The following is a 144179-nucleotide window of genomic DNA, read 5'->3' as shown; positions in this document are numbered from 1 at the left end:
AATTTTACTACTAAAGCTTCATTTCCTTTTTCTAACATGTAATGTGCTGAGATTATATTTGCAAGATCTGTTTAAAAAGTAGAATTCTGTTCACAACAACTCCAGCAGTGTTCACTTTTCACACAACTGACTTAAGAACTGATCAATAAGAACTGATGAACACAAGAGCCATGTATTTCAGAACATATTTGTAAAGGTCTAAACTACAGGTACAGGTACTACAGGTAAAAACCCAAGATATTTTGTTCTTTTTTTCATCTAAATAAATGTAGCTTTGTGATTTGTTAATTGCACCAACTCAAATAGACTTTATTCACACTTATGTCACAAACCAAGAAGACGCTTGGAGATATGCAATGTTGACTTCCTGTCATAAATATATATATATATATATATATATATGGATAGATAGATAGATATATAGATAGAGATACAGATATAGATAAATAGAGATAGATATATGTTGTGAATGTTTAGAAAATTCTAAGGACAAAACACTAAACATACAAACATAGATGAAGTCATTTTAAGTGTATGAAGTACATTTTCTAATAGTTAAATTAGGCATATATACAAAAATCTTTACACTTTCTCACAAATTACCACAACAGTTTGAGTGAAGTGAAAGATGTGTTGTTAGATGTGTTGGGGAACATGGCTCCACTGTGTCTGGACACTGGTGCTGGAGGACAGGAGGACATCAAGAGGCTGAGGGATCAGATCGTTCTACTGCTGCAGTGCAGGATTAGTTAAAGGTGTAACTTTTTGACTTGTACATTTACACGTTTATAATTATGTTATGTGTATTTGACACCTGTCTCTTGCTCTTTTTTAAACTTTATTATTTATTATTTGTTGTGATATTTTGTGGTTAATATAATTGTAGACAGGATACTTTTTGCATTTAAAATACCTTGACAAGATTTGGGTGTGAATTATTACTGTGATAATCCCAAGAATAAAAAAACATGTTTCTTCATGTTTCTGTGCTGAAATGAATCATGGGATATGTAGTGCTCTATGTTTATAAGCTGTTGCTTCTATAAAACCTGCATTTAACCAAAGAAACTTGTGATTGGATATACCGTGACAGCCCACGATATTATTGTGAGACTTTTGACGATACGATATCACGGTATTTTGGTTACTGTTAAGTCCCTACCATTTATATATTTTTCTCTTTGTTCTTATATTATATTGTGATGTGTGACTCTTGTGTCCAAATCATTTCTGTTGTGGATCAATAAAGTTTGTCTAAGTCTAACTTTTCTGTTGAAGTGTCCCTACTTACTTGTCTCCATGGAGACGTTAATACTTTCCCTGTTATCCCACATATAGTATATATGTATATAGTAAATGTATCTATCGCTATGGAGACCAAGTTACAGGTCAGATCAGTGGAGAAGTATTTTGGAACAATAACACTTGTAGTAACTGAATAGATGTGTAATCGATACGCTTAAAGCTATACTGGGGAACATTCCAGGCTAATGAGTAACATTTCCATACAGACAAATAAGTGTCAGACCCTAATCAGAAAAGTTACACTGTGTATCTTTAAATCTCCAAGCCCAAGCACTCTATATGATTGTTTAGATTGAGCTTTACATCGTTTCAGGATTTTTTTCCCCAAGATTTAGTAGATACCAAATGATTCCACAAAACAATAGGACAAAAACAACAAAGATTCGTGTGTGTGTGTGTGTGTGTGTGCATGGGGGGGCTTAAGAACTCTGCTTTTGGCATCAGAGGCTCACCGTGAGCCAAGATCCCTCCAAATAAAAAAGGGACAGTCCTTGACAAGAAGCACTTTGCCTGGAGACTCCATCAACCCCCTCAAAAAAAAGGAAAAAAAAAAGTTGGATACAAAGACGTGTTTTTTTCTTTCTTTCTTTTTTGGAGTGCAAAGTGTCTGGGTTGTGGAGAGAGGGATGGAGGGGGGAGGGGGGGGGGGGGTTGGCGTGGGCGTTGACATGGCGACAGGGATGATAGGCACCGAGGCTGTGGGCGTGCCATTGAAACGTGTCTGCTCCAAAATGGGGGAGAAAGAAGGAGACGAGATGGAAAAGTCAAACTGGAAACATGAAACGAACTGTGGAGAGGGAGGAGAGGAGAGAGGGAGGTAGGAGAGAGGGAGGAAAGGAGAAAGGGAGGGAGGAGAGAGGGAGGGATAGAGGGAGTAAAGGAGAGAGTGAGGGAGGAGAGAGGGAGAGAGTGAGGGAGGGAGGGAGGGAGGGAGGAGAGGAGAGAGGGAGGAGAGAGGGAGGAGAGGATAGAGGGAGGGAGGAGAGGAGAGAGGGAGGGAGGAGAGGAGAGAGGGAGGGGGGAGACGCCCACCTCCCAGAATGATTGACAGGGGATAATGTGCCGGGGTAGGTGGTGGTGGTGGTGGTGGTGGGTAATAAGTAGCTCAGTGGTTTTGAGGACATGAGATGGAGGAGAAGAGGGGGCGTTCACACACTTTTGGATTGGGGTGAAGAAGTTCATCAAATAGTAGAAAAGGTAAAGCTGAAGTCCAGATCTGACACAGGACGCTGGTCTGGAGTGTGTCGCTGGATTTTACTCTAGATCTGAGCCATGATCCTGGTCTGGAGGAGCTTGTGGGAAACTTCTCCACATCTGATCATGATCCTGTGGTCTGTAGTACTGAGGTGGACTTGACTTTAGATCTGATTGTTGGTCAGGAGTACCGAGCAGGATTCTTCTCCAGATCTGAAACAAATCAGAGTCAGTAGTACAAAGCTGGATCTTTTCTAGATATGGACCAGTACCTAATTAGACCCTCCTCCATATCTGAGCCAGGATCCTGGTTTGGAGCACCTACACATTTTTGTTGTTGTTGTTGTTTCAGATCTGAACCAGGATCAAGATATAAAGAACCTTCTCCAGATCTGACCCATGATCCTGGTTTGGAACACCTAAACAGATTTTTGAGGTCTGAACCAGGATCAAGGTCTGAAGAACCGTCTCCAGATCCGAGCCAGGATCCTGGTTTGGAGCACCTACACGTTTTTTTGTTGTTGTTGTTGTTTGTTTGTTTTTTCTTCCCACATCTGAAGCAGGATCAAGGTCTGAAGAAATTTCTCCAGATCTGAGCCAGAATCCTAGTTTGGGGCACATACCTGTTTTTTGTTTTATTTTGTTTTTTCAGATCTGCACCAGAATCAAGGTCTGAAGAACCTTCTGCAGATCTGACCCATGGTTTGGAGCACCTACATGGGTTTTTTCAGATCTGAGCCAGGATCAAGGCCTAAAGAACCTTCTCCTGATCTGAGCTAGGATCTGGGTTTGGAGCATCTGCCAGTTTTTCTTTTTATTTATTTATTAATTATTATTATTATAATTTTTTTCAGATCTGTTTTTGTTTTTTGTTTTTTTCAGATCTGAGACAAGATCCAGGTTAGAAGGACCTTTCTGCTTTGTCTTATAAAAATGAATAAAACAGTTTTTCAATATGATTTAATTCCTCCTCCAAAACTTAAAAAAAATCCACTAATTTTCATTGAGGTCCAGAAAATGATGGAGCATTTTTCGTTTTGTGTTCAACGTGTTTTGAGTCTGCTTTTGAAGTGGCCGTGATTGATTTTCACACAAGTAAAAAATAGTTTCTCAAATTCAGTTTGCTTCTGAGTGCACAGAGTAGAAAAACTGCTCACACACTGCTTCATTTGTGCTTGTCTGCTGGGATCGGTGGCTTCCTGGAGGATTCAATTCAATCCATTCTCTCATATTTGTTTTTACTTTGCTTCTGAAATTAATTATCAGATCTGAGGCAGTCACACCCGGCCCCTGCCCACACACCCTCTTCGCAAATAGAACTTTTGTCAACCCGTGCCAGCCAAACAAAGCAAATGTTGAGTTTTTCTTGGAGCTTGGGAGAGAGAGTGAAAGAGGGAGAGAGGGAAGGAGAGATGGAGAGATGGCGGTGGGTGGAGGAGAGGGGGAAGAGGAGGAGGAGGAGGAGGAGGAGGAAGAGGAGAGACTGTCGTATGGATCTTCCTGTTTGGGTCCCCGGGGTGTGCAAAGACAGTTCCTGGCCCAATTCCCTGAAATAGCTCCCAATGACAAGTCCCCATGCAGAACGAATGCTTTATCTCGCCGCAAATATTGGAGCTGATGTGACGACTGCGCTGAGTGAGATCATGACTGGATGGAGTTGGTTTTGCACTTTCAATAACGGACCATTATTTTGCATAACAGATTTTTTTTTTGTTTTTAAGATTTTTTTTTTCTTCAAGGTCAAATGAACTAAAAGACTTCAGAAAAATGAAAAAATCTTGAAAAATCAGACCTGTAGCGTGGTCTGGTTTGGTCTCCATGAAAATGCCACACTGTGAAACATTCCAGACAAAACAATAACATCTCAAAGTATTGTCCACCAGAAAAGTTACACAATGCACCTTTAAGTGAGGTAATGGAGTGATAATAATTTGGTTGGAGTGTGTCGCTGGACTTTACTCTAGATCTGAGCCATGATCCTGGTCTGGAGGAGCTTGTGGGACCCTTCTCCACATCCAGTGCTGGGAAGGTGACTTTTCAAATGTAATCCCTACAGATTACAGATTACATATCCCAGAATGTAGTTTGTAATGTAATCCATTAAATTACTTAAAGTGAGTAACGTAATCTGAATACTTTGGATTACTTGATGGGGGTGGATATAGCCCAAAATGTGAAAACTGGAAAACGGGAACATACCACCGTGTAATCCATTTATTTTAACCAAGTAACTGTAATCCAATTACCACGCACTGAAACAGTAACTGTAACTGAATACAGTTACTCATCATTTGTACTCTGATTATGTAACTCTGATACATGTAATCTGTTACTCCCCAACACTGTCCACATCTGATCATGATCCTGTGGTCTGTAGTACTGAGCTGGACTTGACTTTAGATCTGATTGTTGGTCAGGAGTACCGAGCAGGATTCTTCTCCAGATCTGAAACAAATCAGAGTCAGTAGTACAAAGCTGGACCTTTTTTAAGATATGGACCAGTACCTAATTAGACCCTCCTCCATATCTGAGCCAGGATCAAGGTCTGAAGAACCTTCTCCAGATCTGACCCATGATCCTGGTTTGGAGCACCTACACATTTTTGTTGTTGCTGTTTCTCGTTTTTGTTGTTGCTGTAGCGTGGTCTGGTTTGCTCTCCATAAAAATGCCACACTGTGAAACATTCCAGACAAAACAATAACATCTCAAAGCATTTTACACAAGAAAAGTTACACAATGCACCTTTAAGTGAGGTAATGGAGTGATAATAATTTGGTCTGAGTTTCACTATCACCAGTGTTGGGGAGTAACAGATTACATGTACCATAGTTACGTAATCAGAGTACAAATTATGAGTAACTGTTATTACAGTTACTTTGTTGAAATAAATGGATTACATGGCGGTATTTTCCTGTTTTCACATTTCGGGCTATATCCCTTTCACCCCCCCCCCCCCCCCCCCCCAGTAATTCCACTCATTGCCGGACACTAAACCTAAACTAGGTCTAAAACCAAGTCTAAAACCAAGTCTAAAACCAAGTCTAAAACCAGGTCTAAATCCAGGTCTAAACCAGGTCTAAACCAGGTCTAAACCCAGGTCTAAAGTAGGTTTAAACCAGGTCTAAAACGAGGTCTAAACCAAGACTAAACCTGGACTAAAACCAGGACTGAACCAGGTCTGAACCAGGACTAAACAGGTCTAAATCATGCTACATGGACCATGTCTCCTCCTCTTCTATCAATAATATTTTTAATACGGTTCAGTAAAGTCTGGGCTTTTTCATTGTCTTTTAGCAGACAATATATCTTAGGTGAAGATTTCCTCATCTTTGCATCTCTACATCAAATCAAGTAATCCAAAGTATTCAGATTACGTTACTCACTTTAAGTAATTTAATGGATTAATGATTTTGGGGTATGTAATCTGTAATCTATGGGGGATTACATTTTAAAAGTAACCTTCCCAACACTGACTATAACTCACCACTGACCTGAGTGGGACCTGCAGATATACACCTGTGTGGGAATTGAACCAACAACCTCCTCCCAGAGAACACTTCACATGTACATTAAGGATGAGGTGTTGAATAAACTGGTCCAGTATAGATGTTTACAGAAGGATTTGCCTCATGTTCACTCGTGAGTCACTGTCCTCGGAGAACATTTATTATCATTCCTGCTCCAGTGGCACAGTCTTTTCATTTGGAGCAGCTGTAGATTGTGAGTGTTTGTGTGCCTATGGGCAAACAGCGAACGTGGCAGAAGTAGATGTGCTTTAGTTTGGTGTCGCTGCGCCGTGAGTTACAAAGTGTCATGAACATGAGCGTGGAGGTAAAGAAGAGAGGAAAGAGAAGCAGAGAGTTGGAGAGGCTGTGTGCAGAAGTGCCGTGTCCCTCCGTGGGCGTTCAACCTGCCTGTGTTTGGTATTCCGTGCACAAGCCTCCCACGCCCCGTGTGTCCGCCCACGCGCGGATTTGCGTCACGCAGGGAGCAGCGTGGGCGAGGAAGACAGAAGAGAGAGAGAGAGAGAGAGAGAGAGAGAGAGAGAGAGAGAGAGTGGCATCCGCGCGGAATCTCCCACTTCAGCCGCGCGTCTGTCAAGCTGCGTCAGGAGCGCAGCGCGTACCGGAAACACGACAAAACAACACACAAAAATCATTTCATACAACAAGAATACACATATACTATGATAAACAAGAATACACATATACTTTAATATAATAAACAATAACACACATATACTGCAATATAATAAACAAGAATACACATATACTATGATATAATAAACAATAAAACACATACTATGACATAATAAAACATTAATAAACATATACTATCATCTAATAAACAATTATAAACATGTATCATATAATTAACATAATAAACATATAATATGATATAATAAATAAGAATAAATGACATTTGGGAGGTGATGTGGCCACTGATTGAAATGAGACACTGTAAAAACCTTTCACTTGTCATTTTTGCGTGTGTTTTATGTGGGTCTGGGTCTGTGACAAAATAACCTCCAGGCTATGCTGGAGTGTGAATGAGCACGCCTCAGTACTTTACCACAAAAGACTAAAAACAAAACTTTTCAAATGTCGTAGATCTGTAGAATGTAGAGCGGGGGTCTCCAGCCTGCAGCTCTCCACCTCTTTCCAAGTAGTTCACCAAAGAATTTCTGAATGATACGTTTTGAGCTGATTAACTCAAATTTGATAAAAAGAATGTTAAAAAACTGTTAAAATTGTAAATGTATAATTTTCACACCTAACTTTACTTTCTGCACTAATAAATGGATAATAGTCAACAGTGGTGGAGTTAGCAATTTTGAGGGCCCTAGGTGAACTTGAGTTGGGACCCTCACTGTAATGCATTGTTTTTTTCCCCCATTGTTCTTGAGACACACATCTCTATTTTATTATGGTAAATTGGAAACTTGTCTTATTTGTTAGGAAACCTAGTAGATAACAAAAGTTCAAAGTAGCTTTATTTTTTTTTACTACTACTACTACTACTACTACTACTATACTACTATAATAATAATAATAATAATAATAATAATAATAATAATAATAATAATATATTATTATTATTATTATTATTATTATTATTATTATTATTATTATTATTATATATTTTTATTTATTAGGCCCTTTCCGGACACTTAAGGTCGCCTTACAACAGAGGTCACCAAACTTTTTTCTTCTTCTCTTGTGGCCACATTATGGCTCCTGACTGTGATGGGGGCCGGGGTGGAGTCGGTCGTATAACAGCACTGTATGACTCTGACGACACAAATGATATTCTTTGAAAATCACCACACTTTCTTTACATACCAGACAAACTATACACTCCTCACACTGAACACAAAAATAATCAGTTGTCCACTGTTCTTTGAAAACTCTGTACACTCTGTCAAGTTTTCGTACTTTAACATTTGCAATTTTACTGTCATTAACTGCACTACAGTACTCTATACATGTGTTGACTGTCTGATCTTGAGCTTGTCAGGTAACAAAAATTTGGCAGCAAATATTTAAACAGAAATACTTCATATAAATATATATTTTTAATTGGAAAAAAAATCTACAAAATGCAATATTCAGACGTGTTATTATTTGCCAAAAAGTAATAATAATTAAAAAAAATAAAAATAGGCCATGACACTTTTGAGGATTGTCTCATAGGGCCAGTTCAAGTGTTGGGGGCATGGGGGCTGGGGGCCGGGCAAAGGGGAGTGGAGGGCCAGAGTCAGCCCGCAGGCCTTAGTTTGGTGACCCCTGCATTACAACACCATAATCAAGTTAAATACTATTAAAACGTTCAGTTAAAAGCACAGTACAGTTAAAGTTGGACAATATTTTATTTGATTGTATTTCATTCAATTTCATTACATATGATGATTATTATTTTTCTGATGATTATTGTTTAAAAGTAAACTACTCTCATCTCATGTCATATTGAGAGAAAATCAAAATGCTCTGAGGCCTCGACCACTAGTGGCACTGAGGACAATTAGTTGGGGGCCCCTCCAGGTTTGGGGGCCCTAAGCAGCCGCCTGCTTTTGCCTAATGATAGCGCCGCCTCTGATGGTGTATGTTTCATATAGACCTCTAACTGTTCCTGTCTAAGGCTTTGGCTTTTGGCTTTTAGAATCACTCAGTTTTCTAGAATTACTTTAGGATTACTCAGTTTCTTGCGGCTGGTAAAACCTGTAGCTCTGTGGCATTTTGGTTTTGTAAAGGAGCTCACTGGAGGAAAAAAGGATGGAGACCCCTGAGTAGAGCCTTATACAAATCTGCAAAGTCCACCAATACTTGTAGAAAAAATCAGCCCGTGTAAAACCGTAGCAGCCGCCCCCAGGCCTCCTTCTCCCTCTGCCTCTGCCTCTGCCCCTCCCTCTGCCTCTGCCTCTGCCCCTCCCTCTGCCCCTGCCCCTCCCTCTGCCTCTGCTGAAGTGAGGCTTTTATTTTGTGTGCGAGCGGAAACGCGTGCGCACTGCGTGTACCTTGACGGCTCTGAGAGTGCAGAGGAGAGGCGCTGGAGAGGAGGACTCACACACGTCCACACACGCACTCTCCTATTCACACGCACGCCCCATGCACGCAGAAAGACGACGGAAGGTCACCGGCTTCTGATTTGGACGTGTTCTTCTTACGCTGCGTCAGGTGCCAAAGTTTCCACGGAGCGCATGAGGGCGAGCGGCGCGACTGTCTGCGGCCGGAGGGGAATAAAGAATTGATCAGGAACTTGCTCCGTCTCAGTCTCGCCGCTGTTGGACTCTTATCGCTGCACGAAGACTTGGAAGTTTGGAAAGGAGCAACGGACTCGAGTCAAGCCGAGCCAGGACGCGCTAAAGGGGGCACGAACTCTCCAGGTAGGCACACCGGTACACTGGGAAGGCTCGCCGTGTGCTCTGGGCACTGGCAGGTTGGACCGAAGCCATTGTAGTCTGAGATCTAAGAAAGCTACTGAATGCACCTCGAGAGTCCATCCAAAACTATTTACTGCAAACTCAATGTATTTATCTGACTGTTTGACGATGATGGTTTTGAACGATGATGCAAGTTTGAATAGTGAGCCCGAGCATGTAATAAACTACATCTATTGCCACTTTTACGATGGTTAATGACACAAATAGGCTATGTTCTGAAATATATCGCTTCAAATTCCCTGTGTATAGTAGTAGACCTGACATATATTGCTTTAAAGTGCATGTTCTTTTTGACCAAGTTGTAATTCCTGCATTCTATTAACAACACATGTTTTATCAATGTAATATTTGGACTTACATATCCCCTATAAGTATTGCTGTTATCTGAAACATGAATAACTTCATATACTGTAGAGATATACATCTGTTTACTTCATTTTGGCTTTGTATTATTGTAATATTATTCTGCATTACTATAATTATATTCATATTTGGGTTATTATCAATAAAAGAGAAAGGGTTTCTGAGCCTTACAAGACAATAAGTCTCTTACAATCAACAGTAATAATGTCCAGTTTTGTCCTGGTTTAGTTCTAGTTAATTCTCCTTCAGTCCTGGTTCTGCTTTGTCCCAGTTGTCTGTACAGCTCTGCTCTTTACACACATATCCTGCGTCTAACATATCAACTCTATCCCACTGTCCCACCCACCAGCAGGTGCGAAACCCAACGCACCTTTAGTGACGTCATCACGCCCACATTGGCAAGGTGGGGTCCCAACTTTAGAAATGGCACATGCGTTTGGAGAGAGTGAGTGTGCAGGGCATTCTTCAAAACTACGGCAGGGTACAGTGACGGGAATGTTGTGTTATCAAGGGAATCAGTGGATGAAACCAGACGCTACAGGAGGTGAATGTTTTGTGCAGGCGACTTACAGTGAAGTTACAGTGAAGAATTTGTCCGTCAGTGTTTGAATTACGCAAAAAATACAGTGTTGATATTGGCCTTAAACTAAGAGATGTGGTTTGTTTTTTTGGGAAGCTCGTGTCAATAACATTCTATCATCTGTGGTTACAGCAGCAGTTTTATTTACCCAATGTATAACCAATGATATTATGATATAAAATAATCATTTAAGAGAAAATGTAGTACTATTAAAAAGTCATTTGCACTTTCAGCAGTCTTTGTAAACACTGAGTAAACCTGACCTACACTGAACACATTTGTACATTTAGTTTGAAGTTACTGTAGTGATAATATCCTTGACTAGGAGCTGTTAGTAACTTTTTTCTTTTTACTTCAAGTTGATTTTATATATTTAAGTCTATAGAAGCAATTTAAAGTCACTTTGTAGCCAAGGAATAGTCTAAAATAAAAGCATATTTTTTTTTACATTTTTGGTTGTGTTTATTGTATAAAAAACTCTTATTTGTCTTGAAGGAGGGCCTCCTCCTGCTTGTCAACAGACAGATGATATCCCTTTGGTTATAATATTCCACACAGTGTCATAAAACTCATTCTGTTTCCATGGAATCATGCAGGTGACATTCTACCTCAGCAAACATACATACTGTACTGACGACTTTCTCAAGTGGTTAACCTGTGTTTTCATCCTAGTGTAAAGTGATACTAAATCTAACTTTCATTTTCACAACTGGTGAATATATGCACTCGTCAGTTTTTCACTTCATTTCAAATATTGTCCATCGAACCCTGAATCTCCATTGTGCTGTATGAAGGCAGTATTTGTGCGAGTGACTTCCCCTGCGTCGCTCCTCCGGCCCCGGCGCAGGCTCTATTCTGGGCGAGCCGATCCCACCGCCCACACACCGAGCCTGGGTGGAGACAGGCATGTGCTGCCGCTGCTGCTCTGGAGCTCCCAGCCACTCCTGACACAGAGGAGAGAGAAAGAGGGAGAGAACGCCCCCGCACTGCCCCGGAACACTGCACAGATCTGGGCTTAACCGCCGCTGCACAGGGGGGTCAAGTGACAGGCACGGACCAGCTTTAAATGTGTTGTGATTGTGAATAAGGAAGTCAAATATACTAGAGTGAGTGGTCGTCTGAGTAGTTGTTGAAGGACTATAAATATTCTCAGTCGTAGCAGCAGGGCAGTTGTACTGTTGTCTTCATAGTAACAGTAGCAGGATTAGAAGTAGAAAAAGTCATCTCTGTAGTAGATGTGGAAGTACAGGTGATAGAAGAACATTTTCACTAATGACTGTCAAAAGTGTTGAAAAACGGATACTAAAAGATACTAAAACTAGTATCAAAACTAGATCCTCATTTGAGCAAGTGTTGATACTAAACATACAAGTCCCATTCACAGAATAGAAATGAACCTTTCCTGGATAACTTTAGAATGAGCTGTATCAGAAGAAGTATAAAAGCACAAAGACTACCATGGAGCGCTACAGAACCTACCTAGACCACTGAGGGATTGCACACGTCATTTTCCAGACCTGGAAAAGTCATTGAGTTTTGTAAATGCAATGAAAGTTTTGGAAAAGTCATGGAATTTTAGTATCTCTTTCTCGCAACTCCAGTGTTCTGTTAAGTTCTCAAGATGCTATTATTATTTCTAAACGTCTGCGCCTTTTGTTTAAAAGAGATGACAATAAATGCACTGACAGGATTTGGAATGTTAAAAAACTATAATCCCAAACCATAAGGTGAGTGGAAAGAGTTCACATTTCAGATTTAGCCCTAAAAATCTTATCAGTTCTACACATGTAGGTGTTGTAAAGTAGGGCTGCTCAATTATGGAAAAATCATTATCACGATTATTCTAACAATATTTTTTTAGTTACATGATGCATTAACACTTTGATATTGATAATGTATGCAAAACTTTGAAATTGAAAAAAAACTCAAGCTACAAATCTGACCCTTAGAGCAGTTTTATGATGTATAAAACATAAAATGCATCAAATATGCTTTGAACATGAAATAAACTTAAATGTATCCAAAATAAATTATATCCAGCTGTTCTACAATCTCTATATAAAAAAATACAATAAATATTCTTATTTATATAAAAATATCCCAAAATAAATGTTGTTAAGCTTTAAAATCGTTTCAGTTATGAGTTTGGAGATTGTTTGACAGGAAATTGCCATTAAAATTTGATTAATTGCACAGCCTTACTGTAGAGTCGTGGGAACCCTGAAAAAAGTACTACCATTTAATGTTTAAAAAAGTAGAAAATGACATCAGAATCTTGGTATTTGAGTAGAGAGTATTGAGTCTGTTAAGTATCAAAATAGAGTTTGAAATATTAGTATCAAGATGAACAGTAGTAGTGAGCTCGTTGTCATACTATGATTGTAATATTGTAGTAGATTTTTAACTGCAGCTTGGTTGTAGTTTTTGACATGATTCTGCCTGGAAGTAGTATTAGGCTACAAGTATTTTAATGATAACTGAACTTAGACGTCAACTTTATTGGTCCACCAGGGAAATTATTTGAAATTATTTGAAGTATTGATAATTGTAGTCATTGTACTGTAGCAGGATAGAAAGTAGTAGTACCACTAGCCAAAGCAAATGTAATTGTAGTCGCGGTATTGGTAAGAAAGTCCAAAAAATAAGATGATATATAAAGCATCCCTCTGTTAGCATCCATGTGGTTCTCAGCGTGGAACGTGGGTCAAAGGTCACGGGAACATCTGAGCAGTCTGAAGGACAGAGTGAGATATGAGAGCAGTTTATCTCGTGGTTATTAAAGCAGCTAAATATGTGCGCGCACCAAAATACCCCAACTCCATCTGTCTGTGGTCCGACCGCTTCCAACTCTATTGTCAATTGAAATAACAAAGGGGATGCCAATACCCGCGTTTGCTTCCAATTGTGAAAATGATTAATACAGTGTAATACTATTGTGTGCAGTCGGACTTAGTGCAGGAAAAGCCTCATTTGTTAGGCCATAATTCTACATCCATAATAGACTTAAGTGCTTAATGTGACGAGACAACGCAGGAATCGTTTTACAATTTGAATCGAGCTATAGGCAGGAAACAACACTAACCTGAACTGGTACGAGCTTTGACACTTACTATCATTTATTTTGTGTACTACTGTTACCTATTCTTTAGTTCAAATGTCCTCCTTAAGTATAGTGAGCTTATATGGAGTCTTCTTCAGTTGTCTACAGCTAACATGCTGTCATAGTGTGTCCAGACGTCCCTGTTTACCCGGGACAGTCCCAGTTTTGACCCTGTGTCCCCTGTCCCAGCACATTTATACTAAACCACTGATTTGTCCCAGTTTTATACAAAAAATGTCCTAGGTGTCCATATTTTGGACCAATCTGATCCTGCCAACAGTAAAGACATAAACTGTCATTTGTTTCACGAAAATACAGAAAATCTGCTTAAAAACAACAAAAACACAAAGAAAATGTGATTATACTGACTCACATTAGTGCAGAGCAGTTTTCCTTAATTTCACACTCGTTTCACAATTGTATTATTACCAACCACAAAACAGGGGTGTCCCAGTTTTTTATTTAGAAAATTTGGTCACCCTAAACATGCTGTCGTCTTCCTCAAGTAGCTAACATCCTCAGGTTTGGTTTACATGATGTTTTCCTGAACTGTAGCCAACATGTTGTCCAACTCAAGTGTAGCCAACATGTTGTCCAACTCAGGTGTAGCCAACATGTTGTCCTCCCAAAATGTAACATGTTATTCTCTTGAGGTGTGGCTAACATGTGATCCTCCTCAGGTGTAACATATTACCCTCCTTGGGTGTGTCTAACTTGTGTTCGTCCTCAGGTATGGCGGCGGTGTTGCCCCGGACACTGGGGGAGCTGCAGCTCTACCGGATCCTGCAGAGGGCCAACCTGCTGTACTACTACGAGGCGTTCATCCAGCAGGGTGGCGACGACGTGCAGCAGCTGTGTGAGGCGGGTGAGGAGGAGTTCTTGGAGATCATGGCTCTCGTGGGCATGGCCAGTAAACCTCTGCACGTGCGCCGGCTACAGAAGGCCCTGAGGGACTGGGTCACTAACCCCGCGGTGTTCAACCAGCCGCTCACCTCTCTGCCCGTGTGCAGTATCCCCGTGTACAAGCTCCCGGAGGGCTCCCCCGGCCTGCTCCCCGCTCAAGACCGCCCCGGGAGCGCCAAGATGCCCAAAGCCCTGCCCTGCGCCGACCCCGGGAAGCTGGAGGTCACCCGGGAGAAGGTGTCCGCCTCTCCCCTGCAGGGTGGCAGTGAGGCGCGCTTCTGGTCGGGCCACAGTAACGACAGTGAGCACAGCCTGTCCCCGTCCGACCTGGGCTCCCCGTCCTCGCCCAGGGAGGGGCTGGAGGCTCTGGACGCCGCTGCCGTGCAGTCAGTTCTGGAGTGTGTGGAGAGGATGGCCCCAGGACTGCCCAAAAGTGACATTAGCGAGGTCAAAGAGCAGCTCAAGACCAACAAGAAACTAGCCAAGATGATCGGACACATCTTTGACATGAACGAGGAAGACCCGCGCAGGGAGGAGGAGATACGCAAGTACAGCGCCATCTACGGGCGATTCGACTCAAAGAGGAGGGATGGGAAACACCTGACACTCCACGAGGTGAGCAAAGAACAACTCAACTGTGTCCATACATCTGTAGATTCACTCTGGTCATTTTAGAACTTAAATGACCTTCAGCACAGTGTGTCTTTTACTAATATGGATACTCGCAGCTGAATCACAGTCTTCTTTGAACCTCGTGTATCTTCAGTGGTATCACCATGACGAATCAGAGCTGTATTGTTGTTGTGTGCAGTTGACGGTGAACGAGGCGGCGGCCCAGCTCTGTATGAGGGACATGGCTCTGCTGACGCGCCGGGACGAGCTGTTTGGACTGGCCCGACAGATCTCCAGAGAGGTCACCTACAAGTACACCTACCGCACCAGCAAGTAAGACATCACGACCAGGGGTGTGCACAAATATTGAAATATAAATATATCGTTGATATTGTTTAATGTGATGAATCTGATGATACAGTATCGATATCATGGTCTGCTGTATCCATATATCGGCAAGAGTATTTTTGGTGTATTTTTGTAAATGATTATGTTACAGTTAGGGCTGGTATCATTAAGAAGTTGCTGATACGATACGTACCTTGATACACAGACCACGATACGACACATATCTCAACACACTTTTGATTCAATACGATATATTCGATTTGATACAGTTCAATAAAAATAAAATCATGATACTAAATGATGATACTAAAAATCTTTGTTAAACCACTTCTTGTGTAAAGTTCATATGAAACACAAACATTTAAATCATCAAAACAGTGAAAATGTCAAATGTGTCACATAAACGAGTTTCCTTCCTCTGAACAAACAACAAAACTGTAGCTGTAACAAAATAATTGAGTAAAATACACCAAAAAATCATGGCGATATATCGATACAGCAGCCCACGATATGGATACTGTATCATCACATTAAACGATACGATATATCAATATTTCAATATTTTTGCACAGCCCTAGATACAGAGCCACACTTTTGTTGCTTGTTTAATGGAAGGAAACACATTTTTGCAACACATTTGACATTTTCACTGTTTTGATGATTAAAATGTTTGTGTTTCATATGAACTTTGCACAAGAAGTGGTTTAACAAAGACTTTTAGTATCACAGACATGATTTAGCCTTTGTTTTTATTGAACAGTATTGAATCGATTTGAAATGTATTGTAGTGAATCATGTCATATCGTAAGCTCACTATATCAAGATATGTATCGTATCGTGGTCTATGTATCGTGGTATTGGCAACTTGTGAATGATACCAGTCCTAATCTCTACCACAAGGAGAGGCTCAAACATGGAGGGGCAGGGTCTTAGTTTGTCCAGTGAATAATTTGGAGCGTCGACACCAGCAGTGGAGAGGATGAGGGGGCTGGTCATTCTGCTGCTTCAGTCACTGTTGGCTGTGTTATGTCTGTGTATTTATTTTAACTTCCGCTGCGCTCGTTTATATTTATGTTTCTGCTCATGTGCAGATCTCGATGTGGGGACAGAGACGAACCGTCTCCGAAAAGAATCAAAACAGAGGAAAACTTCTTCGACCTCCAGGAGGCTCTGCAGGCGATCCACATGAGGCAGGAGATGCTGAGGGAGCAGTTGGCCTGTGCCAAGTCCAAAGGAGAGGAGACTGTGGGACGCAATTTACAGGTAACTCACGAGATACAGTCACATATTTAGAGGTCATTTAAAGGTCACATGTGCACTTTTGTGTTAGAGGGGACATACATTTGTTTTATTATGTCATAGCTATGTGTAGTTAAAAGTCTGTGTAGTCTATTTCCTGTTTTGATGAGAGAAATCAAGTTAAAAGTTGAATGTTTATATATATTATAAACAGCCACGTTTACATGAGAGTTTTAATTCAGAATAAAAATAATTTAATTCTGAATAAAAATTAATTCCACTTTAAAAAGTCCATGCAAACACTTTGTTCCGAATGAAAATGATTATTTGGAATTCAACTTAATTCTGAAGTAAGTGGTGGTTTATTGAGATTTTAAAGCCAAATTTATGTATCCCTCGATCATGTTCCACATTTATTCTTGTTAAAAATAATGCGGGCGTTTTGGCGCACGCTCGTTGTGTCGCCCTTCTGACGCGATCCGAACGTCATCCACGTCTCTTTGGATTTGTGAGTGGGATGCAGGAGTGCGCTGAGGTAGAGCAGCCTCACACTCAGTTTTATTATCGTAGAAACATCTGCAGTAAAAAGTTTAGATCATGTTTGTGTCTGTGGCGTAACGACAAACCGAGATGACAGAAAAGCCGGTTGCAGCTGAAGTGTGTTTTTTCTTCCAGTTGATGTAAATACGTTAGTGTCTTTGTCCAATCAGAACCTTCCCCACTCCCAGACGCTGAGAGGAATTAAATAAAGATGAGTTTTGCATGGAAACCTCAATTCAGAATTATTATTTCTACGTAAATTTGAAGGAGAATATTTTAATTTCGAATTATTTAATTCAGAACCATTCATTTGGAATAAAATAAAAAAATCATGTAAACGTGGTCATTGTAATGCGTTGGTAGAAGTCTTGTGATTCTCAAACTGTGGTACAGCTTCTACACATCGACCCTTTAATGCTCTTTAATGTTGGCGAGGCTTTACTGTTAGAAATGTCTGAAAAGCCAGACGTTTAGTAAAGATAATTATGGAGCTTGTTTGCTGGTGTGTCACCGAACCTATTTCACCTATTTCACCTATTTCACCTGTCATGAAATTGGTGAAGTGCTTGCTCACCAACCCCAACTCTCTTGTGTCCTTGGGCAAGACACTTCACCTATACTACCCTCTTCTGCCCCAACATGTATGAAGAACAGGAACTCATTAGAACAGGAATAATATGTAAAAAACTCACTTTGCTGTAGTCATCTGTAAATGAGCTTTTATTTTGTCCATATTGCTGATATAGTACCACACTCATGAATACTGTTTCCCCGTGTGGTTCCCAGAAGTATTCATGATGCGAGTATGTTTATTTACATGTACTGGAAGGCCCAGTCTGCTGTCAGCCTCTGTCTTTATTAGTTTCCATGTTCCTCATTAGATCCAGCGTGGGAGGAGGAGGCTTTATGATCAACCATTATACTCAAATGTGTGTGTCTGTGTGTATGTGTGCTGGTGCATCCTGGGTAATCCAACACAGACACTGTTGTCGGGTTGGTGTGGCATTGAGTACAGTATGGAAGAATTGGCTCACGGGTTACTTACTAAATAACTAGAGACGCCCTCTATAGGACATGTGTAATTACCGTGACAGACTGTAAATGTCACCCAGCAAAACCACAGCACTAAAACCTTTTTCTCAATTTAACATTTTAAATCAACTAAGCTGCAGGAAACATACACAGTGCATTTTAAAAGCACTTCTCTTGAAAACTACTAAGTCCAGCTCAGTGAAATTGAACAGTTTAGGTGTTGAACATCATAAGTTTAGTTGGGACTTTGTTTGCCAGGTGGTGAAGTTTTTTCAAATGTTGTATTGAAGCTTGGGTGAGTGTGTGCAGCAGATTCAAGACGTAAAATGACTTCTCTTTGTGAGTGAACGGCTCAACAAAAATAAAACATTACATATAAAATCTTTATCTGTTTTTATACATTCTGTGAAACTTTGAGATTATTTCAACAAGAATTATCCAAATGATTGGTCTGTCACCTGCTTGTTTCTATGGATATGTCATTGCTGTGCCTGAAATGTTCCACAGTGTGACATTACACAGCTCTACTTTACATTTATTCAATTACAGGTGGTTTTATAGCTCAAAAATACCTCGAAAAACAGACATTCTGACTGTGAGTGGGGTCACCTCTCCACAGATCTGACCTGTAACGTGGTCTGGCTGGTCTCCATGAAGATAGAAATGTTTAATGCCATACTGTGAAACATTCCAAACAAAGCAATAACATCTCTATGGAGATGGTCACTCCACCAGAAAAGTTACACAATGCACCTTTAACAGTAGCAGTCTATAATGAGTCAAAGATGTTGATTAATGTGCACTGTCTCTGCCAAATAAACCAAATAAATAAATAAATAAAAATGTGCTAATTACTGTACCTCAAATGTTAAAGGTGCACTGTGTAACTTTGTTCTATGTGCTTGCCTCCCTGGTGATGTAATTGCCTAAATCTTAAATCTAAACTGTGGAATATAGTATATATAGTATAGTGTATAGGCATGTGACAGGTTAGAATACTCATTTCTCTAAAACATAGTTATCATAAGCAGATTAGATTAAGCTTTTCCAAAAAAAATACAAAATACAAAATAAATAAATAAATAAATAAAGGTCTTTTAATCTTGGTGAATAATTCTTCCTGGTTGGACATGAGCTGCATTTATGACTAAGCAGACTTATGTTACCTAGCAACCATAGGTCAAAACCTGAAATTATACTACAGTTATGACTGACACATAAAAATAATGCCAACACCTTGATTTTGTTGATTCAGTGTTTAAACTGTCAGAAAAATGCCTTCTTTGCTGAATTGTTTCTGCAATTTAAATGGGATTGATTCCATAGATGGAGGGATTCTGATCTAGAGTTCAGCATTACTCCCCACACTGTCAGTCCCCATGTGTCCTGTCTCATCCCCATGTGTCCTGTCTCATCCCCATGTGTTCTGTCTCATCCCCATGTGTCCTGTCTCATCCCCATGTGTTCTGTCTCATCCCCATGTGTTCTGTCTCGTCCCCGTGTGTTTAGTTTAGTTTATTTGTTTATTTGTCAGGGACAATGCACATAAAAACATTGAGCTACACAAAGAAGTCATTTGCTTGTGCTAGGTTAGAGCAAAATTGCTCATTTCCACCTTCAGTCCCTGGACAGGTTGATGTCATAAATGGTGAACATACCAATAAAATACAATACAATGTATAGTGATGCAATTATTCACCCAGTCAAGCTAAAAGTAAAACTAGTCACATCCAGTCTCAGTCACCACATCCATACATTGTGTCGTGTCTCGTCCCCCTGTGTCCTGTCTCGTCCCCTGTGTCCTGTCTCGTCCCCCTGTGTCCTGTCTCGTCCCCCTGTGTCCTCTGTGCTCACATGACTGCTGTGTGTTGCAGATGCAGCTGGAGCGTTTGCTCGCGCGGCAGATGGAGATTCTGCAGGACGCGGCGGTGCAGGAGAGACTGCAGGCTCTGGACTGGAGGATCCCCCCCGCGGCCCTCAAGTACCTCACAGACCCCCCCGCCGCCCTCAAGTACCTGAGCGACCCCCACCACAGCAGCAGCAACGGGGCAGCGGCAGACCCCATCAGGGAGCACCAGGGTACGGCAAACTACCACAACACACAGCTGAGAATGTCACCAGAGGATGTGTCTCAATGTGACTAAGGATGTACAATCCCGATCCCAATACCGATGCCAATATTTTGGCTTCATTTAAACTCAAGCAGCACAAGTAAAAATAATCCAGATGTGCTACATAACTACAGAACACCTTTGTAAAATACAAGTGTAATATTTGTAGATGTTTTGGGCTAACACTGGCCAGTAAATCATCTTATTAAACCAGTTTATAAAATGGGATATTGACTGAACCAATATCTTGGATATCCAATACACCAAATTTTTCAATTTCGCCGCTGATATCTGATACCAGTATCGTATCAGTGCATCCCTAAAAATTATAATTAGTGATGAGAGATACTGAACAAAAATGTCTATATTTTGGAGTTCTCGCTTATTCTCGTTCTAACACGGGGCACATTATATTTTTGAAAATCTATAACAATACATGTTTTCAAGTGCCATCATTTTAGCTTCATCTGGGTCTGATTTAGTATAAAATCTTGCCATGGCTTCTCAGACTGGGAGTCACAAGATGATTTCAGCAGCATAATACAGTATATTTTATTGAGAGAACATATAAATGAACAAATATTTAACACATTTAGCCTTATTTCTTATCAAAGTCAATTTCATGCAGTGAAATCTAAACAACTAATCAATTAATCAAAGAAAATGATCTTAAATGATAATAAACTGCAGCCCTAGTGCAGCGATATCATTATACTGTATATTATGTTTGGGAAGATTACACTACAAGTTTCTGTTCTTTTTCTTCCAGCCTTTTTGCTTGTTTTCCACAACGTTCTCATCACAGACATGACTTCAAATTCTAATTCTGCACACCTTCCATAGAACCATTTGATATAGAATATTTGTGTCATGTAGCCTTCGTTAAAACATGTTACCCTCGAACCTGTAAAGACGCATAAAGCTCCTGTGTGATGTAAAGTATAGTTTAAAACACTGACTGTTGTTTGGTGCACACTGATCATTGAACACTCAACGCTGAACACTGAACGCGCTCGGTTGTAGCTGGTGACAGAAAATGAGATTGCAGTATGAGAGGATTCAGTGGGAGGAGAGAGAGGGCGGGCTCCTGTGGGCCACTGGCTGCAGGTAAACACCGTGGGCGGGATAATTACAGGTGCATTGTGGGATTTGTGGGCGCCGAGGATAATGAGCTGCTGGAGGGGTGCGTGTGGGAGGGGGGGTAACAAGGCTCAGACACAACCCAGAGACGGATGACACTTCTCACACAGTTTATTTTATCTCCATGTTTGGACGTGTTCGCATTGGTAATTCTTATTTAGTCACTTAAAATAAACACAATAGTCCAGAGAAAAACACGTATAACATATTCAAACTGGGAGTGCGCCATCTGCTGGTCACAGTGGGAGTGTGAAGTAGAAGTTGAAGCATCAAACTTTGCCTGTTTTAGCTTCAGGGAACAACCTCATGTATTTAAGAGCTCAAACAATCAGATTAGTATAATGAGACGATTATGGTGACAAGATGATCACAATTCAAAACAGGGACACACCGGGGTTGGGCTGACTGGTGTAAAGAACATTTCTGTAACTTTTGTGTATTTTGGCAAAACAAATGACAATTTATGCTCCTCTTTACTGTTGGCAGGGATGAGATTAGTCAAAACTTGTGATAGTCCTGTTTTAGTCCTGGTTTAATCTTAGTTTAGTCCTGTTTTAGTCCTGGTTTAGACCTGATAGTCCTGGTTTAGTCTTAGTTTTGTCCTGGTTTAGTCTTAGTTTTGTCCTGGTTTAGACCTGGTTTAGACCTGATTTACACCTGGTTTAGACCTGGTTTAGTATTGGTTTAGACCTGGTTTAGACCTGATATAGGCCTGATATAGTCCTTGTTTACTCTTAGTTTAATCCTGGTTTAGACCTGATATAGTCCTGGTTTAATCTTAATTTAGTTCTGGTTTAGACCTGGTTTAGACCTGGTTTAGACGTGATATAGTCCTGGTTTAGTCTTAGTTTAATCCTGGTTTAGATCAAATTGTTAAAAATAGAGACACCTGGGACATTTCTTGTATAAAACTGGGACAAATCACTGCTTTTGTTTAAATCTGTTGGGACAGGAGACACAGGCTCAAACTGGGACTGTCCCGGGTCAACAGGGACGTCTGGTCACTCTAGATCTGATGATGTAGGAGTTTTTAACCTCAGTGGAGCAGCGTAGTGATACATGGGTGCAATAGCAGTAGGAGCAGTTATAGTAGAAGTGCCTGGTTCCAAGATATAAGACTAAGTTTAGCAGTTTTGTTTGTTAACTAAGCTTTAAATTGTACCTTGAAGTGCCTGTGTCCAATTTGTGCCATGTGTTTGAGCAGAATTGAACTTCCCCCAGTACAGATATGTTGTATAAGCTGCTCTTGAGGTCAGAAGAAGTCAGCTGTGTACTGTCTGCAGCTAATTATAGAGCGTTTTATTTGTCCGACTATGAGAAAGTCTTCAGATTCATCATGGTGAATCATTAAGATGCTCGGAATGCGTAAGATGAGACATAACTCTGAATGAACTAGTATTGTTTTTCACATTTTAAGACAGTAAAAATCAGGTACTGCACCTTTAATGCTTTAGACTTTTAATTGTTTTATATGCAGTGTGAAAAGATGTCTCTGTTTACCTGGAACAGTCTCAGTTTTGAGCCTGTGTCCCCTGTACCAGCACATTAATACAAAACCATTAATTTGTCCCAGTTTTATACAAGATATGTCTTTTTTTGATCCCTGCTGATAGTAAAAAGAGGCAAAACTTGTCATTGTCCCAAAATACATAAAGGCTGCTTAAAAACGACCAAAACATAAAGAAAATGTGACTATACTGACTCACATTTTAGTCGTGAATGCAAACTGAGTGCAGAACAATTCTCCTTAACTACACACTTGTTTCACAATTTCATTATTACCAACCACCACAAAACAGGGATGTCCCAGTTTTTTATTTTGAAAATCTGGTCACTGTATGTTAAATGTTTGTATTGTGTGTAACTTCTGTATGAAACCAAAATGATGCCAAGCAGTTTAAAATGAAACACAGTAGAGTGTGTAACTGTGGTTCTTGTTTTAATGTGAACTGTTTGTTTGGATGCAGATGAGCGTCCCATGAACCTGCGCGTGGTCAGTCAGAGCATGGCCGAGGGGGAGCTGCCTCTGGGGAAGCAGCTCGCCAACGAACTCAAGCGCCACCACAACCACAACAACAACAACAACAACAACAACAGTACCAACAGTAACACCAACAGTAACAGTCACAGCACAGAGGAGGCCAAGGCTCCAGCAGCAGGTGGGTGGGCTCGCACAGGGACCACACTAAATGGGCTTTCTGTGCAGTAGACACATGCACTACAATGGATCTGAGACAGATCAGTGCTTCTCTTTTCATTTATACCCAAGGATCTTGACCACCAACACCAACATATAAAACCAGCCCTTCAGAGGATTCATTCAGGTATTTGTTAGGCAAAAATCAAGTTCTATATATGACTCAAACCTTGTTAGTAAAATTCTAAACAAGATGTAAAAAAAATAAATTAAAAGAAACACTTGAACAGCAGAGGCGTCTTGTGTAAACCTCAAGGAGACTGAGTTTGAGAAACACTGAGATAACGACGTAAGAGTTACACTGACACACTCTGGCCAGTGAAAACTAGTCTTATTACATTATTGCTTTATGTGTTTTTCTTGACATAATCTACCAAAAATGTGCCAGAACAAAAATTGTGCAAGAATCAGTGCAGGAGTGGGCAATATGGTAAAAAAAAAAAGTGATTTTATATTAAAGGGCCACTAAACACCAAAATCACTTTTTTCTACTGATTCTCTGTGTAAATAGGCCTAAAATAGAAGTGTATCTCTATCCCTGGCCTTATTTTGACATTTTCATGCATATTTGGTCAAAGTCGTGTCTGTATCAGCCTCTTTAGGATCAGCTACAGCCAGGATATTAGAATGTTCATGTTGGACTCACGGCGCCGATGAGTCAGATACAGGCTGTTACGTGACGAGCGCAGCCACTAGTGTCTATGGGTGGGACGTGAGGAGCCTCTCTCAGCCCCGCCCCCTACCTGGCGCCGCTGGGCACCTCCATGTCCCACCGTGTGGAGAAAAGGGTCTGGGTGATCTGAGCACAAATGTCTGCTCTGTTTCAAAGTTCAGAGTGCCAATCCAGTCCAGACTGTCAATCAAAGCCCATCCCACACCCGCTCCCCCCAACCCCCCAGGCACCGCCCTCTGGAGGATTTTTCAGATTTTGCTTAGGGGCAGAGTAAAGCTTCAGGAGGAGGTTTAACGGCCCTTTACCTTGTAAGATGTAAATAGATGTAAATAATCATCTGCTTCTTGTAAAAGTTCACACGTCACACTTGGTTAAATCCAGCTGTCACTCCGTACAAAGGTTCAACAACAGGAGAAGTGGGAGGGGAAAAAAGTATCTGTGTTCAAGAGGTCAAAGCTGCATCAAACAGAGAATTACTGAATCTTGTTATGACAATATGACCAAAATAGTATGTTGCCGCAAAGTTCACAATTCAACTTTTATTAGACAGTTTAAAATAGAATGCAATAATATGGTGACCAATTCTACAAATGAATATACAGTTTATAAGTTTAGGTCTGTCATTTCAGTTTAAAATCAGTAAACCTGCTTTAATGTTTTTATTCTTATCCACCTTAACCCTTTTTGTTTCTGTTTTCAGAAAACGGCACGACGCAGCGTGGACCGGGCCCCACCGAGAAAAAGACCATCAAATCAGAACCGGAAGACTCCACATAGTGCCTCCCTGGCCCCACCCCCTCACACATAAACCCCTCCCCTGATCCTGTGCCCCGTCACCTCTGCCTTGCCCCCCGGTTCCTCCCTGGCCCGGTTCCTCCCTGACCCGGTTCCTCCCTGACCATATGCAGCTCTAGACCCTCAGTAGATACTAAGCACAGCCACAGGAGAGCCTTAACAACCAGCGATGCCTCAGAAATAGCATTTATTTTTATTTTCTTTATGTCTTATTTAAATTTGCCAAAACGTGGAGCACTCGGAGGTGTGTGCGCGCCACCCGTCCCTGTCTGCTCACTGCATGTTGTTAGTGCTGTTGACCATAGTGTGTGTGTGTGTATTATATCTACAGGTCTTTTTGTAACTGTTCAAATCACAAAGCAAACGGCGATGCAGGGGCTGAATCATATTTCATCATAACAAAATTACATTAACAATATTAAAAGGAATGACTAACTGCTAATATTAATTGTTCTTGAACTTTTTGAATCATCAAGAAAGTACATTGACTTCATCCATTATTACACATTTGAGACAAAAATCCAACGACAATTTGCTGACTGTCAAATGTGAATAAAAGGTATAATAAATCATTATGTCAGGGTTCCCAGGGTCATGGAAATCCTGGAAAAGTGATGGAAATTGAAAATGGCATTTTCCAGGCCTGAAAAAGTCATGGAATTTTGCAAGTTTAATGAAAGTTTTGGAAAAGTCATGGAATTTTTGTATCTCTTTCACGCAACTACAGCTAAGTACAGTTAAGTTACAACAGTTAAGTTCTCATGAGGCTTTTCTGATTATTTCTAAACATCTGTGTCTTTTGTTTAAAAGAGACAACAATAAATGCACTGACAGGATTTTGAATGTTCAAAAACTATAATCATACATTTAACATACATACAAGTCTGATCAATTCAATCAACTAATGTCAGTGAAAAAGAGTGGGAACCCTGATAATATCATTTCAGAAAAAGTAACTGCAACACTTCTCAAAATTTTGGAAAATTAAGAGTATGTGACAAAAAATTAGGTTAAATATAAAAAAAAAAATCTATATTGCATAATAAAAATACTAGGGATGTAACGATATCCAGATTTCTCGATACGATATTATCACGATACACATGTCACAGTACGATATTTAATGTGATATTTTGAAGAGACTGATATAATTGTAGATGGAACATTTTTTGCTTTTAAAATACAAGTAATTCAAGTAAAAAACATGTTTCTTCATGTTGCCTGCACTGAAATGAATCATGGGATATGTAGTTCCCAGTGTTCATAAGCTGCTGCTACTAAAAAAAAACTGCATTAAAGCAAAGAAACTTGTGATTGGATATATTGTGACAGCCCATGATATTACTATGAGACTTTTGACGATACTGTATCATGATATTTGGTTATTGTTACATCCCTGAAAAATACACTTTTTATTATGCAACACATTTTAGTAAACAAATACTCAAAAATAACTTGATGATTCAATAGACTTTTTGACCTACCATTCCTGACCATTCAGACTGAAGTGTGGACTCTAAATTCAGTGTTGGGCATATGATTTTTAATAAGAAATATTAGAATAATTTAAAATTTGAGATATGTTTCAGTCCCTGCATCCAGTCTGCATCTGAACCGTGTTATGATCCTGTTGTGTCTTGTATTTTTACGGCGGTTTATGTGATGATAAACCACTTTGACTGGAAAAAAGTGTTGAAACGGCAGACACGTTGAAAATACTTGTGTAAATATCGTGCTAAAATAGTGCTAGCCTAATCTCTCCACAGTGTCAATAGATTATGGTGTCAATACAGTGTTTAAGTGTAGAGCAAAAACATGAATAATAATAATATGCGTATGGAGTAAAATGTCTTAACAATATTGCATAATTCTGACGTGAGAATAGCCTTAGCTCCTGAAGCGTGGACTCATGTGTAAAAATGTGTTTTGGATGTTTTAATGTGCATTCATATTTCTGTGTTCATTCTGTGTAAATTTGTCAAAAGTGTATAAAATGTAAAATGTTTTCTTCAGGACAGCACTTCAGGGCCACACGGACAACGGACCCTACAAGAATAACAAGAATAACTTTTTTGTTCAAATTTTTTGAAATGACCAAAATGAATTTACATGTAATTCGAGTAAGAGTCTGAGCACAGTTCTATGACGTCCTATCAACTGATTTATGTAGAATTTAAGCTTAAATTTGGTCCCCCAGGACAGGGTAACCAAACTGACAAAACTATATTTTACTTACAGCGTATCAGAAATTTTAGACCATATGCCCTTCCTCACACAACCCATTCTATTTACTCAGGCTTAGAACACCTGACTTAATGATCTGGCAATTGTTCAAATACAGATGTTTTTACAGCAAGAAAAAAACAAGGCTATACCAGGTCTAAACTAGGTCTAAACCAGGACTAAACTAGGTCTAAACCAGGACTAAACCAGGACTAAACTAGGTCTAAACCAGGACTAAACCAGGACTAAACCAGGACTAAACCAGGACTAAACCAGGACTAAACCAGGTCTAAACCAGGACTAAACTAAGGACTTCATCAAGTCTAAACCAGGACTAAATTAAGATTAAACCAGGACTACATCAGATCTAATCCAGGACTAAATAAGACATCAGGTTGAAACCAGGTCTAAAACAGAACTAAACTAAGATTAAAACTTTATTTTTAATGCCATACTGTGGGACATTCCAGGCAAAGCTTTAACATGCTCTTTAAAGTGATCTTTTATTCTTGTATGGTGTGTTTTGGTCGTGGCCCTTCCCTGTGACTCCTCTGTGGCCCTTTAGACAGTGCGTCAGTGTAAAGACCAATGCAATATTTATGTTCATACTAACTCTGTGTGCGGTCCCAAACTTTCACTTTCACTTTTAGCACAACAGCACCGTGTAAGGCTGCACAGCGACGGCACAACATCATACTGGTGTGGGTAAACGTGCAGGAGCTGACCACATGTTCTTGTCCATTGTAAAGTGATAGATTAGGCTTTATCTAGTTATGCACCTGTTTTTTTAAACACTAATATATTTTATTTGTTATACTGCACATAAACATTAAACTTTATTTTTTGAACTGACGTCACCTGTGTTCTCTGGTCAATGATTAGACACTTACACACACAGCAGGGTGTCCACATGTTCCTGTTGACCCGGGACAGTCCCAGATTCGAGCCTGTGTCTCCTGTCCCAACACATTTATACAAAACCACTGATTTGTCCCAGTTTTATACAAGAAATGTCCCACATGTCTCTATTTTGGAACAATCTGATCTAAACTAAGACTAAACTAAGACTGAACCAGGATTACATCGGGTCGAAAACAGGATTTAACTAAGATTAATTCATGACTATATCAGGTCAAAACCAGGACTAAACTAAGATTAAACCAAGATTACATCAGGTATAAACCAGGTCTAAATCAGGATTAATCTAAGACTAAACCAGGACTACATCAGGTCTTAACCAGAACTAAACCAGGAGTAAACTAAGATTAAACCAGGACTGCATCAGGTCTTAACCAGGATTAAACTAGGACTAAATCATGACTATATCAGGTCAAAACCAGGTCAAAACCAGGACTAAACTAAGATTAAACCAAGATTACATCAGGTCTAAATCAGGATTAATCGAAGACTAAACCAGGACTACATCAGGTCTAAACCAGAACTAAACCAGGAGTGAACTAAGATTAAACCAGGACTATACCAGGTCTAAACCAGGACTAAACTAAATTTAAACCAAGATTACATCAGGTATAAATCAGGTCTAAATCAGGATTCATTTAAGACTAAACCAGACTACATCAGGTCTAAACCAGAACTAAACCAGGAGTAAACTAAGACTAAACCAAGATTACATCAGGTCTAAATCAGGACTAAAACAGGACTATCACAATCTTTGATTAATCTGATCTGCGCCAGCAGTAAAGAGGAGCATAAATTGTCATTTGTTTGGCCAAAATACAGATATCTGTGTTTGCAAAAGACCATAAAGCAAAAAATTCAAAAAAATAAATAAAAAATGCAGTGATAGAACTCCCTCAGATTAAGACTGACATGAGAATCTACAATCTTACACGCTCTTTTCACTATTTTATTTATAACAACCATCCCAACCCAGGTGTGTCCCAGAATTAAAAAAATCTGGTTGGCTGGCTGTTCCAGAGGCCTATGGTTCTGTAGGAGAACGAGGACTGACCCAAAGAGGTTCTGCATCTTGGAACACTCCCCCCCAGAGCGTCCGCTTCCAGCCAAACGAAGCTCATGAGAGCAGCAGTTACAGGAGGGAATTTGGAGCCAAGATCAATAAAAGGAAAAGACAAAATAGCACAATTAAAAACACCAGGATCATGTAGAGTGGGTTAATAGCCTCGACATTTTAAGACAAAATTGACGAGGCTCACAGCAGCAGGTACAGAGAGAGGAGATACAATTTTATATGTAAAGTCAAAATATGTAGAGTCAGTGGAGTCAGAAGTGCCCCTCATGCTCTCTTACTATTTGGAATGGGCGGATAGCGGGTTAGTTATGTCCATTTGTATACAGTCTGTGGTGCAAACATTGTTATTTTATTTATTTAAAACAAGGACAGAGCACAGAAAACATAAGACTCCTTCCGTCTGCAGTCCTTGAGCAGGTACAAAATACATTCAGAAAACTATTTACACATCAAAAATACTCAGATTCACTGTCATCAATATCCTCTAAAATGTACAATGTGCTGCTGGATGTGTAAAGGGTTTTTTCATAGATCAGTAACAGGTAAATTCTCAAATACAACAGGACAATACCACAACAGAAAGACAAACAAAAACAAATACATGTACAGAGATTTAGTTTAGTTTATTAAGATCCCCATTATTCTTCCTGGGCTCTCCTCAAATTTATTATATAGAAATTGTTGTGTAACACATAAACTTCACACACACACAGACACACACACACACACACACACACACAATAACAAGACATGAAAGCTCAATGTTCAGGAAAAGTAATAAATAAAATGTAAAAATAAACAATTAAAACAGATATCAAAAACAATAAACCATAAATAAACAGTAACTAATCATTGTGTAAAAAGAAACAGTTTTAACTTTTTTTGAAATAGCTTTTTGTTATTTTCAAACAACAAAAATGCTGTTCAGTGTGTTCCATGCAGCCATGGCTCGATAATCAACAGTCCACGCATTTGATTGGTTCTGCACACAGGAAGTACACCACTTCTATTTTGGATTTGACGGGTTTCATAATTGTGAGAAAAACACTAATTTGTGATAAATTATTTCTGGGATTTTAGTTAAAATTATATTTCTAATATAAGTTAATAAACGGTCCTTGAGTCTGTATTTTACAGTCAGCCAGGCCAACTCATTGTGCTTTATGATTATATTAGTTCTGTACTGGCAGCTCAAAACAGGCCGGGCTGCTTTAACCTGTAACCTGTACAAGTTATTCTCACATGTGTTTGACCAAATGACACATGCATAATCCATCTGAGAAAGAACTAATGACTGTACTGTACATAGAAGATCGTTTATTTTGGTTTTCTTAAGACAATAAAAAAATCTTTAAAATCTATAGAGTGTGAGACGGAATTGCAATCACATAAAGCTTCTACAAACCTAAGCGTTTACCAGAGAAATACGAAGACTTGATCAAGCTGAGACACATTGGATACTAGTGGGATCAGCTGAGTAATCAACGATGAGGTTACAGCGCGCAGCAGTGTTAATGGGTGGGTGTTAATTGCTGAATCACTGTACGAAATCCTACTGTATATTAGTCATTTATTTTCATGAAATTCAGGGAAATCCAAAGTCAGACCTCTTAATCAAACAGTTACACAAACAAGAGGAAGTTTTTATTTGGTTATTTATGTTTTGTGGCATTCCTGTTGTAGGTATAGCCACATTTCCATTAAAAAAGTTTACCGTAACTTTCATTAACATGGATTTATTACATCTTAAAAATACTTATCGTAAATATTTCCAATCCAAACTACATCCAACTAAATCTCAAACTACAGGCGACTAGAACCAAAACTAGAAATTCACTATATTCACTAAATATATCTCAATAACATTCTCATTCTGTTTTCTCTAAGTTTTTGTTTTTATTTGTTTTTAAATGAAAAGGCAGATTTTAAGTTTTTATTTTTGACAGTCTGACTTGCAAAATTAGACATGCATATACTGTACACAGAAATGATTGTAAAATATTGCAGTAACATGGATATCACAGTACGTAACAGACATATCACATATCTCATTTCCTCCAGGATTGTGTAATGTGAGTGTATATATGCATTACTATCTGATGATCACAGGTTTGGCATGTGCCCTGTGTGGAAAAGTTGAGTTGAGGGACACTGGGTGGTTGGCCCATTTGCATGAGCGTCACTTGAACACATTGTGAAAGTGAAGTGAGTCAGAGTGACGCAGGTCCCCTCATGTTTGTGTGTGTGTGCTTCAGTTATGGTCTGAGCCCTCCCCGGTCACCGAGCACACAGCTACTCCCCCGGGAAGTGCAGCGTAAGATGAGCTACTAATGTTAACAGAGACAGCACAAATAGAAAATAACAATAATAATAACCCTGCAGTCCAAATATACATTCACATGTGTTTGGTTTTAAGCAGAGGTCCTACTAAAGGTGGAGGATGTTCTGGTACTGATATTAAAGTTTCTTTTTTAGCACAGTAGGCCTATACAGTTTGGTCTATTAAAAATGATAAGAAATCCTTAATTTGAGAAAAAAGATGAATACTGCTCTCACAAGCAGTCTACTACAGTATTCCTGTAGTAGTAATACAATCAGGGGTGTAGTGGGTGTTGTCCACCATCCGCCGCCATCCACCCACCAGGACTGAATCAGGATTAAAACTGGTCTAAACCAGAATTAAACCAGGACTAAACCAGGACTGCACCAGGTCTATACCAGGGCTGAGTGTTGGGATGGGCCCAGAGCTGCGTCTGTGTAGACCGTCGGGTGACCGCACAAGAAAGGACCAGCACAGAGCTCCCCCCTCACAGGGCTAAGCGCAGCCATCGCCCAATCGCACTTTTGCTGACACCCTGTTTCATGCACTCAGGGTTCTCCCTCTCGCTCTCTAGTCCAAGATGAGTCGTGGTTTAGTCCTGGTTTAGACCTAGTTTAGAGCTAGTTTAGTCCTGGATTAGTCCTGGTTCAGTCCAGGTTTAGTCCTTAGTCCTGGTTTAGTCCTGGTTCATGTGTTGTAATCTATACTTTATGTTTTGTAGGTGATTATGAATGGTTTTAATGTCAATAACATAACATACTCCCACTTAAAAAATCTCACTACACCACTGAATACAACTGAAATAAACTTTTATTTTATATGTTTGACTTTGGCCCCAAAATCTGACATTGTAAAACTAAGTTGAAATGTGTGTAAATGCCATAAAAGTGCTCTTATAACAGGCCTACGACATAAAACTAGAGACTACTAATATGCTGCAACTTATTAGGCAAATAATTTTTTTTTTTTTTTCTATAATTCATTTAGTAAGGCTTGACATAGGCTCTGATTGGGCAACTCTTACGACATGCAAGTCATGTTTGCATGTGTTGTTATTACTGTATAGTGAAAAACCTATTGAGCAAGTTTCTAGATTCATTGCAAAATTATAATGTTGCCTATTTGCCAAAGGCTGTCCACAACGCCACACCATAAGACCGCAAAAATATAGTCCCTCTTTCCTCTTTGACTGGGGGATTTCTCCTGTCCAAAAATGGCGTGGGTGAAGCGAGTGCTGTGTTCAGTGGCCTGTCCGTACCCACCTCCAGTCGCTGCTGATGATGATGGTGATGTGTTTCCATGGCGACGAGGGGGGGAGGTGGGCGGATCCCGGGCTGGTGGGCGGGAGGCAGCCGTTGGGAGCGTGGGCGGGATCTGAAAGGAGCAGGAAGCTGACGGCTTGTGAGAAGGTGTGGGCGTGGGTGAATTATGGCCTCACCACCCTGCAAAGAGCTCCCTGTGCGCAAAAAACACAAAGAATCATCAGGCTCGGTGCAACTTTAGGGTCGGAGTATAGCACAAATATTTAACAAGAATGAGTATGACCAAATCTAAATATTGTTACAGAATGAGTCAAAAGTACTGATTGAATACAAAATACATAGATTAGTAAATAAAACTATGCAAGTACAATTCACTAAGTTACCCAGATAGCTCTCTATACAAGTTTTCAAAATTAAATAATACACAAATACAAAATTTGGTGTGTCCTTTTCATAGCTCTCTTTTACATATATGTACTAAACAGTAGGATTGTCATGATACTAAATTTCAATCTCGATTTTGATACTAAGGAATAGATTTGATACTCACAATGATAAAAACACATTTAGTTTAGACAATAAAATGTGTTTTTCAACAATAAATAGTAGTAATTTCTTTTATATTCCCATGTGGTTTTATGTGTGTGTAATCCCTCAGCTCAACATCATTCTAAAGGTATTGAAGACAGGTTCATTTCCATCCTGTGAATGTGATTTTTTTAGTATTGATATCTGCTTAAATAATTATCTAGTTTCGATGCTTGTTTTAGTATCTGATTTTCGACACTTTTGACAACCCTACCAGGCAGTGAGTCAAGAAAACATGGACCAGTGGATTTGCTCTGTCACTGCAGATCAGATCAGTGTGTGTGGATGCAAAACAACTTTCCCCAGCTAAACTCAGACAAGACTAAAGTCATCATCTTTGGCCCACAGAGACAAAGAGAGAGTATCAGCAGTCACACCCAGTGTCACTTTCTAAAACCTTCAAATCACATTAGAAATCTACGATAGGTAATAATAATAATAATAATAATAATAATAATAATAATAAAAATAATAATCTATCCATCCATTTTCGTCCGCTTATCCGGGGCCGGGTCGCGGGGGCAGCAGCCTAAGCAGGGATTCCCAGACTTCCTTCACCCCAGACACGTCCTCCAGCTCCTCGGGGGGGACCCCGAGGCGTTCCCAGGCCAGCCCAGAGACATAGTCCCTCCAGCGTGTCCTGGGTCTTCCCCGGGGCCTCCTCCCGGTGGGACATGCCCAGAACACCTCCCGAGGGAGGCGCCCAGGAGGCACCGGAACAGATGCCCGAGCCACCTCAACTGGCTCCTCTCGACGTGGAGGAGCAGCGGCTCTACTCCGAGCTCCTCCCGTGTGACTGAGCTCCTCACCCTATCTCTAAGGGAGTGCCCAGCCACCCTGCGGAGGAAACTCATTTCGAGCGCTTGTATCTGCGATCTCGTCCTTTTGGTCACTACCCAGAGCTCATGACCATAGGTGAGAGTAGGAACGAAGACTGACCGGTAAATCGAGAGCTTCGCCTTTCGACTCAGCTCCCTCTTTACCACAACGGTCCGATACAGCGACTGCATCACTGCCGCTTGATGCAGTGATAATAATAATAATAATAATAATAATAGACTCAGACAGGCCCAATGAATAAATAACTTCAACAGGTTTTTTGCCATCTACATTGTAAATATCAAAGGTACACTGTCTGAAACAGATTTACAGACAATGTAAATGTGTTTTTTACAGGTGTTTTTTTATTTATTTATTTTTAACTAAAATGTGAAACAGTCTTCCTTAAGATGGGGGACAGGCCTCTATCCTGACAGTGTTTAAATCCATGTGCCCTTGTCTTTTTAAGTTAATTTTATAATGATTATTTATGTATTCATTGACTTATTTGTTTATATTGTGAATGTGCCTTTCTTGTTCTGTAAAGCACTTTGAATGACTTTGTGTATAAACTGTGCTTGCAGGTTTCAGAAAACACATTTTTAACCATGCAAAGCAATTTTTCTTTGTAGTAATACATCTGAATCAGTATGAAGGATGTTTAGCTCTCCATGCTCGCACGGACAGACACACTGAAGTCTGCCATCTGCTGAGTGTAAAATGTGAACTGTAGTAACTAAACATGGCCACACGGCGGCAGAACAGGATAACTACAGCAGCTCTAGTTTCCACAGGCCCTGCTTTTCCTCCGCATCCTTTCTCTGTCACAAACACTAGGCCTAAATCTGCATGCTCTTCCTTTGGAAATAGCCAATAATTAATAAAAAAAAAACAAAAAACATTTAGATCGAAAGAAGTATGACATAAGAAATAGAATGTGGCATCTTGTGTAATATGCAAAAGTTGAACACTACATCTAAAGCGGTAAAATATTATGAATAAGTACAATGTGAGCTAAGGATGTCATTCGGCTAAACCTTCTGTGAGGTGACTCCTCTCCACACCTGCCACAGCCCGTCCTGTTCTATGCGTGATGGAGAGAAGAGAACGTGACCTCTACGCTGCTGCTGGAGGCAAGACACTGCTGATGATTGACAGGTCAGCTGGCCTATCATACACAAGTACGTGCTGCCGCCGTCCAATCGCTGGGTGTGCTTCGTATGTTTGGTTGTGCGGCTCCGGCACGTCCAGTGTTTCTCAGTGAAACAGTGATTGTCTACAGTCTGTGAGCGGAGCGCTGCAGCATCAGCACCACCGGCCCAACTCCACAACTGCTCACAAGAGACACCATATACTTACAGTGTATTACCACGACATTTACAGGCTTGAAATGTTACATATTCGGTCTACGTTAGCGCTAAAGGAGTTGTTTCAAAGCCAGCTCAAAGGCCCAACAGGGAGGATAGCCGCGGTCACTGCGGTACCCGATCCAGCCTCCAGCCTTAGCCGCAGCTTTAGCCGGAGCTTTAGCTTTAGCCTTAGCCCCGCTGTTGTGAGTGGAAGTGCACCGAACAGAAGGCCCGGTGCCGGGTGGAGAAGGCTCCAGCAGCAGCCCGCTGCGAAACACGGCGTGAGAAGCTTCAGCTCCAAAGGAGACGGTCCAAATGAAGCGGCCAACCAGACCACCGAGTAAGTGAACGGCGAAGGCACTGCTAGAAAACTGAACTCTGCTATGTCGGAACAACATGTCTGACTTTGGCACTAACTTATATTTTGAAGGCTGACCGTTCTGCTGTGAGGAAAATTATTAAATATAGTGCTTGATATCTATTCTAGCTAATGTGTCTTTACTGTTTAATTATGCATGAAGCATCAGTGAAGCGGCTAGCGGCGCACCAGCTGCACAGCAGCATGTACCAGAGAGAGCAGAGCATGCGGGTACAGGGTGACCATCCCCGGGCGGAGCGGACATAGCAGAGGGACCAGACACCGAAGCGTATACAGTCTATACTGTACACACTGTATATACAGGAGCAGAGGATATATACAAGTGTATGGTAGAGTAGATACAGTCTGTGAGATGGGCAGGTTGTGGCGGGAGGGATTTCTCTGGTGCGCACGTCCGGGGCGGCGCGTGCACACCTCGAAGCGTCACGACAGCGCGTGACGTAGGTTGACCTTTGTCCTTTAATAACTTTAATTGTGCTTCTCTTCTCCTCTGCTCCTCTACTCCTCATCCTCTTCTCCTCTGCTCCTCATCCTCTTCTCCTCTACTCCTCATCCTCTTCTCCTCTGCTCCTCACCCTCTTCTCCTCTGCTCCTCATCCTCTTCTCCTCTGCTCCTCATCCTCTTCTCCTCTGCTCCTCATCCTCTTCTCTGCTCCTCATCCTCTTCTCCGCTCCTCATCCTCTTCTCCGCTGCTCCTTATCCTCTGTTTCTCATCCTCTGCCCTTCTGCCCCTCATCCTCTGCTCCTCTACTCCTCATCCTCTGCTTCTCATTTTATGCTTCTCATCGTCTGCTCCTCATCCTGTGCCCAGGATCAATGAGAGGAAGAAACTCACGAACACAACTCTGTCCCTCTCATCCATAGACTGGACAGGTCATGTGATTTGTGCAAAGAGACGATTGGATCAGCTCTGTAGTGGTCTTGCCACACAGTTTTAAGTTGACACTGGAAAGTGTCTTTGCTGATGCATTTTTCACAATGAAGCCTTTAACCTCTGAGTGCTGTTTTTGTGCCAACAGACAGTGCTGTCTTCACATTCACTTGGACACTGTAATAACTGTATGAGTGTAGCTGTGTGCAGTAGTCCTGCTGTGATGAGGAGCCCAGTGTCTGCAAGAGGTGTGGGGGCTGCGTTCTGCTTAATAAGACTTTCTTTTAGACCTGATAACACTCAAATCTCAGTCCTCCTCCCACTGCAGTTTGTCCTGATTCCACATGAAAACGTGCTGGCACAGTGCCAGCCTCTGCACAGCCCCCAGCTCATGAGTCAGAGAACAGGCAAAGCTCTATCACCGCAGCTCCACATCCCCGCAGGATGTGCTACGCTCCTGACATCTGGAAACTCAGCACTTCACACACTTTCAGCCAGAACACATGTCAGCACAATCTTTTTCACACCACTGATGACATTATCATAACTACACATCAAAGTAAGCAGTAAGCATGTGCTATTACATGTGGTATTATGTGGTATTATATGTAGTATTACATGTGGTATTATATGTGGTATTAGTGATAGTATAGTATGGTTCATTTGCATAGTCATTTAGATTAGATTCATTTAGAAATACCTTACTATCCTGAAGGAAACTGGGATTGGGACAGGCAGCACAATACACACACAATAATAACATAACTATAACATCAGTTGAGTTCTAGTGAAGTGTTGTTATATAGCCATATGGCATGTTCCTGAAAATGAAAAATATTTTAAATAGGAAAATAGTAGAAAAAGAGTTTGGCCAAATGAAAGTTGATTGAGTTGTATGGAGTTCCATATAGAAGGTCTAGAGGTCCTCAGAATGAGCCCGGCTGAGTCATAGCACTGTACCAGATGTTGTTCCTGTCACTATTGAGCTAAAGCCACAGGTGTTTCTGTGAGTGACTCTGGAAGAGGTCAGTCTAGTGTTGTGCAGCTGCTGTACATACAGTCAGCCATCTGTCTCTCCATCAACTACAGCGGTACACGAGTACTAAAATAATGATCATTCTGTATTTCTCATTATTAAGGCTGAGCCATATATCAGATAACTTATGCCACAATATGAAAATGTAAATATACAAATATCTTCAGTAACATGACTTGAAGCATAAACTAGTAAAGTACAGAGAGAAAGCTATCCAGTAAACTACAGTGGATAGCATTTGTCCAACTTCAGTGTCAGAAGTCTTGCCGTGCACATCTCCCCTTTTCCCAAATTAAGTTAAAATGATGTCTTATGAGGCGCTTTTCATGGAAAATAAAATTTTCAGGTACATATTGAAAATACTGATAATAAAAATGATATTTTTTGTAATTTTGTAATAAAATGTTTATACACTGATATGCATGCAATAATGCACCCTTGTGATGATTTGCAGGAGCACTGAGCCCTGCTAGAGCCTGCTTGTATGGAGCCAAGTGTGTACCTCTTTCTAATGTGCGTTTTTTCCTGTGTTCTCTTCCTGTTGTGGTCTGCTATGCTTTGCCTTTGTAAGTATGTTTTGATTTCTCTGTAGTGCCGTAGATGTCTCCAGTAGAAGTAGCGCTGACACCTCCCTGACTATGCTGAGCTGTCTCTCCAGAGCCTCTGCTTCACCTGCACCTTTAACCTTTGACCCTCTGCCTCCCTCACCAGCGGCTGCACCTCCTGTCCCAGCCCACAGCTCCTATCAGAAACACTCCACTGAAACTTGCAGGACTTCATAGCAAAACCAGAAATAAATTCAGCTACATAGATACAAGCATGGGACAGCTTTGGGATGTGTCAAACTGCATGTGCGTGTGCTGCCTCTAGAGTCCTGTCTCATGTGTCCATAGAATGCATGGTTGTGTTGTCACCATGTTTTCCCTGGCAGCATGTAACTGTGCCACTTTAAAAGGGCACAGGAGCCTTTATGCCAGTGTGAGATTCTGATGGAGCTGGAGGCTACATACTCACTCATGTCTTCATTTCCAGAGTGGGACCTGCTCCGTCTTAATTCATTAAACAAGCCTGTAATTACTGTAGAAATGGTCTTGAACCTTAGAGCTTGGTTACAGATTTACATAGCGTCCTGTCCCACGATGCAATGCAGGTAAGTTTGAGTGTAAGCACACAGCTCTCTTCTAACAGCCAATCGGCTCCATGAGCGTCCAGAGCACTAACCTCCTGAAGACAGCTCAGAGTGAAGCTGCTGAGAATTCCAGCCTGAAGAATCTGACACAGGAATAGTGTTGACCTCACACACAGGGTCAGCTGACAGATCATTACACATTTGAATTGGACTGCACCTCACTCTATTGTGTAATTATGGTTTGACTCATTGTACTTCACAGTTTCCACTATACTAAGATTTTAATGAGTACTAATATGCTTCTGTCTGGAATTCTGAGTAAGCATTAAATATAACAATGGTCCACTGTCAGAATTTGTAAAAATGTTGAGAACCATCTTATAAAAAACACCAATCCCAAAATCCAAGTAAGAGAAAAAAAGAAATGTATAATTGAATTTGAGCTGTACTAATCCATCACCCATACATGTGAAGCAGTTAAATCTATTATTATATCAGCATAGTTACAGCAGCTGTGGGCCAGTGTAAGTGTGTTCTTCTAACAGTGACTCAGCCCTTCCTGAGGACTTTTCTTTGATGCTGTTTTCTGTGTCCTCTCAGTCTCACTCATGCCCCCCTGTGTATGTGTGTGTGTGCTGCAGGAGAAGGAAGGCAGGCATCCTGCCCAGCCTGGAGGACCTGCTCTTCTACACCATCGCAGAGGGACAAGAGAAGATCCCAGCGCACAAGTTCACCACCGTGAGTCTGCAGACAAGTACATGGCCCTGTAGGGCTGTCATGATAATTACTATATTGAGTTATCTTTTAATATACGAAATTTTAGGGGAGTCAATATTTATCGCGTGCACGATTGGGAATACGATAAGATTTTAAGATTTAATTGATTAGTTTTTGTGGTATAAATCTCCTCTGTGGTTATTGTGTCAGTAGCATAAATTAGTTCCAATATTATCGTGAATATATTTACTTCAGCAATATATTGTATTTCAAAATTTGTTATCGTGACCCAGTTGTGACATGTTTGTTAATGTTGACATGCTCTATGACATGGAGTAGATCTTCTCTTCTTATTGTCACACAATGTTTTATTGATGTGTGTCTGACATGAGAGCACACTGGTTCATAACTGTGTCTTTTTACAGGCTCTTAAATCCACTGGGCTGAGGACTGGAGACCCCCGACTCAAAGAATGTATGGAAATGCTCAAGGTGACTGTGAAAACCACATCAGATGGAGCTTTGGACCGTCACCTCTTCAAGAAGTATGTTCACTTCACCTCTCCCTTTTTGTTTTCACAACTGGTGGACTTTTGTACATTTGACACAGAGAATCTGAACAGTTGTGAAATGTGAATGTTTATTAAAATATAAAAATCATCTTGAGCATTACTTTTCATGTCCATGACAGTTTGGCTCCATGTGAACAGCAGTGACATGTCTGTGTAAAACAAATGTTCCCTCAGCGCTGCGTCTGGCTGCGCTCCATCACATCCGCTCCTGCACTATTTATAGAGCTGGTCATGTGACCCACTGGCACTCCCAAGGATTAGAGGCTTCATACATTCTGCCAACACACTAACTGCCAACTCTTTCTGTAACTTCAGATTAGGCATTGATATCATCATCATGTGTCAGCCTCCCATTGCCTTTGGGAATGTACCAGCTGCATAGCAGAACTTAGGCAACTGGTGGTTCTCACATTTAACTAGGGCCTAACAATAATACATAACACATTAGGCTTGTGTGAGTTAAGTATCATTCTGAAATCGCCATGTTGGTGATGTTAATCATCCCTAATCTGATTGCATACATGATGTTTCTTGTTGTAGATGTGTGCAGAGCAACATAGTTCTGCTGACCCAAGCCTTTAGGAAGAAGTTTGTCATTCCAGACTTCCAGCCTTTCTGTGCTCACATCGATGAGCTGTACGACAACGCCAAGAATCTGTCAGGAGGACAGGTCAGACTCAGACTGCTGGTATAACACACGCTCTTGTGTCTCCTGTGCCTCACTCTGTGTATCTACCCTCAGGTAGCAGATTACATTCCCCAGCTGGCCCGCTTCAGTCCAGACCTGTGGGCTGTGGCTCTATGCACTGTGGATGGACAGAGGTATACTCAGATCTTTAGCTCTCCTTAAGTCCAGAGGGTTCTGTTCTCTCAGAAGAATAGTTTGCCAACAGCCTAGCGTAGTGTATCCAAGTGGTCCTCGTCTCACTGGCCTGTTTTAGTTGAGCTGAATTGACAATGTAGTTAAGAAACAAACCTCTGACGGTCTGATGGTGCCTCCATATGGTATTTTATGAGGAACAACTGCAAATAAATTAAGTACATTTCTACACGTGTGTTTGCATGAAAATGTTTGTCATAGACATTGAATTGTTTCTATTGTTTAATACTACATCAAACTGTATGTCTGTCATTTAGGCACACAGTTGGTGATACCAAAGTTCCCTTCTGTCTTCAGTCATGTGTGAAACCTCTGAAATATGCCATCGCTGTCCATGACCATGGCACAGAGTATGTCCACCGCTTCATCGGCAAAGAACCCAGTGGTCTGCGCTTCAACAAGCTCTTCCTCAATGAAGATGGTGAGTGATTCACCTGTTTTTATTTCATTACAGGAGTCTTGGAGGGAGATCATTAGTTATATGAATCTAAATGTTCTGCTTCTTTTGTGCTTCACAGATAAACCGCACAATCCAATGGTTAATGCTGGAGCTATTGTCTGCACCTCCCTCATAAAGGTATGTTTACTTTAAATCTAGTACAAAAGAGTTACAACTAAAGCCTAAAGAATCCTTTGTGACTGTTGAGAGTAAAGCACAGAATAATATTGGTGCAGAATATGTGCCGCATGGTAACACAGAAAAAAACTTGGTAGTGAATCAAAGTTGCATGATGCAGATTAGTGAATGTAGCAGATTAATGTCCATAGATAATCATGTGAGGGGATTTGTGGGGCTGAGTGCTGCGTGTGGGTGGAGGTGACATCCGGTCAAATACATCACATTTACAGATTATGAGGCAAACTGCTCTGCTACCTGCACCACAGTGTCCTGCATGCCCTTCAGAGCCCTTCTCTTAATACGCTCAAACACAACAGCACCACCTGCTGAAAGGATTTGGTTATTACTATGTACTATAGTTCTGACTATGTACTATCTACCATGATTGCATTACGTCTTGTATTGTATATTAAAACTTTAGTTTATGCTTGAGTTAGCTCATTGTTTTAGAGCAAGGGTTCCCAAACCGTTCAGGCCAGGACCCCCAAAATAACTATGCAGCCAACACCCTCCAAAATAAAATCAGTGTCTATAATAATCTCCTGCAAAGCCAAAGCATTTAAAATCAGGTTTATTGTGTTATTTGACCTCATTTCATTAAAATATATTGTTATATCTTCTCACATCATGAGCCCCAGGTCAGTGCCACATGACCCGCGGGTAGGGTTGTTCCGATACCTGTATCGGCAAAAGGTCCGATACCGCATATTTTTCAGGTATCAGTATCGGCGAGTACTCATACCAAATCACTGATCTGATACCACGGTTTTTGAATGAGGACCCATAGATGCGAGCAGCTGCTGTTTACCTTGGTGGCTAATGCTCTCGCAGATGCTCAGAGCAGGTTAAACAGACTGTGGAGGCTCTGCAGACACTTAAGACACACTCATAATAACAGAAAAGGCATTTGCGTTACCTCTTTGATACCTTCATTTAGCCTTTAATGTGGACACTCAACTTGGTAAAGTAAACTGGGAAAGTGCAGCTCGAGAACAGCAGCAACAGCCCTAACTCACACTTTGTTTGCTCTGCAGAATGGTCCATGTGCTCCAGGATGAGCCTCTTTTTACACACCTCACTGTTGGCTTTATCGACACTGTGGTATAAAGTGAAAGTGCTTAAATCAGCACTATTTACTGTCAAGATCATTATGTATTTCACCAATAATTGAATTCTCCAAATTGTATTTACTCTTGCCTTTCTTTAAAAATAGCCTTTTAGAAGATTTATTTTTTTGCTCTTGCATATTACAAATTAAGTAGCCTAAGTGTTCTTCTCTCTATTGTATCAGACTGGTATCGGTATCAGCGAGTACACCAAGGCCAAGTATTGGTATCGGATCGGATCCCTCCCAAAAATTGTATCGGAACAACAATACCTCCGGGGGCCCCGACCCCCCACTTTGGGACCCTCTGTCTGAGAGCTATATCAACATTTTTGCGTTATTAACTTAACATTGTATAGCAGATGTTAAAGTAAAAGTCAGCACATGCTAGGTGACTCTTTTTGTATTCTTTTTATTTTGCATAGACTTTTTGATTCAAGTCGGTTTCTGAGAAGTTTCATCATTCTGTAATAGTATTTTTCTTAATTTGATGAGGGATTTAACCTCGTGTCCCTCAGGGCTCTGTGCATGTGCCCCTGCTCTTTTCCAGTCAAGCCTTGTCCTGTTTCTGATGTACCTTTTGAAGGCTCGTTGTGTGGTTTGATGTGTTGTTGCATATCTTCCAGCATTAGGATCTGTGGGAAATTATGACCACATCAACAGGTCAATGACGTTGGTAATTTCCTTTTTTAATCCTTTTCCCTCTTTGGTCTGGACTGTAACCAGCTTTAGCCTTCACTGGCTCTTTAATCACTCGCATTCTCCAACACTGTTTATGGACATAAACAGTACACTCAACTCAAAGTGGCCCAATACCATACTTCATTTTTCCCAATTGGTTTATATCTATCTGCATTGTGTTGGCTAAATATAATGTTTCTAACCCAATCAGTTACACATATACAGCTACTGTACAAGTATACACCATTCTAATTATGTGTTACATGTTTTAATGCTATTATTAATGAACAATGTAAGTCATCATTTGTGGTATTTGTTACATTCAAAAATGTGCAAGAAGTTGAGTGTTAAATATACTGTATGTAATGTATCTTAAGCCCCAATCTCCCCCACATTGTTTTAATGAGTAGGTCACCTACTGAAATAACAGTAGACAAATGATTCTCTCTGATTTATTTATTTTGGATTTCTTAAGGGAATTAACATTTTGATTTCACCTCCTCATCTCCAGCCAGCACACCTTTAATTCTAATCCATCTGATCTCATGAATGGGTTCAATAACGGTCTTTATGTTGATCTAATTGTAATTGTTTGGAAATCTCTGTTATAGTGATAATGTAAGTCTCTGTCTGTAGAAATGTAATGGTGTAGATGTACTATAGTACTTATGGTAATACAGTAGTATAATGATGACAGGACATTGTGTCTGTTACCTTTAACACTGCTCTGTTGTTGTTTTTCAGCAAGGGGCCAGTAATGCAGAGAAGTTTGATTATGTAAGTGCACACCATTTGTGAGACTCATAAATGTTTGTATAAACTTGACAAAGGAGTTGTATAAAGATGGAGGTTCCATTTTGTGTGTGCGTTTACAGGTTATGAACTTCATGAACAAACTGGCTGGAAATGAGTACGTGGGCTTCAGCAATGCTACGTGAGTTTTAGCCTTTCCCCCTTACATTATATGAATGTTAGAGCAGCACAGCAGCTCTGTGCACAGTGCAGTCAGTGCCTTTAAACAGGCCCCCTCTGTGCTCCTGTGTTTCAGTTTCCAGTCAGAGCGGGAGTCTGGAGACAGAAACTTTGCCATCGGCTATTACCTGAAAGAGAAAAAGGTAACAAACTGCATTATTTACCTGAAATGAATAAGCACAAGTAGTGATCAAATTAACACAGCCAAACTTTTACCATTACGCATACTTAAAAAAGTATCCTTTTGTAGTGTTTTCCAGAGGGCACAGACATGACATCAATTCTGGACTTCTACTTCCAGGTAAAGCTTTGACACACTGGTTAAACAAATTTGTCTTTTAGGGTATCTATGTCACATATCTAACTTTTCTTGCCCTCAGCTGTGCTCCATTGAGGTGACTTGTGAGAGTGCCAGTGTCATGGCGGCCACACTGGCCAACGGCGGCTTCTGTCCAATCACAGGAGAGCGTGTGTTGAGCCCGGAGGCAGTGAGGAACACTCTGAGCCTGATGCACTCCTGTGGCATGTACGACTTCTCAGGGCAGTTTGCTTTCCACGTGAGTATCTTCCTCTGAGTATCTCTGAACAGCTCCATGCTGTTCAGAGATATGAGGTCATCATCCACCCTTCTTTCACAGGTGGGGCTGCCGGCTAAATCCGGAGTGGCTGGTGGTATCCTGCTGGTGGTTCCAAACGTCATGGGCATCATGTGCTGGTCTCCCCCTCTGGACAAACTTGGCAACAGTGTGAGGGGCATCCAGTTCTGCACGGTAAAGACACTGTTAAGATATTGTGTGGTGTAAACCTGTATTAACACTTTCATTATATAAAATATTTATGAAGACGATTTGTACACATTACAGCATCTTAACAGGTCGTGGCCTTGTGCAGTAGGCTGAGATTTGGTAGCTGGTGCTAAAACTAATTCTCTTCTGCAACAATCTCATCAGCATATTCATGGCTTTTTGAGACTATACTGGAGGAGAACACAAATTCTAATGTTCTGCTGATCCTGTTTAATGTTTTTTTTTTTTTTTTTTCAAATGTGTTCACATTGAGTTCCACTACAAGCTGAGTTTTTTTTTTTTTTTTTAGGACCTGGTTTCTCTTTGTAACTTCCATAACTATGACAATCTGAGGCACTTTGCCAAGAAGCTGGATCCTCGACGAGAGGGAGGGGACCAGAGGGTGAGATTAAGCCACATTTATGGAACAAATTTAACTATGTTTTTTTATAATTGTATAGTGTAGATAAAGATTTGGGATAGTCAAAAGTAAAACAATGTTGTATTACAATTGAACATGTTCCTCTTTGGCCTCAGGTGAAGTCTGTCATTAATTTGCTGTTTGCTGCCTACACTGGAGATGTGTCCGCTCTAAGGAGGTACGTCCAGCCTTCATCAGTTGAGATAATGCAGGTTGTTAATGCACAGTGTGATGTTATGTGTTATGTTTTGTGGTGGTGCAGGTTTGCACTGTCCTCCATGGACATGGAGCAGAGGGACTACGACTCCAGAACTGCCCTGCATGTGGCCGCAGCGGAAGGTACACACTCAAACCTCAAATACAAGATTATTAGTATTATAAGTAGTACGTTGTTTTTCATTTGTGGCTGCCATGGTGAATAAAATGGACAGTTGAAATTGCACTTACATAAGCTGTAGTTACGATATATATCATCTTATAATTAACTGAATAAATATGGTACGGCAGTCAGCTAAATGCATATGTAAGCTTTGTGAGCACGTGTGTCGCAGGTCATGCGGAGGTGGTGCGCTTCCTGCTCGAGGCCTGTAAGGTCAACCCAGTGCCCAAAGACAGGTACGTCTCTGCACCTTTACATAGAACATGGACATAACAAGGAGCCACTTGGCCCTCAGAATGCACCCATGTGTGCTGTTGGCTCATGTCTGCTGTCATTATGGACCGTAGTATGGACAGAGGTGGTCATCGGTGCTTTACTTGTTCCAGGTGGGGAAACACTCCTATGGACGAGGCCGTGCACTTTGGTCACCATGACGTTGTGACCATCCTGAAGGACTACCACAACAAATACAACCCCTCAGACAGCAACAGCAGCAAAGACAAGCAGAGTGCTGAGAAGAACCTGGATGGGATGCTCTGAAAGAAGCCTCCTACATGTACACTACACTACACACTGGACCCCAGGACCAGGGGACCTACATAAGCACACCACAGAGATGATTCCTCTACAACCCTTCAGTACACCCTCCAGTATCCTCTGTACTCAGTGTTGTCCTGTTCTTTTGACGTAGCCAAACACCCTTTGTTTTGTTTGAACTTTTGTTAAATACAGTTTCCACAACACAGGCACAGTATGGAAGGGCAGGGATTAGTATAATCTGAGGAGGTTACCACATAATATACTAAGAATAAAACAGCTGCATCTGAAGCTCATGATTTCACCTGTTTCAAGAGTTATTTCAGCTTGTGAACTGCACTTCTAGAGCATTAACTGCATCTCTAGCCTTCCTGTACTGTGCTACTGCTGTGAAGGCTGATCCCATGTGGACAGGTTGAACATGGCAAAACTAGTCTCTTTGTTGTGTGGATTCTTGTTTCATCACCATCACATGATGGAATGTACTTTCTTTAACACAGTGTGATGTGTGTATGTATTTATGCTATGTATAACTGTATATTGATGTAGTGTGAATATTCAGAAAGATAGCTTGTACATAAATATGTTTAGATGTAAAGATGTCAGTGAAACTGAAGCATTCTGATTCTACATTTGACTTGACTTCAAATATAGATAATATTTAAAGAGTTAAGCGCTCTCATACCTGTGCTCTTCAGAAGCTGCTAACTGTAAGTTAGCTGATTGTGTGTTTAGTCATTCTAATATGGTTCATGACATGTATTAAGATTTGTAAGCATTATTAACACTACTAATCAAATATTTGAAACAGTATGAACAGCAGACCTCATTTTTCAGATGCAAGAGTTTGTGAAACAGCCCTCTGAGGAGCACATGATGACAGCATATATGAATTCTATTTTATTTTCCTTTGCAGAAAATAGATAATTATGCCTTCAAAATGTGCAAATGTTTAATACAGTGTTTTTGATTTGTTTTGTTTCCAAAGATTTGTCGCTGTTCATGTGTTTAATTCTGTGCTATTTATTTCTTTTTCACCTGTAGTGTTTTGTACTTTTCTGTTGTATGTCTCTTAGTGATAGTGTTAGATCAGGGTATGGTGACAGAGTGAGAGCACTACATATCAACTTGTACACTGCCAGCTGTCCTCAGAGTGCACCTTTCATTTCTGTCTATTGACTATTGACCAACAGTGAGTTTGTGAGGTTCATACTAGAATGCCTGATGGCTTTTGAATGGCAGCTTTCGGACTAATGCAATGTATGTAAAATTATAACAATTTCTGCCAAAGCAGTCCCTAACATGTTTTATGAAGCACTGATGAAATGCTGATGCAAAATGTTTTTGTTTTTGTGTGATGGCAGAATGGATGTTGTTTCTAAGACTATTTATAAAATCTACACATTGACATTTTCAAATTTAAATACATAAAGTTTTCAAAAGCACAAAGTGTCAGCAATATGAATGATTGTTTGCGTAGTAGTGGCTAAATTTATTGTGCAATGTCCAGTGGTGCGTGTCTGAATTATTCTGAATGTATGTTTTTATGTAAACATTTGCTGCTTTTGTTGTGGGTAACTATGTGCTGCATTAACATTCTTATTTTAAATTAAAAGACTGAAATAAGTTGACTTTGTAGATGTTCATTTTTTGCAGGTCTTATGGATGGGACAGGAAAAAGACCAGGGGCATACCCAGATGATGAGGGACAGCCAGGGACAGAGGAGACAAGTCGAGGGCAACTCAGGAAATCAGGGCACCGTGATTGAGGTATTTAACATAGACATGTTTGAAAGACATGAGGAAAATGTCAAGAGAAGACAGGTGAATAGAAATGAGCAGTTGGAGTGAGAAAATGTAGATCGTATCTCTTGGAAGAATGATAGGTTGCGTAAAATATCTAACTATTCCAATAATAATACAACAACTACAATTCAATTTTTATGTAAAATAAAATACAAAAGGTTTTACAAACTTTGCTCTGCCAAATCGCCAAACCGGAGTTGAGATAGAATTAAACGAGACAGTGCCAGCTAGTTGTAAACCAGGATTAAACTAGGTCTAAATCAGAATTTAACCAGGACTAAACCTATAAACAAGAAATAGTGTTTTTAATATTTAGTAGATGTGTATTGTTAATTATTTTAAGTGAATAGGTTTCGACCTTTGTTTGATATTTTGATCTGTTTATGCATGTATATAATAATTATCCTACTGAACCTAAATGATAATTATACAAATACAAATTATACAAATATAAATTAAACAACAACTGACAAATTTTAACATCTTTTCTGTCAACATAATAGAATAGAAAGCCTTTATTGTCATTATACAGTATAATGAAATTCAGAAAACAAAGTTAAGTAAACAAAATGCCATTATTCAACTGCTAAAATGTGATTATTGCCAGCTGAAAGGACTATATGTTATAAGAGAAATACTTTGTTTGGTCTATTCCAAACGAACAAAGACAACATTTGTGTATCACTTTTTTTTTTTTTTTTTTTTCTATTACAGAGAGTTACATAACTGCTCTCCATCCGAAAATTCAATTAGGCGAATGCAGTCTATTACTAAAATTATTTTGTCTACTCTGTACTGAGATTATACAACTATAAAGCAATTTGTATCAATAGAGAACAGTTAGAATACTTTTTGCTGCTGTTTCACTATGTTCTCTCACAATATTTTATTTAAATGATGTGTACGGTTAGATATTTAAGATGTACATTTGTTTAGTTCGTCTATTGTTCTATTACTGTTAACATGAAAAATATTAGTACCTACTATGTACTCATTAAACAATAAACAAACATTTTTACTTACTTCTCCAGACATCAAAGAGCTTTATCAAAAGCCTGTTCATTGTAAACACCAGCTCAGTTCTAAAAATCTTTATTGCGTTATTTCTGCTGTGCCATTTGCTTTGCTGACTCTTGTGTGGTCTGCTCAGAGCCACACGTGTTTGGACCAATAACAGTGAGAGACACATGAAAACAGAGCTGTAGATCACCAGTGTGCAGCTGAGGCGCAGAGGAACCCAACCAGCAGTGCCCTTTCACAATAAAACAACAGGACTATACTCATCTGACTGCAATTCTAATGTAGCCTATCATGTACATAGTTCATCAGTGTTAATATCTAATTCCCACATGATTCCCACTAATGACATTATACTGATGCTGTGTCTATGGGCAAGACACCTATATGTGTGTTTTGTTATCTTTCCAACTATCTGATACACCCTGTTGCTTTAGTTTTATGTGTGCAAAGAGGGAGCTCGTCATGTCTCCTCCGTAAGGAGGTTGTGGTTATACTCCTGATCTCTGAGAGATCAGTTTAACCCACAACACGTCCTCCCTGTGTTACTGTGGCAGAGTGGTTAACCCGTCTCCTCCTCTCTGTAAGTAGGTTGTGGATTAGACTCCTGATCTGTGTGGAGAGTATTCCCTGTTGCCTTTACTTTAACAGGCTCTGTATTGTTAGGAAGTGGTTTATGATGGTTTCCTGTGCGTCTTTACGCACCTGCATGGCACCGTTCTGCGGGAGCATGTTACACACCTCCATCGGGCCTGCGTGTGCGTGCATATCGTGTGTGTGTGTGTGTGTGTGTGTGTGTGTGTGTGTGTGTGTGTGTGTGTGTGTGTGTGCGTGCGTGCGTGCGTGCGTGCGTGCGTGCGTGCGTGCGTGCAGCATGTGAGTGACCGCGCACTGACTTTGTAACCGTGAGCTTTGCTAAATCCTCTTTTTACTAACATCTCCGTTTACGCTGTGATGCTCCGTACCCCCTCCGTCGCTGTTTGGGTGGTGAGCCCGGGATGATGCTGTTGCTTCTGCGGCGTGTCTGGCTCCTGGACTATACCGCCCTTTACGTCTCATGAATCGCTAAACAAATGCGTTTTGTGGATTACATTTGGACTGACTGCGCGTAAAGGGAAGAATGCCACGCCGTGGTTGATAACGCTACGACAAATCAATGTTATTTTTTACAGACTTCCAAAATGGGGAATAGTTTCTCCAATCTGGCCGCGTTCCAGTCTTTGCACATAGTCATGCTCGGTCTGGACTCTGCGGGCAAAACCACCGTGCTGTATAGGCTCAAATTCAACGAGTTCGTCAACACGGTGCCCACCATCGGCTTCAACACCGAGCGCATCCGCCTGGGGGGCGCAGGGGCCTCCAGGGGGATCAGCTGCCACTTCTGGGACGTTGGGGGCCAAGAGAAGCTGCGGCCGCTGTGGAAGCCATACAGCCGGTGCACTGACGGGATCGTGTACGTGGTAGACTCGGTGGACGCGGAGAGGCTGGAGGAGGCGCGCACGGAGCTGCACAAGATCACACGTTTCTCGGAGAACCAGGGCACGCCGCTGCTGGTCATAGCCAACAAGCAGGACCTGCCCAAGGCTCTAGACGTGGGAGAGATTGAGAGGCAGTTGGCACTGGGGGAGTTGAACCCGGGCACGCCGTACCACGTCCAGCCCGCTTGCGCCATCATCGGGGAGGGCCTGCATGAGGGCATGGATAAACTGTACGAGATGATCGTAAAGAGGCGGAAGTCTCTCAAGCAGAAGAAGAAAAAGCAGTGATGAAGGTGCACGCGCGGAGACATGTCAGACATGGCACTAAAACAAGGAAGAGGGACAAAGGAGAAGAGAAGTGAGGAAGAGAAGTGAGGATGCCGTTCAGGCTGGGGGAGGCTGCTCAGAATTTCATTTGATGATGTCAAAATCTGAGATGAGGTGTCAGAGAGAGAGAGCCGTCAAACTGAGAGATTAACACATTTTGGACTTTTTGGTTATAGTTTTGCTTAACTAACTTTATAAATCTTGTAGCTTCAAGCTGTCAAGCATTTGTTTACTCTTTAGACTTTTTGCCATTATAGGGATAAAATTGTTCTAGAAATATTAACTATTAACCAGGTAAATTTGTATGTTGACAATTTAACCTTTAATCCACATTTGAATTTAACACATTATCACAAGTATAGACCAGATACTGTTTATGCAGTCTGTGGTGTACACCCTATCTTGCTTTTTTCCTGGATAAAAACATTTATCTCAGTTCAAAACAAATAATAAATGAATAATAAATATAGGCTACTCAAATTGATTCTGTAGACTCCAAAGACTCACATCATCACCAAAACATGAAGTCAAACATAACCTAAGTAGCCTTATACTGTAAATATGGACTCAGATCTCCTCATTTCAACTAAATATGAGCCAAACTCTAGAAAGGATGGAGTCGGTACAGCACTTCTGTTTTCATAATAAAAATGCCACAATGCAAACTGCGAATGCAAATAGTGCCTCTTAAAACATTTTGATGAATAATGGACACACACTCTAAAGGCTCATAGTCATAATTAAAGGTACACTAAGTAACTTTTCTGGTTAGGGAGGCTAACACACGTTTGTCTTCATGGAGACCTTTTTATTTCTTTCTGGAATGTTCCAAGGTATGGCATTAAAATTTTGTATTTTGCTTTTTTTAATTCATTATAATTGTTTTTATTACTCAAATACTGAAAAGTAGGCAATCTTCTACTCCGCTCCACAGATCTGACCTGTATTGGGCTATAGAGATGCAGAGAGGTTTTATGCCATACTGAGTAACATTCAAGACAAAGCAATATCCCCTCCATAGAAACAAGCAGGTAGGTAGTGGACCGTCCACTGCAAAGTTACGTAGTCCACAATAGTATGTAAAGTGGCTGAAGTGTCTTGCTCAAGGACAAAGTTGCATTCTTGTGCCAAATCAAACAGTGCCGTACCGATGCAGCCCTCTGCTTGAGAACAAATACGCAGGATAATCCATCCCTATATTCTAAGTATGTATTTGACTGTTTCATGACCTGATTTGCTAAATGTAGCCTAAATAAGAAGTGTGTAAGTGAAGATGAGCTGCTGAAATGACTGTTTTGGAGAATTGGTGGAGACTGTTGTTCAGAATGTATTTCATGTAATCTTTAAACTCTAATGTAAATGTATGCGGCTGTGAAATGCATGGCAGCCCTCATCTCTGTCACAGGGGAGTAGCAGATACAAGGCCAAACTGTCCATATGCCAAAATATCAGTACGAATAAACTATTTTTGACATGAACTACTGTACTCTAATGTTTTGTTGTGTTTCTGATTAAACTAGAGCAGGACCAGGAAACACAATGCACTCTGAACCAATGAGCCTTTGAGTCAGGTGAGCTATGCCTTCTCCATTACTCCACGAGAGGGCGCTATTGTCATGCTCTCATCTGTCTGTATTCACTAAAGCTGATCCCAGTTAAACCATCTTAATTGGATGAAACTCAAATGATGGTGATTAGTGATTTGTGGCAGTTATATCAAATTCAATTCAGTCACCAAATTCTGTGTTCAGTTTGAAACACTAAACTCTAGTTTTACTGTAATTTACAACTCTGTGAATGTTTGACCCCTCAGCACTAAGGCATTAACAAGTTGGCAATACAATACATACCATGATAGCCACGATACGATACATGTCTCAATACGGTGTACTTTCGATTTTATACTGTATATTTCAAATCGATTTGATACAGTTCAATAAAAATAAAGGCTAAATCATGGCTGTGATACTAAGTCTTTTACCACTCATTTTAATCCTCAAAACAGTGAAAATGTCAAATGTGTTGCATAAACGAGTCTCCTTTCTCTAAACAAGCAACAAAACTGTAACAAAATAAAGTTATAAATAAATAAATAAAGTAAAATATACTAAAAAATACTCTTGGTGACATATCAATACAGAATCATCACATTAAATCATACAATATTTCAATATTTTTGCACACTCTACTCCAAACCACCAAATAGCCTGAGCTGTGATTGCCTTTTTTTTTTTTTCTTCTTTTTTGTCAACCTTTACTCCGTATCCTATGAGTGGTATTGTAAGAGTGCATTGAGATCACCCCTGTGCAGATTTTCTGGTGCAACACAGGGACTGTTATTAGTAAAATAAAGCAATAAAGCAGGAACACACAATAAAATAATGCAGTGTAAATGGTTAACTAGCTGACCTACTGTCATTCTATCAATCCACCAAGTTTATGATGGTGTCACGCAGGATTCAAGTGTGGATCTTAAATCAGGCCATCTCTGGTTCTGTGGGGACCTTATCAGATGTCAGATCCTCTTGTAGCATATAGCAGAACGTCTGGTAATATGTCTCATATAAGTCTCATTGAAAACCAGTGAATGAGGGAATCAGTGAATGATCATGTCTCATAAAGCACTCTTTATTTGTTTGCTTTTTGTTCATTTTAATCAGGCAAGAGTCCAGTGTAGGTCACTACTAACAATGTTAACAGTTTTATGTTGAGCAGAGTTCAAGTTAATTATTACAGTTGAGGTTTAACAAAGTGCAGCTTTTTCCTGACCCTAAACTTTTGGTCTGTTTAAACATCACCCCAATGCAACCCCCACCCTCACATTTATCTTCTGGTCTTTTCTCTCAACTAAATGAACTGAAAACTATCCTCTATTTAATATAACAAAAACACATTTGTGTGACATAAACTTGCAGTCTAATAGTATAGAGATGGGTTCAGGTGCAGGGTGTCCACACGTCCCTGTTGACCTGGGACAGTCCCAGTTTTGAGCCTGTGTCCCCTGTTCCAGAAAATGTATACAAAACCAGCGATTTGTTCCAGTTTTATAGAAGAAATGTCCCATGTGTCCCTATTTTTGACAATTTGATCTAAACTAGGACTAAACTAAGAAACATGACTACTACATCAGGTTTAAACCAGGACAAAACAGGACTATCACAATTCTTGACTAAGCTGATCCTCGCCAACAGTAAAGAGGAGCACAAATTGTCCTTTGTTTAGCCAAAATACAGAAAACTGTGTTTGCAAATTACCATAAAGCAAAAAATACAGTGACAGAACTTTCTCAGATCATGACAGACACAAGAATCCACAATGTTACTCGTTCTTTTCACATTTTTTTTTATACTAACCATCCCAACCCGGGGCTGTCCAAGTTTAGAATTTTGAAAATATTTTGGTCAAATGTCCTATACATGGATTTTCCAGCCTAATAATATTTCATTATTTTCATCATTTGTATGGCTCAAAAATACACAAACATATCCTTAATGTCAGTTGCTGGGTTTCAGATGATGTCACAGGCAGTGTTGGGAGTAATGTATTATAAAAGTAATGTATTACAGTAATGCGTTGATTTTTGCTGTAACGCAGTAATGTAAGGCATTACAGGGGGAAAAATTGAAATATTTTACTCAGTACAAATGTGAGTAACGCGCGTTACAATGCTTTTTTAACCTGGATTGAAGTGGTGGGTTTTTCTTCATAGAAATTCGCTAAAATCACCGTGAAATCAGCAGCGGTGAAACGCCGGAGACGCGGCCGGATAGATCTTCAGTTAACCGCGGGTGAAAGGACCGACCCAGAACTCTACGCTGTTTAGACCTGGTTTAGACCTGGGTCACTTCTGGTTTAGACCTGGCTTACAGTCGTCCCTCGCTCTAACGCGATTCACTAACGCGGTCTCGCTGTTTCGCTGATTTTTAGAATTTTTTTTTGTGCAATTTTGCATGCCTTTTGTTTTTAGTGTATGAACACGTATTGCGTTCCTCCCGCTGTGTCCTGATCGGCTGAGGGGCACCTGTCTACTGTACAGTACAGTACAGAATATGTTCAGCTGCCAAATTTAAATAAATGTTCAATCTCTAGCAGTGTGCTTCTGAAGTGCTGTATGTCTGCAAGTTTTCTCTCCGACAAAATCCACAACGTCGACGAAATGTTCTGCACCGACAAAGTCTCCTGCGCTCACACCCAAAAGACAGAGGACGATGCAAACCATCGCACAAAAAGTTGGACTTCTGGACACGTTGAAGGAAGGTAGAAGTTACGCGCCGTAGCAGAGTTTTGCACCGGGTCTTGTACCCGCAAATAGTTGCTGAAATCAGGACCGTGAGCCTGAGCAGCAGGGTGTCCATAAAGCGCGATCGGGCGACAGCAGCTTTTACCTCCATGAGGTGCGGAGCAAAGCCGGTCCTTTCTCCTGCGGTCACCTTCGAGCCCGTCCTGACAGTGAGTCCTGTTTTAGTCCTAGTTCAGTTCTGGTTTAGTCCTCCTCTTCAGTCCTGGAATCAGTCTGAGCTTAGTCCTGTTATAGTCCTGGTTTAGTCCTGGTTCAGCTCTGGTTTAGTCCTGGTTTAGACCTTGTTTAGTCCTGGTTCAGTCCATATACTGCTCAAAAGTTCAGCTTTTTCGCAGTTATTTTGGTGAGAGTAACTTAAAGTAATGCAATAGTAATGTAATGCCTTACATTTTAAATGCAGAAATATTGTAATGTAACGAATTACTTTGAAATGACAGTAATAAGTAATAAATAACGCATTACAGTTTTAAAGTAACTTGCCCAACAGTGGTCACAGGATTCTATAGGCCAGAGGTTTCTTGTGAAAGTACAATATAATTAACAGGAAAAACTGGCTCTTGCCCCCATCTGAGAGTATGACGTCACCACATTCTAGAATCTGAATACCACCAATAGTCTAGGGCTTGCCTCCCCACAGACCTGACTCAACTTGTAAGTGCTACCACCTGTTTGTGTGCACTGCTGATTTTGTTATGTTAATATATTACTTTTGACCGTGCTATTTGGCTATTTGGCTATTTCTTGTTTTTTGTCTTCACCACAGGAGAGCTCTTTAGATTTCTGGACCTTTATTTTGACAGGTTTGACCACATTGGGGAGCTCTTACTTTGAAGCCGTGCGGAAGCGTAGCGTGTGCTTGACTTGTGCACGTCTCTGCTCCTCTGCTCTCTTGATAGTTTTGTTTATCTGTTCCTTGCACCAACATGTCTACAGCAAGCTCCAACACTCTCCTCTTCTTTGTCAACGGCAAGAAGGTAATACTAAACTTTACCTTTTGCAAAAATATGCAAGTGCGTCTGCGAAATTATTTGTTTATTTTGCAACATAGGCGTTTCCAAAGATTTTTCCTGCGTTTTTTTTTTTCCTTCAACAATTCGTGGAAACTTGAGATGGAGCGCATAGAAGAATCTGCGTTGAAACTTCGAAGAAGTGTGTGTCCTGATTTGACCTGGTTGTCCAGGGAAGTTTGCGCCATTCTTTCCTTGCGAAACAATCTAATCCATATTAAAAGTGCATCGCGCAATGGACAAAATGATGGTTAATATGTAATCTATTAGATTGCAGATCCCGCGTTATCATATCTAATGCGGTGAAAAGTTAAAAGTTTCCAATTCCCATATGTGCCATCTTTTTTATTTTTTTTATTTTATTGGAGCCATAAAATCCTTTCAATTTTTTTATCACTGGTTTTGTTTTCAACATTGACAGGATCTTTGTAAAATCATAGCTGTATACGAATATGTTGTAATTATTGTGTTACTATTACACCAACAGAACATGTAAAGTTTGTAACAGTAATTCCTGATCAGAGATAGAGTTACATTTACTCAGTTACATTCATAACATTTGTACATTTTTACTTGTACTTTTCTAGCACCATACTTTTTCTCCAACTTGAGTCATTTTTATTATAACATTTTTTATTGCAGTAACGGTACTCTTGAGCAGGATCAGTATCATGGGCTGCTGTATCGATATATATCACCAAAAGTAATTTTTGGCATATTTTACAACTTTTTTTGTGTAAGAGTTACGATTGTGCTGACACTTTATCAAAAAATGTATTGTATTGAGGCCTGTGTATCAAGGTATGTATCATATCAACTTAATGATACCCAACTCTACTCTTGAGTGAGAGTTGTTGTTCCTCTTCCCACTGTGAGTAATTCTACAAGTGACAAAACCTTTATGTTCTTACAGATATGATTAGATATGATCCTCATTTTTGTGTCTACCCTTTGAAAATACCAGATTTTGTGCATTATTGAATGTTTTGTCCTTCTAATTTTAAACTTTAAATCAGCTCCTTACAGTTACTTTTTAAATTACTCTTACTTGAGTTCAGAGGTGTGCAAAAATATCAATTTCAAATTATATAATTTAATGTGATGATACAGTATCACAGTATCGATATCATGGTCACTGTATTGCTATATCACCAAGAGAATTTTTTGGTTTATTTTACAAAATTATTTTGTTACAGCTACAGTTTTGTTGCTTGTTTAGTCGAAGGAAACTTGTTTACGCAACACATTTGACATTTTCACTGTTTTGATGATTAAAATGTTTGTGTTTCATATGAACTTTGCACAAGAAGTGGTTTAACAAAGACTTTTAGTATCACAGCCATAATTTTGCCTTTATTTTTATCTAACCGTATTGAATTGATTTGAAATATATCGTGTTGAATATCGAATTGAAAGTGCACTGTATTTACCAAACACTTTTTTGAGTAATTTCTTGGACCACGTCTTTGTACCTCTACTTGAGTTATATTATTTTGAAGTACTGTTATGGCTACTTGAGTACAAGTTTTGGCTTCTCTATCCACCTCTGCTCTTAATAATAAATAAGTCCTCATTTCTTAGCTGTTAGTAATGCATAATATAGTTTAAACCTGTGCAGTGCAGTTCACTGTCCAGTCAAACCTGTCCATTTGACCTACTGTTAGTTACTGTATATTTTGTCTTGCCCTGAACAATAGATATTAGCTACAAATTCAAAGTGTTAAAGACAAAATGTAGCTCTGTTCTATCTGAGGTTCGGCTCAGGCAGTGACGTGACTACAGCAGCCACCGTCCCGTCCCACTTTGATTTCAGCCTTTCAGGCCACATTAATGTAGAGGATGTGCCTATGCAGTGAGGATTATTGAAGAAAAGAACTATGCAAATATGTACCACTTTTGCATGAATGAAGTTGAATTTTATGTATTTAATAGAGGTAGAGAAAGAAAAATAAACAAAGGCGTGGTCAGCCATCATTCAAATACTGGCTGGCTATTTATTTTACTTATCTTACTTTTCTCATTTTGTAGGTGGAAGTGCAGAATGCTGATCCAGAGACTAATCTGCTGTCCTACCTCCGAGACAAACGTATCCTTTTCTGTTATTTTTAAATCTGAACACTCTTTTTAGGTATGAATCATGTTAACAACAAAAACAGAAGAATTTATTTGTACTCCGATGTGCTGCGTTCCTTGACTGTGCTCCAGTGCGTCTGACCGGGACCAAGTATGGCTGTGGTGGAGGGGGATGTGGGGCCTGTACAGTCATGGTGTCCCGTTACCAGCCACGCACCAAAACCATCTTGTATCCTTCCACTATTATTACTACAACTACTACTTCTACTGTCCTATTCTATTTCATGTGTCTGTGTAGAATGTTCTCAGGTTTGCCTTAATGGAGATAATAAGTTGATTTCTTACACATGTAACTTTTCTGGGAAGGTTACACCACTTGCTTGTCTCCTTGGAGATGTTACAGGTGTTGTCTGGACTGTACATATGCCACGTTAATATGAGAGATTTAATTCTGAATAAAAAGAATTGAATTCTTAACAAAAATTAATTCTGCTTTAAAAAGACCATGTAAAGACCTAATGAAAATTATTATCCGTAAGTGGTGGTTTATTCTGATTTTAAAGCCAACTTAATTTATTCCTGCATCATGTTTCACGTTTATTCTTGTTAAAAATAATGTGGGTGCTTCGGCGCATGCTTGTTGTGTCGCCCTTCTGACGTGATCTGGATGATCCGACTCTACCAGTCCTGTCTTCGGACTTTGATTCACGTTTCTTTGGATTTGTGAGCGGGATGTGGGAGTGGGCTGAGGTAGAGCAGCCTCACACTCAGTTTGTCTTCTTCCTCCTTCTCCGACACTCTTCCCTTCTCCTCCTCAGCTCACAGACGTAAAGCGTGATGAGAGAATTCTCCAACTGGTGCTTTGCAATTATCATTAGAACAACTGCGCAAAAAGTTTGGATCGTGTTTGTGTCCGTGGCGTAACGACAAACCGAGATGACAGAAAAGCCGGTAGCAAGTGAAGTGTGTGTTTTCTTTCCAAAGACGTAAATACATTTGTGCATCAACTGTCCAATCAGAACCCTTCCCCACCTCCAGACATTGAGCAGAATTAAATAAAGGCGTTTTAACGTGTTTTCCATGTAAACTTAAATTTGGAATTATTATTTCCACATAAACTCGAATGACTATTTCATTCAGAACAACTAATTTGGAATTAAAAAACATCATGTAAACATGGCCATAGACTGTATAGAGTGGATGTCTCCAATAGTGTTCAGCTCCAGTGAAAAGAAGCTCACAAGCCTTATGAGGCTTGGTGCCATATTATAAAAAAATTTATTAACAGACAAAATTGTGAAATAAATTATTGTGAGTGGGTTAATATGAACATTTTAAGACCAAAAATGACCAGGGGTGATGTTTTCATTGTAAAGACAACTGGAGCCGGAAGAGCCCCCCATACACACTTCTTGTTGGGGACATGGCAACTTGTGGGTTAGTTTTGTCCATTTCAGTGTCAGTATGTCAGTATTGATGTACTGCTTGTGCTTTTTCACTAGACTCTTTCTGATTATTTAAATGCAGAAAAATCTCTCACTGTCTACCAGAGATCTGTTCTAATTGGATGCAACATAAACTCATTAATTTATTAGGTCATGATGGTTGGTTAAACAGTAATGCTGTATGCAGCTATTGTTCTACATTGTGAATGGAGCTCCCGTAGGCTCTAATGTGCCAGGCCTGAGAGTCATTTCCTTTTCTATTCAAGTTTTGATACATGGCACACGTTTTCAGCCCTGTGTTGGCTTTACAATGACCACAATAACGAGTTTGAAGTACATTATGTTACAGTGGGTCTGTGAAGATATGGATGTACTGAGTATTATCATTAAATCATTATATTTATCAGTTTAAGTTCATGCTTTTTTAACAGTGAGAATAATGCATGTGTTAAATAAGTAAAAGCAGTTGGCAGTGTTACAGCATCTAGAAGTGAGAAATGATATGAGATGCTTCTTGTGATTGAAGTTTAGTGCTAGTGCACTTTATAACCACAGAGTAACTCTGTGGTGAAGCAGTAGAAATACTGAAATGTATCATTTCAGTGCTTTGATTTGACTCTAGGCTTAAAGGTAAAGGTACAGGAAGAATGTCGTCTATCCTTGACTATAATGCTGTCAGTCACTTCTCGGTCACAGCCTGCCTGGTGCCCATCTGCCAGCTCCACGGAGCAGCTGTCACCACAGTGGAGGGCATCGGCAGCACCAAAACACGCCTCCACCCCGTTCAGGTCAGGACCCACATGCCGTGTGGGGTCAAAGGTCGCCTCTTACAGCATCTTCAATTTATTTTGGATCACAGAATAAATAGAATAAGTAATCCTAAAGAAAAAAACGATGTAGTATATTTACACATTTTCAGCCCAATCTGTAAGACAACATAAACACAAACTTTAGAACACATGAAACATGAAGTAGAAATAAAACGCAACAGTGAGCCATGAGAAAAGTAACTTTCTGCCAAACAGTTAACGTGACATGTTGTGGATATTTACTAGTGGATATACAATTGGAAATGGATGTCAAAAGGTTTCACACTTGTGTGTGTAAGTAGCTGTTGTATGTGCTGCTTTAACATGCAGTTGTGCTGCAGGAGAGGATAGCTAAAGCTAACGGCTCTCAGTGTGGCTTCTGTACTCCTGGGATGGTCATGTCCATGTACACGCTGCTGAGGAACAAGCCCCAGCCCAGCATGGAGGACATCAGGGAGGCTATGTCAGGTCTGTGTGCGCAGCTCTGGATCTCTCACTCTTTCTGTGTGTGTGTCTGTGTGTGTGTCTGTGTGTGTGGGGGGCACAGACAGAGGCCTGTTCAGTGCCCACCAACCTGAAGGCCTATTCAGTCCTTGCTACTGGCATTGCTATTCTGCAATTTAGGGTTTATAGTATCTAGAGGGATTATGCTGTATGATGTTGATTAAGTTCTTCTGTAATTTCACTTGTATAAGATAACTTAAAAGCTCTTCTGGTGTATTAAAAGCATATAGACAAAATGTACTCTTAAAATTCAAAAGTCCTTTTCATTTGGGCTTTTTAGGGAATCTGTGCCGCTGCACCGGGTACAGGCCCATTATCGACGGCTACAGGACCTTCTGTCAGGTGAAAACAATACAAACTACATTTCAAATGGATTTAGTATAACTTCTCTATAACGACTTTGATGTCCAACAGGAAGCCAACTGCTGCCAGCTCAATGGAACCTGTTGTCAAAACAGAGAACGCGTCCCTAACGGAGAGGAGCATGTGAGCTACTATCGACTCAGACGTGGACAGGTCTTTGGACACTTGGCACTATAACCACATTTTATGTTTTGTGTTCGTTCAGAATGGGCTCCAGGACACACCACAGCTGTTTGACAAAGGAGAGTTTCAGCCTCTGGACCCCACACAGGAGGTCATCTTTCCTCCAGAACTCATTGTAAGGCCCATTCTAAACAACAGCAACACCATTTGAACAAAAGTGTTTCACATAGTAATACAAATAAAAAAAAAAAATGACTTTGATTAATCCATGTGAGCAAATATGTGTTGTGTGAATTTATAAGGGAAAAAAGCTTCTCATTAAATGTGTCCTTAGCTCATGGCAGAGAGGACGAGTCCCCCAGAGACGCTGTCCTTCTGTGGGGAAAGGATGAGCCTGCTGAGCCCTGGTTCTCTGGAGGAGCTGCTCGAGCTTAAGATCAAGCACCCAGAGGCTCCTCTGCTGATGGGGAACACACACCTGGGTCTGTACATCACCGTTCACTCTAGTCACTTACACTACCACCACGGCAGCAGAACCATCAGCCACTTCAGCCTCTTCATTTTGTCTTCTTCACCAGGGTCATATTGTTTTGCTCACTGTTAATAAGACTTTTCTCACACTTGTTTCTCACACTTTGTTGTGTTTCCTTGTAGGTCCCAGTATTAAATTTAAAGGTGTTGTGCACACACTGATGATCTCTGCACTCAGAGTTCAGGAGCTGTTTGCGGTCACTCACACTCCAGAGGGTACGTCCAGTCCGTCCACAATAACTGAATTTACCCAAATGACTACTACGTTATCTTGAACTATTTAGATGTCTGTCTTGACTTGAATATTAGAACATCTTTGAGGCATGTGAAGGACAGTGTTGCACATGATTGTTGTGTGTTGCAGGTGTGTGGGTGGGAGCAGGCTGCTCTCTGTCTGAGCTCCTGTCTCTTCTGCAGAAGCTCATTTCTGAGAATCTTCCAGAGCAGTCGGAGCTGTTCAGAGCCATCACCAAACAGCTCCGGAACCTGGGCAGCCTGCAAATCCGCAACATGGCTGTAAGTGCACTCTATCTGAGACACATTTACCTAATGACAAATATTTGTGAAGTTTTAAATACTTGAAAAATCATTTTCAGTCTCTCGGAGGTCACATCATGAGTGCATACCCAAACTCTGACCTGAACCCTGTTCTGGCCGCTGGAAACTGTAAAATCTCTCTGGTTTCTAGCTGTAAGTATAATTTTATAAAATTAAATGTAATTATATAATAAAGATAACGCAGTTTAAGAATTAGTTTTTTGTTCTTTTCAGCGGAGAGGCGTGAGCTGCCCCTGAACCAGGAGTTCTTTGTGAGCTTTGGGAAGACCCTCGTGAGGCCAGAGGAGATAGTGCTGTCTGTCTTCATCCCCTTTACCACAAAGGTACACTCAGTAATGAGCTTTTTCTCCTCCTCTCATTTGTTGATGTAAACATGTGTCCTGCAGGGGGAGCTGGTGAGTGCACTCCGTCATGCTCCCCGTAAAGAGACTGCCTTCTCCACTGTGACATGTGCGATGCGGGTGCTCTTCAGTGAGGGCTCCTCTGTGGTCCGTGACATTAGTGTGTACTATGGAGGAGTGGGAGCCACCACTGTCAAAGCTGAAAAGACCTGCCAAGCTCTCTTCAACAAGTATGTACATGTTGGAAAGCGACAGTTTATTATGAACACTCATTCCCTCTTTTTCCTATTCTGGACAAAGACATATAGTCTGGTCCGTCCATTTTTGAGGGAAACATGTTCTACTATGAGCAGGGACTCGGACACTTAAAGTGTTCAGCTCACCAGGCCGCTGTGGTTCAGAGATGGTATTTACAGTCTGTGTGTCCTCAGAGAATGGAGCGAGTCCGTCCTGTCCCAGGCCTATGACATCCTGTTGGATGAGCTGGTGCTGCCCCCCTCTGCTCCAGGGGGGAAGGTGCAGTTCAGAAGAGTCCTGACCCTCACTCTGTTCTTTAAGTTTTACCTGGAGCTTCTACAGAAACTCAAACACATGGTGAGCTCCTGTTCTTCTCCACTACGCATGTATAACTATTGCACTAGTTGTATATCCATCCTGCCTCTCAGAAAAACAACACTGCACTCTCATCCTCCCTGCATAATTTCTTTCTGTAAAGATTCATTTTAGACCCTCTGTTGATTTGATGATTGTGGCTTTTTACTTTCACACATTACAGTATAAGAATATAAGTTGCTTTGGCAGGGTTGGATCTCCGGTGAGGTTCCAGAGAATCCCCTCCCTCTGCCCTCAGACATACAGCCCAGTGTGCAGCACTTCCAGGTAAAAACTGATCACATTTTGATGACGTAAATGTGTCCACTTTAAACTCTTGAGTCTGTTTTTGTTTTTGTAGTCTGTCTCGAACGCCCAGAGTTCCCATGATGCAGTGGGGCGGCCTGTCATGCACAAGGCTGCTCTGAGCCAGGCCACAGGAGAGGCGGTGTACTGTGATGACATGCCTCCAGTACAGGGGGAGCTCTACCTGGCTCTGGCCACCAGCTCCAAACCATACGCCAAGATCAAGTAAAGAACATGTGTTGTTTCCTCATTACACTTTTTATGTATTCATTATTAAAGTCTTTTCACTATAAACATAGACCCGACTCTGCATTACTGCTGATTGAGTCTGGTTTTAGTCCTGTCTCAGGAGTGTTGTGTTTGCAGACAGCTGGATGTGAGTGCAGCTCTGCAGGTGCCTGGAGTGGTGGATGTGATCACAGCTGAAGATATTCCAGGACAGAAAGCACGCATGGACTTTGGCTATAATGAGGATCTCCTGGCTCAGACTGAAGTAAAAACACAGTCTTTTCATTATTATGTCACAGTGACTGGTTCGTTATCATAATTTTCATGTACCACATCAATGATAAATGAACACTGTTATCAGATCTGTTTTTTTGTTGTTTTGGTGCAGGTGCTGTGTGTTGGTCAGCCAGTGTGTGCAGTGGTGGCAGACACTAAAGCTCATGCTAAAAGAGGAGCAGCTGCTGTGAGGGTCCAGTATGAAGACCTGCCTGACCCCATCTTCACCCTCGAGGTCTGTCTATCTCCTCCTCCTCTTCTCTGTCTGCACGGTTATGTGGGCCATTCAACAGCATTAGGGGTAGACAACTGAAAAGGATTCTTTATAATGACAAATGAAAGTTACATATGTAACTATGGTTCTATGAATCCCAAATGAGCGCCTGAGGGCAGTGCTGAAAGTGTTGAATGTTCCCTGTCCATGTGCGAAGGGAACATTCAGTGTTTTCAGCACCACCCTCCGGGGTCAGGAGGGGTGACAGAGAGCGCTCGAGAGTGAAACACTTGAAGATAGCAGCCAGCTTCTGGTTTGGCTTCGTGTGCTGAAATGAAATCTTAACATCATCATCATGACACCATGTATGTTTCTGAGGACATTACAAATCAAATAATTCAAATATTGTCAAGAAATGCAGTTCTGCATCTTATGGGCCTGTAAGAAAAGAGAATTAGTCATTTTTTCTGTTGACTTGTTTGGTATTGTGGTGTTTTGCAGGACGCCATACTGAAGTCTTCTTATTTTGAGCCCTCGAGGCGCATTGAAAAAGGCAACGTGACTGAAGCCTTCAAAAGTGTGGATCACGTTTATGAAGGTTTGTGAAAGAGCAGCAGTAATGAACAGGAGGAGTTGAAGGAGAGTCTGACTGTGCTGTGTTCAGGGGGCATCTATATGGGCGGACAGGAGCACTTCTACATGGAGACCCAGAGCACACTGGTGGTCCCTGTGGGGGAAGAGAGGGAGTTCCACCTCTACGTGTCCACACAGTGGCCTTCATCCACCCAGGTCAGCTGAAAGAAGCTCATGTACACACTGTTATATAAACGCCCTTGTTACATTTACCATTACACAGGAGCTTTAAACATGTCAAATATTAAAAAGCTTCTATGGTGATGTTTCTGCAGGTCACTGTAGCCGAAACTCTGTCCATCCCGTCCAACAGAGTGGTGTGTCACGTCAAGAGGCTGGGAGGAGCCTTCGGGGGCAAAGTCACCAAAGCTGCAAACCTCAGCGCCATCACCGCCGTGGCCGCCTGGAAGTAAAGCCCTGACTCAACCTGTACACACCTGTACACACCAACACACACCAATACACACCTGTACACACCTGTACACACCAGCACACACCAACACACACCTGTACACACCAACACACACCTGTACACACCTGTACACACCAACACACACCTGTACACACCAGCACACACCAGCATACACCAACACACACCTGCACACACCAACACACACCTGTACACACCTGTACACACCTGCACACACCTGCACACACCTGTACACACCAGTACACACCAACACACACCAGCACACACCAACACACACCTGTACACACCAACACACACCTGTACACACCAGTACACACCAACACACACCTGTACACACTAACACACACCTGTACACGCCAACACACACCTGTACACACCAGTACACACCAACACACACCAATACACACCTGTACACACCTGTACACACCAGCATACACCAACACACACCTGCACACACCAACACACACCTGTACACACCTGTACACACCTGTACACACCAACACACACCTGTACACACCAGCACACACCAGCATACACCAACACACACCTGCACACACCAACACACACCTGTACACACCTGTACACACCTGCACACACCTGTACACACCAGTACACACCAACACACACCAGCACACACCAACACACACCTGTACACACCAACACACACCTGTACACACCAACACACACCTGTACACACCAGTACACACCAACACACACCTGTACACACTAACACACACCTGTACACGCCAACACACACCTGTACACACCAGTACACACCAGCATACACCAACACACACCTGCACACACCAACACACACCTGTACACACCTGTACACACCTGCACACACCTGCACACACCTGCACACACCTGTACACACCAGTACACACCAACACACACCAGCACACACCAACACACACCTGTACACACCAAAACACACCTGTACACACCAGTACACACCAACACACACCTGTACACACTAACACACACCAGTACACACCAACACACACCAATACACACCTGTACACACCTGTACACACCTGCACACACCAACACACCCCTATACACACCAACACACACCTGTACACACCAACACACACCAGTACACACCAACACACACCAACACACACCTGTACACACCAGTACACACGTGTACACACCAGCACACACCAGCACACACCAACACACACCTGCACACACCAGCACACACCAGCACACACCAGCACACACACATACAAACTAGCACAGACCTGCACACATCAGCACACACCTGTAGAGCCAATAACTAAGGCTGGCTGTTGCTCGGGGGTGGAACAGCCAGTTCACAGGTTAATGATGGTTAAGGTAGACTTAAGTATCAGGTTATTTTTGCATTATAAAACAATTCATTTAATTTCAGGACTAACCGAGCAGTCCGTTGTGTGCTGGAGCGTGGAGACGACATGCTGATCACAGGAGGGCGCCACCCGCTGTTGGGAAAGTACAAGGTCAGATTGCACATTTTGTGTAGTTGTATTGTTTCAAAAACATTTCTGAGTGAAATATTGTTAAATTCCAGGTGGGCTTCATGAATGATGGCAGGATTGTGGCTGCTGATCTGGAGTACTACGCCAATGCTGGGTTCTCTGCGGATGAATCTCCTCTGGTGGGTCAAAAGTTTAAGACTTTTCCTCAGATCTCACTAATTCTGAAACATTTTCTAACCTTACTTACTTACTACTACTTTAAAGTAATACATACATGCTCTGTATTTTCTGTAGATAGCAGAGAAAATTGCCCTTCACTTGGATAATGCCTATAACATCCCTCACCTCCGGGGCTTTGCGGTAGCCTGCCGCACAAACCTCCCGTCCAACACTTCCTTCAGGGGCTTCGGCGTGCCCCAGTGCATGCTGGTGGTGGAGAACATGATCACAGATGTGGCCATGAAACTGGGCATGCCAGTGGACAAGGTACACAATTCTTAAATGGACCTCACAGTGGTCACCTAACTTTAACAAATGGAAGTTATATAAAAGAAATGAACTAAAACAGGTGCGTGAGCTGAACATGTACAGAGGGCCCTCCGTCACACATTACAAAATGGAGTTTGATGCTAAAAACCTGCTTCTCTGCTGGGACGAGTGTAAGAGGAGGTGTGAGTACAATGCCCGCTGTCGTGCCGTTGAGCAATTCAACAAACAGAACCAATGGAAGAAAAGGGGTGTGGCTATTGTTCCCATAAAATATGGCATCGCATTTGCAGAGAGCTTCCTGAACCAGGTTAGTGAGTGAGGCAGAAGTGTCCATATTGTGGTTACAGACAGACTAACATGTGGTTTGTGCTGAAGGCTGCGGCTTTGGTCCACATCTACAAAGACGGCTCAGTGCTGGTGGCTCACGCTGGAGCTGAGATGGGACAGGGGGTACACACCAAAATGCAACAGGTAATACACCCCCGAGTAACAGCCAGCCTTAGTTTTCTGTTTTTATAGGAATCTATATGTACTTTTAAAGATTATTTTAAAGATTAAGTATATGAACATGGCACTTAGAGCCTCTTGACTCAAATGCTCCACCCTTGTTTACTGTGTTTTCTGCAGGTGGCCAGTCGGGAGCTGCACATTCCCATTTCTAAGATCTACATCAGTGAGACCAGCACTGGCACTGTCCCCAACACCTGTCCCTCCGCTGCGTCCTTTGGGACCGATGCCAACGGCATGGCTGTGAAGGTGCACGGTGTTTCTCCCTCTGAGTTCAGTCTGAAAAAAAACACATTGACTCTAGTGTTTGATCATATGTTGTAGGATGCCTGCCAGATCTTGTATCAGAGACTCAAGCCAATCATTGACAAGAACCCTGAAGGATCATGGGAAAGTTGGGTAGGAAGAAACACTCAATTCCTCAAACAGTAACTGCTTTTGACAACTTATATACAGTATATATATATATATATATATATATAATATAAGTATTATTATTTTTTTTTACAGGTGAACACGGCATTCTTTGATAAAATCAGCCTGTCTGCCACTGGATTTTACAGGTAGCTCAGAACTCACTTTGAATGTTTTAATAGTCTATAGACTTAAAACTGAGTGTGTGTGCAGAGGGCCGGACACGTACATGAACTGGGAGGAGGTGGAGGGGAGACCTTACTCCTATTTCACGTATGGAGTGTGCTTCAGTGAGGTGGAGCTGGACTGTCTGACTGGGGACTACAGAGTGAGTGAAACCTCTTCTCTCAGTAAACCTCTCTGACCCGTGTGGATTCTTGTAAACAGTGTGTTGTGTGCAGACTCTGAGGACAGATATTGTGATGGACGTCGGCAGAAGCATCAACCCCTCTGTGGACATTGGACAGGTCAGACACAGACCACTGTACAGTACATGTCTGTGGACAACTCACTCACCTAGGACACTTTAGGAGGGATGAGTATGATGCCTCACTCTTGTATTATGCTCTCAAAGCACCAGTGACAAGCAGGTGACTTAGCCACCACCAGCAAAGTTACATAAAACGGTTTACAACGTATAGAAACCCAACAAAAACAGTGAATAGGAGAAGCTAAATGTAGTTCATGTAGTTGTTTTGTTGTGTTTGCAGATTGAGGGAGCGTTCATACAGGGGCTGGGCCTGTACACTATGGAGGAGCTGAAGTATGGTCCCTCTGGGGTCCTGTACACTCGAGGGCCATCTCAGTACAAGATCCCCGCTGTGTGTGACATGCCTCTGTCCTTTAACATCTACCTGCTGCCTGACACTGACAACCCCCACGCCATCTACTCGTCCAAGGTGAGTCAGGACTTATTTGGAGAGATGTTGAATCCACATGTGTTTATGTCTGTGCTCACCTCCTGTAGGGCATCGGAGAGCCTTCTGTGTTCCTGGGCAGTGCCGTGTTCTTTGCCATTAAAGATGCAGTGTCTGCTGCCCGCGCAGATTCAGGCCTGTCGGGTGTCTTCTCTCTGGACAGTCCGTCCACACCGGAGCGCGCCTGCCTGGCCACTGCCTCCAGATTCACTCAGAAGGTTAGTAAACCTGCTCTACCTGTGCCTGCTAACTTATGTTTAATTCTATATTATACTTTTCACTGTTTGGCTCTTGGACTTAGACTTGTCTAAGAACTAATACAGTGTTCTGTTCGTGTGTGCAGGTTCCAGCCAGTAAACCAGGATCCTTCAAACCATGGGCTTTGGACATCTGACACCAGTAACATCGGTGACTTGTGTGTGACAATCATTTTAAACTCATTATGACATTTATTTTTGAACAGTCAGATCAATAATTACCTGAATGAATGTATTCTTTTGAACAACCACAGCAGCATCTAATGCATAAACAGTGTCATGTTCAGACAGTCCAGACTGTGCTCGGTCTCGGGGTCAAACACCAGAGAGAAGAGGCACTTTCTCAAAGAGAAAACCTAAACATGTGAAACGCTGATCATGTACAACAATATCACAAATCTGTGCTAGTTCATTTAAGATTTCTATGACAATATCTGCTTTTATGACATTTCAATTCAAACTTTTGCACTAATCTTACTAAATGTGTATTGATATAAAACATAATATATACACATGTAATACCTGAATGTATTATAGATACGGGCATTTGTTTAAACTCGTGAATAATGACTGTAGTACAATAAATCTACATTTGAATCATTTATAAAGTATATTTTGTCTAATCCATTCATTTATGGTCATTTATGGTCTTGTGTGTGTGTGTACTAGGGCTGTGAAATCAGATACTAATTGATACTAACTAATATTGAAACTAGATACTCATTTGGATATCGATACTAAAAAAAAGTCACAGATCCCTGAATAGGTTTAGGATGTTGTTGAGCTGTTTCATAACAAGTATAAGACTAGTACACGCTCATGGAGCACTGTGGAGCGTCCCTGGACCACTGAGGTATTACACACACAGAAACCATGGAGTCATATTAAATAAAGTTCCTATTTAATGTTGAAAATCAAATTCTGTTGTCTAAAGAAAGAGTTTTTATTACTGTGGTATCAGAATCAATGTTGAATATTGAGTCTATTTCTTCATAATATGAAGTTCATATCAAAATTGAGTTTGAAATGTTAGTGTGGTGACAACACTAGTGCACACCGTGTGTGTGGACAGGTCCTCATGGGGCAAACACACTGATACATACGCATACACATAAACATACATACACATCACCCTCTAATTGGTCTGAACTATTGAGTAATCATTATCACACCAGTTTTTCATGACATTTGGAAAACTACATTTGAAAGTCTATCAGAATGCTGAGTGTACCGCACACTCCTCTTCATCATCGGCAACAAGGTAATGCAACTAAAGAAACACTAATATCTGTGTATACATTTTTTATTATGACACTATTCCAAAATTCCTTTTTTTTTTTTGTTGACAAGGGTCACACCAGGTTTCCCCAAAGTGTGTAGAACACCCTAAAGGCCCCATGTGCTGTTTCCTGGTTTATGTTTTAATGTTGTTTCATCATCAAAAACAGCTTCACACATGTTTAACACACAAACCCTGCAGATTTGGGCTGAGTTCTTCTCCCAAACAGAAAACACAATTACTGTTAAGTTTTATTGCCATTGTCAGTGAACAAATTTCACAAACTAGGACCTTGCATTATGGAGTAAATAGTGAATATGAAGTATGATCAAATAAAGCAGTGCATACAATATGTTTCTTTTCTATGTACTTCAATCAGCAGATAATGAAAGTAATATTGTAAAGATTCAAAGCAGTAGTGTTTTCTAGTGTTCATACATTCCACACTGCACATCCCGGAGCTCAGACGTCGATACTCCAGGGAGAGGAGGCCTTCTCTGTCGAGGATGAAGCCTAAAAATGGTTTTAAAAGAAAAAATGCATGTTTGCATTTTGTACAAAATGCACAAAATCACAAATGTAATCTTTGGTGTCACTTGATAAGTTTAAGAACATTGTAAAAAGTTTGGCGACTGAGGCATGTGTGCGTTTTTCTTGAGAGATACAAATGGTTTCTAACATGATATTTTGTAATTTCACTGTTTGTATTGATAGTGTTGACAGCTGCCTTGGCCAGGTCTCTCTAGAAAAAGATTCTGAATCTCTATGGGACCTGTTTATGATAAAATAAAGTCAAATAAATGTAGGCCAGATTTTTGTAATATATTCATCCTTTGCTTTGAAAGTTATAAATGTAAAAAAATTTTCACTTTTCGGTAATATATAAATACACTGGTTTAAGCATTTTTATAGGATTAATGCCTATTAGATGAATAATGTCATAATTATAATGATAAGTAAATAATATACTACCTGATATTATCAACTTTGAATGACAACTCAGTATTTTTTTAAATCCAAGTCCTTTACAGTTTGTGCTTGTGCGTGCATGTGAGTTTGTGTGTGTGCGTGGGTGTGCGCGTGTGCGCATGTGAGTGTGTGTGTGTGCGTGGGTGTGCGCGTGTGCGCATGTGAGTGTGTGTGTGCGTGTGTGCGCACGTGTGTGTGTGCGCTTGTGTGCGTGTGTGTGTGTAGGGGTGTGTGTGTGCGTGTGTGTGAGTGTGTGTGAGTGTGTGCATGTGTACCATGTGTGTGAACTGGTCCTCACAGACCATCCTGATCCTGGCGGCTGTAGCTGGAGAGCTCAGGGGGAACGCAGCACTCAGGCCTCTGTCTGAACGCGCCGCAGCAATGGCCGACTTTATTGCAAAAAACACAGTAGAGCCAAAAAACAACGGGGGCTCGCCAACACCCTGAGAACAGAGGATCGGTCAGTTTAATCCAGTTTTTGTCCTTCTTTGGGTTAAGTCCTTGTTTTGACAGTACTACAGTACTGTGGTCCTGTTTCCGAGCTGGTTTAGATCTGGTGGTACTCAGATGGAATATTGGTGTGACTCGGTGTAAAAGTTTACCTTGGACATGTAGATGGCGTGGTGGTTCTGGGCTTCGGCCAGCAGGTGCACGTTCAGCTCTGCCGGGACGTCACACAGAGCGGGGATCTTGTACTGAGACGGGCCCCTGGTCAGGAGGGTCCCATCTGGAGAGAAGTGCAGCTCCTCTATGGTGTAGAGCCCCAGGCCCTGGACAAAGGCTCCCTCCACCTGAAGAACACATACATAAAGACAATGTACAATGAAAAACATTTAGAAATAGAACTGACATTGTTGTAGACTGTTGTGGAAAAATTCTGTATCTCTTGATAAATAATAATCAGTTTGTGAAACCTGGTGGGTTGATGAAATACAGAGAAAGGTTTTTTCTAAGAGAAGTCTTGAAGTGAATCATGTGTTAATCAACATTTATAGCTGTAGAGTTTCCAGTTGTGTCTGTTGAGCTACACATTCACACATGTTAATGACAAACCACATTTTTTTACACAAAGACAGACTATGACAGAAATCTTTAACACAATATAAATTTCCATCACACTTTCCTGACAAAGAATAATACCTGTCCAATGTCTAGAGCAGGGTTGATGCTTTTGCCCACGTCCATCACGAGGTCTGTCCGGATGTTCTGCAACAAACAACACAAACATTTTTAGCCAAAATGATGAATCTAATAAGTTTATGTATTTTTGAAGTACTTTATGATCTCCAGTGAGGCAGTCTATCTCCACTTCAGAGCAGCAGGCCCCAAAAGTGAAGTAGTAGTAGGCATTCCCCTCTCCCTTCTCCCAGTCCACATGAGTCGGAGGGCCCCTGTCACACACACACATGAGCTCTTAACACTGAGGAACCTCTTTAACTTCCTGGTTCTGCAGTGTTTAGGACTCACATGAAGAAACCAGTGGCGGACAGATTGATCTTCTCAAAGTACGCCTCACTCACCTGCACAAGAGCAACTGAAGCTTAGAACTTGACTGGAAAATATCTTCAGTTTTATGTTTCATCTGTATATTTTGTTCCTACCCATTGTTTCCATGAGTTTTTGGGACTCTTTTCCATGATGGGCTTGAGGCGTCTCATCAGCTTCTCACAGGCATCCTGGAACAAAAACTCCCATCATAAACTGTCCAACTACACAATGTGAGTCCAAAACATGTTTCAGTTGTAACTTTTAGCCTCGAACACACTCTTTGCGGCTGTTATATTGTTCCTCGGCACAGAAACATCTAGGACAGCATCATGCAGTTAAGGACAAAATAAGTTCTGGACCTTGACAGCCATGCCCACTGTGTCTGTGCCGAAGGAGGCGGCTGACGGAGTTGCATTGGGGACATTTCCTGTGCACGTCTCCTTTATGAAGATTCTGGACATGGGCACTTTGAGCACACGGCTGGCCACCTGATCACACACAAGCGGAGGAGAGAGAGGAGAGAGGGTAATTCTGATGAGGGCTCAGGAGCATGACACTGCTGCAGCTTCAGGTACCTGCAGAGCCTTGGTGTGGATGCCCTGTCCCATCTCCGTGCCTCCATGAGACACCAGCACAGAGCCGTCCTTGTAGATGTTCACCAGGGCTGCACCCTACACGGAAACAGATTTATATACAGTTTTATAGTCATCATGCTTCATTACAGTGCTACATAAACCAGGAAGGCAAACGGGTGGATCATTTCTTCCATCTTCTGGTCTGGGTAAGTACATGGTCCTAGTACCTGGTTGTAGAATCCTTTGGAAAAGCCTATTCCAAACTTCTGGGGCAGCACGGCGATGCCCCTCTTCTTCCAGCGGTTGTGGGAGTTGAAGCGTTGGATGTCCTGGAGGCGGCGCTCGTAGCCAGCCCTCTGCAGACACTGGTCCCAGCAGCGCAGCATGTTGGTGGGGCAGAAGGGCTGCATGTGGTGGGTGTAGCACAGGTCACCCTGGTACATGTTCACCTCACGCACCTGCACAGCAGAATTGTACATGAAGAAAGATATGTCCTGTTTACACACGCCACGTCACAAATCACACAGACTAAAGATGTTAAACACACTTGTACTTTTATAGCAGCTTCTGTTTAGTACCTGCACAGTGTAATGCTGTTCTGACTAAAGTGGGTGTATTGGGGTCTGACCTTCTCTGGGGGCAGTCCACAGCGCACAGCCACCTCGTGCAGCACACTCTCGATGACCATGAGCCCCTGTGGACCCCCAAACCCTCTGAAGGCCGTGTACGAGGGCAGGTGGGTCCGACACACCAGGCCCCGTCCCCTCAGGTGAGGGATCCTGTAGGCGTTATCCATGTGCAGCAGGGCCTTGTCCATGATCTCGGCACATTCAACACAAACACAGAAATGAGGTCTATGTTCAAGCTTCTGTTGAGCAGCTTGTAAACTCTTTATCTGTTGACTCACAAAAGCAGACTCTTCCAGAGTGCAGCCTCCGTTACTGTAGTAAGTGATATCTGCAGCCACAATGCTCCCATCACTGTTGTAGCCCACCTGAAGCACACAGAGACCCAGAGTCTTGAACTTGTAACGAGGGATCATGGTCACATTTTAAAAAGCTACACATATCTCAACTTAACTCAACTTTATTTATACAGTCAACCAAAGTGCTGCACACAAACAGATAACAGTGACAAATACACTGACAGGTAAATATAATACAATACAAATACAGATAAAACGCCAGCCCTCAAACCGTGTTAAAAGACAAAGGGAAAAAGTGAGTTTTTAGGAGCGTGTAAAAACAGCCAGTGAGTGGGTTTGCCTGATGTGCAGAGGGAACTGATTCCACAGCCTCAGAGCAGCAAATGCACCAGCTCCTCTATGTTTTCTCCTGGTCTTTGGGACGTGGAGGAGAGCCTGATCTGCGAACCTCAGAGCACGAGAGGGAACGTTACAGACGAGAGGAGGAGCGAGGTACGAGAGGAGTGTGAGGTACGAGGGGAGTGTGAGGTACGAGGGGAGTGTGAGGTACGAGGGGAGTGTGAGGTACGAGAGGTAAAATCAGTGCGCAGGTGCACAGGGAGCCAGTGGAGAGACTGGGGGATATGTGGTCACATTTATATGATCCAGTTAAAAGGCGAGCGGCTGTTCTGCACTGGCTGTAGAGAGTCAGGTTTTACTGAGTCCAGTGTAAAGTGAGTTACAATAATCTAAATATGAAGTGTTTTATAATGTAGAGCACCTTGTACTGTCCCAGGAAAGGGTGTCTCCCACTGGTGATGAGCATGTCGTCTCCTCTGTCCAGACAGCAGCGCACAGCTTTACCCGTCCTGACACAAACAACAAAGTTATCTCTGAATAAGACTCACTCAGCTAAAACAGAATGTGCGGCTCTGAAGCTGCTATTAACACCAGACCAGCTGGAACTGAGTCATGTATTATCACTGTCTGGGACTGTTTCCTCGTGTATGTGCAGTGATATAGCGGGGATTTTTGATTTTTTTAAATAACAAAGCCCCACTCACTTTCAGTACAAACATAAAGGCGTCAGCCCAGTAAAAATCTGTAGTATCTGATGTTTTTTTTTTTTTTTTACTCTAAATGATGCGGAATCATGTTATTAACATTAACATTCATAATCACCTACAGAATATAAATCAGACTACAACACATAAACCTGGACTAAACCAGAACTAAACCAAAATTAAACCAGGACTAAACCAAAACTAAACCAGGTCTAAATCAGGACTAATCTTGGACTTGAGAGTGAGAGAGAGAACCCTGAGCCCGTGGAGCAGGGTGTCTGCAAAGCGTCATCGGGCGACGGTTGTGCTTTGCTCCGTGGTCTACATGGGCGCACCTCCGGGCCTGTCCACACACTCAGCCCTGGTTCAGTCCTGGTTCAGTCCTGGTTCAGTCCTGGTTCAGTCCTGGTTCAGTTCTGGTTCAATCTTTGTTTAGTCCTGGTTCAGTCCTGGTTCAGGTCTCTATAGCACAGTAGTGCAGATATCATGAGCATGTGCAGGTTGTGTTCACCATTGCCAAGATCTCCGGTTTGACATTTAAGTTGTAGCTGTTTTATATTTGTTATTTTTTTCTATGTCATGTTGGGAGAAATAGGTGAATGGTGTACCCCGTGTATCTGCCCACTACCCCCCGTGTACGTTTATGTAAAGAGCGGTCTCACTTGTGCGCAGCCACAGCGGTGATGGCCGACAGTGGTGCAATCTTCATAATCTTCCCTCCGAAGCCTCCCCCCAGCCTCTTCACGTGGCAGGTGATCTTGTTGGAGCTGACGCCAAGAGCCTGGCTCACCAGCTCCTGCGGCACACACACAGTCACTGTATATGCACACACACAGTCCAGAGGAGCAGAGCTGTGAGGACATCAGGTTTAACAGGAGGCTTTACCTGAGTGAGGGCGGCGTGCTGAGTGCCCACGTACAGGTCCATCTCATCACTCTCTCCCCGCGGCACTGCAACCAGCCCCTGGGTCTCCATGTAGAAGTGCTCCTGACCGCCCATGTAGATCTCACCTGCACCACAACACAGTCACTGTTAATACGCAGATTTGTGTTGTTATATATCAAGAGTATATACTAGGCTGGTCCATCAGAGCATGGTAAAAATAAAGTTTCAGATCACCTCAATTAGAACCTGCATTAGGGTTTAGCACAAAAAGAAGATTTAGGAAGAAATGTGGAAGAAAAAGGAGATGTTTAAGAGGAGCTCAAGCTGCTCAAGTTTCCTGGAAATGGACCCATTTTGTGTTTTCAGCAGTTTTGGACACGTTATTTTGAAAAAGTAATTAGTTATAGTTACTAGTTACTACACCCCCCCCAAAAAGTTACTCCACTATGAAAGTAACTAGTTACCAGGGAAAGTAACTATTGCATTAGTTTTATTTTTAAGGGCGCACTCACACTAGGAACCGTGCAGGGCACAAGTACGATTGCCTCGGGTTTTATGGTCACACTCACACCTGCACAACCAAAAATTCAGTAGTGAAGAAAACACCTGAACAGCTTTGGGTGACGTCTTTGGTACTTGAATGAAGAAATGTTTGTCCTGCATTCTTCACTCCAGTGTGACAGAAGAACAGAAGAAGCTGATGCTTCACAATATTATGGAAAAGGAAGGTTCAGAGGTTCCACCAAAGCTCTGAATCAAGCAGATTATGAAGAGAAGCAGATCAGTGAGTTTGTCTCCACCAGCACCATGTGTTTCTTCTTCTTCTCTTGATCTGCCAAAAACATTTAGAACAGTTCTCCTGCAGCAGACTGGGCTGATGATGAGACTTTCAGAAGCTGCTCAAACTGTGCATCCAGGAAAATGTCCATGATGTTGCTGAAAGGAGGTGAAGCTTATTCAAGATTTGAACTGTAGCTGAACAAAGACTGAAGATCAGAAACAGGATCTACTGCAGGAGTCACACACACAGGAGCATCTTTAGTGACAAAGCAACAACACACGGTGGAGCTGGACTTTAGAAACAACTTTTATGGACTTTTAAGTCATTTTTATGCAAGTTTCAGTTTGTGTTTGCAGAATAAAATGACAAATTATTCAAATTCCGCCTTATTTATTTGGTTCTATGTTATAGTTTAGGCTATAGGGCAATTTTCAAGTGTCTTGAGCAAATATTAAATATTAACTCATTTGCATAAAATTTGGACCCAAATATTTTGGCCAGATATGGAACCAAATGCTTAATAATTCTAATCTACAGAATCTAAAAAAATGTTTTTGGATCACCCTTGACTATATACTGAATAAAAAGTGATAAATATATGTGCCTTTTGACATGACAAAAGAGAAAAGTGTAGCCTGCACATGATGGTTTTCTGCCTTACTCTCTAGAATGTGCTCTGCTGTGCCCATTGCTGTGTCCACATCTCCTCTCTCGATCTTCCTCTTGGGCTCGAAGTAGGAGTCATGTTTTATAGCGTCCTTGGAAAACACACAGAAAACACTCATCCTTCTGTACAAGCACGTTTAGATTCATTTTCATTTGGTTTACCTGTATGGTGAGGATGACTGGCTGTAGGTCCTCATAAGTCACCTGGATCCTGGCTGCTGCTCTCCGGGCCTGCTCCCTGGACTCTGCCACCAACGCTCCGATGATCTGACCCACACAATACACCTGCAGTGCATACAAACACACACACACACAGACACACAAACACATACAACACACACACTCGTTGGGTTTCCATTCTTCTTGGAAACATTACATTGACTTGATCATTACTTTAAACACTAAAATCTTAAAGCTACTTGCCTACCTCTTTCTCGGCGAAGATCTCCTCCACAGTGTTGAACCACGGTCTCTGGTTGGAGCCCGGGACGTCTGCAGCTGAGATGAAGGTGACCGCTCCAGGCATCTGCAGGGCCTGGGTTGGATCAATGTTTCTGTGGACAGGGAGATATATTAATGAGTAAACACAGTCCTTACTAAATAACTAAAATGTTTATCTTTCTTATTCAAAGTGCATATGACAGGTTTTACTTTATTTTCAGTTATTACTTTGTTTTATGGGATAATATCTGTGGCAAATACTCATAACAACAAGTGGCTTTTTTTTTGAAGAAAACATGAAATATAAAAGTTGTATATTAATCTGTTTCATCAAAACACAACATCCAAATGACAGGAAATAAATAATTTTTTTGTTAAACATGCATATAAGCATTCATTGTGTGGAAGGTTTGAGATAGAGGAGTTTTGATGTCAGGAATAGTTGCAACATATTTTCTGGAAACAATTTAAAAAGTGTGTGAAGTTCCTTGATGTGTTTTTGAAAGTTGGGTTAGCTGTGTGGGGTTTTAAAGTTAGACCGTTTCCACCAGGTCCTTCTGTCCGACTACTACACTACAAAATCCAAAACTCAATCCTCATCTGAATAAGGAATTTCTCTAAAGCCATGTGAAAGGTGCATTGTGTAACTTTCCTGGTTGAAGGGCTTGCTTAACTCCTTTTCTGAAATGTTCAACAGTATGGCATTTAATTTAACAATTTCCATGGAGACAAGCAGCTCACATCACCCCAACTTGCAGGTCAGATCGTTGGAGAAGTGGACCTGCTCTCTGTAATTTTGCATGTTTTTGCAGTACACCTTTAACTGAATAAATACAATATATATTTGTTTAATGCCATACTGTGGAACATTCCAGGAAAAACAGTAACACCTGACCCTATATCAGAAAAGTTACAGTGCACCTCTGAACAAAACCAGTACATTTTGTTGTGGTATTGTTTGGATCCAAGTAATCAAAGTACAAGTATTTGCTAAGGTCTGGGTGTATTGTGTTAAATTCTTTCAAATCACAATATTATGTACTGCTGTATTATTTGAGAACCAATTTTATAAAGATTTTTTGTTGCAGAAAAATGTGTGAAAATTCTTTAAAACCAGTCTTATGACTTTCAAAAAAACTTGCATGTTTGAAGCCAAATACATATTATTTTCAGTGTACCATATTTCCTGCACTATATGGCACTCTGGATTATAAGGCGCACTGTCATTAAATGGTCTATTTTCAAACTTTTTTCACAAATAAACTGCACCAGACTATAAGGCGCATTAAACCAAACACAACAGTTAGATAAGTCAGTCGCTAAATTGTTACAATATTCACAATAAGTCATAATAGTTGAAACAGTTGGGTGATCCCACACGCCCACATCCCTCTCGTCATTATCCGAGTCAGTGTGGTTACTGTTCCCTGGCAGTTCAGTGATGATTCTGGTCTTGGTGAAAGCTCGGACCACAGTTGATACTGATCCTTAGCCCGGGCGTCCACGATCCGTTGGCAGATCGTGGCTTAAGTCGCTCGGCGCTGTCTCTCTGTCTTGGTGAATGTGTGTTCTCCTTCTCTCATCCACTGCTCCCACACAGCTCGCACTTTCACTTTAGAACAGCCTTGAGTTTAAAGTGGGTGTTGTGAGCGTGTCACTTCACAGGTGCATCTTGATATTAAAAGGACACACAGTATGTATTACTCCTGATGCTCCTGACTACGGGAGCCGTAATGCTGCAAGTGGAGCGGCTTTGTAGTTTACTAAAGTTGTACTAAGACACTCCAATAAATTCATATATAAGGCGCTCTGGATTAAGTGCGCCCTATAGTGCAGAAAATGCGGTACCTGCAGCCCTTCCCCAACAAGAAAGTCAAATGATAAACTTCACCAAAATTGTCAAAGTAAGGAAAATTAGGCAAAATTTTCAGTAAAAATATAAAAAGTAATTATGTTAAAAACTCGTTATCTGCACTTTAAGTCTAGATAAAAGAGTGTGTGCAGGTACTGTGTGTTCCACTGACATAATAGTGGCGTGGGCGCGGGTGCTGGTCACCATGTGCACAAACAGCTCTCCGTGGACGGGCGGCAGGTCGTCGTAGTACTTGGCCTCTCCTGTGGCCTGCTCCACTCCGCTGCAGTGCATGCTGGGACGCCCCACCGGGTCCAAGGAGGGCTGAGACTGGGACACGAGCTGCGGATGGGAAATTACAGATTGTAAATCCGAATATTTATGGATAAACCGAACAATTAACGGAGTGAATACATAAACTATTTATCAAACGTTTTTTTTGGTTTTCTTACAACTATTATTATTCCAACAAATATTACTCAAATATAAAGTAATAAGTGATGGTAGACCCACATCTTTGGAGTCCTACAGTCCTACAGTGTAATATGTTACTTCTCAAAATATTACAAACGATAATACTGATGAGCATTTTTGTGGATCGTGAACTGTATTGCAAAGATAAAACTAATGAAATCCTCTAGATCATTAGTATTGATTAACAGATTAAAGAATTATTCTACTTTCTGCAGAACAAATGCTACTTTCTCATGCCTTTTCTTAGCCGAGCCTGACCTGGAATGACTGCGTCCCCTGTGGCACGTCGTTCTTGAAGGGGGTGAGGGCGCTCAGGTACTCTGCGGGGAGCCTGGCATCTGAAACCCCCTTTCACACAAAACAAAAAGAGTAGTTACAATCCAAACAGCATCATGACCACACTAACTTCTTCACAGCAGTAGTGGTCTCCTCACCCTCTTCCTCATCTCCTCTGTGACGTACATGTAGAACTTGTAGAAGAAGCTGAGGACCAGGGTTTTGCGGTACTCGGCCTTTCCTCCGGGGATGGACGCAGGGACCCGGATCTCTTCCGTCAGAGAGGAGCAGGCCTTAGAGAGAAGCTCCTCCCCCCATGGCCTGGAACAAACATAAATGTTATTTAAAATAATCTCTCAAGAGTTTAGGTAAGGTAAGGTAAGGAAGTTTTTGTTCATTGTAAACTGCAATATTGATCTAGAAACAGGTCCAAGGTCTTCCTGTTAAAAACTACACAACTGAGAAGTCCCGGAGCAGAGATAGCCTTAAACTTAGACTTGACGACTTCAACAAACTTTATTGATCCACAACAGAAATGATTTGGACACAGGAGCTCACACATCAAAATATAATATGATAACAAAGAGGAAAAATATAAATGGTGATAATAAATTCTAAATAAGTAGCAAAAAACAGCAAGACACACATCAAACAAAACATAATCGCTGTACATATGGTTGTAGGGAGTATTATCTGTTCCATAACGGTGAGTCGTTGTACAGTTGTAGGGAGTATTATCTGTTACATAAGGGTGAGTTGTTGTACAGTTGTAGGGAGTATTATCTGTTACATAAGGGTGAGTTGTTGTACAGTTGTAGGGAGTATTATCTGTTACATAAGGGTGAGTTGTTGTACAGTTGTAGGGAGTATTATCTCTTATAATGGTTAGTTGTTGTACAGTTGTAGGGAGTATTATCTGTTCCATAAGGGTGAGTTGTTGTACAGTTGTAGGGAGTATTATCTGTTCCATAATGGTGAGTTGTTGTGCAATTGTAGGGAGTATTATCTGTTATAAGGGTGAGTTGTTGTACAGTTGTAGGGAGTATTATCTGTTCCATAAGCATTCAGACTGGTAGTTGTAGATGGAAGTGTCGTCCTTACCACCCGACGAGCTGCTGACAGGTGAGGGCAGGTGTGACCAGTGTGGGCCCCACTCCTCCGTAGAAGATCCGGAGGGACTGGATGGTGTTGGAGCCTCTGTGCAGACTGAGCTTCATCCCAGCGTTCACGAAGGAGAAGGCCAGCTCCCTCCTCTGGGCCTGACGGAACGCTGCTGCAAACTCACACTGACGGGACAGAGGGGAGGAGCTTTCACACTCTACAAGCTTTACTCCTGCGCATTTCATGATCATTCACTTTTATTAAACAGATTTTCACTATTAGTCAAGGGCCCATGTACCATTTGTTCTTTTGAATGTCAATTAAGAATGGAAAAACAATCAAATGGGAAAACAATTTATTTAATTTTTTTGTTTTAGGGTCAAACGAAAAAACAGATTTCGACCTCGATTTCAAATATTTAATTTAAAGTTTATCTCAATCAAAAAACAGTCATTGTGCCTACTTCACCGTGCCTTCAAAAGACAAGCAGTCCCTTTTCTATTATTATCCAATGATTTTTCTACTAAGGATTAATATTTCATTATCATTATCATTACACTGTATGTTGATTGTCTTTAGTTTTTTGAATTATGGTTTTTTTTGTTGTGCACTGTTTCTTTATGACCTGTCACCCTTGGGTGCTTGCCACACCCTATTTAAGATGGCCTCCTGAGCTCTCATTCTGTTCACCTGACAAACGCCTAGTGCCGAAACGTTGCACGGTTTGTCCTAATAAATCTCACAATTTGCAAGTAAGATGGTGATTTTTCTCTATGTTCTTGGGCTGCTCCCTCTCCTCCAACGCACCGTCTCTAGTAACTGATCTGCGAAGTTCTCATTCTTTTATATCGCCTACTTCAATTTTGTAATTTTAATATTTTATTCTCTTCTAGCAGTAGAACTTCCGGGCCATTAAACCAACGAGAATAAAATATTAACACTGAAAAATAAGCACCAAGACTTTTTTTGATTGGTGTTATTTAAAATAAACTTGAAATTAAATATTGGAAATGGAGGTTGAAATCTGTTTGTTTTTTTGGGGGTTTTTTTTGACACAAATGAAATAACAGTTTTCCCATTTTATTGTTTTTCGTTCTTAATTGAAATTCAAAAGAACAAATGGTACACAGACTGTCAAGATTTAGTTCATTTAGTTTTAGTTTACAGTTTACTAGTCAATACTTTGACTTTAGTTTATGTTTAGTCCAGGGGTGTCCAAACTATTTTCATCAAGGGCCACATATCTAAACACAGACGAAGCAGAGGGCCGATCGGGGGCTTGTAGACCGATGTTCAAAACAGTAAATAATTGAAATATGTGCATGTTGAACACATTAGAATGAACCATCAGTCTTTATTCATGCTAAGATCCTTAAAACCACACACTAAATATTAAATATTAGCTTTATTAAGGCAGATTTTCAAAAAAACTTGGAGTACAAAGCTCATGTTTAATTGATAATTTGGGCCAATTCACCTGGAAGCATGAGGGCCATGAAAAATATGTCCGAGGGTCGCATTTGGCCCACGGGCCATAGTTTGGCCTGCTTTAGTGAACATGTCATGCTAATTTAATCATCTAAATCTGTAATAGTTAAATGGAACAGCACTTTTGATTGGATTACACTGGGACATGCTCTTTTTACATTAAGTTTGCTTATGATCTGGTTTGGGGCTCTAAACAATACATTTATTTATTTATTTGTTTATTCATTTATTAGACAGGGAGATTGCAGCTTAAATGTATTCTTCATCTGTAGTCCCTGGGCAGAAGTGACAGAGGTACTTCATAAAATGGCCCATGTAACATTTAAGATACAGTTAAACCAGAACGAACTCCAACAACCATCACCAACAGACGAGCAGCTCAGCACCGCTCCAAATACAAACTTACAAACTGAAATATTTACATTATTACATTATTCGTGCAGACAGCAGGTGACTACAGCCCTGACTCTGTTTTTGACTTGTCATTTAATTTGCAACATACAACATGCACACAGACATTTGACAGAACAATACATTGAGTACAATGCACAACAATACAATACAATGTGTGTGTGTGTGTGTGTGTGTGTGGAGGTGTGTGTGTGTGTCTGTGTGGAGGTGTGTGTGTGTGTGGAGGTGTGTGTGTGTGTGTATGTGTAAGAGTGTATATGTAAGAGTGCGTATGTATGTGCATGAGTTTCAGTGTCAGTAAATATAAATGTGAATAGTATTGCCTAGATTTTTAACAGTGTATTGGAGGGATCAGGTCAAAGTTGAGAATAATGACGACGATGGAGATAATAAGAGCACAGTAACAGTACAGACTTCCACTTACAAGTGGAAGAGGAAGAGGAACCGAGTTATGTTTGTTAATGAGGTCTTTGTATTGGTGTTTAAAGGTTGTATAGAGGATTTTCCAAGGAACGAGAAATCCAGCGACTGTTTGTCCTTTTTCAAATGTTGCGCATGCGTGAAACCACCCCCCTCCCCCACAGCTCCCTATGTAGAAACACCTCCTCCCTCCTCCTCCTTACGCCAGAAACAGGTTTGTTTACAGCCGGTGCGCTGCACATGACTTGTAAACAACTAACTACAGTGTTGGTTAGACAAGACGGAGAAGTGAGGAGCGGGGAGAAGAGCGGAGCGGGGAGCGAGGAGAGGGGAGAGGAGAGAGGAGAGGGGAGAGGTGCGTGGAGATTTAAGGAGCAGGGGGAAGAGCGGAACGGGCAGCAGGGAGAGGAGCAGGAAAGGTTGCAGAGAAGGTTGCGCGGAGATTCCGTGCGAATGAACTAACTACAACACGCAGCAGCAAGCGGACTTTTTCTTTGCCTTGAAAATGACGTTTTCAGACATAGGATATCGCATTCATGTCCTGAAAAACGTTTGTCTAGCTCTTGGAAATAAAGTACGTTTTCATAATAAGCAGAAGTTTCCTGTCCAGGAGTAATTTGGCGACCAGTGCGTCAGTCTTTAGACCCTGCGTCTGCTTCAGTTGCGTCATCGCTGGAATGAATCTTCAAGAATCACCTTAGTTTGGCTTCGCTGCTTTTCCCCTTGTCTTCTTCTTTCAGCAATCTCAAAAACGGACTTTCTTTTGCGACTAACTGCTCCTGGATTCTTGTCTGCCATTGCAACAAACTTTGTGCTAACTGCGAGGAAGATATAGGTCAAAAAAGCCGCTAAGAACTGTTGCGTTGGTGGAGTAAACAGTGTCTGTGCGTCTTGCGTCTGTGGACTGCGTGACAGGCGTACGTAAACCACGTACCGGCGGCGCGCAGGCAAGTCAGTTACGCTAGAAACGTAGGGAGATTGATTGACAGCCTGTCAGCTAACAGATAACGAGGCAGTGTCATTATCTATTGGCAAATGTTTAGCCCCACCATGTCCAGAGTTGATGAATTTTTATTCTCTTTTTTTTGGTCATCATAATTACAAGGCTACTGCATCTATAATGCTATCATTGACAATTTGAAACAAAAAAAATCCTCCATACAACCTTTAAGCATCTTGTTTTTTCCAAAGTGCATTAGTGTATGTGTGCCTGGCTTTGTGAGGTGCATTAAAAACAGTGTGATGCATTGAAAAAAGGACATGAAAAGTGAGATAGGTCCTTGTTTTGACAAATTTTATTTATTTATTTATTATTGTTTTTATTTGTTGATTGATTGATTTAAATTATTTGTCATTATTATTTTACATATACATTTTAATTACATTTTATTATAATTGTAATTCATGTATTTATTTATGCAGTTTATTAATATTCCTCATCCCACCCCCGTCAGCTCCCCAAGAGTCACTTCTTAACATTGAATTTGAAATGTCCCAGGGTGCTACACTCACAGACACAGGTCCCAGGCCCCTGCTGCTTTCACAGGCAACCAGTTCAATAGTGACATTTTTATACAGCGCTTTTCCACCTTCAACGCGCTTTACAACGAGGACACACTCACACCCTCACACACACATTCATACACTAGTGTACACAGACACGGGGTGAAGTGGTTTAAGTGTCTTGCCCAAGGACACAATGACAGCATTCATCTGGAGCTGGAATCACACGGTCAACCTGTGGATCAGTGGATCTGACACTCAACCAATGATGTTCATGTTGAGAGCAAGATTCAAACTGTCAACCTTCAGATCAGTGGACAAACTCTCAACCAACTGAACTACTGTCATCCTACACTTAACTGCAGTTAAGCAGTTTAAGATTTTATTTTATTTTTTGAGATTTTAACACTTAAATTTGATATTTCATTGTGATCAAATAAGAATCAGATAATAAGAGTAATAAATGTGTATGTCTGTTTCCTCTTTTTGGAGTAATAGAATTTTAAATACAAATTTCAAATTTTAAAAATTGAATTGGTTATTTGCTGTTGGTGACCAATCTGAAACGCCCTGTCTGGGATTTAAATGTGGAACTTGTATTTATAATATCCACTCATTCGTTTCATTCATTTATGTTTAGTTTTTATTATTCAGTCTGTGTTTTTTGTCATGGTTTTAGTTGACAAAAGTGCATGTAGTTTTAGTCTTGAGGATTTTAGCTGCAGAATAAGTCAATAAGTACAAAGGTGCTGTGTGGCGTTCCCGTCTTACCGGTTTGGAGTACGGGACATGGAGCGACAGCAGCACTTCGTCTGGTCTTAGGATGGTCTTTCCAAAAGCAGGGAACAGTTTGTCATCCAGAGGAACCGTCCTGGTACCTCCTGTAGGTGAAGACACATGGTAAAGAGGTTAGATCCACTCTCACGGTGACTCGCTGTATGGATGTGCAGGGCTGGACCTTTGCAGCAGAGGTCCAGGGTGCAGTCCAAAGCAGCCAGAACACTGCACAGGTCGTACTTGGGGTTGGCACTCACAATATTCCCTCCAATGGTCTGTGACAGCATCAAATACAGACGGATTATCACAAGTATTAAGTATGTTACTATCATGAAGAATGTTCCGCAGTATAACAACTTTCCTATTCAGCATTCATTTCATCACAATTGTTTTCAATGCTCAAAAATACCCTGAAAAACATGAATGAACGTGGTCACCTCTCCACAGATCTGACATCTAATTTGCCGTGATGGTGTTACCTGCTTGTCTCTGTGGAAATAGATACATTTAATCCAAGACTCTCTGGAACATTCTAGCCAAAGCAATAACATCTCCATGGACAAGCTTTTACAACAAAATGACGTGAGTATTTCTATATGAAGTAGAGCTTAACAAATATCCAGTTAGGTGGATGTACTCACTGCCATGTTCCGGATCTGCTTCCCGGCCACACACTGGAGCGTCTGCAGCAGAGCCCTGTACCCCGCGTTCTCCTCCTCCTCTGCCCGCTGCGCTGCCCTCTCCAGCTCCCCCTTCAGACAGCTCAGACTGCTGCCCGCCCCGATGCTCAGGCCTGGGGTAAGAGCACGGGGTCAGAGGGGACGGGGGGTCTGGGACAGGAGACGGGGGGTAGGCAGAGCATAACTCACCGTTCTTGGACCACTGCACTCGGGACAGTTCAGACACTCTCCCTGCGTAGATGAGCAGAGGACTGGGCTGCTCTTTCACCAGGAGCTTTGGACCTGGAACAAGCAGAAAATAAGTGAATTTTAACAACAGAAAACAATGTCTTATAGATGGAGGTAGAACTGCGTCAAAAAATATTTATACAAATAAAAAAATGATATACATAAATATATATACATTTATAAATATCCAGATACAAAATAGAAATACAAATAAACACATTTGCATAAATAAATGTGTATTTGTGAATATATTTTTGAGATTTTAAAATAAATATGCTTGACTTTGTATGTGGAGTCTGCATTTGTGGATCCCTTTTTTGCTTTTCTCTTGATGATGTAATTTTGAGAATTTTTCATTTTCATTTAAGAAATGTAAGGCAAATATGTATGTGTACTTATATCTGAGGTGGAGCGTCAGAGCCTGCCAGTCCTTCTCTGCTGGCCTAAAAACATCTCTGAATCACAGACTGATGTTAATTATATATATATTAAATAATTCCAAATGTTCTGTCTGCTTCTTTTCAGAGCTTTTCTGATGCTTGTGCTGCTTCCAAACATGTATTTTCATATTAAAGCATTTGATCAATCACATTTCACTAGTCACTTTTGCTAGGCAGAGTCAAAGTCAAAAAAGTCTGAGGCCTTCACAATCTGTTCTGCAGGAACTCGAACACAAAATAAATATCGATGAAACTGTTGCTTCAATCAATCACATCTTGAGTTGGTGTCACCAGGACCTTAAGCAGCAAACGACGTCACCGGATTCAGAGCCGTGATTGGACAGAATCAGCCAAAACCAGCCAAAACCGCAAACTGAATCTGTAGCAGAACCAGGACTACACCAGGTCTAAACCAGATCTAAACCAGGTCTAATCTTGGACTTGAGAGAGTGAGAGAGGACTCTCAAAACAATGGAGCAGGGTGTCCACAAAGTGCGATCGGGCGACAGCTACACTGAGCCCCATGCGGCCCAGTGCAGCGCATAACCCCATGTAGTCCCATGTGGCGCGGGGCCCCGGCCCTGGTGCAGTCCTTTACACAGGTACACCTTCGGCCCATCCCGACAGACAGTCCTGGTTTAGTTCTGGTTTAGTCCTAATTTAGTCCTGGTTTAGTCCTGGTTTAGCATCCCAGCGCTCCTCACTTCTCTGTGCACAGAATCTCCACGGCTCTTTATTCTGTGTTTCTGTAAAATAAGATTATTTTATAACCATAAAATAGTTACTGAGGAGTGGACTGTTTCAGCATGACTGAAGGTAATGTCATTTTCTCATCACAAACACACCTGGAGTTGTTTTGTTTCACACATGTTTAACACACAAACTCTGCACATTCAGGCTGAGTTCTTCTCTCAAGCAGAAAACACTTGTGATGTCATGTGGGAATACAGGAAGTGCTCCACTGTGTTTTAAACTCCATACAGCTTCACTAGAATCACCTGGATCATTTCAGCCCTGAAATTGCCAAACTATAGATGCCTGTTCACTTGAAAACTACCACTTCATGACATCACAAGGTGGAACAGAGCATTTTGATCTTTGGGAATGCAGACAGACCAATAATGCAAGTAATATAACTACTGAAATACTGAAGTTTCAGACATTTCCTGTCATTTACACACTCGCCTGCATATAACCATACGGGTCAGTAAGACGTATCCCACTCACTAACATTCATTTAGCATCATCATTTATTTGATCACATGGTGATAAAGTGCACTGATAACATGGCTAGCAAACGCTGCACCTTCATATTGACCCTAGATCCATGTGTAACTGCACACACAACATTTTCTGCACTCAGGCTGCGCACATCCACAGTGTTGCCAAACCATAGACCTTATACATGAATTAACAATGTTCCAAACAAAGAATCCGTCCATATATTAACCACATCCTTCTATAAGCTTCCAGGTTCAAAGTGTGAGAAAAAAGTAGCATCTTATAGTCCGGAATATATTTGTATTTGTATTTGTATTTATATTATTTACTCATGTGAAATGTTTGTGAAGTCCATGAAGTACATGATTAAGTACATGACTGAAGGAAATAAATTACTCCTATTATATGGCTTTAATTTCAGGTAGTGGAGTACAATCTTGTGTCCGTTTCCACACTCGTACCTATAGTGGTGTTTCCGAGGACCAGGGGGGCCTCTGGGTGCTTGGATTTGAGTTCCAGGAGCTGTGGCAGGTCCGACGGAGCTAAAAGAGTGACCTGGTCTCCTCTGAAGCACAGGACGTCTCCAGTGCCCTGCTTAGCTTTGATCTACAGCACATGAGGCATTTAGAGTTAGTCCTACATAACTCAATCTGGATTAACCTGAACAACAACTTACTTCATAATTAACAAACAGTTTAGTAAGAATTATTTAGGTTACTACTTAATTAAGGACTGTTAGATGGAATTAGGGTATTAAGTAAGTATTTACTAAGCCTGAATCATTCTTAATTCAAGTCTTTGTTTTCTTTATTGCTTTATTAACGCTAATTAAAGAGCAGTTATGAAGTGTTACTCAAAATTCTGATTGGGTTAGTAACATATTTGGTCCCGCTAACTACAAATATTAGGTACAAATTGTGTTAAAACAAAGTAGTCAGCTATGCTACTTTTTGTATTTTTCTTTCTTTTAAAAAATATATTTTGTTAATAATATTTGTAGTGATATGTGATTTAAACAAACCATGAGCTCTGGGGGAAAGATGAGATCCTGAGTGGGGTCCAAAGGTAAGAAACTGTCCTGGAGGAAAAGCTCTTCTGAAATCTGAAACAAATATCATAATAGGTCCTGTTTTACTACCATCCAGTTTCAGTGCAGTAATGAATACAAGGTTCAAGTGTAAGTTTGGGCTCACTGCTGGAGGACTGCACAGTTTTGTTCTGATAATTATATTCAGCAGTGATATAAATGTAAAATACGCACATCACTTTCCCTGGAGTCGTTGTGTCCATTTTCCCTGCAGCACTTCCCTCTCCCTGTTCCATTTGGACAGCATCCAGACTGTGGACAATGTTCACAGAAGATGTGAGAAGATCATGAGGTTTGTTGTGAACTCTGTGGCTCATACCTGAGTGTCGCAGAACGTCTTGAACCCGTCGATGATCGGTCTGTAACCAGTGCAGCGACACAGATTTCCTGTGTGACAAACAATATTACACACGATCTGATCATTTTATGTATTAATTACATTTATTTTACCCTACTCCATATTTTGTTTGATTCATAAACTACGTTTTTTCCTACAGTCACAAGTAACTGTAACGTGATTGGACAATAGTGTAATCCCTCAGCGTAGTCTGATAGGCGCACACACTATACACACGTACAGTACATGAGGAGTACACGGATGAGGGCTGTCGCAGTAACCGCGATACTGCAATACCGCGGTATGACACCGCCCGAGGGTTCAGGTCACCGCGATAACCGCATTTTGTGTTTTAATGAGGCCCCACGCACACGCCCCGCAGAAATGTACTACTCTACTACGAACCAATTCATGTTTACGTGGCTCTGAACGAATGGGTTCAAACACTGGACTCGAATCTACGTCACTGCGGGGGGCGCCTTGCGAACACGCGCTTTTGTTTGCGTAATGTGTTAAAGTCACCCTTCGTTTTACTATTTACACTGAAGTGCAGAGTTTAGGACCTGCTTGACACAACACACTCATTAGATATACCGCATAGAGCGGCTTTTGAGTGGAGTTTGGGACTAAAGCACCTGGACCATAACGCGAAGAGCACCTGACGCAGCGTGTACGTGCTCTGACGCAGCGTGTACGTGCTCTGACGCAGCGTGTACGTGCTCTGACGCAGCGTGTACGTGCTCTGACGCAGCGTGTACGTGCTCTGACGCAGCGTGTACGTGCTCTGACGCAGCGTGTACTTCCAGGTGAGGAGCTCTGTTTTTGCACCGTGTTCGCGTGTGATTCGTGACCTGCACCGCACACCGCGGTGCACAGCCGCCTTAAGTTCCCGCAACAGGCCAATGTTGCCCCCTTGTAGACATGCAAGCACATACACCATCTCACCAGCCAGAGCCTCCCTGATGTCCTCCATGCTGGGCTGGGGCTTGTTCCTCAGCAGAGTGTACATGGACATGACCATCCCAGGAGTACAGAAACCACACTGAGAGCCATGTGCCTTGGCTATCCTCTCCTGCCGGTACACACAGTACACACAGTACAGTATAAACACATAAACACTATGTATGTATGTATGTATGTATGTATATATGTGTGTATATATATATATATATATATATATATATATATATATATACACACACATACACTGTGATCATAGACACATGTGCAGTATATGAACAGGAGCAGATCTGTACACACCTGGACTGGGTGAAGTTTGGTTTTGGTGCTACCGATGCCTTCCACAGTCACCACAGCTGCTCCGTGAAGAGTGACTATGGGCTGGAGACAAGCTGTCACCGTGTAATGTCTGCTCTGGTCAATGAGACTAAACTTATGTTTATAATTTATGTGGACATAAATCTTCTTTAAAGGTCTTATATTACACAAAATTGACTCTGGGACCTTGAAATCATGTTATTATGTTGTTACCTCCTCCAAAACAGATCTTCTGCTTGTTTCATTCACACGTGTTTGAGTACCTCATTATTAGTCTGTCTATGTCTCCAAAGGTCAAAAAGCTCGTTTGCACCTTGTGATGTCATGAAGTTAACAAACTACCTTTTACCATTTGTTGAGTAGAAATTGGCAATTAAAGGGCTGAAATCCTCCAAATGATTCTAGTGAAGGTTTACAGAGTTTAAAAACACAGTGGAGCACTTTCTGTATCACCACATGACATCACAAGGTTGAGCAAGTCCAGGTTTGTTTTTTGAAAAGGAAACAACATTATAATATAGATAGAAGAGTGGGCATTCTCTCTCACTCTCTCTTCAGTTGTGGGTTTGATTCCCTCTCTGTGTGCACGTACAGGAGGATACATCACTGTGTCCTGGCTGCAGTCGTATCTGGACACCATGACGGTGCAGGCCCCGCAGCCCCCTCCTCCACAGGCAGACTTGGTCCCCGTCAGACCCACTATCAGCAAGTCAAACACACAGTATTTACATGCATTCTTTCATTTCACAACTTACTGTCATTTATGTAAAATAAACTTGATTTATTTGTAGCTTAGAAGTTTTTCCCTTGACAGTTTTCTGACAGACCTTTCCTCCGGAGGTAACTGAGCAGGACTTCCTCTGGATCTGCATTTTTCTCCACAATCTGTAAATAATGAATAAAATATTTTGAATGGAACCGTGACACAGGCAGAACATCACAACAGACATACCAGAGCATGTGTCACATGACTCTGTGGGACCAATCAGAATCCAGTAGAATCAATGCTACTGCAACTAGTACTGCTACAACAACAGTACTAGTTGTAGACTAGTACTGAAAGAACTACTACGACTACTACAGCTAGTACTGCAACAACTACTACAACAACTAGTACTGCTACAACAACAAACAACTACTACGACTACTACAGCTAGTACTGCAACAACTACTACAGCTAGTACTGCAACAATTACTACAACATCTAGTACTGCAACAACTACTACAACAACTAGTACTGCAACAACAACAACTACTACTACTACTACTACTGTTGAAACTATTATTACAACTACAGCTATTAAAATTACTACTATGACTACTACTAAAACTATTAATACTACTTATATTATTAAAACTACTACTACTATTAAAACTATTATTACTAATACTATTACTAAAACTATAATTACTACAACTACTACTACTACTACCGTACTTTGCGCACTATAGGGCGCAGTTTAAAGTCTTTAATTTCACCAAAAAACGAGTGCGCTCCTTATAATCCAGAGCACCTTATATATGAATTTACTGTTGTGTCTTAGTACGACTTTAGTAAACCAGGGAACAGTAACCACACTGACTTGGATAATGACGAGAGGGATGTGGGCGTGTGGACACCGGAATCACCCAGCTGTTTCAACTATTATGACTTATTGTGAATATTGTAACAATTTAGCGTCTCTGACAGTATTTTTTTTGTGCGTTACAAAGTTGAGAGTTATTGTAAACTCGTTAAATAAAGTTTGACGGACTTATCTAATTGTTGTGTTTCGTTTAATGCGCTTTATAGTCCGGTGCAGTTTATATGTGAAAAAAGTTCAAAAATAGACCATTTAATGGCACCTTATAATCCAGGATAATGCGGGAAATACGGTACTAAAACTATTATTACTAATGCTGCTATTATTACGACTACTACTAAAACTATTAATGCTACTTATACTATTAAAACTGCTATTACACTACGACTACTAGGCTACAACTAAAAACTATTACTACAGCAACTACTACTGCTTATACTATTAAAACTACTACTACTACTAGTCTGAGACAGGAGAAGTGTATTTCCATCAGTCCTGGACCTGGCGAACTTGAATACAACACAGCGTGTTATAACTGAGTGTTCAAGCCTGACTCTGCTTCCACACAAGGAGGTTTAAACTAAGACAGACACTTTGGAGCTGGCTGAGATAAAATGAGAAGCACAGTACACACTTCTGTGAGACAAGATGACCGAGGAAACTCATGATGTTGAAGAAGGACAAATTCTGTAATAGTTGGATGACGCCAGAACTACCCACAGAGAAATGTTAACAATGAACTGGAAGTGTCCTCACTAACTATGCCGACCATGTGAAACTCCACAACAATTACTACTACTACTACTACTACTACCACTACCACTACCACTACTAGTACTTTCATTACTATGAAAACAACATTACCAGTGTTAATTATATGGCATGACAAACTACATGCTGAATTCCCCTGGTAGAATATTTATCAGAGCCTGAAAGTTAAATTGATAAATCGTGTTTGGAGTACTTAGGAAGTAGAATTGTTGCTTGTTGATTAATGGTCGTGAGTTTTGCAACTAGTGAACTAAAAACTCGCTCTAATCCATAAAGGTCTATGTCTCACTTTAACCCTGACTTTTGATTGCACTGATTGACTTGTCTGCAGGGTACTATTATGTCTTAGTCTGTCTTAACGTATGCGTTTACATCATTCATATATCCTCTGCCTAGCCTGATTTATCAGTCGGTTTCACTTTGTAGAAACCGTCTGATTACCTTTAGGATTTGTTGGCTCGACGGTAGGCAGGTATTCACTAGCTAGGACCACGCCAACAACGACATAGTGCGAAGAAGTTTATTGATAATGTATGAAGCGGGGCAGAGATGGCTGGGTTGGGTGGGGGCTCCGTCTCAATCTACAATTGGCCCAGCCGGAACGGGACCCCCCTTGTAGGGGTCTTATGACTGAAAGACAAAATAGGGGATGGGAGGGTGGGGTTGAGTTAGCCGAGACAAAATGAGATGATGGGTAAGGCTGCTACATATAGGCTTCAGGGAAATTAGAGGCGTGGTCGAGGTGAGTTGTGGTTCGCTGGTTAGAGGAGAGGGCGGCTGAGGCATGGTCCTGCTCCTGAATCTCACTTAATCATATTAACTACATCTTTTTTTATTTAACCAATCGCTGTTATTTGGTTGTGAAGGGCAATAACGTCTTTCCCCTTGATGAAATTCCCCAAATATTCTCTTTGTTCCGGCTTTAAATCCTCGATCTCGTGAATCCTTGCCAATACAGAATGTCTGACTCTTCGCTGATTGACTGGTGCCCGAACTTGCACTGGGGTTTTTGCAAACCGTCTACTGTGTATTCTGATTCCTGACCTAGTAGCTGGAAAGAAATGAAATTGAGTGGAGGCACTAGGTGGCACCAGCCTGGTTACTCTACACCTCCTGTGGGATAGAAAGGCACTGGATGCATTGTTTTGGTTACAGCTTAGGGACAAATAACATGGTAGTTCTGTGACTTTGCACACAATTGCTTTAAAAAAATTGCACACCTGGATTCAAGACATGTCATGTTTTTATTGAGTATTATAGTATAGAAATTCCACAACAAGTCCCATAAAGTATCCTTTATTTTGATCCTATCTGAGGTATGAGAGATCAGCTGACTCCCACCTGAACTGTACCGACCCCCACTCCCAACAATCCATTAGACATGCTCTGGGCACTCCACTCATGTATGATGCTCTTTGCAACTGGAACAAATACAAATGGTTAAAGATTGGAACTAAATGTACTCAAAATACAACCCAAATAAAATAACACTTTTGTTTATTAATGAAAAAAAATAAAAAATAAAAATCATAAATTTGTCTGTTAATACATAAAATAATCCAAGTGCCTTTTTCTCTCTCTCTTTTTTTCTTTTACTTGATTTGGGTTTTATTTTTCAGACTTGGGCTGTGTTTTGTGTTCCGTTATTGCATTAAGATTTTCCTAATTCAGTTTATTCAAGTTATTCAGCCTCGTGATGTTGAGAATGTTCCACTGCACGGCTCTCTCCTCAGCTTTTCTAGACTGTACTTACAAAAACTTGCAAAAATACATTTCTAGTGCAGTAGTAGCAGTACAAGTTTTGGAGTAGCAGTTATTACTTTGACTGTATTACAACAATTAATCTCAAATGCAGTGATTCATCAAGTAAAACATTTTAGATATGAAATAATAATAAAATGCTGACCTTTTTCCCATTGATGTAGAAGAGGAGTTCATTGGGGGCAGCCATGATCCCACTTTAGTCCACAAACCTAAAGGATCTGGAGTGAATTCTCAGCATCAAGCCACGAGGAAGGAGATAATCCTCCTGCCCACTGCTGATTGGACGAGACGACACAACTGGGCAGGAGCTCGTGATGAGCACAGTGGTACTGTTACATGAGTATACAGTAGTACTGTTACATGTGTATACAATAGTACTATTACATGAGTATACAGTAGTACTTTTACATGAGTATACAGTAGTACTGTTACATGAGTACACAGTAGTACTCTTTCGTGAGTATACAAGATTACTGTTACCTTAGTATACAATAGTATTGTTACATGAGTATACAGTGGTACTGTTACATGAGTACACAATGGTACTGTTACGTGAGTATACAGTGGTACTCTTACGTGAGTACACAGTAAAATTCTTTCATGAGTATACAAGATCACTGTTACCTTAGTATACAATAGAACTGTTACATGAGTATACAGTAGTACTGTTACATGAGTATACAGTAGTACTGTTACCTTAGTATACAATAGTACTGTTACATGAGTATACAGTGGTACTGTTACATGAATACACAATGGTACTGTTACGTGAGTATTCAGTGGTACTGTTACGTGAGTACACAGTGGTACTGTTACGTGAGTACACAGTAATACTGTTTCGTGAGTACACAGTGGTACTGTTACGTGAGTATACAGTAGTACTGTTACGTGAGTACACAGTAGTACTCTTTTGTGAGTATACAAGATTACTGTTACCTTAGTATACAATAGTACTGTTACATGAGTATACAGTGGTACTGTTACGTAAGTACACAGTAGTACTCTTTCGTGAGTATACAAGATTACTGTTACCTTAGTATACAATAGTACTGTTACATGAGTATACAGTGGTACTGTTACATGAGTACACAATGGTACTGTTACATGAGTACACAATGGTACTGTTACGTGAGTATGCAATGGTACTGTTACATGAGTACACAATGGTACTGTTACGTGACTACACAGTAGTACTGTTACGTGACTACACAGTGGTACTGTTACGTGAGTATACAGTAGTACTGTTACATGAGTATACAGTGGTACTGTTACGTGAGTACACAGTGGTGCTCTTATGTGACTACACAGTGGTACTATTACGTGAGTACACAGTAGTATTCTTTCATGAGTATACAAGATTACTGTTACCTTAGTATACAATAGAACTGTTACATGAGTATACAGTAGTACTGTTACATGAGTATACAGTAGTACTGTTACGTGAGTATTCAGTGGTACTGTTACGTGAGTACACAGTGGTACTGTTATGTGAGTACACAGTAGTACTGTTACGTGAGTACACAGTGGTACTGTTACGTGAGTATACAGTAGTACTCTTTCGTGAGTATACAAGATTACTGTTACCTTAGTATACAATAGTGCTGTTACATGAGTACACAATGGTACTGTTACGTGAGTATGCAGTGGTACTGTTATGTGAGTACACAATGGTACGGTTACGTGACTACACACTAGTACTGTTACGTGAGTACACAGTGGTACTGTTACGTGAGTACACAATGGTACTGTTACGTGACTACACAGTAGTACTGTTACGTGAGTACACAGTGGTACTGTTACATGAGTATACAATGGTACTGTTACGTGAGTACACAGTAGCACTGTTACGTGAGTACACAGTAGCACTGTTACGTGAGTACACAGTGGTACTGTAACGTGAGTACACAGTGGTACTGTTACGTGAGTACACAGTGGTACTGTTACGTGAGTACACAGTGGTACTGTTACATGAGTACACAGTAGTACTCTTTCGTGAGTATACAAGATTACTGTTACCTTAGTATACAATAGTACTGTTACATGAGTATACAGTGGTACTGTTACGTGCGTATACAGTGGTACTGTTACGTGAGTACACAGTGGTGCTGTTACGTGAGTATTCAGTGGTACTGTTACGTGAGTACACAGTGGTACTGTTACGTGAGTACACAGTAATACTGTTTCGTGAGTACACAGTGGTACTGTTACGTGAGTATACAGTAGTACTGTTATGTGAGTACACAGTAGTACTCTTTTGTGAGTATACAAGATTACTGTTACCTTAGTATACAATAGTACTGTTACATGAGTATACAGCGGTACTGTTACATGAGTACACAATGGTACTGTTACATGAGTACACAATGGTACTGTTACGTGAGTATGCAATGGTACTGTTACATGAGTACACAATGGTACTGTTACGTGACTACACAGTAGTACTGTTACGTGAGTACACAGTGGTACTGTTACATGAGTATACAATGGTACTGTTACGTGAGTACACAGTAGCACTGTTACGTGAGTACACAGTAGCACTGTTACGTGAGTACACAGTGGTACTGTTACGTGAGTACACAGTGGTACTGTTACGTGAGTATACAGTAGTACTGTTACATGAGTACACAGTAGTACTCTTTCGTGAGTATACAAGATTACTGTTACCTTAGTATACAATAGTACTGTTACATGAGTATACAGCGGTACTGTTACATGAGTACACAGTGGTACTGTTACGTGAGTACACAGTGGTGCTGTTACGTGAGTACACAGTGGTGCTGTTACGTGAGTACACAGTGGTGCTGTTACGTGAGTACACAGTGGTGCTGTTACGTGAGTACACAGTGGTACTGTTATGTGAGTATACATTTTAAATTGCATAAACCCGGTGTGCACTGTAGTGAATAAATAGAGTAATGTTCAACCTGACCTTGGATTAGATTTAGACTTCAACTTGTCCACAAGGGAAATGATTTGGACACAGGAGCTCACACATCAGAATATTCATTTCGCAGGCCAAAAATTTTGGCAGTTCTTGTTGAAATAACCTCAAGTTTTCACAGAATGTATAGAAACAGATCAAGTTATTATATTTAGTGTTAATTCATGTTTATTTTTGTTCTGTTTTCAGGTTGAGACGTTCACTCCCAAAGAGAAGTCACTTTGCGTTTTGGAATCTGCTGCACACACCAAGACTGTGCAGCTTCAATACAACATTTGGAAAAACACCAAAAGGCAAACAAATTTGGATTTGATACCAAAAATATAAAAAGAAAGCTGCTTATGAAAGGCTAAAGGATCTGGAAGACCATCATCACCATCAGAAGAGAAGGTCGGGCAAGTTCATGAAAAACTCTTGCGAGGCCTCAAGAAGTCCGTAAGGAGAACAAGTTTGGAAACCCAGATTCCCTGAATAACGCTTTGGTGTACCAGACCCTTTGATGTTGTACAGTTGTAGGGAGCATTATCTGCTATGTGAGGGTGAGTTGTTGTACAGTTGTAGGGAGTATTATATGCTACATAAGGGTGAGTTGTTGTACAGTTGTAGGGAGTATTATCATATGAATGTAGTCCTGTATCTCTCAGTGTTTGAGCAGAGCAGTATGATTTGTGCAGATGTGTGTGGCCTTCCTAATACAAGTTTTCTCCATCATTTTATCACATTTTCTGAAACTTGTCATAAATGTGGCAAATCCAGATATTTGTGTTGGTTTGAGAGTGAGGCACATGCTGTAAATATGTGTCAAATATTACACAATCATTTAGGGAACAAAAAATGGTTCCCTAATTGGTATGTGAATTGTATCAAGTTTGGTCACTAAATGAAAACCTGGCTGGTGTTCACTTCAGAAGTCTTTTACTTTACAATCTGAGTTTACAGAACCTTTTTTCTCAGTCGTTTTAACACATTTTTGGAGCTCAGGTGGTTAAATCATTTGAGAGATTTCAGTTCGCAGTTGTCAGGCTCTTTTTCCAAATTCTGACACAGCTCTCATTCACAAACATACACGATCAGTTTAAGTCAAGTTGTTTTTTTTAATACTACAGGTCTGTTCTCAGGCGCTAAAGGATGTTGGCCCAAACTCTGTTACTTTCAGAACAGAAACTGAAACATGCATCTGTGTAACGTGAACCCCCGTGTCAGACTGCACCAAACCACTGATTCTCTTCAGGTCAATGAGAACAGGAACTAAGGCTTCTGAATGAGAGCATGGAAAAACACAGTTCAGAAGTGTTTGCGGTAAAATTTGCTTTGGTGGCTGATTTATCTGTAACTGTATTTTGCTGAGATTTCACTTTGTTTAGGAAAACCATGACCCCTGAGCTGTTTAACTGTTTGTCAATTTTCAATAGAGAAGTGAAAACTAAATATAATAAACTGTAAAAGGACCCGCACCATACAATTTTACTGTATCATGTACAACTCTAATACTACTAGTACCACCAATACTTTTACTTCAACTACTAAAAATACATACCTCTACTATTACAAATACTATTACCAGTACATTACAATGTCACAAAGCCAGAAGTACAGTTGTTACTTACTGGCATGATAACCAATAAGAAGGTAGAAAGACAGGTTTCAACAGCCAATGAAACGTCCTATTTCTGATTATATCAATATTTGAAAATAGCTCAACCTTAAGTAAATGTTCCTGTGATACAGTTTTAGATCCTGGCCCACCAGTCGGGAGCCTCTGTCTTGGCTTCAACTCTGGGTCAGGGTGAGGAAGTATTTGAATGTGATTTTAGGATAAGGATACGCAGTAGCAATGACAGTAATGCCATTCATCTGACTGTTGTGAACAGAATTCATTCAAACACAATTGGCAGTTGATTCTGAGAAGAACTGGAGATTAATAGGCCACTGTTTGTACATTAGAACTATAATATGCTAAGATACAGAGGTCACCAAACTCTTGAGTGGAGACCACATTATGGCTCCTGACTGTGATGGGGGCCGGGGTGGGGTCGTCGTATAACAGAACTGTATGACTCTGACGACACAGATGATATTCTTTGAAAACCACCACACTTTCTTTACAGATTAGACAAACTGCACCCTCCTCACACTGAACACAAAAGAATCAGTTGTTCATTGTTCATTGTGAAAACTTGGCACTCATACTTTAAGTTTTGTACTTTGACATGAGCCATTTTGCAGAGCTTAACTGTACTACAGTACTCTGTACTACAGTACTCTGCTCTACAGTACTCTGTGCTACAGTACTCTGCAATACAGTACTCTGTTCCACAGAACTTTGTGCTACAGTACTCTGTATTACAGTACTCTGTAGTACAGTACTCTGTGCTACAGTACTCTGTACTACAGTACTCTACAGTACTCTGAAATACAGTACTCTGTTCCACAGAACTTTGTGCTACAGTACTCTGTATTACAGTACTCTGCTCTACAGTACTCTGTGCTACAGTACTCTGTACAGTACTCTGTTCACAGAACTTTGTGCTACAGTACTCTGTATTACAGTACTCTGTAGTACAGTACTCTGTGCTACAGTACTCTGTACTACAGTACTCTGTAGTACAGTACTCTGCATGTGCGTTGTCTGTCACTGTTACTGTTATTGGTATTGTAGCACAGCTGCCCTGAGGCAGACTGATGGATGTGAGGCTGTCAATCTGCACCATTGGCCCCTCCCACCACTCACACATTCATATTACGCAAAGTGTCTCACCTAAAGACACAATGACACCACATGGGCTCCACTGTAACACCTCGTGAGATCAGACTCTGACAGTCCAGTATGGAATCTACTTCTACTTCACTGCACCAATAAATACAAATTTTAACCCTCACGCTCTCCTGGTGGGTCAAACAGACCCCAAATTGTGTTTTTTCCTTCATTTAACCCTCCCGCTCCGCTGTTGGGTCAAACAAACCCGAAAGTTTTTTTCCCCCTTCATTTAATAGACACTTTATTAAAATTAAAAATATTGCCCCCTGCTGTATGCAGTCAGTAGTGCATGCACGAAAATGAGACACAGCTGTTGTACACAGGCCCAAGGAGTGATTAAATAAATTTAAAAAATACAATTTGGGGTTTGTTTGACCCAGCAGGAGAGCAGTAGGGTTTTAAATGAAGGAAAAAACACAATTTTGGTTTTTGATCTGTAATTAATTAATCTAATTAATCTCATTTTAATCTCACCTAAAAAATGCTGAGAAAAGCCTTCAATTTGAGGTATTTTCATTTAAATTCATTATTCTTTATAAAGTCCTTTATTGTTTAACAAATCTCTCCAAATTGGCTGTTGAGCCCAAGTCTCCATGAATAAGAAACTGTTTGCTGTAAAGTAGCAAAGACGAGGAAATCTGAACATAATAACCTTTGTCTATGTAACACCAGGAATTTACAGGTAGCTTTAATAACAAAGCAAGCCAGTCAGTGTATGGGTCTTACAGCCATACGGCAGCTTTTATTTACAAAAAATATTAAAAGGTGCTTTTAACAAGTGAGGATACTACTGCAGGGGTGCGGCTCCACCCTAAAGCTGGGGTGAAGGAGACATGCTATAAAGTGAGAAAACAAACAAGATTAATACAAAGAAAACCGTTACCACAACTGCCACCATCACCAATAACTATAATACCCTCTACGTGAGCCCCCTCCACACCCAGCTACCTCCAGCCCACACCCACTGCAGAGCTGTAATGAATTAACAATCAAAACTAAAACTCAAAAACGGCAACCAGCACTGAGCCTGCAACATAGTGCAGCCAATTAAATACATCAATTAAAATTAAACAATAAGATAAAAGTTAAAAGCATACCTCTCTCATCTGGACTGTTAAAACCCTTTAAATAATGTTTACAAAAGTTAAATTTGTTTTCTAACAAGATTAAAATGTACAAACATTACATTTGTTTGGCTCACCAGAAATAGCCAGTGTGTTAGGCCTGCTCAGGAAGAGGAAGTAACCTGGTTCCCCTCTGACCTTTGTAGTCTCTGCAGAGACCACATGATCAGCTACCTTGCCACATCTACTTAAAGACAATAAAAAGTCCAGTCTTTCCTTAACCATATTAAAAATATTATTGATACAGAAATGCTTTATATATGAGATCACTGGTTTTAGTCCTTGTTTTAGTCCTGGTTTAGACCTGCTTTAGTCCTACTTTAGTCCTAGTTTAGTCCTGGAATGGATTATGAGATCACTGGTGTTAGTTCTGGTTTAGTCCTGGTTTAGTCCTGGTTTAGACCTGGTTTTAGTTCTGGTTTTAGTTCTGGTTTAGTCCTGGTTTAGTCCTGGTTTAGACCTGGTTTTAGTTCTGGTTTTAGTTCTGGTTTTAGTTCTGGTTTAGTCCTGGTTTAGACCTGGTTTAGACCTGGTTTTAGTTCTGGTTTAGACCTGGTTTAGACCTGGACTGGATTAGTCCTGGTTTTAGTCTTGGTGTTAGTTCTGGTTTAGAGGCGCACAGGAGGAAGCACGGTTTACGCAGCGTACGCGAGAAAACACGATCCACACGCGGCTCACGGGAGCACGTCGGTGTCCGCGCAGTGTCTACGGAAGGAAACGTGGTCCGCGCGTTCTCAGGTTGATGACGATGATGAAGGTGTGTGTGTGTGTTTGTGTTTGTGTGTGTTTGTGTGCATGTCCCCTCGTGTGGCAGGTCACTATAGAACAGTAGTGCAGACATCATGAGTCTATGCAGGTTGTTTTCACCAGTGCCAGTGGCTCCAGTTTGACATTTAAGTTGCAGGCGATTTTATATTTGTTATTTTCTTTAATATTTCACGTCGGGAGAATAATTTCCAAGACACAAATGTGTTTTTACCTGTGCACTGCTGGTTCTGTTCTACTGACTCTTCGACCTCGTCCATTGTGCGACTGACGCCGCCAACGTTAACATGACGTTTACATCGCTCTTACTGTGCGCGTTTTGTGTGGGTTTCCGGCAATGAGTGGAATTACCAAAATTAAAAAAAATGTATAAATGTGGTTTTTTTTTGTGTGTGTGTGTGTTGTTGTTGTCCCAACAATACATAAAAACAGGTTTTATAATAAAGCAACTCGCATACAGAAACAGTAAAGTTAGAGATTAAAAATGAGATTAACGCGATTAAAAAACATAACGCGCTAAATATGACTGTAATTAATTAATCACAATTTAATAATTATAATAATTTGACACCCCTAGTTGCTACATTCATGTAGTTTTAAAAAGCATGACAATATCAAGTAATCCAAAGTATTCAAATTACGTTACTCACTTTAAGTAATTAAATGGATTAAGTTACAAACTACATTTTGGGATATGTAATCTGTAATCTGTAGGGGAATACATTTTAAAAGTAACTGTGGGCTTCTACCCTGTGTTTTTAAAGTCTCATTCATATGTTAATTTGCCCTGTAATGAATCCCTGTGTACATGCTGTGTCTGTTTCTGGACTTTGGGGTGTCAATGGGGTTGGGATATGATGTCATATGGACGGTGAATATATATGGGACAGATAATAGACAGGGAATAAATTCTTTTTACTTTTAATTGATCGATTCCAGTTGTGATTTTTGATAGAACACGCCTAACAGTTTATTGGTGACCCTGACATGATTAAGGTATGACATGATCTTTAAGTTAATATTATAATATTGGATTAGAGTCCCATTGTAAAGTTGGGTTAGAGTCCCATTGTAAAGTTGGATTAGAGTCCCATTGGGTTAGAGTCCCATGAAATGATTGCGCAAGACGGAGTAGGACTCCACACCCTCCACTTGACGAGATTTCTCTCCAAGAGCGGCCGCCACTTTTAAGAGGTAAGCAGAAAACCTGTTGTTCTACGGAACCGAATTTCTGCTATTGGATATATTAAATTGAGGAGAGAAGTACTGCCCAGTGAAGGTAATTAAGGTATTTATTTATTTTTTGTATGCTAAGGTTGTAAGGAAATGTAGACCCGCCGTAGACTGGCATTACACCAAATGCGGTGTAACATAGTGAGGTTCCTATATACCTTGGGGAATTTGGGTCCCCCAGAAACAGGTACAGTATTTATTTTTTGTGCGCATTAATCTTGCTTTGTGTAATGAAGTTGAAAGGTTAAAGTATGTCATGGATATAGATGTAGCTGGAACCTGAACAGATAGTGTCATGAATGAAATTGTCAGGGTTGTTTAGTAGGTGTATTGTGTTTGTACTGTGTTGTCATTGTTTGTCCTGTGTGTTTGTACAGCACTGTGGCCAGCTGTATAAATACTAAATAGTTATAAGTAATAATACTGATAAATAATAATGGTAAATAGATTTGTTATAGTATGATATGATAAGTGGTAGGTGAGGAGATAATATATGTATTGGCAAAGGTGGCTGCAGCCCAGGTGCAATTGGTTTAATACAGAAAGACACAGAAGGCAGAGAAACAACCACATACTAAGGAATTTTTAAGTTACCAACAAACACATACAACTGAAAATATATGGGCATTTATCCCGCATTACCCACTGCACCTATTGTGTCCCCAGTGTACACTGAGGCCTCCTGTGGGGACAATGGCGCCTGTAAAGGAAATGTTAGGAAAAGTTAGATACAACATTAGAGAGGACTCCCAAAGCTTGACTAGACATGGGGGAAGGTGACGGAGACCATGTAGTCCATCAGACTCTGGCTCAGATGAGTGGGACTGAGTGAGCATTTTGGCTTATTGAGTGTAGGACACACTCCTATGAACTTGTCTAAATTAGAATATCACAAATAGAGGTCATGAGAGAGCTAGTACAACAACAGGGACAGGGGACAAGACCAAAGACTGTGATGAGGGTAATGAGACTATTGAATATGATAGTGACACTTCTGTCACTGCACAGGCAAATAGTAAAATGATTGAAACAACTATGGACATCTTAAAAAAAAAAAAAAAGAAAAAAAAAAAGGGGGTAGACAAGGGGTGCTTATTTGTTATCACTTAAACCAGTGGATGGGGGCTGGGAGACTATGTTCCTTTTGGAGTGAGAGACCCCACAGCCCTAGTTGATAAATTACCAAAGTTTAACCAAAGTTAAAAATTACAAGGGTGAGGCTCTAAGGCTATCTAAATTTACTGATGTTTCAGGCTGTAAAAGATTTTTTTCTAAAACCTGTAGATACAGCTCCAACTGTCCTGTTATGGATTCTTGGGTTAGATCCTGTGGAGCTTTATGTTAAATGTACGAATGCTTTGATCATGGTCACAGGGATAAACTTAATGCTGAAAATCAGGAAATGTAATTTCAATAGTTAAAATTTCACTTGAGTTAGGTTGAGCTGCAGTTCAAAAACAAAAAAAAATAAAAAAGATAATAAATATAAATAATAAAAGATAATAAATAATAAAAATAAAAAGGAAGGAACTTTAAAAAGCTACTCAGACAGATTGGTCTGCTATGTTGTGGCAGGGTTCATGGTAAGGTGGTGGGGTCAGAGAGCATGGAAGAGGTCAAACGCTGGTTGTGGTCCACCCATACAGGGGCCTTCCCCTAAGTCCGCCTCCAGTTGGTAGAGGACGGCTTCAATTTTCTGAACAGAGCCCATCCAACTGCAGCAGGGGACAGCTCCCAAGCCATGGCAACAACCCAGTGGACATGGAGGCTATTCTGGGGGATGACATATGACATCTGATGGCTGAATGGACAGAAAGTGACTGCCTTGGTGGATATGGGTGCTACTCTTCTCTTAATGTGCCTATGCTATCAACTGCTTCTCTCTCGCTGGTGGGACCCCACAGACTCTGCCTTTTACTCAACCTCTGAAAACTCATATTGTTGGACAGACACTTTTTCACCAATTTGTGCATTCCCCACAGACTCTGGTGAATTTGTTGGGGAGATTTGCTGATTGCAACAAGGTCTACTATTGCATATGGACCTGATAGTATTACAGTGACTTTTCCTGATGGACAGGCTGTCTCCTGTAACCACTTTCAATCTTCTAAGGGACAATGGCTGATGGCTCTTACAGACCCAACATCATGTGTGGACATTTACTGGGCTTTGCTGAATCCAGAGGCACCTGGACATACAAAGGGCTTTTATTCCACTTTTTGGCATGGAAACCTTGGATATGTTCTCTTGCACCATACCACCCTCCTATTCTACATTGTCCTTTATTTTATGATAGAGACCATGATGATGTTTATAGTGAGGCATTTCATCAAATTGAGGGAGAAAATTGGGAATTAACATCTATTGTAATCTATGTGGGGGAGGAGGTAGTAGTGGCTCACTGTGATTTAACACCTAACCAGTTACTCTGGTGTTGTATGGGAGGGACTGCCCTTCCTTATGTATCACTAGCCTTGGCTCCACAAAAGGAAGCTTGAGATTTAGGCCCCATAGTTCATAGACTTTTTAAACTTGTTGATTGGCAAAATTCTGATTTACCTTCAGTTCAATACTCCTCATCTCAAAAAAGCTTACGTAGTTTGAATTTTATGATTAATTATACTCTTTTGCAGCATGAAATACTGACCAGGACTCATGGTAGAGATTATACTGTTTATGAGGATTCTACTCAAATGCAGTAGGCTCTCCCTGACCACACATGGTTTGGAGGCCCAACAGATGTGGCATTCTGCTCTGCATGCCCACCCATTAAAATTGACGTCAAGGAAGATCAGGTTGTATATGTTTTACAGTATAAAATCAAACAAGAAGCAGCAGAAGAAATTGAAAAAAAATAAATAAATAAAAAAAAAAAAAAATATATATATATAATATATATATATATATATATATATATATATTATATTATTTTTTTTTTTTTTTTTTCAATTTCTTCTGCTGCTTCTTGTTTGATATATATATATATATATATATATATATATATATATATATATATATATATATGTGTGTGTGTGGGCTGTGGGATGCAGGGGTATTGGAAAATCTGATTCTGATTGGAACACTCCCATCCTACCTATACAAAAACATGACAGTCAATATTATTGTTTGGCATATGATTTGAGAGCTATTAATGATGTGACAATAACATTTTGCTTGCCTGTTCCAGATCCTCATAGGATTTTGACGACCCTTGGACTACAATACCAATAGTTCATGGTATTAGATTTAGCTTACACTTCTTCTGTCTCCCTCTAGTGAAGGAGTGCAGACTCTATTTTGCATTTATTTATAAAGGCTGTGAATTACAGTACACAAGGTTACCTTAAGGTTTTAAACTAAGTCCAGGACTGTCTAATCAAACTCTGAAAACCTTGTTACAGGATTTGGTTCTTCCTGATGGTGTGGTGCTGATTCAGTACATGGATGACATCCTCCAGGTGTCACCCACTCCTTTGGCCTGTATGGAGGCTACTAAAACTGTACTGACCACTGTACTGACCAAGTTAGCTTTTTAGGCTTCAAGGTGAGCAGGAAGAAGCTGCAGTGTTGCAGACCTGCTGTGATCTTCTCAGAATGAATTGTATCTGGAACAGGTAATGCAATGTCTGCAGAACATCATTTGTCTATTTTATCACACCCAAAACCAACCTATGTTGTCCTTTTTAGAACTTTGTGGCTACTGTAGGAATTACATTTCGGCATATGTAGACCAAACATCTCAGCTTGGATGCTTTAGTGAAAGAAAAGGCATGAGAAATTTAAATGTCACATTTGACTGGACTATAGAGACTGAGGACATTATGTAGCTATTGATGATACTACTGCTAATGGAGTGCTTTACCAAAATGTAAAATGTATGGATTTAAGGACAGTTCTAATGTACTGTAGTGTTACTTTGGATAGTGTTGAAAGCAAACAGCCACCTTGTGTATCTTATGCAGCAGAATTAGCTATGACTATAAAGGAAACTGCTAATATATTTATGGGCCACCCATTAAATATTTTGACTAAGCCACACAGTAACTGCTTTTGTGGCTTCTTCATCTTTTACTATCTCCTCACTCAAGCAGACAAGACTGCTGAAGATGCTCACTCAACCACATCTGTCCTATCAGACTGATGGCACTAATATGGGAGATGATATTAATAGCTCTGAGGAACTTCATATTTGTAAAATGCAGGTTTACAATGTGACCAGAGCTGCCAGGATCTCTCTACAATGCCGCTTGACATGGACATGTGCTGTTCAGGGATTGATACTGCTGGAGAGACTCTGATGGCTCTTTGAGAGAAGGATTTGAAGTGGTTTACAAGGTCAGTTTATGCCTCTTATTCAAAAATCATTAACTACTTCTCTTTCTGTGCAGGCTGCTGACCTTAATGGTGTTATGACAGTTAGGGAAACTTCTATCGCACACAAATTAATTTTTTGGGCACCTGGATGCAGCCATCCCAACCAATTGCCATATAGGTTAGCTATAGGAAAATGTGTAGGAGGCTCATGGCCCCGGCCCATGTAGGAACTCAATGGTCAGGGACTATTGTGACAATTGTAACACCTTTGGCCAGACGCAGAAGTGATCATTGACTGGCTTCTGTGAATCGTAAGGATGCTTCTTCGGTGATTAAAGTAATGATTAATCATTATATTCCTACTCATGGCTTTCCAGCTCTGAATAGGTCTGATAATGGTACAAAATATTAGGCCTATGGCATGAATTTGATTCTGTGTATCACCCTCAAAGCCAAGGATGGGTGAACGTATGAACTGCACTCTAAAAGTCAAATTGGCTAAGATTTGTTTTACTTCAGGGCTTAATTGGCTCCAAGCCCTACCTCTGGTTCTTCTGGCAGTGAGTCAAACTGTTTATAAAGTCACAGTTTTTTCTTCTTATGAGTTGCTCACTGGACGATTGATGCCAGGTCCAGGGGCTACATTGGTACCGCAGGAAGAGGTGCCACTTCTAAATCTTCAGTTTAAGCCAGATTGGAATCAAGGGAGGCAACTGGTGTCTAATTTTCTTCCCAGCTTCCAGAGAAGAGGCTGCTATATCTCCACCTTCTGAAGTTTATTTGCAGGTTTTATCTTGGAAGTGCTCTGAACTAGGATGGATCGTACAGAGTGACTGCTTGTACTGATACAGCTGTTCGGATGGACGGGAAAGGATAAATGGTTTCATGTTACGCAGATTGACCTGTGAATTCCTGAATTTTTTGTGTTGTTCGTTTGTTTGTGTTTTCTTTTTATATATTTTCATAGGTGACGTACGACGGTTTAAAGCTCCGGGTGTGGTGTTAGACTGTGTTCTCTCCTCCCTGTACATGGTTGGTTAATGCACACTGGCTGAAGGTTGAGTATACGTGCACGATTTTATGGCTATTGTAGATCGTATTAAGTTTCCCCTAACCAGAAGGGGAAAATATGGGATTTTGACAATATTAATTGTCTGCACTATCCTTCTATGGGAAATAGTTCACAAACATGTACAGACCAAGGGGTCATTTACTACATACCAATTTGATTTATGTTCCATCATTTATTGTAAGACACTAAATGCCTCATCAGCAGGCTTTCGAGACGATGATATTATTGCAGGATGTACAATGAAACAGTGCTGTGGGTATTGTGAGAGATTCAAAGATGTTTATTTTTACACAGGACCCGCGACCCTACTTAATCCACATATAGGTAATATTAAGTTAACCAGGGGTCAAGTGCCTCCAGGTAAGAATTGGACTGTCCCTCTGGTGTTAACAATGATGCATCTGGAGTGGACAACCCAATTAATAAATGGTTAGACAACTTTCTAGGTAAATGGAAAGGTCTGGTGGTCTCATTGATCACCTCATTCGTGGCTGTATTGGCCAGTGTTGTGCAAGTTCACACTTTTCATGAACTAGTTCAAAGTTCAGTTCATTTTATATTTAGATGAGATCTGTAAATGAAAGGCTGCTTTTATTTTTCAAACTGACTTCTAGTTTACAACAACTTTACAAGATACACTGTTGGACAAGTGACTTTAAAACTGTAATGTGTTATTTATGACTTGTTACTGTCATTTCTAAGTCATTTGTTACATTACAATATTACTGTATTTAAAATGTAAAACATGACACGACTATTGCAGCACTTTTAATTTACTCTCACCAAAAGAACTGTTAAGATGCTGAACTTTTGCACCGTATATGGACTGAACCAGGACTGAACCAGACTAAACCAGGACTAAACCAGGTCTAAACCAGGACTAAATCAGGTCTATACCAGAACTGAACCAGGACTAAACCAGAACTGAACCAGGACTAAACCAGAACTGAACCAGGTCTAACCAGGACTAAACCAGGTCTAAATCAGGACTGAACCAGGTCTAAACCAGGAATAAACCAAGACTAAACCAGGACTGAACCAGAATTGAACCAGAACTGAACCAGGACTAAATCAAGACTAAACCAAGACTAAACCAGGACCAAACCAGGACTAATCCTGGACTTAGAGAACTTGGAATCTAGGACCGCCCCTGAGAGAACCCCGAGTGCGATCGGGCGTCAGCTGCGTTTATCTCGGTGGAGCGCGGACTTCTGCGTCGGTCCTTTCGCTCAGGATCACGGTCTACGCGGGCGCACCTCCGGCGTTTCACCGCTGCTGATATCGCGGTGATTTTAGCAAATTTGTATGAAGAAAAACGAAAAACCCACCATTTCAATCCAGGTTAAAAAAGCATTGTGACGCGCGTAACTGACATATGTACCAAGTAAAATAATACGCGTGCGGAGCAGCACGTCCTGTGCGTGTAGATTTCAGAAAATAGGATCCATCCTATTTTTTGACGCTCTACACGAGCGTCCCCGTCAAAATCCACAGAGAGCATGTATCTATTCTTGTATTTGTGCATTTACCATCAGACATTGTGCTCCCTGGGCAGTTCTGTATCATGTGAAAGAGCCCAGATCCACATAGACTGTTAATTAGTGCTTTGAAATTTACTTTTGAAATCCTTTCGTTTGCCGTGGTCAGCCTGTACAGAAGGTAAATACAAGCAGCTAAATGCGCCCAGTCAAGTTTGATTGACTTCCCATTGAGAGACACAAGAGCCCGTACGTTCCGCTAAAGCTGCCGGTGGAGTCGCCTTCGCGTTGACACGCGGCTGTGGTTTCACGAGGTGAAGTGCGAGCAGATCGTCACTCGTCAAATTCCGATGTTTAACTGAACCCCAACAGTGACGTACGTCGTTCATCACACATAATTTGAACAAATTCACGTTCAAGTTCTTGATTTACAAAAGTGTTGCGTTCAGTTCAAAGTTCACTGAAAAATGAACGTGTTCAATGAACGCGTTCTTTTGAACTCGTTCATGCACAACACTGGTATTGGCTGTATTTGCATTGGTGGGATGTTGTTGTATTCCTTGTATTCGTGCTCTGTGTCTTAAAGTCTTTAACAGTGCAATTCACCCTGATGGGTGAGGACAGTATCCGCAGCTGCATATGAAGATATTATTGGAAAGAACCAGAAACTACATGGTGTTACCTTGCTCTGAGAGATGACCTCTTAAGAGAGGTCAAAAGGGGGAAATGAAGGCTGTTACAAATAATAAAGTGTCGTGAGTATACCACATGCAATTATTAAATGCTGAAATCATATATTTGTTTAAATGTTGTTAATGAAGTCACACAATTAATGCTTAACTATTGAAATCTGATATATGTGTTTANATTCCTGAATATTTTGTGTTTTCTTTTTATATATTTTCAGAGATGGATTTTGTTTGCTCCAGTGACATACAAGTTTAAAGCTCCAGGTGTGATGTTAGACTGTGCTCTCTCCTCCCTGTACATGGTTGGTTAATACACACTGGCTGCAGGTTGAGTATACAAGCATGATTATCTTGCTTTTTTAGGTTGTATTGGGCTCCCCCTGCCCAAAGGGGGAAATATGGGAAAAAATGTTTTACAACATTGCTGTATTGGCTGTATTTGCATTGGTGGAATGTTGTTGTGTGCCTTGTATTGTGTGTTCTGTGTTTTAAAGTCATTAACAGTGCAATTCGCCCTGATCAAGAGGAAAGTATCCCCAATTGAGTGTGAAGGATGTTGAAGAGGACCCATGTGATATTTCCTTGCTCTGAGTGGTGACCTCTTAGGAGAGAACAAAAGGGGGAAATGAAGGCTGTATCAAGTGTGGTGATTTGAATATTGTTTAATGAAGTTACACATTGAGTTGAAGCTTAAACACTGAGATCTTATCTGTTGAACAGTACCATTGTGTTTCCTATATAATGTGTAACCTATGTACTTCTAAGCAATTTCCTTTGCAGAACTGGGACTGTGGAGACAACCAACTGGCTTATCTAAACAGACTTGGTGTGATTTACAATGGTTTGGAGGGGGTTGTCACTTCCCCCAAAGAAGAAATGCTGACACTTCAAGGCGGCGATTCAAGGTGGGAATCTGCTGCTCAACATATTATTTGCATATTCATATGGATGTTTATAAAAACTGGATTGAAGTATTCAGAAGGGGTCAGATGCCTGATGTAAGCCCCGTGTAACTTTGTAGGCAGTTAGGGACAACGATCTGACCCAGAGCTCTGTATTAGAATTGAAATGTCAGGGGAATAAATTTTTGTAACTTAAATTGATTGAGTCTAGTAATTTTTTATAGAACACGCCTAACAGTGAGTGCGTACACATGCACATCAATAACCCGGTTATGATCGGGTTTTTTGAGTATCCCGGTTTCTTGATGGTGCATGTATACGCAGTAACCCGGTTTCAGTAACCCGGTTATGGCAGTATCCCGGTTATTAGAAACCGGGTTATTGTAGCTGGTTTATTCCGATAGTAACCGGGTTACCTGTGGCATGTAAACGCAGTACCCCGGTTACTGCAACATAAAGTTGAGTGCGCATGCGTCCAAAAGACACTTTCCAGCCTTTCACCACAACAGTAGTGACATAAATAAATTGACCAACATAAATAAAGTGACCAAACGAGTGAAATGACTGTAAAATAAAGAGCTGCACTAAACCTGCACACGTACAATCTGCACTCGTACGACCTGCACTCGTGTGACGCTGAAAAGCTAAAACATGAACTATCTCCTATACACTATATGCACAGAACACACTTACCATCATTAACACCTCTTCTGTCACAGAAATAACACACATAATCCACAGAGTCGTGTCATTGAGTCCAAAAGAAACTGATCGCATCAGCGGCGCAAGGAGCGAGTTGTTTTTTCGCCGCTAACAGTTTATGCTAATTAGCCTACGGTCTTAAGTTTCGTTTCTGTAAAACGTAAACAAATGTGATCACAGCTGAATTATCTGATCAAACGGGCCGATGTGTCTATAGTGTTTATGGTTTATATGTTGTAAAGTTGAGTTTATTTATGCAGAAGATTTTAATGAAGAATCTGCACAGTGGATTGTGGGAGATCTCGTAGCTCCTTAGCTTCTTATGCTAAAGGAGCTCACGGTTTGTATTTTTCCTGGTTTATGAAATTGATATAAGTTAATTTTTGCGCCTGCGCATTTGTAAAATTATGTCAAGAAACCGGGATACTTCATTTGATCATGTATACGTGGATATGAGTATCCAGGTTTCTCAGTGCGCATGTAAACGCAGTAACCCGAATACTGACATAACCGGGATATGGCTAATAACCGGGTTATTGATGTGCATGTATATGCACTCAGTAAGAACATAATTCGAACGGGCCACACCGACAGGGAGGAAGAGGAGAGGACACATCATACAAGCACTCAAACAATGTCAATATCCCAGCTGGGCCATAAACAAAGGCAGACAACAAGTTATCAATAAAACCAACAAACCCCGGAAAAAAACACAACAATCCAACACAGGGCAGCAGGACCACATAAACATAGTCACACTACCGAACATCAGAGGTATAACCGAACCCATCCAGAGAGCCACGAAAAAACACAACATAAGCACTGTAGTCAAACCATACACAAAACTCCGCCAACAACTCGTACACCCCAAGGACAAAATCCCACAAGAACAAAAATGCAATGCCATATACAAAAATTCAATGCAAATCATGCAATAAATCATACATAGGGGAAACAGGCCGGGCATTTCACATCCGAAAAAAGGAACACCAAAAGGAATGTGAAAAGGAAATGTCAGGGAGACTCACCAGAACACAAAAAGATAAAGCAGAACAGGAAAACCTAAAATCCGCCATATCAGACACTGTAAAAGGAACAACCACATTATGGATCGGGACGGGGCTCGGGTCATTGGATCGGAAAACAACAAGTTCAAACGCTGGATCAAGGAGGACGGTGAAATCAGGAAACGAGGCACGGACAGCATTAACCGTGATGACGCTGCGTTCCTCCTTTCACACACCTGGGACACCCTCCTCCAGAGACACCAGGCGACGGGAGGCGTGGTCAGTCTGAGCGACCTGCAGGTCCATCAGGTCTGACCACGACTACAGGAAGTAACAACAGCTGATATACGACACGTCACCACCAACACCAGGACAGTTCTGAAGATGACTTGCAGCAGCAGCCCAAACATGTCAACAAGGTAAATACACTTTACTGCATTGTCTTTAAAAAGAACCTAAGAAGTTACTGCAACAGATTATTAATTAAAATCTTCTGCATAAATAGAATTTGCATTACTAAACTTTACAAGATATATAGCATAACGACTCAAGAGCCACATCAGCCCGTTTGAGATTATAGTGTTAATTATTTTATTTTATTTTTTGCAGCTTTGCGCAGACTTGTTTATGTTTTACAGAAACGAAACTTAAAAAGCGCACTCCACGTGCCGCTCTTGCGGTTCAACTTCTTTTTGGACTAAAGGACACGACTCGGTGGAATGTGAGGATGTGCTGCTGATGGCCTTGTCTGTAAATGGTGGAAAAGTTTCGTGGCGCTAGAGGAGTGAATGAGACACGAGCGAAGAAAATCAGGAAGCGGGGGCGCGCGGGCGGCGACAGAGAAGACAAACAAGCAAAGCGGCGAAATCAAAATTGAATATAAGCATTATATCGATATATACGATATGTCAGAATTCATATCGAGTTTTTAAAAAATCTCGATATATTAAAAATATCGAGGTATCGCCCACCCCTAGGCTCAATTAATTATGAGCGTGCTGAAGAATGCTGTTCTTGATGAAAATAACTTGTGTCTTAGTCTTGAAGAGTTGTTTGCGTCACTGGAGTTAACACAGTCCACATTCGAACAGGTGTACAGCGTTTTAGATGGACACACACACATAGTTTTAAAAAGGGAGGTTAGAGAAGCATTTATAAATAACTACAACGAGAAATTATTAACTTGCTGGAATGCCAATATGGACATTCAGTTCGTTGTAGATGCGTGGGCGTGCGTCGTATATATTATTTCGTATATTTCTAAAGCTGAGAGAGAAATGGGTTTACTTTTAAGTAATGCACAAAAAGAAGCTTCCAGAGATAATGTTAGTTCGAAAGAGGCATTTAAAAAGTTAGGCAGCGTTTATTTTCATAATCATGATGTCTCTGCGCAGGAAGGTGTCTATCGCGTAACAAACATGCACTTAAAGGAGTTTTCGCGTAAAGTTACTTTTGTCCCGACCGGCGACATAGTGCGTATGAGTAGACCAATTGGCGAAATAGATGATGAAATGGGGGATGATATTTGGATGACAAATATTATTGATCGTTATTTGAGTAGACCAAATGACAGCACATTTAATGACATGTGCATTGCGACATTCGTATCCGAATATCACTTACTTGGTCCGTCTGATAAATGCAAAAAACCCAATTCTTTTACAGAATAGATTAGGCGCGATAACCAAAAAGAACACGGACCAAGTCCGCAATTGTTAGATATGCGCGATTTTCTGAGACTAACAACACAGAGTTATTTCATCAAAGTATTCTTCAGTTATTCTTTCCGTATCGCGTTGAGGCTGACCTTAAGCCGCCTCCATTTGAAACGTTTGAACACTTCTATAAAACCGGTGATGTGCGTTTGAGTGACGGGTCAGTTCATTTGGTAAAATCAATAGTTGATTCAAATAGGCGTCGATTTGAACTTGCAGCTGAGGACCTGGATGAAGTGTATGAGCAGATGGAGTGTGGAGAGATTCAGGAGGATGCGTGGGGCTTGCTCTGCCCAGAACAGGAAGTTGAGAGGTTGGAGTCGAGGGAGGAGTTCAGAGAGATGTTGCAAGGTGTGAGTTCTGAGCAGGAGCAAGAGGCCATTCCAGACTTAGCTGTAAGAAATGAGCAAGTTTGTCATATAGAGAAAAGAAATGTCATGAGTCGTCAAGAGGGTCTTTCACTTGTGAAAACTCTGAATGAGCAACAGTTGTCCATTTTTTACAAAATACGGCAATGGTGCTTAGATAAAGTAGCTGGTAACAACCCAGAGCCATTGCATGTGTTTATTACGGGAGGGGCAGGCACTGGGAAAGTCACTTGATCAGGGCGATTCAGTATGAGGCGTTGAGATTGTGTGCTCCTATTTGCCATAGTCCAGATAGTGTTAGCGTTTTACTAACGGCTCCGACAGGGATAGCGGCGTATAACTTACAGGCGGCAACTATCCACACCACGTTTAGTATCGGTACTAATGTTTCCCTCCCCTACAGTCCGCGAGGAGAGGAAAAGATTAATACCTTGCGCGTTAGATACATGGATTTACAAATTGTAATCATTGATGAAATATCCATGGTCGATAAAAAGTTATTTACTTATATTCACGGTCGATTGCGTCAAATTAAACAGACAAGCGACTTTTCTCCATTTGGAAATGTTTCTATTATAGCAGTTGGGGATTTCTTTCAGTTATCGCCGGTCATGGGTCATGCTCTGTACAAAGAAGATGCAGGCGTTAATCTGTTTACAGATTTTTTCAAAATTGCGGAGTTAAAAACTGTAGTTAGACAAAATGATAACACTTTTGCAGAGCTATTGAACCGACTTAGAGTGCGCTGAAGAGAGACACCACTGCTTGATAACGATGTAGATATATTAAAACGATGCGAAACAGGCGAAGATCCCGACGTATTGCATATTTTTACAAAGAATAGCTTTGTTACAAATTATAATTTAAAGATATTAAATAAAGTATGTCCAGAAAAAATTACAATTAGTGCGCGTGATTTTGGATACGACAAAAACGCTGGGAAGTGAACAGAAATAAAAGGTCATCTCCGTAAATCCAAACTACCCTGTTTGGAGGAGACATTAGTTTTAGGCGTAAATGCGTGCATTATGCTTTGTAAAAATGTAGATTTGGCTGATGGTCTAGTAAATGGGGTATGTGGTATAATTACATATATAGTTGAAAATCCAGAGAGAAAATTGCCTCCTTTAGCAATTTATGTTAAATTTGACGACGATAGAGTAGGCGCACAGAGGAGGAGGCAAACACGTACCCCTGCAGACCTGACTGGTTCTACCCGCATAGAACCAGAAGAAGAACAAGCGAATAAGCGAGGGGAGAAGCGTCGTCAGTTTCCACTTAAACTTGCGTGGGCGTTGTGGGTTTTTTCGGAAGGTTCCATGCGTGTCCTAGAAAGAAGCACAGGAGATGGAGAATCCGAGAGAACAGGCCACTTTATTTCGTCATTTTCCATTGAGAGGATTCAAGTTGATTACCAAGTACAACTGTCACCCCGGAACAATGCCTCAATGACCAACTCAAAATCAAAGGGTAGCTTTATACTACATCTTGACAAAACATTAACTTGTTGATTTAGCATATACAGCAAGAAAATGAACAATACTGCTGACCCAGTGCACCTTATCATGGGTGGAACCATGTCACGGGGACCACATATGTCAGTTTTGCTGCTTCATGGCATCTCAAAGTCCAAAAAAACATGTTCTTTATGACACTCCAGTCCAGAAATAACATGTTATATAGACCTACAGATAGTCATACATTTTCCACCCTGTTGTTAGTCCATAATGTTAGGTGAATTAGCATGATCAACACATAATTTCCCACAGCGTGTACGGTTCATAAAGTGCAGGGCGTAACCGTAGATCGAGCAGTGGTGTCCCTTAAACACATTTTTACAGTGGGTCAGGCGTATGTAGCCCTTAGTCGCGTTAGGAGTTTAGATGGTCTTATTATTCAAGACTTTAATGAAAATGCCATTTATTGTAATGATGGTATTAGAGCGGCCATTGAGAACATGCCTCCCTTCATGATGGTGAGTACGCCCTGGCACTTACAAGAGGCACATGTCTTAACATTCTTTTTTTATGAATGTTCATGGTTTAGCACGACATGTGTCAGATTTGGCTTTATGCACACAGCATTGGCAGCCTAACTGTATTGCTGTGGTAGAGACATGGTTAACTGTAGATTCAACTTTTCAAACTAGTCATATTGAAGGTTATAATTTCCATAGTCGTCCCCGTAGTTTATCCTATCAGCAGACTCATCACCCAGTTCTGACTAGTTTACTGGGCCAACAGCACGGTGGTGTTGGCATGTACTGTGAAGAAAACCTTAACTATGAAATCACAGTACAGGATTTCAGTTTAGAATGTTTAGTTAATTATTTTGCAGAGCACAAAATTATAGTTGCAGCAGTTTACCGTCCACCGTCATACCCCATGTCTCTGTTTAAGTATAATTTGGATAGGTTATTGAATTGGCTAGATTCATATTGTGCCACTGTGGCAGTGATGGGAGATTTTAATGATGACATATTGAAATCTTCAAGTCTCTGCAATTTTATGACAGAAAGAGGTTTTGTTCAATATGTCAAATCTCCCACAACTGAGAGGGGGACTTTAATTGATCATTTATATGTAAAATCTACAGAGTATTACATAGACTCTGTAGTAGTGCCAACGTACTTCAGCGACCATGAAGGGATTGCATTTTCTGTTAAGGCTAAATGTAGTGAATCAGTGCCTTTAGATTAAATGTAGTGGTACTATTTTAGTTTTGTTTGAAATGGACAGTTGTTGCTTATTGACAACTCATCACATTTATATGCGCGTGTTGCGTCATTTTTAATCATGTGGTTATAGTTTTTTTTTCAGTTATTTATGTATAAATTAACAGGCGGGTATTTATATTTTTAAGTGCGTGTTGGTTTACATATGTATTTAGGTTAAGTGTGTTTGGTTTTCTGCTTATACATTAGTGTTTTTGTAGTATTTATGTTAATATTATCATACAGTGATGAGCACACATATGTTTTGTGCTCAAATGTCTTCTGTCCTTTGTGATTTTCTCTCTGTTAATAAATATAGTTGCACACATCAAATGGCAGTGTTGTCTCAAACTAAGCATCTCTTACTCTGGTGATAAACACTCTCCCCAAAAAGGACCAGAAAATGTGCTTGAAATCAGAGTTACACCTCCCTCCACTGTTTCTAGGGTCCTGTCCAATAAAAACAGAATACATGTAATGAAATGGAATGTCAGTTGAATTCAGATTATTCATTTGAAATGTCATAATTTTATACAAAAGAAAGATTGATCAAAAACAGCCCACTATAAACTTATCAGAGATCGTACACCTGAGGCTATGGCTGCTCTCAAAGCTGACCTGTATGCACAGACCTGGGAGGAAGTCTATGCCTCTGCAGGCCCAGATGAGGCCTTTGAAGTCTTTTTAAACAACTTGTTGAAATGATATGATAAGCACTGCCCAGTAAGGAAACGCTACAGTAAATGCACATCCAAACAAGATAAACCATGGATTACAAATGGTATAGCAAAAGCTTGTAAAAAGAAAAATCTCCTATATAGAACATACAAGAAACGTAGAACTAAAGAAACTGAACACAGATACAAACCATACAAAAATATTCTATTCAAAATAATAAAAAAACAGCAAAAGACTATATTATTGTCAATTGTTGGAACAGCATAAAAACAATATCCAAGGAACTTGGGATGTGTTAAATGGTATAATCAGAAATGGAGTGAAAAAGAAGGAATACCCTAATTATTTGATAGAAAATCAACAAACCATAGACAAAACTGAGGACATAACCAATTTGTTTAATAGTTTATTTGTAAATGTGAGACCCACACTAGCCAATAAAATTGTCCAGCCAATAAATAATGTTGGATTAGATGAAAAAAATCATCCCAAAAATGTAAATTCATTTTTTAACACATGTGAATATGAAGACGAAATTATTGAAATTGTAAGCACTTTAAAAAATAAGAGGTCCACTGATTGTTTTGATATTGATACTTCACTGGTAAAAGAAATGATTGACTGTATAGTCACCCCACTCACTTTCATCTGCAACAAGTCTTTTTCAACGGGTATCTTCCCCAGTAAAATGAAAAAAACTTACTCCAATCTACAAAAGTGGAGACAAACATCATTTTACAAATTACCGGCCAATTTCATTACTGTCTCAATTTTTGAAAATTCTTGAAAAATGATTTGTGAAAAGACTGGATAGATTTCTGTATAAGTACCATCTCCTAAGTGAACAGCAATATGGATTTAGATCAGATAGGTCCACTTCAATGGCCGTAATGGAAGTGGTTGAGAAGATATCAACTGCATCCGATAAGAAAGAGTACACTGTTGGTGTTTTTATAGATTTAAGTAAAGCCTTCGACACTATAGACCACACATTACTTTTGAACAAACTGGAAAGGTATGGAGTTAGAGGCATTGCACATGACTGGATAACAAGTTACTGAACAGGCACAGATCAATATGTACAAATAAACAATGTAAATTCAGGTAAGAAGAATATATCACATGGAGTTCCTCAAGGATCTGTACCGGGACCCAAATTATTTATAATATACATTAATGATATCGGTAAGGTCCAAAAAATGTGCACAGGATTTTATTTGCTGATGACACCAGCTTGTATTGCTCTGAGGAAAATCTTGATCAATAAATGATCTCTTGGACAAAGTTCAAAGGGAACTCTGGCAAAATCTAAAGAAAAAATTTGTGGTTTGAAATCATGAAATAAATGAAAAACTTTTAAAGATTTCAATGTTTTCATGAATTTGAAAATAAAAGTCAAATACATGCATTACATACCCTCCACCAAATCATTGGTACAGGGGATTAAAATATTTTAGTTCCATGGTGCCTTAACACCTGTGGTCTAAAGTGTCATTGAACGTCATTTGACCAAAGCTTTTCACAGTATCAGCGGGCAAACATGCTGGACTTTTGCACCACATACCGTCTGAACCAGGTCTAAACCAGGACTAAACCAGGTCTAAACCAGGACTAAACCAGGACTAAACCAGGACTAAACCAGGACTAAACCAGTACTGAACCAGTACTGAACCAGGACCAAACCAGGTCGAGACCAGAGTTGAACCAGGACTGAGCCAGAACTAAACCAGGACTGAACGAGAACTAAACCAGGGCTGAACCAGGGCTGAACCAGGGCTGAACCAGGACTAAACTAGGACTAATCTTGGACTTGTTTGGCTCTGACCTGAAGTCTAGCTCGGGGCCCAGTCTGTTTCCAGGCCCGGACCCCAGGCCTCTCCCCACGGTCAGGGTGGAGGTGCTCCCCACCCTGCCTCCTCCTCTGCCCTCTGCTGCAGCACCGGAGCCATGCCAACACCATTCATAGATAGAAACCTTTTCTCTATCACTTTATTTACGGCTCGGTTGTAAACACACGTCTGACATTTAAAACAAACCAAGAAAATCTAAACTGCCAATTTAACAGCTACTTTTTGCATTTTATTCAGTAGAGATGTGCAAGAATGTTGAAATATAGATATATCGTATCGCTTAATGTGATGATACATTATCGATATCCTGGGCTCCTGTATCGATATATCGCCATGAGTATTTTTTGGTATATTTGATTAAGTCATTTTGTTACAGCTACAGTTTTGTTGCTTTTTTTAGTGGAAGGAAAATCGTTTATTTGACACATTTGACATTTTCACCGTTTTGAGCATTAAAATGTTTGTGTTTCATATTCACTTTGCACAAGAAGTGGTTTAACAAAGACTTTTAGTATCACAGCCTTTATTAGCATTTCATTTTTATTGAACTGTATCAAATTGATTTGAAATATATTGAATGGAAAGTGCACTGTATCGAGATACGTATTGTATCGTAGCCTGTGTGTCGAGGTAGGTATCGTATCAGCAACTTGTTAATAATCCCCAGCCCTATGGGGGACGGCTCTCTGCTCCTGGTGTCGACGGCTCCTCTGATGGTGCTTTCTCAACTGTTCACCTGTATTCAGCCTCACATTTTACTATGGGTAGTTTTATGTATTTTACCATGTTAGTGTGTGTGTGTGTGTGTGTGTGTGTGTGTGTGTCGGGCAGCTATGAGGGTTTGGAAGGTGGATGTAAAGCCCTTTGTGTTACATTGTTGTATGAAAAGCACTTTATAAAGTTTGATTGATTGAAATACATGTAGAACACCCCCACCGTGACGCCACTGCAAAATATCGATATTATACAAAGGGCTTCAAACATACAACTGAGCGCCACACATAAGAACACTTCACATATTTACATGAGAGCTTTAATTCTGAATAAAGACAATTCTATTCTGAATGAAAATGTATTCTGCTTCAAAAAGACCATGTCAACACTTAATTCCTAATGAAAATGATTCACTTAATTCTCAAGTTTATTCCGATTTTAAGCCAAATGAATTTATTCCTGGATCACGTAAATGTTTATTCTTCTTAAAAATAATTCCGGGGGTTCTGCGCATGCTCGTTGCGTCGCCCTTCTAACACAATCTGGACGATCCGGCTCCACCAGTCGTGGCTTTGGACTTTCATCCACGTCTCTTTGGATTTGTGAGCGGGATGTGGGAGTGGGCTGAGGTGGAGCAGCCTCACACTCAGTTTGTCTTCTTCCTCCTTCTCCGACACTCTTCCCTTCTCCTCCTCAGCTGACAGACGTAAAGCGTGATGACAGAATTCTCCAGTTGCTGCACAGTTATCATCGGAACCACTGTTTGTGTCCGTGGCGTAACGACAAACCAAAATGATAAAAAAGCTGCGTGTTTTCCCCAGACAGAGTTAAATAAAGGCCATTTAACGTGTTTTCCATGTAAACCTCAATTCAGGATGATTATTTCCACGTAAACTCGGACTATTTCATTCAGAACAATTCATTCGGAATTAAAAAAACATCATGTAAACGTGGCCACTATATAATATTTCTTATACTGTGAGAGCTTTTACTGACAGAATGTGTTTTAAAGCTGTTTTTGCCCTTTTTAAATTGACCAGTCATGTCACATAACGTGATTAGACTCAGGCATAAAATACACACTTAACTATTGTAAACAATGGGGGGTATAAATGCTTTTAGTAATTATTAAGTCTTATTTTACCCCATCAAGGCTCCATCAAATGAGTTTTAGCAGAAATGATCTCTGTTGGAAATGTCAAAATGTTATGCTGTGTTCTGTCTTGTCTTCATTACGTTAATTATCAGCTCGTCTGGTACAGAAACTCGTTTCAGTATGATTTATTCAGACTGCAAAACTGATCAGCTCTCAAGTCTCTTCCCTTTTTTCACTTAGTCTCTCTTTTATTTGGTCAAAACTTCTAATCTGGACCATGAATACTTTTATTNAACACTGGAGTTTAAGACGGCTCAGAGTCACGACTGACTTGTTTCTGTGTCCGCAAGTCTTCCCTCTCCACACAACTTTGAGCACATTTGTTTACATTTTACAGAAACTAAACTTAAAACTGCATGGCTAATTTGTATAAACTGAGCGCTCAAAAAAACATCTTGCTCTTTGTGCGCTGATGCGTTTCAGCTTCTGTCGGACTAAAGGACACAACTCAGTGGAATATGAGTGTTCTTTCTGTGACAGAGGGGTGTTCTGCTGATGTGAGTCTGTTCTGTGTTTCTGTCATGTTGGAGATGGTTCATGTGAAACTTTTCAGAGATTATACATCTGCAGGTCGTACACACAGACACACATTTATATGAATGGACAGATATTCTAGATTCTTAGTGTTTTGTCGGTGAATTAGCTACTTCGTGGCACATAAAACTACATCAGAGTATCAGTGCTGTCAGGCGTCCACACAGTGCCCCATCAGATCTGTACGAACATGAATTCGTACTGGGTCTGTGAGGCGGAGAGGAGTTTGTGCTTCCAGCCCTCATCACACACTCAGCTCTTTAAATAAACCTGTAGATCTGAAGTGTGATGGTTTCATGACAGACCAGGCCTGTCCAGACTTTTTCCACCGAGGGACACGGGTGCTCAGTACAGCGAGTCTTTCTTTTTAAATGCGACTGATAAAGCTTTGACAGGAACACCTTAAAAAAGTCTTGAGCCCAATCAGCAGGAGGTCTGAGAGAAAACAAACATGTGTCTCAGGGCCACATTTGGACCCCAGGCCAAATCTCTCTGATCTCCACCTTCTTTATAGCAAACATTTTTTAAGAATTAGCTGTACAGAAAGTGAAACTTTACTAAAATTACTGTATTTTTCGGACAATAAATCGCACTTTTTTTCATGGTTTGGGTGGTCAGTGCGACTTATACTCCGATGCGACTTATACAGTGTTGGGAAAGTTACTTTTAAAATGTATTCCCCTACAGATTACAGATTACATACACCAAAATGTAGTTTGTAACATAATTCATTTAGTTACTTAAGGTGAGTAACGTAATCTGAATACTTTGGATTACCTGATATTGTCTTGCTTTTTAAAACGACATGAATGTAACAGCCACATCCTGAAAATTCATGTTTGTTTTCTTCAAATTGTCTGTTGAGCCCAAGTCTCCATGAACAGACTTTTGTTTACTGAAGAGAAACAAAGACGAGGATCTTAACGTTAGATGTTTTGTTTTATCTCCTAAAAGAAAAGAAAAAGCCCAGTCTTTACTTAAACATATAAAAAATATTATTGATAGAGAAATTATTTTTATAGGAGATCACTGCTGCCTGAAATTACGTTCACCTACTGTTAGGTGTCCTGGTTTAGACCTGGTTTAGTCCTGCTATTAGACTTGGTTTAGACCTGGTTTAGTCCTGCTTTTAGACTTGGTGTAGTCCTGGTTTAGTCCTGGTTTTAGTCCTGGTTTAGCCCAAAATGTGAAAACAGGAAAATACCGCCCTGTAATCCATTAATTTCAACAAAGTAACTGTAATCCAATTACCACTCACTGAAACAGTAACTGTAACTGAATACAGTTACTCATAATTTGTACTCTGATTACGTAACTCCAGTACATGTAATCTGTTACTCCCCAACACTGTATATAACATATATACTATAATATGTGTATATGGGTAAGTGTGTTTATTTAGATGTTGTATATATATATATATATATATATATATATATATATATATATATATATATATATATATATGTATATGTATGTACATATGTTGATGCCCATCAATAGGGAGTTTAAGGGTGGGAGGGTGGGGGGTTTAAAAGGGAGAAAAATGCAATGCTAACTGGAATATGTATAACTGCAAATAACACTTGAATAAAAATTTGATAAAAAAAAACATGTATTCCTTGTTGCTTGCCAAAAAACTGGAAAATAAATCTTGGAAAATCATCTCTGGTCATGGACATTGATTTGTACTGCATAAACCACATACCCATGGTGCCCAAAGGTGATTATTTGAGTTATGATTAGTTCTGAGTTTGCTCACCGCTTTTGTTTGTTACTTTTCTTTGACAAATAGTCACTACACCAATGGAATGATGTCACTCAAATGTTGCACCACAATAATAATACATAAAAACTCATGTTGCCTGCTTTGCTTACGTGTTGATTCAAACAAAGATTCAGTTCTTTTTTTTAAATGAGATCCAGTGCCAGTTGTTCATGCAGGAGCTGTTTAAAAGAGCCGTCACATCATCAGTATTCACACTGTTCACTCTGAGCTGTTTCCAGTAGTGACGATTTGCAACACGTCCACAAACTGCACCTGTTTTCAGTTTGCACACGCAGTTTTGCACCTGGACTGATCTGGATCTGGATCTGAAATGGAAGTGACTGTAATGCGGCGGTCAGACTCACTCCTCCAGCAGCTGGTTGTTCTTCAGGTTGTCCCCAATGATGCGGATCATTTTGGCCAGCTCCGTCACCACATTCTGCTCCTGCTGCGACTGCACCTGATTGGTCAGCAGCGGCGTGAACCCACATTCATCCCTGGTTGACTTGTGATGCATAAAAAAAAAAAAGTTGGGTGTAGTGCATTAAAAGTATCAGGGAGGTAAGGAGCTTGGGGGTAGACCAGAGAGTGAAGCCAGCACAGAGGGGAGACCCTGAGGGGATGGGAGAGCACGCAACCGGGCACCCGTAGGTGGACCCCCACACCCAACACCCAGGCGAACACAGAGAGGGCCCAGCCCGCTAGGGACCTGAGGCAGACAACTTTGTGCTGTGTTCCTAAGTCTGTTAAAGTTCTGTTTTATATAGCCTGTCTATCCCATCCCTGTTTCTTTATAAAATAAAGCGGTGTGTATGGCATTGCGTGTGTTTGTACAGGTGTGTGTGAGTGTGTATGGGTGTGTTATGTGTGTGTGCATGTGTGCATGTGTATGTACTCTCAGGACTTCATCTATTTTAATGTCAAGCAAAAGGTGATAGGCAACCAGACAAAGAAAAGTGTTAAGGAACGAGGAGAAGAATAATCAAATATGAAATTACATTTGTAGAAAATGGAGGAAGGTGGACCAGGGTGACTGGGGTGCTGTTGTGCTGACAGGGGTAGTAGATGTGTATTCCAGAGAGATATGGTCAATGAGTAGGTTTTTCCAGTGTGTCAGATGTATGTTGTGTCTTGATTTCCAGTTCATGAGGATAGTTTTCTTGGCGATAGTTAGGGCCACAAGGAGAGGTTTATGGTTTTTATTATCTATTGAGATTATTGAAAGGTCTCCTAGAAGACAGAGTGAGGGGGACATGGGGATGCGACAACCCATGAAGTGGGATAGTGAGTCCGTGATTCCTTCCCAGAAGTGCCCGATGGGTGTGCAATGCCAGAAGGCGTGAATATAAGTGTCGGGGAGGTTTTGTGTGCAATTTGTGCAGTTAATTTCTGATGTGAAACCCATTTTCAGCATTTTTTGACCAGTGTAGTGAGTTCTGTGGAGTACCTTATATTGTATGAGTTGTAGATTTGCATTTTTTGTCATGAGATAAATGTTTTTACAGATCTGTGTCCAGAAGTTGGCATCACGAGTGAGGGAGATCTTGTTCCCATTTTATTGACGTAATGATATAGTTTGGTCGGAGTGAGATATTATTTTATAAATCTTTGAAAGGAGTTTTTTGGGGTTGGGGATATTGATTAATTCTGAGATTGCAGGGGAAAGGCATAGATTTGCTGTACTAGAATTAATTTTTGACTGTACCAAGGATTTGAGTTGTGAATATTCCAGAAACTGATTACTCGTGATGCCAAACTCCTGGACCAGGTATGGGAATGACACCAGGGTGTTATTATGGAAGAGGTGTTTTAAATGTGTGATGCCCTTTTGCACCCAGGAGTGAAAATTAAGTGTTTTTTTGTTGCTAAGAAAATCAGGGTTATTCCAGATGGGGGTGAAGTTAGATAGTGAGATAATTGAACGTGTGATTTTGTGGAATTTCCACCAGGCTGTCAGAGTGGATGCTATGGTTGTTACTTTGAAACATGGATGTCGTTTGATTGATTGGCGAGAAAAGGGATATCTGAAATCTGAAAGTCCTTACAGAGTGTTTCTTCTATGTCTAGCCAGGTGTAATCTGAGTGACTGGGGTGTGTCCACTTGTATATGTACTGTAACTGATTTGACAGAAAGTAATGATAGAAGTGTGGTGCATCTAATCCGCCTGTTGCTTTGGGTTTTTGAAGTGTTGTCAGTTTGATCCTTGGTGGCTTATTTTTCCAGTAGATCTTGGTGATTATTGAGTCGAGGGAGCTGAACCAGGTGTTGTTGGGTTGGATTGGAATCATTGAAAAGAGGTAATTTATTTTGGGAAGTATTTTCATTTTGATTATTGCTATTCTGCCCAGAATGGATAGTGGTAGATTCCTCCAGTGGTATAGATCGTTGTCTATTGTTTTGAGAAGTGGAGTGAAGTTGAGTCCAGTCAGCTCTGACAGCCTGGAGGAAATGTTAATGCCCAAGTATGTGATGTGACCGGTGGATAAAGGAATATGTGATGTATGGGCTGTCGCATCCCATTTGGTGTTGTGTAATGGGAGGATGGAGGATTTTGTCCAGTTTATTGAGTAGTCAGAGATTTTAGAGAATGATTCAATGAGGGTAATTGTTTCCTGTAGAGATGATTGTGGTTTCTGGAGTGTAAGTAAGATGTCATCGGCATAGAGATTAATTGTATGTTGCATATATGAGCTGTTTGAAATCCTTGTATGTGGGGGTTCTGACGGATGGCTATTGCGAGTGGCTCAATGAAAATAGTGAATAGGGAGGGGGAGAGTGGGCATCCTTGCCTAGTCCCTCTGTGCAGTGTGAAGCATTGTGATGTTAGACCATTAGTAATGACAGAGGCTGAAGGTGAAGTGTACAAAATGTTGATCCAGTTAATAAATGATTCCCCAAAGCCAAATTTGTGTAGTGTGGCGAAGAGAAATTTCCAGTTTACCTTGTCAAATGCTTTTTCTGCATCTAAGGTTGCTATGATGGCGTCTTCTTCTTGTAATGATTAGTAGTGGATTAAATTGAACAGTCTGCGTGTATTATTGCTTGTCTACCTTTGATGAAACCTGTCTGATCTGGGTGAATTATGTGAGGGGTGACCTGTTCTATTCTATGGGCGAGAGCTTTGCTGAGGATTTTTATGTCTACGTTAATGAGAGAGATAGGGCGGTAATTTGGTAGGGTGTGGTCTTTATTCGGTTTGGGGAGGAGTGAGATGATAGCTAAATTCATATGTTCCGGAAATCTGGACTTTTGTTTGATTTCAGTTATTGCTTTGGTGAATAGTGGTGCTAAAATGGACCAAAAGTGTTTATAGAACTCAGCAGGGAAGCCATCGGGACCGGGTGCTTTGTTGTTTGGCATAAGGTTGAGGGCTGTGGAGAGATCTTTTTCTGTTATCTGTGAATCTAACATACTAATCTGTTCTGTATTAAGTTGTGGTGTTTTGATGTTCCTGAGAAATGAGTCTATGTCTTCTTGTTTTGGGTCCTGTTCAGATGAATATAATTTTTCATAAAAATTTCTAAATATTTCATTTATTTCCTGTGGTGAGTAAGTGAGCTTCCCTGCTGAGTTTCTGATGGTGGGAATTGTATTTTTTTCTTGATTTCATTTGAGTTGATTTGCCAAATATTTACCAGATTTATTGTTGTGATGAAAATGTTCTTGTCGAAGTCTGTGAATTAAGAATTGTGTTTGTTTGTTTGTTATGTTGTTAAGTTGGAGTTGATATTTCCTTAAGTCATTCTGAGTTTCTGTTGTTGAATTATTAGCATTAAGTGTTTCTAATTGCTTGATCTTAAGTTCTAGACTTGCTTCTTTTTCTTTTTCTTTCTTTTTTTTATGGGCAGAAAATTAAATTATTTTACCTCTTAAAACTGCTTTGCCTGTTTGCCAGAGAAGTGTGGATGATGACTTTGGGGAATCATTTATTTCTAAGAAGGATGCCCACTCTCTTTTGATATAACTGTCAAAATCTGGGTCATTGAGGAGGGATAGGTTGAAGCGCCATCTAGGGGCCTGTTTATGTTGCTTGTTTATGTTCCATGTAATTGTAACTGGGGCATGGTCACTGATGATGATAGGGTGAATTCTTGATTCGGAAATGTCTAATATAACTGAATTACTGGTCAGTAAGAAATCAATACAGGAGTATGAATGATGTACCGGTGAGTAAAAGGTGTATTCTCTGGTGGTTGGGTGCTGTAATCGCCAACTATCGCCAAGACCCAAATCCTTCATGTACTGTTTTACTATTTCAGTAGATTGCCAGATGCGTTTGTTGTTTGTGTTATTGGAATGGTCAAGTGATGGGTCTATGATTGTGTTAAAGTCGCCTCCGATTATGACTGGACAGTTGGAGATGTTTGAGATGGAAGAGAAGAAGGAGTGGAAAAAAGAAGGGTTATCTGTATTTGGGCCGTAGATATTACCAATTGTTACCGGGCTATTGTTGATTGATATATTAATAATAACAACGCCCTTCAGGGTCTGTGATAGTTGTATTGTGGATAAAAGCTATTTTTTTGCTTATTAATATGCTCACGCCTCTTTGCTTGGAGTTGTAATAAGAAGAGAAGGAGTGGGTGAATTCTGAAGTTTTTAATTTATGGTGGTCTATATGTGAGAGATGGGTTTCTTGTAATAAACAGATGTCTGCCTGTAGATTATGAAGATAATTGAGTATTTTTATTTTCTTTGTCTGGGAGCCAATACCAGGAATGTTCCAGGTAACAATTTTAAGGGAAGCCATTTAAAGAGATTATTAGACTATAAAATATTGTACTGATGTGGATGTGTCTATATATGTCCATGTACTGTGTCCATGCGTGTCTGTGCGCGTACTTGTCGGCGATGTATATGTGTGTCTGTGTGAGTGCGTGTGTGCGTGTGTGAGCGCGCATGCGTGCTGGTATGGTAACAAAACAAACTGACACTGGAAACGGACGTGGATGATGAACCGTCGCCGGTTGATAACGTTCGTGAGTTGTTGAAGTTACGTTAGCGAAATGCTAGCGTTTGAAGAGCACGTTTCGGGTTTTAAAATGATAAAAAACAGAGTAAACTCGTCTGAATAGCTTCGCGTGTGGCTCTAAGCTGCTTGTTTGGAACTTTTTTTTGTGTCTAAAAGCAGGACTAAAGCAGAACTATACTAAGACTAAACTAGGACTAAATCCAGGTCTAAAACCAGGACTAAACCAAGTCTAAAACCAGGTCTAAAACCAGGACTAAACCAGGACTAAACCAAGTCTAAAACCAGGTCTAAAACAAGGACTAAACCAGGACTAAACCAGGTCTAATACCAGGACTAAACCAAGACTAAACCAGGATTAAACCAGGTCTAAAAACAGGACTAAACCAGGTCTAAAAACAGGACTAAACTGGGTCTAAAAGCAGGATTAATGCAGGACTAAACAAAGACTAAACTAGGACTAAAACCAGGACTAAACCAGGTCTAAAACCAGGTCTAAAACCAGGAATAAATCAGGTCTAGACCCAAGACTAAACCAGGACTGAGAATACTTTATTTATTTGTAGCATAACCAAATCAGTATGATGCATATGGTTCATTTTACAATTGACATTTTTTATTTTTATTTGCATGCATAGTTAAGAAGAAGGCAGCACATCTTCGTACTACAATCACACGTAATGTCACTAAACTCAACATAATTGTTATCTGCCCAAATAAATACTGACATTATAAGATTTTGCTCTTCTTCCTTTAAACTGTTGTAAACATACATAGAAATTCAAATACTTCATATTTTCAAAGGGAAGCATCAATGCAAGATTTTAGTTATGATTTATTTCAAGAATATGAAAATGAAAAATGTTCATAATGGAGTAAAAAATATTTTACATTTTAAAACAGATATCAATCAAATATTTGCATATTACACACAACCTGACACACTGCACACATTTTACATACACAAGTGTGATTTTTATTCCCGCTTCATGTCTAACCAGGTACTAACGGTTTCATTGCTTAGAAAGTTTTATTGTCATAATAGAGAGATTCTATAAATAATATATTTTTTCCAGTTTTTTTTCCAATTGCAGACATCATTGAAGCTTTTTGTATCCTTGGTACATAAGATGCCACTCATTCATTTTCTCTTCAGCTTGTCTCCGTATTGTTTCCAGCTCTGGTGGAAGGACCTGCTCTCCCTGTTCTCCTTGCTCTCCCCCTTCATCTATTTCTTGTTGCTCTGTCACAGCTTGTGCTGCATTTGCATAATATTGTCTTATCTTCTTTTTTACAGCATGTTGTATTTCTCCCCCTGCTGCAGCTCCTGCAGCCATACTGACTGCACCAATCACTGCCCCAGACACTGCACATGGAAGAGCAAACACTACAAGTGGAACCAGCACCCCCACACCAAGTAAAGCTCCTACAACTATTCCTACTGGATTGCCTTTCAAACGGGACCAAAGTTTTTTGAAGATATTCTCTTTGGCTATTTTGTGAATGTACTCGTCTGACATGTCTCCTGATAAAGTTGCTCGGAGGCGTGCCATCTCTTGCTCTATTTGTTCACCAGTTTTCTTCAGCACATCATTGGTGTAGTACCTTCCTCCATTGTCAGCTACAGTTTGGTCGATGGTCTGGAGCAGCTCTCTGACCTGGTACTGGTTGTTTCTGTATTCATCTTCACTGTTCTTCCAGTATTTATTATCAATGACATGGCAGCGACCTCCACATTTCTGCACCAAGTCATTCAGGGACTGGTTCAGACTCACCCACTCCTCAATCCTCATCCGCTCTGGGAGGTCATCTCCTCGAGTGAACACCACTGTGGTGTACTTCAGAGCCTCTTCAGTGAAATACTTGAGTATCATTTTTACAACAGCTATCTCAAGTACTGTGTACTTCTCTATCTTCAGCACAAGCAGGAAGGCGTGGGGTCCAGGGGCACACTCTGTGATGCATTTCACAAACTCAGAGCTCAAACTGGTGTCTTCTGGGTTTGTGTCAAAAAGACCTGGAGTGTCCACGAGCTGGATATCATGTCCACTGACATTCCTGGTTTCAGACTGACATACATCTGTCCCAGAGTTTGGAGTATTGTTTTCTATAAAAATCCTCTCACCAAATATTGTGTTGGCCAGGCTGCTTTTTCCTGATCCAGTTTTTCCCACCAGTGCAATCCTCCTCCTCCTTGTGCCTGGAAATATAATTTGGGACATTTGAAAACAACCATTTTCACAAGGGTTATACTTTTATTTTTAAAAGCCTTCTACTTACTTGTCATAGGGATCATTTTGTCTAAGCATCTACAATACTTCCTTCTTTCATTTAGTTGTTATGTTATATGCCGGTTTTCACTTCCCTATACAAGAAAAAAGGGTGGAGTTTCTTTATGTTAGCACCAGCAAAAGTCAAAGAGCTACTGTAGGAGGAGTAATGTGCTGCTGAGCGTGTGCACTGTTGTCATTTGTGGTTGTCTGTTCATGTGAAAGTTTCCTCTTCCAGGTCGATTTGCATTAGGTTTGTTTAACCCTTATGTGGTACATTTTGTGTTGTGTTTTGTGTTTACAGATTTAGTACTCTGGGGTCCTGTGACTTTCAGTCCATTTTACAATCACATGGTTGAAGAAATTTTAAAATTTCTTTTTCCTCCTGTAAAGCTATTCAAGATCAACAAGTGAATATGAAAGGTGAACACAAACACACCAGGGACTCAGTACTCACTCAACACTTGTTAGGTGTGCTCTATCAAAAATGACGACTGAATCAATCAATTAGAATCACAAAAATATATTCCCAGTCCAATACAATTCTAATACAGAGCTCTGGGTCAGATCACTGTCCCTGACGGCCTACAACTACAGAGGACTTACATCAGGCGATCTGAACACATGAGTTTATCTCAACCCAGACATAGAAAACAACTGTATGAATATGCGAATAATATGTTGAACAGGTTCACTCCTTGGATCGTCCTTGATCGTCTTTACATTTCTTCTTTGGAGAAAGTAACAACCACCACTCTGTAAATCATCACCAAGTCTGTTTAGATAACACCAGCCTGGGTTATCTTTATAACCTTACCTGCAAACAGCATACATCTGTTTCCCATTATTTAGGACACACAGAGGATTACCTTTAAACATTAAACAATGTTCAACTCAATGTAGAACTTCATTCAACAATATTCAAACCAATAGTACAAATTCAATGTTTGATATGCACATGTGGTGGCCACATGATCAGCCTTCGCACTGAAGAGGGAATCATCTAAGTTTCAAAACAGCACTTGTGTGATAATCATGTTGGCACTTACATGCACACAGTGAAGTGTGATGGAAGAGTGTGCAGCAGAGTTGTGCGTCGTGTGTGGGCACTGGGCATCATGTTGCATCTGTGTCAAAAAACAACAAATGTTATCTTTTTGTTGCCTTGGGAGAAAAGAGGGAGTTGGCCAGAGGAGAGGGCAAAGACTTAAGAGAGACAATGATGTTTTAATTTTAGCTCTCAGCTTATTTTCATTAAAACAATCAAATCTGAAACTTTACACATTAAATACATTTCTGACTGATAATCAGCAATGCTATAATAATCACTTTTAAAGAGCACATGACAGGTTCAAACATAAATAACATAGATTTAAGATTTGACTTAAAAAATGTAAATTGCCTTGTGTTTTCTAATTGAGTAATTTAGGTTATTCTTATTCTTCCTTCCCTCTGCTTGTCTAAATTACACAATAGTTATGCTTTGTCAAATATAAGTAAATAACAACACCTTGATACCTACATTATGTCTGCATTTCGCATGAAATGGATGAAACCGTTTATGACACAGCCTACCAGTCCAAAGTCTGAATGAGAACATGTGCCTTATGTTTTGTTTTTGTTTTTTCCTGTTTATTTTTTACATTTTATATAAACACAGAGAACATTACATATATGAAGAAATGATGTAGTAACTAAAAAAGAAAAGTTAAATAACTGAAATATTTTCACCTGATGTGTGTACCCTGATCAGAAAGGACCTTCATGATTTCTTGTTTACACATAGATATTTTATTGATCCCCAGACCATGCTCCTGTGGGGGGCAGAATGTGGGACCTGAAAAAAAAAAAAAAAAAAAAAAAAAAAAAAACACCTCTGCGACATCAGCACATAATCAAACACAGCACAACATGAAGACTCAACTGAACAGAGGAGTTACAGACAAAACACAATAGACCAGGGGAGCTCAATACGTTGATCGTGATCTACCAGTCGATCGCCAAGGTCGTGTGGGTAGATCGCCGTGTCTCCTCTCGGACTCGATCGCGTTTGGACTCGGTCTTGTCTCTCACTCGAGGTCTGACACTCAACAAGTGTGATCATATTTCATTACGGCCGCTGCTGTTGGTAATAAACTTGTAGCGGGGTGCAGGAGCATGTGGGGCGTCTCAGTGCAGCCTGTGTGCACATTTGAAACCCGCGGAGCAAAAACAAGTCTAAATTTGTGTTACAGTGTTGGCACAAAGCAGGTCTAGAGCATAGAGCGGATCTACAGAACAGACCTACTGCCACATTTGGCTGAAGTTTGTCTAACAAAAGTGACAAATGCATCTGTGTTTGTCACGATGTGCGTTTGGTTTGGTAAATGTGCAGAGGCTGGTAAATATCACTGCAAAACCAGAAAAGAATGTAACTCCAGTTTGGAACTTGAAAAAACAGGTTTAAAAATCTTCCTTCACTTTTTTCATAGTTTTGTGTAAAGTGCCAGAGGAAGTTCTCTTAAAGAAGGGCTTCTCAATCTGTGGGTGAGGGTCCAAAAAAGGGGCACAGAGTGTTTCAGTGCAGTTTGCTTGGCTTTGTATTAGGTAGATCATTTTGACTTGGTCATTTTGTAAGTAGCTCACATGCTGAAAAAGTGTGAGCACCCCTGCAATAGAACAACAAAGGCGTGGAGCGGGGGCGGCTCTGGAGAGTCGTTTTAAACATTTTCGATACGTTTTAAACTATGCACACAAAAAATCTCATGTAACTTTTTCTGCTAATGAGTAAAATATAATAACACTATGAAACATCACATACATTTCACACAATACATGACACTACAACTACTGTAAAGTTTTGTGTTTAGTTCATTTGGTTCAATGATTTACAGCATTTTTATTCAGTGAAAATAAGAACAGAGTTTCTCAGGCTGTTTTATATTTTATATTAAACCAGTCTACTCTCAGTGTTGCGGAGTAACAGATTACATGTTCCAGAGTTACGTAATCAGAGTATGAGTAACTGTATTCTGTTACAGTTACTGTTTCAATGAGTGGTAATTGGATTACAGTTACTTTGTTGAAATAAGTGGATTACATGGCGGGATTTTCCTGTTTTTACATTTTGGGCTAAATCCCCCCTTTTTTTTTTTTTTTTTTTTCCATAATTCCACTCATTGCCAGACAATAAACCAGGTCTAAACCAGGCCTAAAACCAGGTCTAAACCAGGACTAAAACCAGGTCTAAACCAGGACTAAAACCAGGTCTAAACCAGGACTAAAACCAGGACTAAAACCAGGTCTAAAACAGGATTTAACAGGACTAAATCATGCCATGGGGACCGTGCCTCCTCCTCTTCTATCAATAATATTTTTAATTTGGTTAAGGAAAGTCTGGGCTCTTTATTTTCTTTTAGCAGATAAAACATGTTATGTTACAATATCCAAGTCTTTGTTTCTCTACAGCAAATCAAGTAATCCAAAGTATTCAGATTACATTGCTCACTTTAAGCAATTTAGTGGATTACGTTACAAACTACATTTTGGGCTGTGTAATCTGTAATCTGTAGGGGAATACTTTTGAAAAGTAACCTTCCCAACACTGTCTGCTCTTAATACACACTGTAGGGGAGAGACACTGTCCAACTTTTCCTTCTTTGCTCCGCCCCGTCCAGCACAGACAGGAGCTTATTGGTTGAAGATTTGGTGATGGGACAGATTTATGAAGCTGCTGGAGAATACAACACACATTTACACACACACCCCTACACACACATTTACACACACATTTACACAGTAAAGTACAGGCGCTGATACTGGATTTTTGTAGCGAAGTATCCATAGTACAATCTTTTAGTATAGACACAGTGCCCTCTTGTGGTTATAGTACAGAACAATCATTGCAGTCTCAAGCGTCTTCTTCTCTTTTAGGCCTGTTGCTTAAGATATGGAATGATATGACATAAAAGAATCGTTTTTACAATGTGAACAGCTAATATAATGATGGATGTCAATAGAAACAACACCTCCTTCACCACCAGTGTGTCTCAAACTGTGCTATGTTTACTGCTGGTGGTTCACATGCTCCTTCAGGTGGTACATGAACAGCTCTTCAGTGTGTGGGTTTGCCTATTTAAGATCAATTTGATACACTACCATATAATAATAATAATAATAATAACAATAATAACAATAATATGTTAATTATATTATTATTATTATTATTTATTAATTGATTTATTAATTTATTAATTAATTAATTTATTTTTTACTGGCCTGTGCCACAGAGCTACTGCATCATGTACTATATTACTGTCATATACTAATACCACCACTACTTTTATCTCAACTAATACACAGACATACGTCTACTACTGTGAATACTACTACGAGTACAATGCGACTTCACAAAGTCACAAGTACAAGTGTAGGGACGGGTTTCAGCAGCCAATTCCTATTTCAGATTAAATCATTATTAAGAACTAAATCTTAAATGTGCCTGGTACATGTTTTATTTTCTGTATGCTGGCCTCAGCTCAGGCTCAGACTCTGTGTTTTAATGTGATTTACAGTGAGGATACACATACACACTAACACTGACTCTGTTGTGAAGAGAACATGTGACGTGTTCCACTCATACTTAAAACTCAAAAGAAATACTTCATTCAGAAAAAACTGGGATTAGCTGCATCTGATTTACAGCAGAACTAGAGGTTAATAGGACACTGTTTTTCCATTAGACTAGAACATACAGACTGTGTGCAAATACTTTGGTGGGGAGTCCAGGCTGATCTGCACATGAACATAAATACATAAATAATAAAATAATCATTATATAATATGATTATATATATATATATATATATATATATAATATATATATATATATATATATATATATATATATATATATATATATCATATTATATAATGATTATTTTATTATTTATGTATTTATGTTCATGTGCAGATCAGCCTGGCAGATCAGTTTCAGTAAAATATTTAAATAAGACTATATGTGTAATGCTCCTCTGTTACTGTGGAGCTGATAAAGTCCATTAAACTCTAATACTCTTAATATTATTGTGACTTTTTTTTTTTTTAATGGGAAATTGATATGGACCAAGACAGAGAGGAAAAAGTATGTGGTGAGTGAGTTTGAATCTGGGAGTGATTTGTGAGTTTAACCTTGCATTTTATAGATACACCTAAAAAAAAGGTATGAGCTCGTGTGTTGTTGTGCTCTTGTGCACATGGGTTCACATCACAGACTGTGGGTCAGAATCACAGTCTAAATACACACAAAGTAGTTTTGAGATCTTTTGGCAGGGTGTGTCTTTAGTTGACTAAGAATGAATTTAACTGATTCACATGTTGCTGCAAACACAGTGATGAAGATGAGCAGGGTGAAGCACACACACTTCACACAGTGTGTGACTGTGGAACATTGATCCTGAATTCCATGTGAGGAAATCTCTCATATTCCCCACACATGTGACCCTCTGAACACTGACGAAAAGTCTCACATTGAAGTTGATAATATGGGCATCAGAAGAAAGCCCTGTGCCCGCTGACTCCACAGTGTCACTTCAAAGTGGACCTTTGGGACAGGAAAACTCATTTTGAAGTGAGCTCATGAAATGTGAAAGAGACAAGACTAAGACTGTGTGTGAGCACTGGCCTGAAATGAAGTCGGACAAACTGGACTCAAACTGTGTTGGCACTTTTACGATGAACCTTATGAAACCTGTGGTCCTGTAGGTTCTAGAGTCAGTGAGAACAGAACTTAAGCTCAGTGTGAAGGAGTTACAGTGACCCCTTGTGGTTAGAGTGTGAAACAACACATCCAGTCTGATATTTCTTTTTATATTTTACACCTTTTTTCCGTCACAGACTAAAAGAACAGGTTTGAAAAAAACAGTTATTCATTCTTTAGGACATTTTGAGAAATGAGAATTATTCTTCTGTAGCCTTGGGGACCAAAACACGTCTGCATCTCCACCTACATCAGCAGCCTCCTCCACTCTGTAATCCTATAATCTTTTGCAGTCTGTCTTCCCTGTGGCCTACATGCACTTCCTCTGTGTGTGCTGTGGCTAATCAAAACTACACAGACCACAACACAGCCTATGCATCAACAAATGTGTCCCTATATGTGCTCTGAAATACAGAAATAAAACAGAAAAAGTACATCTTTAACACATTTTAGAGTTAACTCTGAATATGAAGCATAAATAAACGTTCAAAAGAAACATTATAAATATTTTCAAACTCTTTCTATACAATGCACTTCAGACAGGTGAGCTGGCAGAGTTGTTGCCAGTTAATCTACTCCTCTCATCTCAAAGCCTTACTGTAAACCACTCTGATAGCAACAGGACGCACATATGGAGCAGGCTAATCCACACAGAGCCTGACCTGTCACCTGCACCCGCGGATTAGAACAGACCACTCCAACTGGGCTCTCCCACCCTCTACTGTATACAAACACATGTCCACACCAACTGCAAATAAAAAGCAGACAATGTTTTGGTAAAATCTGGTGATTTACACAATGGTGGAACGAACTATGTAGCACTAGATTTAAGTGGACGATAGACGCCATTTTGTGCCATTGGCTTTTTTACAATCCTTGATCTTAATAAAGAGGAGTGACTCTGACTCTGTTCCTGTTACACTAAGGAACATTCTGTGATCGGTTTGGTAACTTTTTCACAAAATTTGGCAAAAAGAAAAAGAGCTCTCCTCAGTCACACCCACAGTTAAAAGGCCAAGTGTATCCAAAATGAAAAGCTGAAATAAATCTTGAGAATTCTGTCAAGTGTAAATGAAACATATGGTTATAAGATCAGTAGTTCTTTAGTTAGGCCTGTACTTGCAGAGACCACCATGTGTGTCGCTGGATTATGTTTTCACTACAGATTAGATACAGATTAATGAGATTAGCCTCAACAATACACACTTTTAATTAGGAAAAGTGAACAGGAGTCCCACAGGAGCTGCTTTTCCACAGCCTCATGCAAAGTCAGATCCAAACTGCATTATGTTTTTTTTTATAAATTCAGTTCCAGACAAGAAATAAATGTAATGTACATTTCTATGGTTCTACTACTACTCCTACATAATACATCCAGTACTTCTGTGCATGTTGAGAATGATATCATATGAGAAGAGCTGGTCAGTAATATTAATAGGCGCATATGTGTTCATGTCCTTGGGCTAATCCTCCCTGTGTCTCCTCCTCACTGCTGCACTGGAAACATCCTCACATCCAAACAGAAGTGAAGCCATAAACCTACAGGGGCAGGATTAAATGAGGATTTATACAGCAGCACACTTCACACATACAACAGGCTAATAGAGAGCACTCAGAATACATGTTCTACAACATGATGTGAAAACTTCAAATCACAAGTGCGACAATGTCAGTCGTACAATATATAAAGTATAAAAGTAATATAAAGGACACATGAAGAGACCGATCACCACTGCAGGGTCTTATGTTACTAAAAAGATCATTTTGTTGCATTTCAACACAAAAATAAAGTGTTTGTTTGATTTAATTATGCATTATTTATCCCCCCCAAAAAAGTTTGCTTCAATGCTTCAGCATTAACCAGCTGCCGTGGCAAGTTCTAAATTTCACCTTTTTCACCTTTTTTTTTAAATTTTTGTCCTTATGTTGCCAAGTTTTGTGTTTCTGTTCGATCTTGGGTTCAGTCAATGGGAATTTATTTTGAAATTTCCCCAGAAACATCATGTTGTACATTTTTCAGGGGAAGTTTGAATTTATTATTATTATTATTATTATTATTATTATTATTATTATTATTATTATTATTATTATTATTATAATTACCTAGCCACATGAGAGGAGCTCGGAGTAGAGCTGCTGCTCCTCCATGTGGAGAGGAGCAGCTGTTCTGATGCCTCTGAGCATGTCCCACCTGGAGGAGGCCCCGGGGAAGAGCCAGGACACACTGGAGGGACTATGTCTCTGGGTTGGCCTAGGAACACCTCGACGTCCTCCCAGAGGAGCTGGAGGAAGTGTCTGGGGTGAAGGAAGTCTGGGAGTCCCTTAGTTTGCCCCCGCGACCCAACCCTGGATAAGCAGAACCTTTTAAGACCCACAACACGGTACAGTTCATTGTTCATTCTCTCCACACTCAGTGGTGTAAACTACTATTGTAGCCACAGCTGCCCTGGGGCAGACTGATGGAAGCGAGGCTGTCAATCTGTGCAGCCCCTCTGACCACCAACACGCACACACACACCACTTTTATACTGGGAAATGTGGAAGAAGTGTCTTGCGTGTGTGTGCGTGCGTGCGTGCGTGTGTGTGTGTGTGTGTGTGTGTGTGCATGTTTGTGTGTGTATGCGTGTGAAGTCTGACCTCGTTGGGTTTGTCATTAAAAAAAAGTTATGAATTTTATCTGTGCTTAAGTGCGGATGCTTTTCAAGATATTTCTCATCAATAAAACCACTGTAGCTGAAATGTGACGCAGTGAGGCTTTTAGGACTGCACTGTTTTTGTCTTACTTCCCTTTGCTCATTCTGATTATAGTTTATTGTCTCAGCCGTTGTCATTTTGAGCCCATATTTGGCCAAGTGCACATTTTTCTCCTCTGATGTCATCCATTTGCATGACAAGAGCCTGAGATGTGCTACATTCCAGAGTTTCTTTTTTCCCAGCAGCAGCGGTGGTGGTGGAGGTGGTGGAGGTGGCGGCGGCGGCGGTGGCGGTAGCGGGGCCCGGGCAGGTCCACGTAGAACTCTGTATTCTGATGCAAAGTGCCTCCATCTGACGAACACTTAATAGGAGGTGCTCTTTCATAAAGCGCTGGTGTGTTGAAGAGAGGGCCCCACAAGAGCTGCACTCAGGGGCAGCAACCGACGCAAGGCCTATTCAGTGCCCGAGCCCCCGCACAACCCCCCCACCCTAAATGTACCCAAAGCACCAAGGGTTTTGGGCTCATTCAAGCATGAAAAAAATGACAATTTAAAAAAAGCACTGGGTAAAATGAGTAGACGAGTTTTTGAACGGGACTTTTGAACGGGTGTGTGCGTCTCAACTCTGTTAGTGTACAGTGAGTAGAATCTCAAAATGAAAAACTGGGACATCACTGGTTTGTGGTGCCCTTTGCAATACTGAGTCAGTATAGTCACATTTTCTTTGTGTTCTGGTCATTTTTAAGCAGCTTTTCTGTATTTTCCCTCAACAAATGACAGTTTATGTCTCTGTTTACTGTTGGCAGGGATCAGATTGGTCAAAAATAGGGACATGTGGCAGTCCATAAGGCCAATGATAAGAAACAGTTCATGAATCATATTAGACACAAAAACACACAGACTAAATTAGAACATTTAGAATATTATATTATGGGGGTGTCAAACTCATTTTGGTCCAGGGGCCATGTCCAAACTACTTTGATCCGAAGGGGCCGGATCAGAAAACTCATGTCATATAAACCCCAAAAATAAGTTCAAATATTTGTGCAGAGAAACACAAATCTATTACAGAAATCTTTTCTCTGTTTCTTTTACAAAATATTATAATATTATGAACAACCTGAAACTTTAAGAAAAATACAATTTCAACGTTTGGAAAGAGACAAGTC

General features: G+C 40.5%; 6 protein-coding genes across 16 annotated transcripts; 4 read left to right on the top strand and 2 right to left on the bottom strand.

Moving 5' to 3' along the window:
* Positions 1–9022: 9022 nt before the first annotated feature.
* On the top strand, positions 9023–28147 carry LOC110175629 (NGFI-A-binding protein 1-like). Its single transcript, XM_055165459.1, has 7 exons — positions 9023–9382; positions 14213–15000; positions 15197–15330; positions 16437–16608; positions 20031–20235; positions 23375–23566; positions 24978–28147. Exons 2-7 carry the CDS (start codon positions 14215–14217, stop codon positions 25052–25054), a joined length of 1566 nt encoding a protein of 521 aa, XP_055021434.1. The 5' UTR covers positions 9023–9382; positions 14213–14214; the 3' UTR covers positions 25055–28147.
* Positions 28148–35539: 7392 nt separating this feature from the next.
* glsa (glutaminase a) lies at positions 35540–48340 on the top strand. 11 transcript variants are annotated; one of them, XM_055165408.1, is made up of 20 exons: positions 35830–35966; positions 37026–37125; positions 38368–38479; positions 39684–39780; positions 40185–40303; positions 40871–41000; positions 41073–41152; positions 41468–41631; positions 41729–41787; positions 44360–44392; positions 44491–44549; positions 44664–44730; positions 44838–44888; positions 44968–45144; positions 45226–45357; positions 45683–45775; positions 45910–45971; positions 46056–46132; positions 46345–46408; positions 46559–48340. In XM_055165408.1, exons 2-20 carry the CDS (start codon positions 37068–37070, stop codon positions 46710–46712), a joined length of 1788 nt encoding a protein of 595 aa, XP_055021383.1. In that variant the 5' UTR covers positions 35830–35966; positions 37026–37067; the 3' UTR covers positions 46713–48340. The 11 variants fall into 11 exon arrangements, with proteins under 11 accessions (XP_055021380.1, XP_055021377.1, XP_055021403.1 ...); XM_055165418.1 differs by having other exon boundaries at positions 37026–37436; positions 38368–38407; XM_055165428.1 differs by lacking the exon at positions 37026–37125 and having other exon boundaries at positions 35799–35966; positions 38368–38407.
* A 2373-nt stretch (positions 48341–50713) lies between these two features.
* arl4ca (ADP-ribosylation factor-like 4Ca) lies at positions 50714–51304 on the top strand. Its single transcript, XM_020941815.2, has one exon. The coding sequence runs from the start codon at positions 50714–50716 to the stop codon at positions 51296–51298; it is 585 nt and encodes a 194-aa protein (XP_020797474.1). The 3' UTR covers positions 51299–51304.
* A 5234-nt stretch (positions 51305–56538) lies between these two features.
* Positions 56539–70656, top strand: aox6 (aldehyde oxidase 6). Its single transcript, XM_020941787.2, has 35 exons — positions 56539–56611; positions 58673–58730; positions 58850–58946; positions 60842–60950; positions 61313–61439; positions 61756–61817; positions 61890–61961; positions 62044–62136; positions 62296–62443; positions 62616–62708; positions 62857–63008; positions 63089–63182; positions 63264–63373; positions 63437–63621; positions 63823–63985; positions 64193–64270; positions 64344–64513; positions 64655–64781; positions 64905–65027; positions 65508–65604; positions 65671–65795; positions 65915–66048; positions 67466–67553; positions 67625–67711; positions 67827–68018; positions 68101–68328; positions 68397–68492; positions 68649–68777; positions 68853–68927; positions 69039–69091; positions 69156–69270; positions 69344–69409; positions 69653–69841; positions 69910–70077; positions 70203–70656. The coding sequence occupies exons 1-35, from the start codon at positions 56561–56563 to the stop codon at positions 70251–70253; spliced, it is 4005 nt and encodes a 1334-aa protein (XP_020797446.1). The 5' UTR covers positions 56539–56560; the 3' UTR covers positions 70254–70656.
* A 1201-nt stretch (positions 70657–71857) lies between these two features.
* On the bottom strand, positions 71858–97046 carry aox5 (aldehyde oxidase 5). The gene is made up of 35 exons (XM_020941834.2): positions 97002–97046; positions 93569–93626; positions 93344–93440; positions 92724–92832; positions 92409–92535; positions 91446–91513; positions 91301–91378; positions 91057–91141; positions 90501–90638; positions 88340–88432; positions 88112–88263; positions 87652–87745; positions 87465–87574; positions 82872–83056; positions 81929–82091; positions 81753–81842; positions 81193–81362; positions 79155–79281; positions 78890–79012; positions 78723–78819; positions 77281–77405; positions 77058–77191; positions 76113–76200; positions 75335–75421; positions 75056–75247; positions 74655–74885; positions 74428–74523; positions 74212–74340; positions 73966–74040; positions 73832–73884; positions 73641–73755; positions 73505–73570; positions 72967–73155; positions 72640–72807; positions 71858–71908 (listed from the first exon to the last, which is right to left on the bottom strand). The coding sequence occupies exons 1-35, from the start codon at positions 97044–97046 to the stop codon at positions 71858–71860; spliced, it is 4008 nt and encodes a 1335-aa protein (XP_020797493.1).
* Positions 97047–133341: 36295 nt separating this feature from the next.
* LOC110175627 (GTPase IMAP family member 9-like) lies at positions 133342–134704 on the bottom strand. The gene is made up of 2 exons (XM_020941832.2): positions 134591–134704; positions 133342–134510 (listed from the first exon to the last, which is right to left on the bottom strand). Exons 1-2 carry the CDS (start codon positions 134604–134606, stop codon positions 133408–133410), a joined length of 1119 nt encoding a protein of 372 aa, XP_020797491.2. The 5' UTR covers positions 134607–134704; the 3' UTR covers positions 133342–133407.
* Between the last annotated feature and the right edge of the window lie 9475 nt (positions 134705–144179).

This window comes from Boleophthalmus pectinirostris, unplaced genomic scaffold (assembly GCF_026225935.1).
Source record: "Boleophthalmus pectinirostris isolate CB_2022bp ecotype Guang Dong unplaced genomic scaffold, ASM2622593v1 HiC_scaffold_11, whole genome shotgun sequence".
NCBI classification, from domain to species: domain Eukaryota; kingdom Metazoa; phylum Chordata; class Actinopteri; order Gobiiformes; family Gobiidae; genus Boleophthalmus; species Boleophthalmus pectinirostris.
Note: the sequence above shows the minus strand (reverse complement) of the source record. Positions and strands in the feature narration are given on the sequence as shown.

Coding starts and splice junctions, on each gene's coding strand:
- aox5 (XM_020941834.2), bottom strand. CDS start 97,046: ATGGCTGCCCCCAATGAACTCCTCTTCTACATCAATGGGAAAAAG. Junction 73,885..73,965: donor AAAACTCATGGAAACAATGG/GTAGGAACAAAA, acceptor GCTCTTGTGCAG/GTGAGTGAGGCGTACTTTGA. Junction 71,909..72,639: donor AGGACCAGTTCACACACATG/GTACACATGCAC, acceptor AACCATTTTTAG/GCTTCATCCTCGACAGAGAA.
- glsa (XM_055165402.1), top strand. CDS start 35,668: ATGTTACATATTCGGTCTACGTTAGCGCTAAAGGAGTTGTTTCAAAGC. Junction 41,153..41,467: donor TGCACTGTGGATGGACAGAG/GTATACTCAGAT, acceptor TCTGTCATTTAG/GCACACAGTTGGTGATACCA. Junction 45,776..45,909: donor GAGAGGGAGGGGACCAGAGG/GTGAGATTAAGC, acceptor CTTTGGCCTCAG/GTGAAGTCTGTCATTAATTT.
- aox6 (XM_020941787.2), top strand. CDS start 56,561: ATGTCTACAGCAAGCTCCAACACTCTCCTCTTCTTTGTCAACGGCAAG. Junction 61,818..61,889: donor GCTACAGGACCTTCTGTCAG/GTGAAAACAATA, acceptor GATGTCCAACAG/GAAGCCAACTGCTGCCAGCT. Junction 68,928..69,038: donor AAGGATCATGGGAAAGTTGG/GTAGGAAGAAAC, acceptor TTTTTTTTACAG/GTGAACACGGCATTCTTTGA.
- LOC110175629 (XM_055165459.1), top strand. CDS start 14,215: ATGGCGGCGGTGTTGCCCCGGACACTGGGGGAGCTGCAGCTCTACCGG. Junction 15,001..15,196: donor AACACCTGACACTCCACGAG/GTGAGCAAAGAA, acceptor TGTTGTGTGCAG/TTGACGGTGAACGAGGCGGC. Junction 20,236..23,374: donor CCCCATCAGGGAGCACCAGG/GTACGGCAAACT, acceptor GTTTGGATGCAG/ATGAGCGTCCCATGAACCTG.
- arl4ca (XM_020941815.2), top strand. CDS start 50,714: ATGGGGAATAGTTTCTCCAATCTGGCCGCGTTCCAGTCTTTGCACATA.